Source organism: Chlamydotis macqueenii, chromosome W, assembly GCF_036417535.1.
Source record: "Chlamydotis macqueenii isolate bChlMac1 chromosome W, bChlMac1.mat, whole genome shotgun sequence".
Lineage (NCBI taxonomy): Eukaryota > Metazoa > Chordata > Aves > Otidiformes > Otididae > Chlamydotis > Chlamydotis macqueenii.
In genome coordinates, this window is record NC_141592.1 from 50,913,741 (window position 1) to 51,057,919 (window position 144,179).

Sequence of the window (144,179 nt, forward strand, 5' to 3'; positions counted from 1 at the left end):
CTTAAACATTATACACCATGCCAGTAATAAACTCTGAGCCTTTGACTCTATGCTGCTCATTGTTCCCAGTTGCTTACCTCCCTTGGTTGAAGTAATGAATTAGCTGTGCAGGCTTCAAACCTGCAGTTGTTTAGCAACAGAATGGTGCAATTCCACCTGTTTGGGCACCAGTTGTCAGTGCACAGTTGTTTAGAGCATATTCCAGTTGTTAAAGTATAGTCTCAGACCCTACTGCAGGCCAGACAGAGAATCCCCTATTCTTACTGTTTCCATGCTTTTATACCCATAGTTCCTCTAACTACCACCAGGTGTCATCCTGAAACTGAAGGACAGCCTTGGCTGCGCTGACCATGACACAGTGAAGTTCAAGATCCATGGGGCAACAAGGAAACTACATGGCAAGCTCTCTGCCCTAGACTTCAAGAAGGTAGACTTAGGCCTCTTCAGGGACCTGATGGGCCAAGTGCCATGGGAGGCGGCCCTGGAGGGAAGAGGGGCCCAGGAAAGTTGGTCCACATTCAAGGAGCACCTCCTCCAAGCTCAGCAGAGGTGCATCCTGATGAAGAACAAGTCAGGCAAAAAGGCCAGGAGGCCTGTGTGGGTGAGCAAGGAGCTCCTGGACCAACTGAAAGTAAAGAAGGAAGCCTGTAGAGGGTGGAAGCGGGGACAGGTAGCCTGGGAGGACTACAAAGAGGCTGTGCGAGTGGCCAGGGATCAGGTGAGGAAGGCTAAAGCCCTGACAGAATTGAATCTGGCCAGGGATATAAAAAACAACAAGAAAAGCTTCTATAGGTGTCCTGGTTCTGGCCAGGATAGAGTTAATATTTACCTGAGCTGGGTGGAGAACTGAAGCTGGTAGCCCCTATGGCTGGGATAGTTAACTAATTAGCTAACAGCTGGGGTTAATTTACCCAAATTAGCCAAAGGGCTATTCCATCCCATCTGACATCATGCTCAGTATATAAGTGAGGAGGGTGCTGAAGGGAGGCTCTCCTAGTTGGAAGAGACTGGATGTAGAGATCTGTTGTGAGCTATTATACTGTATTTGTGTTCCATCACTCTATTGTTTTCTTCTGTCATTACTGTTAAATTTACTTTTTGTTCAAATCTCAACCCGCGTGTTTGTTTTTTTTTTTTTTTCCTGGTTTTCTTTTGTTTGTCAAATCTCCTCCTATTCTCTCGGAGAGTCGGGGGAGTGAGAGAGAGACTGCGTAGTCTGGTCCCTGTTGGGGCTGAACTACGACAGTTATTTTGGCGCCCAACGTGGGGCTCGAAGGGTTGAGATAATAACAGATCTGACTTTTTTTTCTTTTTTTTTTTTGCTTGAAACAAATTTGTTTATACGTGCTTGTTGTATTGGTTGTCAGTTATTGGTCATGATGTTGCAGTGGTTGGTTATGTTGTTGTATTGTCTACGCTCCTATATGTACTACGTGTTCCCAGTGGTGGTGTTTATCACCTCAGGGAAAATGATGAGAATTATCCTTCTGTTATACTATGCCATATACATCTATGACATGGTGACATCAATGGCCTTAGAGATAAATTGGTATTCCTATGTGGACAGCTTCCCGAATTCTTTCACTTCCAGGGTAGTTAAGCCACTTTTTGAGAACTTTAAAGATCTGGGGGATATTCAAGCCACTATGATGTTGTTGTTATGTATTTTGAATATGTGCCAAGTCTTGTCTAGAGCTGCAAACCCACTTTTTGGGAATCTCCTCCCGAGATTTACCCTAAGGCAAGATACTAATACGTGGCATGGTGTGAGGGAGAACAAACTGACCTGCAATGTAGATACTCAAACCCCAGCAACAGGCATTGCAGCTGAATCAGAGGGTGAACCTGTGCTAGTTTCAATTGCCCCTGTATCCAAGAAGACTTGGAAGCGGAAGTCAGCTCGTTTAGTGAGGGAAGAAGAAGCCCCTTTTAGGATGGAGCAGGAGGAAGAAGAGGAAGGTTTATTTGCTACATGCCTAGGAAGAACTCGGCAGGCAGGCTCTTCCTCAGGGGAAGAACTCCTAAAGGAGACAGTGAGCACCAGATTTCTATCCCTGAGCGAGCTGCGAGACATGCGAAAAGATTTTAGCCGTCATCCTGGGGAGCACATTATCAGCTGGCTGCTGCGGTGCTGGGATAATGGGGCCAATAGCTTGGAATTAGAAGGCAGAGAAGCTAGGCAACTGGGATCCATTTCTAGAGAAGCAAGCATTGACAAAGCAGTTGGAAAAGGGACACAAGCCCTCAGCCTCTGGAGGCGACTCCTGTCAGGTGTGAAGGAGAGGTATCCTTTCAAGGAGGATATAATGTGTCATCCAGGCAAGTGGGCTACCATGGAGAAGGGTATCCAGTACCTGAGGGAATTAGCTGTGCTGGAGATTATTTATGATGACCTGGACAATGATCAGTTACCTAAGGATCCAGATGAAGTCAGGTGCACACGACAAATGTGGCGGAAGTTTGTTCGAAGTGCACCATCATCATATGCCAACTCATTGGCAGTTATGACCTGGAAAGATGGAGAGGAAGAAACAGTGGATGAACTGGCTGGCCGACTCCGGCAGTACGAGGAAAGCCTGTCTTCCTCCCTAAGGGCCTGTGTCTCGGCTGTGGAGAAACTATCCCAGGAGTTCCAGCAATTCAAAGCAGATATGTCCCATTCCCCACCGGTACGGGCCAATATTTCAGCTATTAGGAGTAAACGTTTCCCTGCTCAAGAGAGATGGTTTACGCGGCGAGGTACCCTGTGGTTTACCTTGCGTGACCAAGGAGAGGACATGAGGGAGTGGGATGGGAAGCCTACCTCTGCCCTAGAGGCGCGGGTACGTGAGTTGCGTGGAAAAACCATTGCAAATAGAAGTTCTCCCCGGAAAATTGTTGCACCAGTCCCCAATAGGGAGCGTAGAAGGAATAGCTTTAGTTCTGACCCTCTTGAAGGGACCTCTCATGCATATTTAAAAGAAATGAATAATGAATACTGTGGCCAGGATTAGAGAGGCCCTGCCTCCAGCCAGGTGGAGGAGAGGGATAACAGAGTTTATTGGACTGTGTGGATCCGATGGCCTGGCACGTCAGACCCGCAAGAATACAAAGCTCTAGTGGATACTGGTGCACAATGTACCTTGATGCCATCAAGATATAATGGGGCAGAACCCATTTGTATTTCTGGAGTGACAGGAGGATCCCAGCAGCTATCTGTATTGGAGGCTGAAGTGAGCCTGACAGGGAATGAGTGGCAAAAGCACCCCATAGTGACTGGCCCAGATGCTCCATGCATTCTTGGTATAGATTACCTCAGAAGGGGGTATTTCAAGGACCCAAAAGGGTATCGGTGGGCTTTTGGTGTAGGTGCTTTGGAGATGGAGGAAATTATACAGTTGTCCACCTTGCCTGGTCTGTCAGAGGATCCTTCTGTTGTGGGGTTGCTGAAGGTTGAAGAACAACAGGTACCAATTGCTACCACAACTGTGCACCGGTGGCAGTATCGCACCAACCGAGACTCCCTGATCCCCATCCATAAGCTGATTCATCAGCTGGAGAGCCAGGGAGTGATCAGCAAGTCCCACTCACCTTTTAACAGTCCCATATGGCCAGTGAGAAAATCAAGTGGAGAGTGGAGGTTAACAGTGGACTATCGTGGCCTGAATGAGGTAACACCACCACTCAGTGCTGCTGTGCCAGACATGTTAGAACTTCAGTATGAACTGGAATCCAAGGCAGCCAAGTGGTATGCCACCATTGATATTGCCAACGCGTTCTTTTCAATCCCATTGGCACCAGAATGCAGGCCGCAGTTTGCTTTCACTTGGAGGGGCGTCCAGTACACTTGGAATCGACTGCCCCAGGGGTGGAAACACAGCCCCACCATCTGCCATGGGCTGATCCAGACTGCACTGGAAAAGGGTGGCGCTCCAGAACACCTGCAGTACATTGATGACATCATCGTATGGGGCAACACAGCAGCAGAAGCTTTTCAAAAAGGGGAAAAAATAATTAAAATCCTCCTGAAAGCTGGGCTTGCCATAAAACGATGTAAGGTGAAAGGACCTGCAAGAGAGATACAGTTTTTGGGGATAAAATGGCAAGATGGGCGTCGTCAGATTCCAATAGATATAGTCAACAAAATAACAGCTATGGCTGCACCGACTGACAAAAAGGAAACGCAAGCTTTCCTGGGCGTTGTGGGTTTCTGGAGGATGCATATTCCAAATTATAGTATGATTGTAAGCCCTCTGTATAAAGTCACCCGAAAGAAGAATGATTTTAAATGGGGCCCTGAACAACAGCAGGCTTTTGAACAAATTAAACAAGAAATTGTTCACGCGGTGGCTCTCGGGCCAGTCCGGACAGGGCAAGAGGTAAGAAATGTGCTCTACACCGCAGCTGGGGAGAATGGCCCTACCTGGAGTCTCTGGCAGAAAGCGCCAGGGGAAACTCGTGGTCGACCCCTTGGGTTTTGGAGCCGGGGCTATAAAGGATCTGAGGCCTGCTATACTCCAACCGAAAAAGAAATCCTGTCGGCATACGAAGGAGTTCGAGCTGCTTCAGAAGTGATTGGTACTGAAGCACAGCTCATCCTGGCACCCCGACTGCCAGTGCTGGGCTGGATGTTCAAAGGAAGGGTCCCCTCTGCGCATCATGCAACGGATGCTACATGGAGCAAGTGGGTTGCACTACTTACACAGCGGGCCCGAATAGGAAACCCCAATCGCCCAGGCATATTAGAAGTAATTACAGACTGGCCAGAAGGCAAAGATTTTGGAAAGCCACCAGAGGAAGAGGTAACACGTGCTGAAGAGGCCCCACCATATAACAACCTCCCAGAAAATGAGAAGCGGTATGCCCTATTTACTGATGGGTCCTGTCGTATTGTAGGAAAACATCGGAAGTGGAAAGCTGCTGTGTGGAGTCCTACACGACGAGTTGCAGAAGCTGCTGAAGGCCAAGGTGAATCGAGTCAGTTTGCGGAGGTGAAGGCCATCCAGCTGGCTTTAAACATTGCTGAACGGGAAAAATGGCCTGTGCTCTATCTCTACACTGACTCATGGATGGTGGCAAACGCTCTGTGGGGATGGCTAAAGCAATGGAAGCAGAGCAACTGGCAGCGTCGGGGCAAACCTATCTGGGCTGCCACTCTGTGGCAAGATATTGCTGGCCGGTTAGAGCATCTGGTTGTAAAAGTACGTCACGTAGATGCCCACGTACCCAAGAGTCGGGCCACTGAAGAACATCAAAACAACCAGCAAGTGGATCAAGCTGCTAAAATTGAAGTGGCTCAGGTGGATCTGGACTGGCAGCATAAGGGTGAACTATTTTTAGCTCGGTGGGCCCATGATACCTCAGGCCATCAGGGGAGAGATGCAACATACAAATGGGCTCGTGATCGAGGGGTGGATTTAACCATGGACACTATTGCACAGGTTATCCTTGAATGTGAAATATGTGCTGCAATCAAACAAGCCAAGCGGTTAAAGCCTCTGTGGTATGGAGGACGATGGCTGAAGTATAAATATGGAGAGGCCTGGCAAATTGATTACATTACACTCCCACAAACTCGCCAAGGCAAGCGCTATGTACTTACAATGGTGGAAGCAACCACTGGATGGCTGGAAACATATCCTGTACCCCATGCCACTGCCCGAAACACCATCCTGGGCCTTGAGAAACAAGTCTTATGGCGACATGGCACTCCAGAAAGAATTGAATCAGACAATGGTACCCACTTCCGAAACAATCTCATAGATACCTGGGCCAGAGAGCATGGCATCGAGTGGGTATACCACATCCCCTATCATGCACCAGCCTCTGGAAAAATTGAAAGGTATAATGGGCTGCTGAAAACAACTCTGAAAGCAATGGGTGGTGGAACCTTCAAAAATTGGGATAAACATTTAGCAAAAGCCACTTGGCTAGTCAACACTCGGGGGTCCACCAATCGAGCTGGCCCTGCCCAATCTGAACTTCTACATACTGTAGAAGGGGATAAAGTCCCTGTGGTGCATGTAAGGAATATACTGGGGAAGACAGTCTGGGTCATTTCTCCCTTGGGCAAAGGCAAACCCATGCATGGGATTGCTTTTGCTCAAGGACCTGGGTGTACTTGGTGGGTAATGCAGGAGGATGGGAAAGTCCAATGTGTACCTCAAGGAGATCTAATTTTAGGTGAAAAGAGCCAATAATTTGAAGTGCTTGATGTCGGTTACTATACAGTACTGTATGTCGTTATCTAGCTATTATGTGTCCCTCCTTGCTTCTTCCTGCTCCACGCCCTGAGATACTTATGTTGTGTCAAAAGTATTATAGTAAAATCGTTTATACCAACAAAGAATGAACTTTAATAAAATAGGAAAAATTGCAGCAGTGATGCAACCAGAACTGGCTCTTGCTACTAGCACCTACCAACAGATCTTCAGTCTCCGGACTATGAACTTGCTAAGTCACTTGCACCAGACAGACTACCTGAGGAAACACCGTGTCATCTGTCCTATGCTGAGAGCCTGTTATGACAGATGGAGCCCAAAGTTATGGACTGGATAAACTCAACAGACCTTTTGAAAGGATGGACCATGGACTAAGAGAGTTACATCTGTGTGTCTGCATACAAGTAGATAAAAGGAAGAAAAAGTTGATGATTAATTGGAAAGTGTAGGATCTGGGCATGATGTAGATGGTATGGAATAAGGGGTGGATAATGTCCTGGTTCTGGCCAGGATAGAGTTAATATTTACCTGAGCTGGGTGGAGAACTGAAGCTGGTAGCCCCTATGGCTGGGATAGTTAACTAATTAGCTAACAGCTGGGGTTAATTTACCCAAATTAGCCAAAGGGCTATTCCATCCCATCTGACATCATGCTCAGTATATAAGTGAGGAGGGTGCTGAAGGGAGGTCCTCCTAGTTGGAAGAGACTGGATGTAGAGATCTGTTGTGAGCTATTATACTGTATTTGTGTTCCATCACTCTATTGTTTTCTTCTGTCATTACTGTTAAATTTACTTTTTGTTCAAATCTCAACCCGCGTGTTTGTTTTTTTTTTTTTTTCCTGGTTTTCTTTTGTTTGTCAAATCTCCTCCTATTCTCTCGGAGAGTCGGGGGAGTGAGAGAGAGACTGCGTAGTCTGGTCCCCGTTGGGGCTGAACTACGACAATAGGTATGTAGGGGACAAAAGAAAGTCCAAGGAAAATGTAGGCCTCCTCTGTAAGGAAACCGATGACCTGGTTACCTGGGACATGGAGAAGGTTGAGGTACTCAATGACTTTTTTTGCCTCAGTCTTCACCCATAAGGGCTCTTGTCTCGCCACTCAAGCTGTGGAAGGTACAAGCAGGGACTGGGAGGATGAAGAACCGCCCGCTGTACTCGAAGAGCAGGTTTGGGAACATCTGAGGAACTTGAAGGTGCACAAGTCCATGGGGCCCAATGAGATCCATCTGCGGGTCCTGAGGGAACTGGCAGAGGAAGTTGCCAAGCCACTGGCTATCGTATTTGAGAAATCGTGGCGGTCTGGTGAGGTCCCCGATGACTGGAAGAGAGGGAACATAACCCCCATTTTTAAGAAGGGGACCAAGGAAGACCCAGGCAACTACAGGCCAGTCAGCCTCACCTCTGTGCCTGGCAAGGTCATGGAGCAGAAATTTAGTGAATATGTATAACAGGTGTGTATTTAACCTGCACTGTTGACCAAACAGGTGCACACGCTATGTGGCGCTGCAATAAAGGAGTGCCTGCTTCTTAACTTCTCATTGCTGTTAAGGAGTTTTATTCTGGATTTCGGTAACACTGTGATTTGATCCTTTTGTACAGGGGCTAGCCTTGCTAACTCATCAGCTCTATTATTCCATTCACCTGCTGAGCCCCCATCTACCTGATGAGAAGCTACCCATCCCAAGCAAAATTCCCCTGGTTAGCAATGTTTAAGATTTCTTGCCATTTTTCCTTTTGCCACACTGGGATTCTATTAACCTCCCATTCATTTTGTTCCCAAAAAGGAAGCCATTCAGTACAACCCTTAAACACAGCGTAGGAATCAGTATAAATGTGGACAGGAGAAGTGGCTTGAGCTTCACACTGGAAAACACTCCACACTGTAATTAACTCTCCTACTTGCGCGCTGCCTACTCCCTCTGTAATAATTTGTTCATCGGAGGAGGTATGGAGTGCTACTGATCAATATTTTCATACCTTCCCTTCTCTCTTTGCAGAAGCATCGGAAAACCAGGCACTCACTGCTTGATCAGGGGAGAAAGGAGAGGCCACTTGGATGACAGAGGAAGGTTTATCTTGGCTGCCATCCAAGCTTTCCATTTCTTGAATAGCCAAGTGTTTTAAAGCTTCTTCAGTCACCGAGAAAATGTTACAGTAGTGTTCAGTCTGGGCATACCGAGGCTTTCTGGGCCACCCCGTCAGGGGGAGGGGTCCCAGTAGTAACTGCCTTTATCACTTTAAACGGGCCTCTCAGTACAATTGGTTGTTGGTGTGCAATTTTCTTTACTTCTACGAGAGCCAGCCTAACCACAAACAACCCTTTCTCCCAAGCAGTGTATCTCCTCTCGGCATCTTTAAAGCTGCGAGAATAAAATCCCACAGGCCGAGTTGGACCCTCAGGGCCCTGTTGCCATATGTGTACTGATAATCCTGATATGGCAAATCCCCATTCCACCTGAAAAGGGTCTGTAGGGTGGATAGGGCCAAGAGCCTGGTGAGCCATTGCTTCAAAAATTAACAATTGCATAGCTTCTTCCTGAGATGGGGTCCATTCCCATTTGACCCCTTTCCTCAGCAAATCATAAAGAGGTCTACCAATAATGGAGAAGTCTGGAATATGTTTTCTCCAGAACACCAATAGTCCTAAAGCATGTTGTAAATCTTTTTTTGACTCAGGCATTTTAATCTGATCTAAAGAAGTGAGGGTGTTTGGTGGGTTACACATCATTCCCCCTTTCCACCAAATTCCCAAAAAATTTACTTCTTGTGATGGCTTCTGGACCTTTTCGGGAGGAATTTGCAAACCCAAATTCTCCAAGTGAGAAATTATATTCTGGTGGGTTATTTCCACCGCCTTTATTTCTTTCCCCCCCACAAGGATGTAATCAATATATTGGTAAACATCTACAGCTTCAGGTTTTGGTATTTTTTCCAATTCTTGGGCTAAAGCATGATGAGCCAATGTAGGAGAATGCTTATACCCCTGGGGTAGCCGGGTGAAAGTATATTGTTGCCCCTCCAACGTAAAGGCAAAATGGTCTCTGTCCTCTGGTCTCAAAGGTACCATAAAAAACATGTCTTTGACATCTATGGTTGCCATAATTGGGTGAGCTTTCTCCTGAATTATTGTTATCAATTCGGCCAAATTGGGCACTGCGGCAGTCAAAGGTTCGGTGTTGGCGTTCAGTCTCCTAAAATCCACTGTGAGTCGCCACTTTCCATTAGGTTTTCGCACTGGCCACACCGGAGAGTTAAAAGGAGAATGTGTATTTGTCACAACCCCTTGCTTCCGCAGTTCCTGCAAAACAGGTCTGATACCTTCCTTTGCTCCCAGGGGAAGGGGATATTGTTTGACATTAGTTACCTTGCTAAATGGCAGAGAGGGTGCAGTTTGGAGTAACCTAATATTTAATTGCGGGGTCCCAAAAGTCCACCACAACCCTTCTGGGTCTTTCCAACCTTTCCCTTTAAGGACATCCATTCCTAATAAGTTAGTGGGAATATTCCCAATCACCATTGTAACAGTGACCGTGTTTTCCTCTCCCGGCAACGTTAGCTTTACCTGAGCAACACTCATGGTTTCTGTTGACCCTAAAGCATTCAGGACACAAAAACGTCTTCTCGAGGGAGAGACACCACACCTTTGTGCATCTTCTTTAGTCAGAGCGGAGATTTGGGCACCGGTATCAATCAAAAAGGTCACCAGTCCACGTTTTGGACCCACGATAGCCGTAATTAGCAAATCTCCTTGCTTAGTCTTGGTGAGCTGTCGGATATAAATCCATCCTCCATTCCCTCACTCACCAATGGGGAATGGAGGTTCTAGTTTTCCTGCATCTGGGAAAAAAAATATCTCTGTTTCTGTTGCCTGTGTCTTCCAAAGGTGGGGCTGTGAGGTGAGATTTCTTTTCCTTTGGGTGGGTATTGTTTCGGGTTAGACCATTTTAATACCACCTTGCTCAGCTTTTCAATGGGTAAACCATCCATTACATCCCTTGGAACTCCCTTTTTAATTCTCAAAAGCCACCATTGTTGTCGGGTCATGGGCTGTCCTCCCCCTGCTGTTTTAAAACAAGGGCCACATTGACTGACAGGACGGGACAGGACGGGACGGGACGGGGGGGGGCGGTAGGCCCTAATTCCTATCTGACAGATTCCTTTTGGTCTGTCCTCTGGGAGTAGCTCCTGTGCTACCTAACAGGGACTGAACTGGGCTGAGATCGGAGGGAGACACGTTCGTGGGGCTATTGGTTGCATTTCCACACAATGGTGCGGCCTCTCATAAAGCCCTCCAATCTTTCTAAGGGACCAAGTGCCTCAATGGTCTTTTGAAGTTGAATCCCCATAGGTTTAAGCGACTCTGGAAGTCCCCTTATTAAGGGAGTCATCCTCTGAGGGTTCACTGGCAGCATCATTGGGGATTCACATCTAGGAGTTAATTTTCTTTCCTTCATCATTTGCAAACAAGCAGCTTTTTGGATGCTTTCCACCAACTGATCAACTGTGCTGGTGATTGCCAAGGGATCCCCTCTCCCAAAGGGTTCAATCCTCCAGGCCAATAAGCAGCCCGCTGAGTTAAGGACCATGGGGCACGATTATCTCCTGTGGTCAAAAAGACTCCAGGACCCCAATATCCCTCAGCCTCCTTAACTGAATTTGATCCCACTCGGTTAAAGATACGCGCCACACATACTTCATCTCAGATTCTTTGGCAAGATGCCCATACTCCCGCTTCAGTTTGGCAAGCTCAGTGGCAGTATACAGCAACTCCTTAGTTGTAATTTGTGAGTTGCTATCCTCATCATTCACATAAAAATATTCTCTTTTAATCAAAGGTCTCAGCTGAGGGTGATCCTTGAAGCGATCCCTCGCTTCCTCTAATTCCTTCTGAGTATATTGGGCTTATCTGTCGAATACCCCTCTCCTCAAGCTTCAGATCTATCTCACTCAACAATTCTAAATTATTTGGATGTTCTTTCCTCAAGACAATTTTTAGCAAAAGATTTTGTTCTTTTTCTTTCTCCAACTGTCTCACCGCTTAAGGCGGTCCTCTACTGCTGCTACCAGACTTGCACCCAGAACAGCACAAACTATGGCTTTGCCTTTGCCAGATTTTACCTTCACCACCTCCTTCTGCAAGGAAGTCACTAGATCTACTATGCTCTACAAATTTGTCCAATTATCTCAAGCCCAATCTTGCCTGAGTGTGAACGGCTGGGCACCATGCTGTGCCAAGAGCTCATAGAGTGAGTCTCGATTTTTCACTAAGGGTACTGATCATCAACTTTTTCTGCCATTACGAAGAGACCAAACCCACTTCAGGGAGGCTAAACTTAGTTTCCACACACGCAGTTCCTCTGCGTCGCTCTTCTCTTCCCTGAGTGGTTGATGGGACCAAAATCTACTACGGGGAGGCCAAACATAGTTTCCACAAATGCAGTCTGTCTGCAGTCGCCCTTCACTTCCCTGAGTAGTCAACCTCATTCATATGAGGACAGATCCCCCTTTTGCACTAAGAGATCTTATTATTAACTCCCATCAGACAGAGTCCAAACCTCAGCTCGAGTTCAAGTGCACCAAGCTGTGTGAGGGATTTCAGTGATGGTCCCTGTAGGAAATTTCCATGTAATTTCCCGTGTGGGAAATTACAAGCTGCACACAGCTGTGAGAACGCGACCTTGGAGAGGGGAGCTAGGAGGGTTGTTATTGAGCAGTATGTTGCTGCTATCCGGGAACCGCTGTTAGCCAGCAGGGCATGTACTTGGCAGGCCTTGCTGCATGTGCTGGCCATGCATGCATCAACACCTGGTCAGTACTCCTCCACTGAATCTGCTGAGGGTATAAACAGAGGCGGCTCAGAGCAGAGGGAGAGAGAAAGGACCCAGAACACACTCTACGAACAACAGGGGAGGCCCTGAAGGTGCTGCACCTACCTCCCTTTCCTGCTATGACCCTGCTGATAATCATCCTCCTGCTCAGCAGTGTCTCTGGTGTAGTCAGGTTGGTGAGACTCTCATAAAGGGAAAACAATACGCTGGTAACTGCTTATGCTAGGAACTGTAACTGTTTATGCTAGGAACTGCTTATGCAAGGCTATAATAGAGCAATAAATACTGTTGTGCTTTTAAAATATCATATGTTGAGTGAACTTTGTGCATAGGAACTTTACGAACTGGTTACGTAAATCCACTAGGTGTGTGAGGTGTGCAGGAAATTCGGATCGGCCCCCTTGCTTTCTAGACACCTCTCATCCGAATGGATGTAGGGCTAGGTGCGGCTGGACCAAACTGTCCTTCCCCTTTTACAGACCACACACAACCTGCACCCCTCTGTCTTTCAGGATCCTGTACATGACGCAAATTTAAAAATGTCACAGTCCACTCGGGACTCATGATGGTTCTTTTACTGCGATCTCAAAGTGCAAAATCAAGGCGAACACGCCAAAGGGGTTGGTTTCAATCAAACAGCACAAACTTTATTATTTTGCCCATAAAGCGGCACACGATAGATGAAAGGGAGTGAAAAGGAAAGATAAGTAAAGATAGGAAAGAGGATTATAGCTATCACCGTGGGTCCAAGGCATCCCTATGGTCCCAGATCCAGGCAGCATCCCGCCGGTCTTCACGATCGATGTCGATCCTTAGTAGGGAGAGCTCTCAGGGGTCTCGTTGTTAGGGGTCGACCTTTTACGCTAAGTAACGAACCTTGCTCCTCCTTTGGGATGGAGATGCTCTTTGTATTACAATGACATTATAATGAGCAAAGTTCAGTTACAGCTGTTGCGATCCATCTTCCTTGACAGCAGCTATGTGGTTACCTTAGCAGCTCAGGTACTTCCCGGAGAACGGACAGTCCACTCGGTCCCCGTTCCAGGAGTGCTACGCCTCTGGCTTCCATAGAAACCGCATTCCACTCATGGGAGCAGCAACTGTGTCTCAGGCAGACTGCTCGCAGCAACTCATGTCAAGTTGTGAGCCTAACTTGTAGGCCACATCAAATCCATAGTCCAACTGATGGTGTCGTGTCCCCGATGTACCATGTCCCTGATGAGCCGTGTCCTTGATGAGAAGGTTGAGACAATGCTGATGTTCTGACCGACTCTTACAGCTGCCCAGGCGTCCATTCCCTGGTTACACAACCGACACCTCGCAAACTGACATTCCCCTGCCTAATGTGTTATGAACCACTTGTGCGTTAATCAGCTGGCCCCTGTGTTATTTTCTACCTCTAGACAAAGAACTTTACTAAGGCCAAACCTCAGCTTACGGAGCAGAACGGGCCCAGACCTAGCCAGAACAGTCGCAGTACTACACACCGCTGGAAGGCGCGCTCCTTCTTCCTTTCCCCACTGGCCCCACCACCTAACCGCCCCGGGTTCCGTCCTCCTGCCCCAACCTGACAGACCCAGGTGGCAAAAAGTGCCGTCCTGGCCTTTTCCGTTCTGTTTTTCCCTCTTCTCAGTCCCGCCAAGTCAGGCGTGAAGCCCTCAGGGTACGTGGACCACCACCTCTCCATCCAGGAGGAACCAAAGCGCCCCGAGGAAGCGTTTCCAGCTGGGGCTGCTTCTTGACTGACCCGCCTTTTTCGCTGCAGGGGAGGCTGCTGGGTCAGTGGAGTGTGGGGAGGCTCTGCAGGGCCCACAGAGTGGGGGAGGGGTGAAGGTGGCTGAGCTGGTTCTGTTGTCCCATACTGAGGGTGCTGCCGTCACACTGCGGGTGCCCGAGCAGGTCGCGGTGTGTCCCAGCGGCGCGGAGCCTTGGTGACGGGGCAGAGCCGGCCCGCTCCTTTGCCGCCATTACCTGCTCACCACGCTTCCTTGTGCACACAACCGCAGAACGAGTACATTGAGCTGCACCGTAAGCCCTACGGGTACCACCTAGACTACCATGAGAGGAGAAGAAGGAAGGCCAAGATGATGATCAGGCTGAAGGCCAAGCTCTACAACAAGCAGCGGCATGCTAATAAGATTCAGATGAAGAAGACGTGAGTACCCGCCTCATCTCTGATGCTGTCCAGTCATCCTGACATTTGAGGGACGAGACTAGATGTTAATATATTTACAGATAACTTATTACTTGAGTCATATATTATACTTTTAAATAGTGCTCATTTTGTAGGTGAAGGTGGGCTTTGCCACAATGAGGACATTTCTGACTTCCTCTCTTAATGGATATTTATCATTAGCAATTAACGATTCTGCTCCTGTTATATGACATAAAATGCTTAATCAATATAATTTTAGAATAATATGGTTTTTGAAAAATAAATATCAATATGAGGTGATTCTTGCTAACTATAGAACTGTAGTCACATAGGTTACATTTTATATGAAATCTATTTGTCCTTAGAGGGAACAGGGAGTCTTAGAACTGTTACAACATCTCGTTTGTTAGAAGTTAGCCTAGCATGTCTGGGGCAATTAAGAAAAGTGGTAGAACAAAGGTAGGTCTCAAACACCAGCTGTGGGGATACGCCCTGAGCCATCACTTTGGAGCCAGAAAATCAAGGAGCAATGCGACCTGTTCCCAAGACCATATATGGAAATTTTAAGGAGGGGTTCCACCAGCAAATTTACTCTAAGAATCCAGCTCACTTCCCAGGACAACCTGTTTTAGTGGAGCTCCCCACCGTGGGAACAGTACCATTGGTCCTAAAAACCCCACTAAATGCATATGCATGGGTAGCCTCCTGTCGTGGTTTTGTTAGTGAGGGGGGGCCTAAGGTGGTAGCTTCTGTAGGAAACTGCTAGAAGTCGCTCCCCTTTCTTCAGTGGACTCAGCTGGGCCTAGGGCAGACCTGCTGCTGGCCAAGGCCGAGCCGATTGGTAGCAGAATGTTCCGTGATAACGCCTCTGTGATAACGTATTTAAGAAGGGGAAAACAGAAAAAAAAAGAGAGGAGAGAAGATGTGAAGAAGCTGAGCGGGGGCAGAGGTGCAGAGGGGGAGGCGCAGGCCTCATGGGCCTTGCAGGTCTCACCCTCTGGCCTCTCGCCAGGCAGCCGACTGGGCCCGACTCGGTCCAGCCCGGCTGCAAGAAGTGGAAAGGAGATGAAAAGTGAATAAGATGTAAAAAAAGATCCTGAGAGACATCTACCAGCCTGTTGTGAGGAACGGCTGCAGACGCCAAGGTCAGTTCAGAAGGAGGGGGAGGAGTAATGCGGCTCCTGGCCAAGATTCCCCTGCAGCCTGTGGTGACGACCATGGTGGAGCAGGTTGTCCCCCTGCAGCCCATGGAGGTCCACGGAGGAGCAGAGATCCACTTGGAGCCCGTGAAGGACCCCACACCGGGGGAGGTGGATGCCTGAAGGCAGCTGTGGCCCGTGGAGGGCCCGCTGGAACAGCTGTTCTGAAGGGACTGCACCCGTGGAAGAGATGACCCACGCCGGAGCAGTTCCACGAAGGACTGTGGCCCGTGGGAGGGACCCCACGATGGAGCAGGGGAGGAATGTGAGGAGTTCTTCCCCCGAAAAGGAAGCAGCGGCGTAAAACAATGTATGATGAACTGACCGCAACCCCCATTCCCTCTTCCCCCGTGTGCCGCTTGGTGGGGGAAGGTAGTAGAGATAATGTTAAGCTCGGGAAGAGGGAGGGGTGGATGGAGGTTATCTTGTTCTCTGTCTCATCCTGCTGTTTGTAGTAATAAATGAATAGTTTTCCCCAAGTCGAGTCTGTTTTGCCCGTGACGGTAACTTTAAGGATTTCTCCCTGTCCTTATCTCAAACCTCGAGCCGTTTTTCTTATATCATCTCCTCCTATTCTCTTGGAGGGTGGGGGGAGTGAGAGAGAGACTGCGTAGTCTGGTCCGATCGGGGCTGAACTACGACACCTCCGATGCCCTGGGAAAGGAACATCAGATAAATACCCAATGGATAGTTCCCTCATTTTAATTTTGCCTCAGGGAGGCAAGCTCTGTTATTTTATCTTGCAGGAGAACTCCGAGGGACAAAAGAGAGTGAAATGAACTGCACATGGATGACAATTCGGAGGCCAAAATTCTAAAAATGACCAATCGTTTAATTGGATTTATGATTGGACTTATAATGTCTTTCTGCATCTTACCACTAACCTGTAATTAAAAATAACACAGAATGGCCATGGTCTCAAGCTCTCGTTTGGCATAACAGTCTTACAGGATGTTATCCCAATGACAGCCACACAAATTTAGCTACCATAGTAATGCACGACACTGAAATGTACCACCCCCTTGAGTGGGAACAGGACAAAAAGGAATGGATTTGTGTCCTGACTGGAACAATAGGAGAAAAGATCCAAATAGGGTGCAGAAAAATAGATGGATCCACATATGAAAAGGCTTCCTCGATTTCAATTTCTGGCAACTTTTTAGATTCAAATTTAACAGCCAAAGTTTGATGTCTTACTACAGAGTGGAAATGCGCCAAACAAGATCCCATCCTCTTGGGCTGCCGCCAATGGCAGGTCAGCAGCGAGACCCTAGACCCAAGTACCAACAATGCTGAGATTATCAAGCTCTGTGTTAATCAACCCGGAGATTGTTGGCATAACTTCACTTTGAGTAAGATTGTCTATGTGGTGTGTAATTGGCGACAGAAACTGGCAAACAAGTTAAGCCTAACATTCAGATTTAAAATAAATGCTGTCACTAAGCCTCCAGTGATGCTTATTGCAGTAGTCACATACCATGGCACAGATACCCTCTTTACCCTATGTCGTGGTTTTGTTAGTGAGGGGGGGCCTAAGGTGGTAGCTTCTGTAGGAAACTGCTAGAAGTCGCTCCCCTTTGTTCAGGGGACTCGGCCGGGCCTAGGGCGGACCCGCTGCTGGCCAAGGCCGAGCCGATTGGTAGCAGAATGTTCCGTGATAACGCCTCTGCGATAACGTATTTAAGAAGGGGAAAACAGAAATAAAAAGAGAGGAGAGAAGATGTGAAGAAGCTGAGTGGGGGCAGAGGCGCAGAGGGGGAGGCGCAGGCCTCATGGGCTTTGCAGGCCTCACCCTCTGGCCTCTCGCCAGGCAGCCGACTGGGCCCGACTCGGTCCAGCCCGGCTGCAAGAAGTGGAAAGGAGATGAAAAGTGAATAAGATGTAAAAAAGATCCTGAGAGACATCTACCAGCCTGTTGTGAGGAACGGCTGCAGACGCCAAGGTCAGTTCAGAAGGAGGGGGAGGAGTAATGCGGCTCCTGGCCAAGATTCCCCTGCAGCCTGTGGTGACGACCATGGTGGAGCAGGTTGTCCCCCTGCAGCCCATGGAGGTCCACGGAGGAGCAGAGATCCACTTGGAGCCCGTGAAGGACCCCGTACCGGGGGAGGTGGATGCCTGAAGGCAGCTGTGGCCCGTGGAGGGCCCGCTGGGACAGCTGTTCTAGAGGGACTGCACCCGTGGAAGAGATGACCCACGCCGGAGCAGTTCCACGAAGGACTGTGGCCCGTGGGAGGGACCCCACGATGGAGCAGGGGAGGAATGTGAGGAGTTCTTCCCCCGACCATGAAGCAGCGGCGTAAAACAACATGTGATGAACTGACCGCAACCCCCATTCCCTCTTCCCCCCTGTGCCGCTTGGTGGGGGAAGGTAGTAGAGATAATGTTAAGCTTGGGAAGAGGGAGGGGTGGATGGAGGTTATCTTGTTCCCTGTCTCATTCTCCTGCTAGTTTTAGAAATAAATGAATAGTTTTCCCCAAGTTGAGTCTGTTTTGCCCGTGATGGTAACTTTAAGGATTTCTCCCTGTCCTTATCTCAAACCTCGAGCCGTTTTTCTTATATTTTCTCTCCCTGTTCTCTCGGAAGGTGGGGGGAGTGAGAGAGAGACTGCGTAGTCTGGTCCGATCGGGGCTGAACTACGACACCCTAACAGATAAAAATGAAGTTATACCCTCTTTTACAGTGATACATGGTGACGACATCACAATATGATGCAGATTGATTACTGAATCCCTTGTTGAACCCCTAAACAGTTATGGAACCGGACCACATGACCCTACCATATCATGTAAAAATCAAACTCAAGATTGTTGGCTAAATGTAACCGCTGTACAGGATTCTCATAGGGTCACGTGTAGCAAAGATAACACGAGATACTGGAGGGAACTCAGAATAAATGTTGCAACACCCACCACCGAAACAATTATTGTGTCGAACCTGAAAATGTTTTGAATTGGACCATATGTAATCAGAAATACGGGCCAACAACAGATGCTATTCAATCTGTCATGGTCTCTCAAACAAGTTGAACTGTCAATGCAAAATAACGCTTCGGAAATTCAGACAGCTTGCTCACCTTTCCTAAAGACGTCTTATGAGGGATGGACAACCTGGCTGCAAAAGCGGACCCCTTCCAAGAAACGAACAAAGAGAGACCTAACTGGTGTTCTGGGAACAGGATTGGGAGTTCTAAATAGTATCGATTCAGAGGTATTGATGAACAAATTGGCTACTACAACTAGTGACCTGACTAGATTGCAACGTCCTTTACGATCTTCCCTATTGGCTTTGGGAACTAACCAATGGATGTTATCAAATATATTACCAAAATGGGAGAAGGTGAATGAAAAGGACCACGAATTGGTCATAGATGCACTCGGTGTGGTCCAAAACAGCCTCTTGCTGGTTCTCAGTTGTATCCAAGCACAATTGTGGATGCAATCAGTAGCCGCATCAATTAGAAGAGGTGAAAAAGGCACTTTCCCCACCAAAATTCGAAAAATAGTTTGGGACAGTGCCACTGACTTTGAAAGGAAATTCCAGTCCTGGTGGTATCTGGTTAATTTTACCTATAACCCCATCAGTAGTGTGGACACAGCTTTTGTGTTAACAATACACAATGCTTCGGTATAGACAATATACCCAATCATTGCGTTAGGATTGAACCACAACGGCACAGTACTCTATCCTCTAGAACATAGAGTATTGACGCGCGGATCAAACTCTACAACTCGGAAAGAGTTATAAAGCAGGCATGTTTATTTGGCACTGGGTGCGTGGGGGATCGCTCCTCCAAAAGCACGCACAGCAACAGCACATTTTACCAAAAATTTATACGGTGCAGGTATACATATTCATAGGATTGCACAATACAGACATACATATGCATAAGTGAGGCGGGGTTATTAAAAAACACTTGCGTTAGCATTTCAGATCTGTCTCTGGTGGTCGTTTACTTCTTCAGGGGTCTTATCTTCCTCTAGATGAACTTTAGTCATTCACCCATGCTCTCTTTTCCCTTGGTGATTTCAGCAGTTTCTTAACGACTTCTGACCAACATCGCAGCTCCTGTTATCATGTCCTTTGCTAGACATATTAGTCCTAGATAAATACCAGTTTCTTGACAAATACCAGTCCCTGATAAGCTTAAGTGAGTTTCAAGGCAAACAGGACTGTTAGGCATTGTCTAGCAGACAGTTAGTCTCCTAAATCAAACAATATTTAGCAGACAGTTAATTCCCTGTATCAGTATGGGCCCACAAAAATGGAGATAAGTGGCAAACTATTGATGTTGATGCATGTATTGTGCGAGAACAACAAGGATTCATTTGTGAAAGCAACACCATCAGAGCCCAAGACATTTGTCTTGACACCAAAAAAAATGTTTGCCATTTTGAGATTCGCCCTGACGAAAACCCTGAAACAATACTTGCATATATTGGTAAAGGCTGTGCATGCTTGAGGACTGTTTGTGATTCCATATCCACAGACAATGTAGTTGTAGATACTAGGAACCACTCAAATTTATGTATTTGTAATTTTACTAAAATCACTGGATGTGAGTTTTATTTGGCACCGGTGACCTCTTACAAGCTCTTGCAATCTAATTACACACTGATTAACGAAATGTTACCTGCACCAATTGGAAAGAATCTCACTTTGGTAAAGAAATTATTACAACACCAGGATTTGCCAGTCTGACAAATTGTTGTTTTGTTTTGTTTGTCTCCAGGATGTGTTAAGTCTCTACATTCTTTCATTAATCCTCGTATATCCGGGTATGTAATGCTAGCTTATTTTTCAAATGTGACTGCCAGTCAGAGCAATTGATGCGATAAGAAGTCATGGGTTGTTACTGTGCCCATCGTGTGCATAGTTTATGTGCATGTTTGTCGTAGTTCAGCCCCGATCGGGACCAGACTACGCAGTCTCTCTCTCACTCCCCCCACCCTCCAAGAGAATAGGGGGAGATGATATAAGAAAAAACGGCTCGAGGTTTGAGATAAGGACAGGGAGAAATCCTTAAAGTTACCGTCACGGGCAAAACAGACTCAACTTGGGGAAAACTATTCATTTATTTCTAAAACTAGCAGGATAATGAGACAGGGAACAAGATAACCTCCCCCCACCCCTCCCTCTTCCCGGGCTTAACATTATCTCTACTACCTTCCCCTCCCGAGCAGCACAGAGGGGAAGAGGGAATGGGGGTTGCAGTCAGTTCATCATGCGATGTTTTATGCCGCTGCTTCCTCCTCAGGGGAAGAACTCCCCACATTCCTCCCCTGCTCCATCGTGGGGTCCCTCCCACGGGCCACAGTCCTTCGTGGAACTGCTCCGGCGTGGGTCATCTCTTCCACGGGTGCAGTCCCTCCAGAAAAGCTACCCCAGCAGGCCCTCCATGGGCCACAGCCTCCTTCAGACATCCACCTGCCCCAGCGTGAGGTTCTCCACGGGCTGCAGGTGCATCTCTGCTCCTCTGTGGACCTCCATGGGCTGCAGGGGGATAACCTGCTCCACCATGGTCGTCACCACAGGCTGCAGGGGAATCTTGGCCAGGAGCTGCGTTACTCCTCCCCCTCCTTCTGAACTGACCTTGGCGTCTGCAGCCATTCCTCTCACAAGAAAAATTCTTCACAACAGGCTGGCAGATGCCTCTCAGGATCTTTTTACATCTCATTCTCATCTCATCTCCTCTCCACTTCTTGCAGCCGGGCTGGGCCGAGTTGGGCCCAGTCGGCTGCCTGGTGGGAGGCCAGAGGGTGAGGCCCATGTTGCAATAAGGGCACGGACTCTGTGGATGGTGTACCGGAGACCTCTATTGTCCGTCAGCCTAAGTCTTTTATATCTTTTCTCAGTTACACGTGAAATGCACGCGCTTAATCATCTAATTCAATTGGTAGCAATATACTGTTCACTCGCCTTAAACTTCATTTGGATTGGTGTCGTAGTTCAGCCCCGATCGGACCAGACTACGCAGTCTCTCTCTCACTCCCCCCACCCTCCAAGAGAATAGGAGGAGATGATATAAGAAAAACGGCTCGAGGTTTGAGATAAGGACAGGGAGAAATCCTTAAAGTTACCGTCACAGGCAAAACAGACTCGACTTGGGGAAAACTATTCATTTATTACTACAAACAGCAGGATGAGACAGAGAACAAGACAACCTCCCCCCACCCCTCCCTCTTCCCAAGCTTAACATTATCTCTACTACCTTCCCCCACCAAGCGGCACACGGGGGAAGAGGGAATGGGGGTTGCGGTCAGTTCATCATACATTGTTTTACGCCGCTGCTTCCTTTTCGGGGGAAGAACTCCTCACATTCCTCCCCTGCTCCATCGTGGGGTCCCTCCCACGGGCCACAGTCCTTCGTGGAACTGCTCCGGCGTGGGTCATCTCTTCCACGGGTGCAGTCCCTCTAGAACAGCTGTCCCAGCGGGCCCTCTACGGGCCACAGCTGCCTTCAGGCATCCACCTCCCCCGGTACGGGGTCCTTCACGGGCTCCAAGTGGATCTCTGCTCCTCCGTGGACCTCCATGGGCTGCAGGGGGACAACCTGCTCCACCATGGTCGTCACCACAGGCTGCAGGGGAATCTTGGCCAGGAGCCGCATTACTCCTCCCCCTCCTTCTGAACTGACCTTGGCGTCTGCAGCCGTTCCTCACAACAGGCTGGTAGATGTCTCTCAGGATCTTTTTTTACATCTTATTCACTTCTCATCTCCTCTCCACTTCTTGCAGCCGGGCTGGACCGAGTCGGGCCCAGTCGGCTGCCTGGCGAGAGGCCAGAGGGTGAGGCCTGCAAGGCCCATGAGGCCTGCACCTCCCCCTCTGCGCCTCTGCCTCCGCTCAGCTTCTTCACATCTTCTCTCCTCTCTCTTTTTTTTTCTGTTTTCCCCTTCTTAAATACGTTATTGCAGAGGCGTTATCACGGAACATTCTGCTACCAATCGGCTCGGCCTTGGCCAGCAGCAGGTCTGCCCTAGGCCCGGCTAAGTCCACTGAACAAAGGGGAGCGACTTCTAGCAGTTTCCTACAGAAGCTACCACCTTAGGCCCCCCCTCACTAACAAAACCATGACAATTGGTTATAGATTTTTAGTTGTCTTTACTATTTTTGCCTTTGGTATTTACTTATCTTGTTCTAATTGCTGGTTTTTGTTATTGAGCAAGTGGTGTTCTAGGACATAGCTCAAATTCTTCAATATCAGACAGCTGTGCTGCACTCTGTTCCCACATTTCCCCCTTTTTGTTTTTCGACTATCAATATCCGATGTAGTATTTTCTGTATCATTTCTGTAGGCAGGTGAATCAAACACGAAATGTTAATGATTATGCTTACTAAGATACCTAATTTCTCAATTCCGATTTTAGCCAAGGATAGCAACCACCCAGTTATGCCACACACAAGCTTAGTCAAGATAATTACTGACCACACGTTATACATATTAATGATTACTTAAGCAAAACTAAATTTCACTACCTTCTAATAATTTTCTACTATAACATTCTTCTACCATTATAGATATAACAACTCCAGTAACTTTCTTATCTACAAGGCCAGTGACTGTTTTTTTGCAGGCCTCTGTTGAAACAAGCCATAAATTCTGCTAACAATGTTTTGTATCTTAAAGCTTCCCTTCTCATTCCATGGTTTTCTTCCTGCGAGCATGATTGCGTTCCTCTCCCAAGTCAGTGTGCTTTCACTGATACGATACTGGCTCAGTGAAATACCCACAGGCCCACAAGGCTTGCGCCTCCCCCTCTCTGCCCCTGTCAGCTGCTTCACATCTTCTCTACTTTTTTTTTCTGTTTTCCCCTTCTTAAATACGTTGTCGCAGAGGCGTTATCAGGGAACATTCTGCTACCAATTGGCTCAGCCTTGGCCAGCAGTGGGTCCGCCCTAGGCCCGGCCAAGTCCACTAAACAAAGGGGAGCGACTTCTAGCAGTTTCCTACAGAAGCTACCACCTTAGGCCCCCCTCACTAAACAAAACCAGAACAATGTTCTAAATTAAAGTTAGTACTTCCTTACTTTTACCCTTCTGACATTCAATATTGAACAGTTTTTGGTGTCAAGAGAGGTCTTGGACTGATAAAATGCAATTCTCTTTTTTACATAATTGTTACACATTCGATATACATATTCACTAGATTTACGAGAAATGTTATGCATAAACATCAGTTTTCTGAGAAGTCATTATAATACGTCTCCTCCCATTTGCGCATGCTCAGTCTTTTGAGTCGAGGGTCTTCTGGTGGTCTTGGGGGTCGTCAGGACGCCCCCTCCTCGAATTCATTGGTCGAACCCCTCCTTGAGATCTCCATATATGGTCCTGAGAACAAGGTCATCTTGCCCTTGAATCTTCTGGCTTGAAAGTGATGGCTCAAGGCCCAAGCTGCATAGCTGGTGCCTCGTTCTACCACTCCCCTAACTACCCCCAACAGGCTAGGCTAATTTCTAAGATAAGGATATTTCATATAAAATTTAACCCATGTGACTATAGCTCTATAGTTAACAAGAATCACCCCATATTTATATTCCAGAACCATATTGATTAAGTATCTTCCTATTATCAATCATTGGTTATATCATTGATTATAATTCTACTGATTAAAGTCCTCGATACCCAGATCGAGATGGAAAGGGTAGGGGGTTTCCTAGCAGCAAGCTGGTATCCATAACAGATTTGCAACATTTCCCCCTTTTGAAAGTTTTGAAAATTATTTCAGTACTTTCATTATAATTCTCTGGAGGTAATGATTGATAGTTCATCTTGCTGTCTTGCTACAGCCTGGATAAGCATGTGATTAAAAGAAGTCTTATGACTGATTTGTCTCTTTAGAAAATAATATATCAAGGTAATCACTAGAAAAATCATTAGCAAAATGAATGCCGTGCCGATTAGTGATTTAATCCATGAATCCAGATTCCAGCCCAATCCCTCAAAAATTTTATCTATCCAAGTTTCTTGCATATCTTGTTGCAAATCCTGTGGATCTTTTCCAATCCTCTCCAATAGGTCCGGGTCATTCTCTACATCCTGAGTCACATTTGGAATGTGTATGCAACAGTTATCTAGCCTGTCTTTCAAATATCCACACACTCCACATTCTTTGAGTAAAAGCATATCCAAAACCATCCTGTCCTGCAAAGTCATTTTGGAAGTGGCCTGTAGTTGTATATTCAGATCTCTAAATCCTTTTCTGGTCACATTGGCTAGTTTTTCTACCTGCCCAGTTAACTGATATATCCACTCTCAATTCCGGTATATTGCCAAAGGGGTTAATAAAGATTCTAGGGACCAACTAATTCTAACTCCAGTAGAGGGTTCATTCCATTCATCATTTTCTGATCTTTTTACCCGTTCTAACTTCAAATTCTCCAGGGAGCCTTTAAAAGGAGACCTTTTCCAAAGTGGGCATAATGTTGGCATTCCTAAAGTAATTTGTTTTAATTTTTCTACAACTAAAGAATGTTCCGCTTCTTGGTTGAAATGTTTCAGTCAATTGGAGGTCATTTTTAAGTCCCCTACACAAGCAGCCATATTTCAAGGCTGCAGCTAAGGGAGGAATTTCTTGGATTGCCATGACTTTAGTATTGCAGTCGTATACTTTCTCACATTTCCACCAAGAGATCAAATTTTCCTTTTCCCGCAATGTGCTCCCTTTATCATTTACTGATGGCCAAGTTGTAAAAATTGATTGTCATAGTTCAGCCCCGATCGGACCAGACTACGCAGTCTCTCTCTCACTCCCCCCACCTTCCGAGAGAACAGGGAGAGAAAATATAAGGAAAAACGGCTCGAGGTTTGAGATAAGGACAGGGAGAAATCCTTAAAGTTACCGTCACGGGCAAAACAGACTCGACTTGGGGAAAACTATTCATTTATTACTACAAACAGCAGGAGAATGAGACAGAGAACAAGATAACCTCCCTCCACCCCTCCCTCTTCCCAAGCTTAACATTATCTCTACTACCTTCCCCTCCCAAGCGGCACAGGGGGGAAGAGGGAATGGGGGTTGCGGTCAGTTCATCACATGTTGTTTCACGCCGCTGCTTCATGGTTGGGGGAAGAACTCCTCACATTCCTCCCCTGCTCCAGCATGGGGTCCCTCCCACGGGCCACAGTCCTTTGTGGAACTGCTCCGGCATGGGTCATCTCTTCCACGGGTGCAGTCTCTCCAGAACAGCTGTCCCAGCAGGCCCTCCACGGGCCACAGCTGCCTTCAGGCATCCACCTCCCCCGGTACGGGGTCCTTCACGGGCTCCAAGTGGATCTCTGCTCCTCCGTGGACCTCCATGGGCTGCAGGGGGACAACCTGCTCCACCATGGTCATCACCACAGGCTGCAGGAGAATCTTGACCAGGAGCCGCATCACTCCTCCCCCTCCTTCTTCACTGACCTTGGCGTCTGCAGCCGTTCCTCACAACAGGCTAGTAGATGTCTCTCAGTGTTGACGCGGAAGTCACGGACACTGCTGACGACCAATATGATCAAGCAAATGCCAATTTATTGTTGATACATCCCGGTTAATATAGCCCTTCTAATTCCGTATCATGCGCAAGCTCTCTACTAATTGGTTAACTATATCATGCACACGCTCCTAGCTAAAATATGATTCGTTAAGTCTCTATGTTCACGCGCACGGCTCTCTCCACCTGCACCCTGCTTCACTTTCAGCCCCCAGTCACGTATGCCAGCTGTTTTCCTTCTTCTCAAGGTTGCTTTGTTTACTTTCTCACAGGAAGCTTCATTACTTTCTCACAGGCGGCCTCATTATTTTCTCACAGGTGGCTTCAGTACTTTCTTACAGGCAGCTTCAGTACTTTCTCACAAGCGGCTTCAGTGATGTCCTTGAGGCCTGCTGCTCACAAACATAACAATTCCATTCGGTCTGGATTGTTCACTAAGTGCCCCTGGTACTCCAGGTATCCAACAAATCCCCCTTTTTGTTTTGAACAATCCAGACCCACTTTCATCATACGTTCCATAGCTTTCACAAAGCATTTTAAAATACACCCCAAAATCATCAGTGTCAACAGCAAACCCGTCAATAATACCAACCCATAAACTATCAAATCTTTTAGCCAGCCTGTGACCCCCAAGGATTTCAACCAGTCTGTTAACCTGCTTTCCACTTGTATTGCATGCATGTTGCATCATAACTCTGCCAACTGATAGCGTATCGACTTAGAGTGATCAGAAACATTCATGCAACACATACCTTCAAAATTTTCAAATCCATGTCCATGCGCTAATAACAAAAAATCAATGGCTGCTAGATTCTGCAAAAAAACCATGACGCATGCTTTCCATGTCTTCTAATAATCCCGATAACATGCTAGAGGTTAAATTCATTTGCTTTTGTGCCCAACAAGCTAATTTATTTAAGTTAGCTAAAGTTTTTGCAGTTGCTGCCCAAGGAACAAATAAAGATAATGCTATCCGCTCAGCTGTACCCAACAGGGTTAAATTGTTGTCACAGTGGGGAGTCAATACTTCTAGCGATCTTCTTGCTCGAGTATGATACCGTAATGTTCTCATAGATGGAGCAAACACTATCAATTTTCCAAAATAACATGGTCCTCCTATAGCCCTTTTTGGTACTCCTGACCTTATTTTACTACAATATCAACTAGGTTCATGGTTGTTTGGGGGTTTTTTTTTTGTTTTTTTTTGTTGTTTTTTTTTTTTGTTGGTTTGTTTGTTTGTTTGTTTTGAGCCAGATTGTCTGTATTGAATTGTTAATCATTTTTTGCAAGCATGGTATGTTAATGATTATGCCTAGTATGATGCCTAGTATCACAATTCCGATTTTAACCAAGGACAGCAACCACCCAGTTATGCCACACACAAGCTTAGCCAATAAAGTTACTGATCACACGTTATACATATTCATGATTACGAAGCAAAGCTAAGTTTCAGTACCTTCTAGTAATTTTCTACTATAACATTCTTCTACTATTATAGATATAACAACTCCAGTAACTTTCTTATCTATAAGAGCAATGACTAGTTTTCTGCAGGCCTCTGTTGAAACAAGCCATAAATTCTGCTAACAATGTTTTGTATCTTAAAGCTTCCCTTCTCATTCCATGGCTTTCTTCCTGAGAGCATGATTGCATTCCTCCCCCAAGGTCGGTGTGCTTTCACTGATACCATACTGACTCAGCGAAATACCACATCTCTCTCTTCTTTGTTTATGAGAAGAGGCTTGTTTCAACACTTTATCTATTAAAGTCTGCACACATTTTTAAGACACAGAATTATAGATCAAAATACATATATAAAAGGAATGAATAAGCATCCTACAAGCTTATATCAAGTCACCAAAAGATTTCTGAATATATCAAAACCATCACTTTGTTGCTGTTTTTGTACTCCTTTTTGCAAGTTTTGAATACTTTTGTGAATAGATTCTGAATGATCAGACAGATTCATGCAGCAAAGCCCATCAAAATCCTGACAATCATGATTTTGTGCTAATAATAATAAAAAAAACCCTATTGCTGATCTATTCTGTTACTAACCCAACTATGCCAAAGACACCGCTGAGCAAGAGGATGGTTATCAGCCGGGTCAGAGCAGAGAAAGGAGGCAGGCGCAGCACCTTCAGGGCGTCCCCTGTTGTTAATAGCGTGTGCTCTGGGCCCGTCCTCTCCCCCTCGCTCCGAGCCACCCCTGTTTATACCCTCAGCAGATTCAGTGGAAGAGTACTGACTAGACGTTGCTGCATGCGTGGCCAGCACATGCAACAAGGCCTGTCAAAATATGTGCTCTGCAGGCTAACAGTGGTTCTGTTTTGTAAAGTAGCATAGTATATAGAAGCTACATCAGTTAACAGCGTTGATAGTGCCGATGCAGTTGTATTTATTTGCTTAGCAAGCCAACAGTCCAATTTATTTAGCATAGTTAACGCCTAGGCACTTGCCACACCAGGTGTAAAGACTGAAGCAGCAATAATTTTACTTAGTTTCCAAAACTCTGTATTATCTTGGCAATCAGATTCAATGCTATGTATGCTTTGTTTAAGTCTTTTATGCTGTCTGGATTTTGATATGTGCTCGCATGATTACGTCACGCTGTGTCGTTGCAATGTATAGATCTTAAAGCATTTACAATCATTACCCCTCTAGAAACATTAGCTCTTGAATAGTTAAAAAAAAATAGACAGAAGTCCATCTTTACTGATCCCCAAAAGTTCCATCTTTTGTAGTTTTAGCACTCAGCACTCGTGGTTGCTGCTGTTTTACACAGAGTTGCCGTCCTACCGGTATCTGGCAGGTCAACCAAACATGTTCTGAAAGGCTTACCCGCAGATGATACAGACAGGGATCCACTTGTTTACTGCTCCTGTGAAGACATAAGCGTATCCCTTCCCCAATGTTATAAGAGGGAACGGTCCTTCCACTTATACAAAGCTCGACTCAGACAGGAGTATCTGTTAACCATGTCAGGGGCGGGGGGGTGGGGGCGCCTGGCGGGGGCTGTGGCCCCGGGCATATAGGAGGAAAGAAAACTAAAACCCGAGGTTTAAGACAAGAATAGGGAGGGATCCTTAAAGCCACCGCTACAGGCAAAACAGACCATCACTAAAACAAAGCAGGACAATGAAAAAAGGAACAAGACAACCTCCCCCCACCCCTCCCTCTTCCCGGGCTTAACACCATCTCCACCTCCCTCCCCTGCCCCCTGAGCGGGACAGGGATGGGGGGCGGGAAGAGGGAATGGGGGTTACAGACAGTTAATCACGCGCCGCTTTATTGATATCAGTGGTTTAACTGCTGCACCTACAGCAGCAGCCATGACTGTAACCTTTTGTTGTTCTAACATTCACTCGGCAGCTTCCAGTAGTTGCCCTGTACTAGATCCTTTTGGCAGCACACTAAGGGCTCTCTTAGTTTTTTCATTAGCATTATTAAAGGCAAGCATATCTAAGAACTTTGCTTTCATGTCATCATCCAGATCAGGGTGAGCCATAATTGCAGTGTGCAACCAATCAATAAATTTCCCATATGGTTCTGTGGGACCTTGCCTTACTGACGTAAAGGCAGGTCCAGACTTTTCATCGTACACCCTAGCAAGCGCTCTATAAGCCAAATCTTGGCCCAGTTGTAACACTTCAGTAGCAAATTGCGCTTGCCAATCAGATCGTGTGTAGGGTCCCGCTCCCATCAGCATTTGAGTTTGCACCCCAAATAATGGATCACCCTGTTGTCGAGGCGTTGCAGGTGCCCTATCACAAGCAGTCTGCCAGTGCTGAAAGAACTGCAGCTGCTGTGACAGTAGCAAAAGCATCTGGACAATCATTCCAATATCATAAGGAGTTAACAACTGTGACAAAAAAATATGCTGCAACACAGATTGAGTATATGATGATTTTAGCCCATACTGAGTAACTGCACTTTTAGCTTCCTTCAATATTTTCCAGTCTAATGCTTCCCACACACTTCTCCCAGTATTATTGGTCACAACTGGAAATGCCATGGGCAAAGGCTTTCCTTCTATCAAAGCATCTCGAATCACCTCTTACCACCACGCTATCGGATTCAAATCCCCAGCCCCTCCCGCCGGCGTCCCTTGTAAAGGTGCAAAAAGACTGATCTCACCCGAGGCTCCGTTTGGAACGAATAGGTTGGACGCTGGCAGGTCTCAATGTGGCACAGGCGAAGGAGTTGACAAGTTTCCCAGCAACGCTTCTAGGCGAACCTCTAGGGCTTCCAGCCTTTTTAGCGTCTCTTGCAGCTGTGCGTCCTTCAAGCCGGATGAATGTTCATCCCCCTCTTCCTCACGCCGTGGTGGCGGGGAAGAAGGTGGTAACGGGGGATAAACCGGAGCTGTTGGTGCCGGCGAAAAGGCTCGTGACTCTGAGCCTGCACTGGCGCAGCGTGGCAGGGTGCCTGGCGGTGGTACATCTGATGGTGGTGAAAAGTCTTCAGCAGTTTTTCCCTCTGGTGCCCACATATCTATAGTTATAGGGGCTGTGGCTGCATTTCCTGGAGTCCTTGCTGGGGCTCGAACTCCCCCACCCTCAGCATGAGCTGGGGCGGCGGCAGGGCTCATTGGACCCGAGAACAGTATGCTAGTAGCGGAGGTGGACCCGCCGGCTGGAGTTAAGGCCGCAAAAGCAGATGCGGCAACTGAACGTTCGGCTTTCATGCTTATCAATGTTTCATTAATTAGCCTCCACACGGTGGAGAGTTTGCTCGCCTCCTTTGATCCTTTACTTATTTCATCCCACAGCTCTTTTCCTATCTTTTCCAATGTCGGGAGTTCAAAAGCATCATCAACTCTGGAGATTAATTCCCTTTTCTTTGCCCACTGCAGCAAAGCTTCTAGGACGGCCGAGTCATAACTCAGTCCTCTCATAGAGAGCATATGTTGGAGGAGCTTAACCACTGCTGACTCCTCTTTGGTCAGTGTGGACCCCATCTCCTCCCCGGCCGCTCGCCTGGCCAAGACGAGATTCCCTCCGTACCTTTTGTACCTTTTTGCGCTATAGCGACTTCCCGAGTGCCGGGGCACCACTCGCCTTCAACCGGCTTCCACCCCCTCTTCCTTTCCTATTCCGGTTCCGTCGGAATGTCCAATGCCGATCTGAGGGTCCCTGTTCGGGCGCCACCTGTTGACGCGGAAGTCACGGACACTGCTGACGACCAATATGATCAAGCAAATGCCAATTTATTGTTGATACATCCCGGTTAATATAGCCCTTCTAATTCCGTATCATGCGCAAGCTCTCTACTAATTGGCTAACTATATCATGCATGCGCTCCTAGCTAAAATATGATTCGTTAAGTCTCTTTGTTCACGCGCACGGCTCTCTCCACCTGCACCCTGCTTCACTTTCAGCCCCCAGTCACATATGCCAGCTGTTTTCCTTCTTCTCAAGGTTGCTTCGTTTACTTTCTCACAGGAAGCTTCATTACTCTCTCACAGGCGGCCTCATTATTTTCTCACAGGTGGCTTCAGTACTTTCTTACAGGCAGCTTCAGTACTTTCTCACAAGCAGCTTCAGTGATGTCCTTGAGGCCTGCTACTCACAAACATAACAATTCCATTCGGTCTGGATTGTTCACTAAGTGCCCCTGGTACTCCAGGTATCCAACATCTCAGGATCTTTTTTTACATCTTATTCACTTCTCATCTCCTTTCCACTTCTTGCAGCCGGGCTGGACCGAGTCAGGCCCAGTCGGCTGCCTGGCGAGAGGCCAGAGGGTGAGGCCTGCAAGGCCCATGAGGCCTGCGCCTCCCCCTCTGCGCCTCTGCCCCCGCTCAGCTTTTTCACATCTTCTCTCCTCTCTTTTTTTTTTCCTGTTTTCCCCGTCTTAAATACGTTATCGCAGAGGCGTTATCACGGGACATTCTGCTACCAATTGGCTCGGCCTTGGCCAGCAGTGGGTCCGCTCTAGGCCTGGCCAAGTCCCCTGAACAAAGGGGAGCGACTTCTAGCAGTTTCCTACAGAAGCTACCACCTTAGGCCCCCCCTCACTAAACAAAACCACGACATTCCACCCCTCGCCTCTGCGAATTACGTATTTAAGAATTATAATTAAAATATGCACAAATCAACAGAAAAGAAAAAAGAATTCCCCGCACCAAGAATCAAAATAATATCCTCAAAAAACCAACAGTGGATATACCATGCAATTTACACACAATTCACCACTTGTCCCTTCACCACAATCAGAACATAAATTTCCCCTAATCATTTTGCTCTTTTGTCAAGTTCAATCCCTGTTTTGCCCGTTACTGCTCCCAATTAAACTCAATCCTTATCTCAAATTCCTCGAGCCCCACGTTGGTCGCCAAAATAACTGTCGTAGTTCAGCCTCGATCAGACCAGACTACGCAGTCTCTCTCTCACTCCCCCCACCTACGAGAGAACAGGGAGAGAAAATATAAGGAAAAACGGCTCGAGGTTTGAGATAAGGACAGGGAGAAATCCTTAAAGTTACCATCACGGGCAAAACAGACTCGACTTGGGGAAAACTATTCATTTATTACTACAAACAGCAGGAGAATGAGACAGAGAACAAGATAACCTCCCCCCACCCCTCCCTCTTCCTGAGCTTAACATTATCTCTACTACCTTCCCCTCCCGAGCGGCACAGGGGGGAAGAGGGAATGGGGGTTGCAGTCAGTTCATCATACGTTGTTTCACGCCGCTGCTTCATGGTTGGGGAAGAACTCCTCACATTCCTCCCCTGCTCCATCGTGGGGTCCCACCCCTACGCCACAGTCCTTCGTGGAACTGCTCCGGCGTGGGTCATCTCTTCCACGGGTGCAGTCCCTCCAGAACAGCTGTCCCAGCGGGCCCTCCACGGGCCACAGCTGCCTTCAGGCATCCACCTCCCCCGGTACGGGGTCCTTCACGGGCTCCAAGTGGATCTCTGCTCCTCCGTGGACCTCCATGGGCTGCAGGGGAACAACCTGCTCCACCATGGTCGTCACCACAGGCTGCAGGGGAATCTTGGCCAGGAGCCGCATTACTCCTCCCCCTCCTTCTGAACTGACCTTGGCGTCTGCAGCCGTTCCTCACAACAGGCTGGTAGATGTCTCTCAGGATCTTTTTTTACATCTTATTCACTTTTCATCTCCTTTCCACTTCTTGCAGCCGGGCTGGACCGAGTCGGGCCCAGTCGGCTGCCTGGCGAGAGGCCAGAGGGTGAGGCCTGCAAGGCCCATGAGGCCTGCGCCTCCCCCTCTGCGCCTCTGCCTCCGCTCAGCTTCTTCACATCTTCTCTTCTCTCTTTTTTTTTTCTGTTTTCCCCTTCTTAAATACGTTATTGCAGAGGTGCTATCACGGGACATTCTGCTACCAATTGGCTCGGCCTTGGCCAGCAGCATGTCCGCCCTAGGCCCGGCCGAGTCCACTGAACAAAGGGGAGCGACTTCTAGCAGTTTCCTACAGAAGCTACCACCTTAGGCCCCCCCTCACTAAACAAAACCATGACATTGATCCATCCCAAGTAAAACACCACGACGCTTTGGCCATATATTGGAATCGAGATAGTATGGTCATAGTCCATACTGAATCCCATCTAACTGTTTCTTTTGCATCACATTTCCATTCCCTGATCATTTGAGTTACGTTTCCTGCCATCAAGCTACTGGTAATAGTAACAGGATTCAATAATCTTTCACAATCTGCGCCATGTTCTGAATTAGTCAGATTCATTGTTAAAATTCCCCATGGAATGGATTCACCAATTGCCCTTGGTATGGGTAAGCATGCAGTAATCTGTGTCACATTCTGTAAATTGGCAAATTCTTTGATCAATCCTACCATCAAATTTTCCTCTTGGGATTTCTTTGGGAGGTATATCACCTGTTCATCACCTGTCTCTTTTGTCAACTCAGTTTGTAGTTCAGTTACAATCTTTGACCAAACTCCCACTAATATCACTCCCCAGATCAGAATCCATTTACCCAGAATCTCAAGACAATACTTAGACATGTTTCAGAGTCAATTTCAGTGTTTCAGGATTTCTGTTCACAATTTTCGAAGATGATGGAGCTTTCTTCACCCGAGTATAGTGGATCCATGCATCTGACCCAGCAATTTTGATAGCAGTGAAAGTCATAGAATCACAGAATGGTTAGGGTTGGAAGGGTCCTTCAAAGGTCATCTAGTCCAACCCCCCTGCAAGGAGCAGGGACATCCCCAACTAGATCAGGTTGCTCAGAGCCTCATCCAACCTGGCCTTGAACGCTTCCAGGGATGGGGCCTCTACCACCTTTCTGGGCAACCTGTTCCAGTGTTCTATAACTCGCATTGTAAAAATTTTTTTCCTAATTTCTAATCTAAATCTAGCCCCCTCTATTTTAAAACCATTACCCCTCGTCCTATTGCAACAGGCCCTACTAAACAGCCTTTCCCCATCTTTCTTGTAGGCCCCCTTGAGGTACTGGAAGACCGCTATCAGGTCTCCCCGGAGCCTCCTCTTCTCCAGGCTGAACAGCCCCAACTCTCTCAGCCTGTCCTCATAAGAGAGGTGCTCCAGCCCTTTTATCATCTTCGTGGCCCTCCTCTGGACCCTCTCCAACTGGTCCATGTCCTTCTTGTGTTGGGGGCTCCAGAACTGGACACAGTACTCCAGGTGGGGTCTCACCAGGGCAGAGTAGAGGGGCAGAATCACCTCCCTCGACCTGCTGGCCACACTCCTCTTGATGCAGCCCAGGATGCAGTTGGCCTTCTGGGCCGCAAGGGCGCATTGCCTGCTCATGTTAAGCTTCTCATCCACCAGCACTCCCAAGTCCTTCTCCTCAGGGCTGCTCTCAAGCCATTCCCCGCCCAGCCTGTATTTGTGCCTGGGATTGCCATGACCCAGGTGCAGGACCTTGCACTTGGCCTGGTTGAACTTCATGAGGTTGGCACGGGCCCACCTCTCCAGCCTGTCAAGGTCCCTCTGGATGGCATCCCTCCCTTCCAGCGTGTCGACGGCACCACACATAAGCCACACCTGAAAAGGTCCTTTCCAGCATTCCTGAAGTGGATCAGAAGTCCATGTCTTTACATAGACGTAGTCACCTGGTTGGAAATCATGTACTGGATTCTCCAAAGATAGAGATCTGTTCCAGATAATTGCACTTTGGAGTGCAGCTAAGGTTTTTCCTAAAAAAAAAGCAAATAGTTATATATATCTTGTTTCCCTTTCACATGCATATTCAAATTTGGTTCTGGAGATTTGTAAGGTTTCCCATATAATAGTTCATAGGGACTAATTGATGTCCCACTTTTTGGTTGAACTCGGATTCGTAAAAGGGCCAGTGGAAGTGCTTGAGGCCGCTTCAAATTAGTTTCTTGGCATATTTTGCTAATTTGCCTTTTCAATGTTTGATTCATCCGTTCCACCTTCCCACTAGACTGTGGTCTCCAAGGTGTATGCAAATCCCAGGTAATTCCCAAAATTTTACTAACACCTTGGACCACCTCTGCAACAAAATGGGGACCTCTGTCAGAAGAGATTCCAAATCTCAGAATAATCTCTTGCAGCAACCATTTAATAACCTCTTTTGCCTGATTGGTGCGACAAGGAAAGGCTTCTGGCCATCCTGTAAAAGTATCAACCCCTACCAGAATGTACTGATACTCATTTTGTCGAGGCACTCTTTTGCACTTCCTGATTGATGTGCTTTACAGTGCATGATTGCTACTGCAGTTGGTTTTGGACTGCTTGCAGCAGATGCAAAATTTCCTCTTTATATTTAATGTCAGATCCTTGTGAGGATAATAATCCTCTCTCTTTCCACAAAATCCCATGAACATGTACCACACCAAATGCATATTTTGAATCAGTCCAAATATTCACTCTCTTTCCTTCACTTAATTCCAAGGCTTTTGTTAAAGCTACTAGTTCCACTTTCTGAGCTCAAGTGGTGCTGGGCAAAGCATTCGCTTCTGTAACAGATTTCTCAGTTGTTACCGCATATCCTGCGTAGCGAGTCCCATTTTCAACAAAACTGCTACCATCTGTGTACAGCTCCCAGTCCGGATTGTCCAAAGGTATGTCCTTCATATCCTCTCGACTGGAATACACATATTCGATGGTGGCTAAGCACTCATGTTCCAGTTGCCCTTCTTCCTGTACAGAACTCAAAAAGTCTGCAGGATTAATCAAGTTAGTGGTTTTTAAGATTACATCATCTTGTTCCATCAAAACCACCTGATACTTCATCATTCTGCTCGGGGATAGCCAATGGCCCCCTTTTTGTTTCAACACTGATATCACCATGTGTGGCACATATACCACCATCATTCTTCCCAGAGTCAGTTTCCGAGCCTCTTGTATTAGCATCACAGTAGCTGCAACCGCTCTTAGACAGGCAGGCCATCCTTTACTTACAAAGTCCAGTTGTTTGGAAAAATATCCAACCGGTCACTTCCAACTTCCCACCTTTTGTGTCAGCACTCCCAGTGCAATATGTTGTCTCTTGTATACAAATAGCTGAAAGTCCTTGGTCAAATCCAGAAGTCCCAAGGCTGGTGCTGTCATCAACGCTCATTTCAAATTTAGGAAGGCTCTTTGTTGATCTGGACCCCATTCAAATGGTGGACCTTTAAGAGCTTCATATAATGGCTTAACCAACAGACCATAGTACATTATCCACAGCCGACACCACCCAGCCATTCCCAAAAAGGTTCTCAGTTCATGAATATTTCTTGGCTCTGGGATACTAAAAATAGCTTCTTTGCAATCTGTCCCCAGCTGTCTTTGCCCTTTTGAAACTTCTAAACCCAGGTATATCACAGTCTGTTTTGCTATCTGGGCCTTTTGTTCAGGAAACTTTGTATTCGCTTAGTCCCAAAAAGTTTAAAAGATCAATTGTTACCTTTATACACGCTGATCTTTCTTCCGTCGCTATCAGTATGTCGTCTACATACTGTAGGAGTAAATATCCAGGTTTAAGGCCTTCTTGCTTCCACATTTCCAGTTCTTTTGCTAATTGGTTTCTAAAAATTGTTGGACTGTTCTTAAATCCTTATGGTAATCTCGTCCATGTCAATTGTGTTTTTCGTCCTGTGTGAGGATTTTCCCACTTGAAAGCAAACAATTTTCGGCTTCCTTCTTCCAGAGGTATACAAAAGAAAGCATCTTTTAAATCAAGCACTGTAAACCACTGATGATTCTCTCTTAAAGCTGTTAAGAGTGTATATGGATTGGCCACTACAGGATATATGTCTTTCACTATCTGATTTATTGCCCTCAAGTCCTGCACTAATTGTACTCCCCGATGGCTTTTTCACTGGTAAAATTGGAGTATTATATTCAGATTCACATTCCTCCAGAATTCCATATTCCAGAAATTTATCAATTAATTTCTTGATTCCCACCCTGGCCTCAGGTTTAATTGGATATTGTTTTAATCTCACTGGCTTCACATTTTCTTTCAAGTCTACCTTTACAGGATGGGCTGCTTTAGATTTTCCAGGTATCTCTGTGTTCCAAACTATAGGTATCACAGCATCACCAATTTCTTGTGGAATTTCCTGAATTTTAACCTTTTCCTGTATCATCAATACTTGGCCTGGTTGAACTTCATGAGGTTGGCATGGGCCCACCTCTCCAGCCTGTCAAGGTCCCTCTGGATGGCATCCCTCCCTTCCAGCGAGTCGACGGCACCACACAACTTGGTGTCATCGGCAAACTTGCTGAGGGTGCACTCTATCCCACTGCCCATGTCGCCGACAAAGATGTTGAACAGGGCCGGGCCCAACACGGACCCCTGAGGGATGCCACTCGTGACCGGTCTCCACATGGACATTGAGCCGTTGACCACCACTCTCTGAGTGCGGCCATCCAGCCAACTCCTTATCCACCGAGTGGTCCGTCCATCAAACCCATGCCTCTCTAGTTTAGAGAGAAGGATGTTGTGTGGGACAGTGTCAAAAGCTTTGCACAAGTCCAGGTAGATGATGTCTGTTGCTCGTCCTTGTCCATCGATGCCGTCACCCCATCATAGAAGGCCACCAAATTGGTCAAGCAACTTTGCACTTGCCACACCAGGTGCAAAGATTGAAGCAGCAATAATTTCACCTGGTTTCCAAAACTCTATATTATCTTGGCAATCAGATTCAAGGCTATGTGTATTTCGTTTAGGTTTTTATGCTGTCCAGATTTTGATGTGTTAGTGCTTGTATGATTATACCATGTTGTATCATTGCAATGTATATGTCTAAAAGCATTTACAATCATTACCCCTCTAGTAACATTAGCTCCTGAATAGTTAAAAAAAAAAATAGACAGAAGTCCATATTTACCGATCCCAAAAGTTCCATCTCTTGTAGTTCAGCACTCAGCGCTCACGGCTGCTGTTGTTTTACACAGAGTTGCCGTCCCACCGGTATCTGGCAGGTCAACCAAGCATGTTCTAAAAAGGGTTATTTGATGATGATACAGACAAACAAATGGTGTCCTGTCCTGTGGCATTAGCCATAGTTACCCACACATTTCTTCTTTCTGTGAATGATGTCCATGGGGCTGCCACACAGCTTGTTAACAATCCAATGAACGCAAGGCAGCTTGGAGCGCTGGTCGTACCCATCGTGCAGGGATCCACTTTTTTTACTGCTCCTGTAGAGACACAAGCATATCCTTTTCCCCACATTATAAGAGGAAATGGTCCTTCCCAATTACCTGTTTCCAGATTCTTAACCATCACTGGAGCTTGCCCTCGGATGGCCTCATGCACAGTAGATGATCCAAAATGTTTCTGTATTGGGGAAGAATTGTCACTCCATTGATTTAGAAAATTGAGCACATACATTGCTTTTGCTAGCTTTTTGTTTGCAGATGTTCCTTCCTTTTTTTTTTTTGAAACTGTTCATACAACAAAAGATTATTAATTTCCTTTAACATTGTCCATTCAGTGCATTGTATTACATTGACCACATAGGCAGATTCAGAGACAATACTGAGGGATTAATCTTTCCACTTATACAAAGCTCGTACCACCACTGCAAGTTCTACAATTTGGGTTGAACCTTCTACCAATTGTACGTCATGATGCCACTTATCATTTTTCTTCCACACAATTACAGATTTGTGCGTTTTTCCTGATCCATCTGTAAATATTGTCAAGGCATTTTTTATGGGAGTGCAACTTAAATGAGTTGCTGGATACAACATTAATTCTCTTAAAAATGGCAGCATTGGTTGCTTAGGCAAATGAATGGAAATATATAGCAAAACTGTTTGTAATGCCTTCTGGAGTTAGTCTCCTAGGAGAGGTTAAATCTGAGTCTCCCTTACGTATTTGGAATAGTGGAGAAAGCAATTCTGTAGAGGCCTAATACCAGGCATACCCAGTTGATAGCTCCCAGCAATTTCTGCAAATCGTTTAAAGTAAACACTGTTTGACAAATTTTTAACTTTTGCGGCCTAATTATTTTTTCCATAATTTGTCAGCCGAGATACTGCTAGGGACATACCTTTTGAATTTTTTCTTGAGCAATAACCAATTTAAATCGGGATAATGCACTGGTGATATCATTAAGAACTCTGTCCACCAGAGACTCATCGGGTGCTGCAATTAAGAAATCATTCATATAATGATAAACGAGGCTATTCCTATGCAAGCGCCTTACTGGTGCTATGGCCTGTGTGACGTACCATTGGTAGATGGTTGGACTATTTTTCATACCCTGCAGAAGTACCGTCCAGTGATATTGCTGATTAGGTTCTCCCATATTGATTGAAGACACAGAAAATGCGAATCGTGGAGCATCCTCAGGATGTAAAAGCATAGTGAAAAAAAACAAAACCAATCTTTTAAATGAATAATGATAATATTCCAGTCTCGAGATATCATTGAAGGAGATGGTAACCCCTGTTGCAAAGGTCCCATATCCTCAATTACTGAATTTACTGCCCTTAAATCCTGTAAGAGTCGTCATTTACCCGATTTGTCTGTATTACAAACACAGGTGTATTCTAGGAACTGTCTGTTGGCTTTGTATGTCCAAGTTGTAATCGCTCGTCAACTAACTCATTCAAATGGTGCAGCTTTTTTCTTGCTAAAGGCCACTGGTCAACTCAGACGGGAGTATCTGTAACCATGGCAGGTTTTTTTGTTGTTGGTGGTTTTTTTTTTCTTTTCTTTTTTTTTTTTTTGGGTAAGCTGCCCCCGCCCTGCCGGATGTGTGTGTGTGGGGGGGGTGTGGCGCCTGGCGGCGGCCGCAAAAAACAGGAAAATATCCTTAAAGCCACTGCCACAGGCAAAACAGACTCGACCTGGGGAAAACCACTCATCTATTACTAAAACCAAAGCAGGACAATGAGAAAGGGAACAAGACAACCTCTCCCCACCCCTCCCTCTGCCCGGTCTCAACACCATCTTCCTACCTCCTTCCCTCGCCACCTGAGCAGGACAGGGTGGGGGAGGAAGGGAATAGGGGCCACAGTCAGCCAATCACATGTTACCTTATGCTGCAGTTTACTAAGAGGAAATCTACAATAATAACAAAATATAAGAACATTAATATATATAAAATGAACAATGTACTATTTCTCTCCAAATGACCAATATTCTGTCTGTTTTTTTGGCCCAACTTCCTGCACCTGCTCGTTAACGAGACTTGGAAAGCCAGACAGTGTCCTTGGTCTCATTAACAACAACCCTGATCATCAGAGTGTTTTTATCAACATTCTTCACATACAAAATCCAAAGCTACTGAGAGGAAAATTAACTCCATCCCTGCTGAAACCAAGACAGTATTCACCCCTTATTTCATACCATCTACTTCATGCTTATACGCACCCACACACAGACTGCTTATACCTGCCTAGGAAATTTTTTACTTTCCTCCGGCCTATAATCTGTTAATTTCTCTGTTTGCGCTGCCTATCCGTTTCCTATTAAAGATCTTATAACTTAACACTGTGCCTTGTACGCAATAGTATCAATCTGGATGTATCACTTGTTCTAACGGGGTCGACCTGTGACACTGCACACACCAGAACACTCAGCTGTAGCACAAATATAAATCAGCTGGAATAAGCTTACGTCCACACCAACAACACTGAACAGTAGAATATGCTACGTGGGCGGACACCCAAGTCAACAAGCTCTTCAGGTCAGTGTTATTAATAGCACAGTTCTGTTCCTCTAACATTTTTGTTAGACTCGTTAAAACTGATTTATGTTCCTTTGAAGAAGTGCTTCTCGTCGTTCTGGTCTCGGGGACCGCGGCTCTATCACCCGCCGCTTTTATCCTTGGTCTCGTGGACTGCGGCTCTTTACCCGCCGCTCTCTCCCGGTCTCGTGGACCACGGCTCTTAAACCGCCACTTTATCCTTGGTCTCAGGGACCGCGTCTCTTACCTCCGCTGCTTTATCCTTGGTCTTGGGGACCGCGTCTCTTACCTCCGCCGCTTGCAACTCTTGTCTCCGTTGCTTTTTCGTTCAGCCCGGGCTGCCACCAGTTGCTGTCTTTCCGTGAATCAAGGTCCCTGTTCGGGCGCCATATGTTGCAATAAGTGCACGGACTCCATGGATGGTGTACCGGAGACCTTTATTGTCCATCAGCCTAAGTCTTTTATATCTTTTCTCAGTTACACGCGGAATGCACACGCTTAATCATCTAATTCAATTGGTAGCAATATACTGTTCACGCGCCTTAAACTTCATTTGGATTGGTTATAGATTTTTAGTTGTCTTTACTATTTTTGCCTTTGGTATTTACTTATCTTGTTCTAATTGCTGGTTTTTGTTATTGAGCAAGTGGTGTTCAAGGACATAGCTCAAATTCTTCAATATCAGACAGCTGTGCTGCACTGTCTGTTCCCACAAGAATAATGTGTAGAAAGGGGTTGTGACAGCACCTGTTATTCTGTCTGCTCCTCCACATTTGAGACTGATAGTGAGTTAGAAAATTCCTTTGATCCAGGCCTGAAAAAGAAGCTGGATTTTTTCCCACTCTGCCCTGATAATTTGCAAAAAGGTCGCTCTTCAGCTAATTTAGTAGCTCTGGTGATGACCACAGAATTGGTCAATTGGTGGAAAGATGTTTGGAGGCAAGCCGCTATGGAAGGGGACATAGAATTGTTCAAGGCTCTGGCCATGCCTGTGATACTGCGGCCCAATGGCCCCCCTCAGTGGGAAGGGTTTCAATTTGGGCTAGTAAAAGAAATCTGACCTAGTGTAAAGGAGGAGGGACTTAATTTGCTATATATGAGGGGGTTAATTCAATCAATCATTAATACAACTCTAATGCTACCCAATGATTGTCGTACATTGGTGCAAATTGTCCTTACCCCCACCCAAAGAATGTTATGGCAGCAATCGCGGAGAGACCACTGTGAAGGAGTGTCGCTTGAGAATTTGAACTGGCAGCTGGGTGACCCTTTGTATGCTGTTGGGGGTTGATGTATTAATGGGAGAGGGTGTGTTTATGCTACATGATGCACAGTTGCGAATCATCCGTGAAGCTTTAGTACAGAGTCAGAATGCTGCTTTACGGGCCCTTTTAACCCTCCCTGATGAGAGTGGTACCTGTGACAAAGTCCTTTGCAACCATAAAACAAGAGGCTACAGAGCCCTATATGAAGTTCATAGATTGTTTGAATGAGGCTTTAGAATGCCAGGTAGATCATGCAGAAGCTCGATCTATATTGTTAAAACACCTGGCAGTTGCTAATGCAAACCAAAATTGTAAAAGGCTATTGTCCTCTTTAATGGCAACAAATCCTGGTGCCTCAATAGTTCAAATGATAGAGGCGTGTAATGTGGTAGGGATGCATGGATGGCAAATGCCTCAAGCATTTGCTGCTTGTCAACTGGGTGCATCCCGACCTCAAATATGTTATAGCTGCGGGCAGCCAGGGCATTTGCAAAGGGACTGCCCTAGAATATATCCTCCATATAAGAAAGGGAGACATTATGTGAACAATGGCAGAAAAGGAACATGTTATGGTTGTGGACAGCCAGAGCATCTGCAAAGGGACTGCCCTAGAAGTCCCAAAATATACCCTCCATGTAACAAGGGGAGATGTTATGTGGAATACCATAACTCAAAATTTGCCCGTAATCAGGGAAACCACAAGCTGAGCACCGCAGGGAGGCGTGCGCAGACAACACATGCTCCCCGGAACACTCCTCAGGAACCACACGTGTGGATGGGCATAAGCGAGTTAAAACCCTCAACTCAGGCCCCCCAGGAAGCGCAGGGCTGGACCTGTCCACCTCCCAGCCTGTATATTTAGGAAACTCTAAACCTGTAGCTGTACTGACTGGCGTATATGGCCCAATAGGAAATGGATGTCATGCCCTCTTGTTAGGAAGATCGTCAACTACAATGCAAGGACTCTTCATATTACCAGGCGTTATTGATTCTGACTATACAGGGGAAATAAAAATTATGTTATGGACACCACAGCCACCATGTTTCATACCATCCGGAGTTAAATTGGTGCAGTTAATACGTTTTAAGGACAGCCTAAACACTGAAATGCCTGCTTCTAGGGGAGAGCGTGGGAACCGGGGGTTTGGATCAACAGGTAGCCCCGAGATATACTGGACTCAACAGATAGTGAGTAGCCGCCCTATGCTGTGATGCACTGTTACAAAAGGAAGTGATCAAATTGTAATTGATGGATTGACACTGGAGCTGACATAGCAATAATGGCTAAATGGGACTGGCCATCCATTTGGGGGGCTGGGATGGCAGTAACTACGGTAACAGTAGGAGGAGGAGTTACTGCACCATGACAGAGTGAGGCACTGATACATGTTAATGGCCCAGATAATCGTGTGGGCACTGTGTGGCCTTTGATACTACCCATTCCTGTTACTTCATGGGGTAGGGATCTTCTTGCTCAATGGGGAATGTCGTTGCAAAGTTTATTGTAATGGCCACTGGTGAAAAGCAGCTTACCCAAAAGCTGACATGGCTTACAGATACCCCTGTCTGGGTTGACCAGTGGTCATTGGCAAAAGAAAAGCTGCATCGTTTGAATGAATTGGTTGATGAGCAATTGAGACTTGGACACATAAGGCCAACACACAGTCCCTGGAATACACCTGTGTTTGTAATACAGAAAAAATTGGGCAAATGGTGACTCTTACAGGATTTAAGGGCAGTGAATAGGGTCATCGGGGATATGGGACCTTTGCAACAAGGGTTACCATCTCCTTCAATGATACCTCGTCACTGGAGTATCACCGTAATTGATTTGAAAGATTGTTTTTTCACTATACCTTTACATCCTGAGGATGCTCCACAATTCGCATTTTCTGTGCCTTCAATCAATATGGGGGAACCTAATCAGCAGTATCATTGGACGGTACTTCCACAAGGTATGAAAAATAATCCAACCATCTGCCAATGGTACGTCGCACAGGCTATAGCACCAGTAAGGTGCTTACATAAGAATAGCCTCGTTTATCATTATATGGATGACATCCTAATTGTGGCACCCGATGATTCTCTGGTAGACAGAATTCTTAATGATATCACCAGTGTATTATCCCAGTTTAAATTGGTTATTGCTCCAGAGAAAATTCAAAAGGTACGTCCTTGGCAATATCTCGGCTGGTGAATTATGGAAAGAACAATTGCACCGCAAAGGTTAAAAATCCCTCAAACAGTGTTTACCTTAAAGGATTTACAGAATTTGCTGGGAACTATCAACTGGATACGCCCGGTATTAGGCATTTCTACAGAGATGCTCTTGCCTCTATTTCAAATGCTTAAGGGGGATATGGATTTAACCTCTCCTAGGAGATTAACTCCAGAAGCACAAACAGCATTACAAACAGTTTTGCAGCAAATCCAGGTTACCCAAGCTGATCGATGTGACCCCAATTTGCCCTTTAATGTATATGTGTTTGCAGGAAGGATGAAGCCTAAAGCATTATAAGGCCAGCAAGTGGAACAACAGCTTCTGCGAATAGAATGGATCTTTTTATCCCATACAGGCAAAAAGACGCTGACTATTCGGGCAGAGCAATTAGCACAGTTGGTGGTTAAAAGTAGGACTTAGCTTTGCTAATTAACAGGGCAAGATGTACAAGAGCTGTACTTGCCATTCACAATGGAACAGTTGAATTGGCTATGGCAGTTTAGCAACCATTTTAACTATGCCATGGCGGGATTCACAGGGCAGATATGTATTCATTGGCCTAAGCAACCTATGCTGCAATTTTTAGGAGATCTAAGGTTGTATCCAGCGACTCATCAAAGTTACACTCCCATAGAAAACACCCTGACAGTATTTACAGATGGATCAGGAAAAATGCACAAATCTGTAATTGTTTGGAAGCAGGATGGTGAGTGGCATCATGATGTACAATTGGTAGAAGGTTCAACTCAAATCGTAGAACTTGAAGCAGTAGTACAAGCTTTGTATAAGTGGAAAGATGAATCGCTCAATATTGTTTCCGATTCTGCCTATGTGGTCAATGTAATACAACGTGTGGAATGGGCAATGTTAAGGGAAATAGGTGACCCTTTGATGTAGAACCCGTTTCAACAGCTATTATCAGCATTACAAGTGCAGGATCATCCTTACTTTATTGTACATCTGAGAGCTCACACTTCGCTTCCAGGACCTGTTACAGAAGGTAACATGAGAGCAGATGCTCTCACTAATGTGGCCCTCGTTCCAAATACACTTATGCAGGCCAAGCTGTCCCATGAGTTTTATCATCAAAACTGTACAGCCCTTCAGTGACAATTAAAGTTGACAAGGGAACAAGCTCGGGCAATTGTGTGTTCCTGTAGCAGTTGCCAAAACACAATTATGCCACCTTTATATGGGGTTAATCCGCACGGTTTGTACTCTCAAGAATTATGGCAATCTGATATAACTCATGTCCCATCATTTGGCCGACACAAATATGTACATGTAACTATTGACACCCATTCCAGCTTATTGTTTGCCTCTGCTCATACAGGAGAATGTGCTCGAGATGTTTGCCAACATTGGACGTCAGCGTTTGCTTTCATGGGGGTTCCCATGCATGTAAAAACAGATAATGGGCCAGCTTCTCGCGCAGTCCAAACCTTCCTTGCTCTTTGGGGCATTGAGCATGTTACTGGTATTCTGCATAACCCCACTGGACAGGCCATCATTGAACGTGCCCATGGCACACTTAAAAATATGCTGTTAAAACAAGAAGGGAGAATGGAAGGGAAATCTGCAAACAAAAAGTTAGCAAAAGCAATGTATGTGCTCAATTTTCTAAATCGATGGAGTGACAATTCTTCCCCAATACAGAAACATTTTGGATCATCTACTGTACATGAGGCCATCTGAGGGCAAGCTCCGGTGATGGTTAAGAACCTGGGAAAAGGTAACTGGGAAGGACCATTCCCTCTTATAATGTGGGGAAAAGGATATGCTTGTGTCTCTACAGGGGCAGTAAACAAGTGGATCCCTGCACGATGGGTACAACCAGTGCTCCAAGCTGCCTTGCATTCATCAGAGTGTTAACAAGCTGTATGGCAGCTCCATGGACATCAGTTATGGAAGGAAGATCTATTTTTTTTAAACTAATCAGGAGCTAATGTTACCAGAGGAGTAATGATTGTAACATATATACATTGCAATGATAGTGTGGTGTAATCATGCGAGCATGAACATCAAAATCCAGCAATACTCCAATGGACCTCTACTTTACAAAACAGGACCGCTGTTAGCTGGTGAGCACATACTTGACAGGCCTTGTTGCATGCGCTGGCCAAAGTTATGGTTGTTAGGATTTTGCTGCATGACTGGAATTGTTATATTTGTAGTATGGATTATATTACTCTTGGAAAGAACTGTTACTGGTCATGGCATGTATTCTCCCTTGTATTTTATGATATCTCTGTACTGTGAAAACAAGAATGGGGAATTGTTGGGGGCGATGAATATCAGAAGCCCTGGGATTGAAAAATAAGGGACTTTCTAAGAGAAGCAAAATTGAGGACACCTGGTCGTGGGGAAGAAGATAAGGGACACCTGGTGGTAGTTATAGGATCTATGGGTATAAAAGCATGGAAACAGTAAGAATAGGGGGCTTTCTGCCTAGCTTTTAGTAGAGTCTGAGGCTTTGATTGAGACTTTGCTCTACCTGTACTATACTTTAACAACTGGAATATGCTCTAAACAACTATGCACTGACAGGTGGGGAATGTTATAATGATTCTTATGATATCTGATGATTATGTATTAGTGTTTTGAGAGTTATTAATGATTATGCATGAAATCACTAAATATATTTTGTCCAGATTTCCAGTCCTGCATGCATGCTAGGTGGAAGCATCCCCTGTGCATCTGGTGCCACAATAAGTAATGCTTGGTTCTTAATGTTACATTGGTCTTAAGGAGTTTGATTCCTGATTTTGGTGATGCTCCTAAAAGCATTCCTTAAGATAAGTGTTAATTAGCAGTAGTGATGGCTGCTGTAATTGTGACAAAAAAATATGAATTGATTTACTTAAAGTTTTTACAGTGGCAGGTATATTAGTGTAGTAAGAGGCAGCAGGCATTTTTTTAAACGGTATTAATGGAATTGTTAATGGCATTGTTTAATATTAAGAGTATGGGAAGTATTAGTAAGATTTGTACATATCTTGGAAGGTGGCCCCAGGGTGCTTTAGAGGTGATTTACAAGTTGGTAATTGTTGCTTCAATGCTGGTTTTTTTTGAAGTCTGTATGCATGTGTTGCGGTGTATGGGACTTGAATGATATACAGTATTGCATTTGGGGTTTTAAACTTTTTTTGGTGACGGGATTGACTTTATCTGTAGAACAGTGTTATTGTCTTTTTGGTACCAAAACAAACTCTTTTGTAAAATATGGGAAAACACATATCTTCTATGTCTACCTCAATGGTAGGGGAAATATTAATGAAGTCTCCACTGGGATGTGTTCTTAAACATTGGGAGGATATAAGGGGAGACCCAATGACTAGAAAAAAAAAGAAAAATTGATACAATATTTTACAGTTGATGTTATCTTGTAGAAGGGAAGGAAAGTGAGATGTGGTCCCGTATGTTGATTTGTTCTTTACTTTGGAAAAATCATCCTGAGTGGCAGAAAGATTGTGGATATGTCTCCAAGGATCCGATGGCTTTGGCATTAGAAAAAAAAAAGAAAAAGGTTGAAAAGATCTTGTTCTGCTTGTAGCATAGGGAAGTGGTGTTTAAAATGTGGAACTGAAGAGGAAGACATAGAATTCATGTGTTAAATTTATTTATGTGTTAAATTTTTGTGTTGTTGCAGGTTTAACAAATGAAACAGAAAAAGGGGCCAGAACACCAAACCCCTGGTGGGAAGGAATGGAAGTCTTGGATATTATATTATCTTGCTTGTTAGAGGTTAGTCTAGCATGTTTGGGGTAATTAAGAAAGGTGGTAGAACAATGGTAGGTCCCAAACACCACCTGTAAAAATAGGCCCTGAGCCATCACTTTGGAGCCAGAAAGTTTCAAGGACAGCGTGACCTTGTGCTTAAGACCATATATGGAGATTTCAAGGAGCAGTTTGACCAGCAAATTCGAGGAGGGGGTGTTCTGACGACCACCAAGACCACCAAAAGACCCTCGGCTCAAAAGACTGAGCATGCGCAAGTGGGTGGGGAAATATTATAATGATTTCTTGGAAAGTTACTGTTTGTGTATAATATTTCTTGGAAATCTAGTGAATATGTATAACAGGTGTGTATTTAACCTGTGCTGTTGGATTGAACAGGTGCACATGCTAGGTGGAGTGATCCCCCTTGTGCCCAGTGCTGCAATAAAGGAATGCCTGCTTCTTAACTTCTCATTGTTGTTAAGGAGTTTTATTCTGGATTTCAGTAACAGAAGTAGTACAGTAACATACACTGTTTGAGCAGAATATGACCCTTGTCTTCCAGGATAAATTACAATATCAAACACAGATAACCAAAAGTATTTTCCTGAGAATTTTCTCTGTTGTTTAGAACTTGAAGTCCAAGCTATTAACAACATTCATTTATTGCTAATGAGCTTAATATCTATCCACTCTGTTTTTCTTGTTTTCCAAGAGTAGAGACAGTTTTTTTTTCTGTTACTTGTAAAGGTATAGGGTTTGTGAACTAGCTTGTTGGTCTTCTCCCTTCCCCTCAAAATTAATGAAACATGACCCCTTTTACACACATACACACCCATTTCTCAGTTTTGTAATCATTGCCATCAAATCTCAGAAGAGTAGTAGTATGGCTTACTTTTTTATTTTTTTTTTTCAGAGAGTAAGACTGCTATCTCTCAAAGGGCTTGGCTGTGAGAGGCTGTTTGTTTTAAGCCATTCAGAAATTCCTTAGTAAGATTAATGTCTAGTGTCCCTATCTTGACAGGAATTGACAAGCTTTTTATGCACTGTGTAGTCTGTCTATTATATTAAGTGAAATTACTTGTTTACTTTGAAAATTATTTAGGATTATTCCTTAAGTATAAATATGTACTTGTTCACAGATATATCTTTTAAAACAAAATTGAGCAGGTGTTTTGGTTTGGTTTAGTGAGGGGAGGCTACAGTGATGGCTTCTGTAGGAAACTGCTAGAAGTTGTTGCCCTTTGTTCAGTGGACTCGGCCGGGCCTAGGGTGGACCTGCTGCTGGCCAAGGCCAAGCCAATTGGTAGCAAAATGTTCCTTGATAATGCCTTTGTGATAACATATTTAAGAAGGGGAAAACAGGAGAAAAGAAAAAAAGAGAAGATGTGAAGGAGCGGAGTGGGGGCAGAGAGGGGGAGGCACGGGCCTTGTGGGCCTTGCAGCTCTTACCCTCTGGCCTCCCACCAGGCAGCTGTCTGGACCTGAGGAGTTCTTCCCCTGACCATGAAGCAGTGGCATAAAACAATGTATGTGATGAACTGACCATAACCCCCATTCCCTCTTCCCCACTGTGCTGCTTGGGGTGGGGGGAGGTGGTAGAGATAATGTTAAGCCTGGGAAGAGGGAGGGGTGGGGGGAGGTTATCTTGTTCTCTGTCTCATTATCCTGCATTGTTTTTAATAATAAACAAATAGTTTTCCCCAGGTTGAGTCTGTTTTGCTTGTAATGGTAACTAAGGATTTTCTCCCTGTCCTTATCTCAAACCTCGAGCTGTTTTTCTTATATTATCTCCCCCTATTCTCTCAGAGGGTGGGGGGAGTGAGAGAGAGACTGCGTAGTCTGGTCCCAATCAGAGCTAAACTATGACAGCAGGCACAAGCTAAGTTAAAAGAATATCATATCTAAGAATGTACTTTTTTTCTCTTAATACTGAGTTTTTTAAAAATACTATTTTTCTTTCCTTGCAGCATTAAAATGCATGAAAAGAGAAATACAAAGGAAAATGAAGAAAAAAAAAACCACCTAAAGGAGCTGTACCAGCATACCTCCTGAACAGAGGGGGCAAGTCCTGGGCTAAGGTTTTCTGTAACATGATCAAACAGAAAATAAAAGAAAGCTGTAATAAAATTCAGTTACTTACTATTACTTGTGACAATGACCTCTTTGTTGCTGATGCTCAGGTGACTTACAGCCTACAAGTGATACAGGGAATTAACTGTCAGCTAAGTATTGCTTGATATAGGGGACTAACTGTCTGCTAGAGAATGCCTAACAATCCTGTTTGCCTTGAAACTCACTTAAGCTTATCAGGGACTGGTATTTGTCAAGGACTAATATGTCTAGCAAAGGATGGAATGTTAGTTCCAGCACAAATTTGGTCAGAAGTTGGGAAACTGCTGAAATTACCAAGGGAAAAGAGAGCATGGGTGAATGACTAAAGTTCATCTAGAGGAAGATAAGACCCCTGAAGAAGTAAACTACCACCAGAGACAGATCTGAAATGCTTACGCAAGTGTTTTTTAATAACCCCACCTCACTTATGCATATGTCTGTATTGTGCAATCCTATGAATATGTATACCTGCACCGTATAAATTTTTGGTAAAATGTGTTGTTGGTGTGCGTGCTTTTGGAGGAGCGATCCCCCACGCACCCGGTGCTGAATAAACATGCCTGCTTTATAACTCTTTCCAAGTTGTAGAGTTTGATCCATGTGTCACAAGGAAAGTCTAAATTGTACAGAACTTGAAACCTTGAATAATTGAACAATCTAGGACTAAGTAATGTCCTGGTTTAACTGCAGTCAGCAATTGAGTACCACACAGCTGCTCAGTAACCCTCCCCAGGGGATGGGGGAGGGAATGGGTAAGATAAGTTAACTTGGGTGTTGAGATAAAGATAGTTTGTGAGGATAATAAAGGAAAATATGATAATATGTATATTAAAATACTTCTAATAATAGGAAAACAATAGGAATAATAATGAAAATTTAAAAGAAGCTAATTATGCTTTTTTTTTTACCACCCACTGACTGATACAGCTCATCTTGAGCAGCAGTTGCAGAAAGAAAAACAAAAAAAAACACCACCAAAAAAAAACCCCAAAACAAACCTGTAAACAATCCTGGAACAACTCTAAACAGTGGGAGAAAAAAGAGCCAGCTCACTAGCCCACCCTCACTTAAGTATTGAGTGTGACATTTATGGCACAGAATACTCTCTTTGGCCAGTTTGGGTCAACTGTTCTGGCTATATCCCTCCCAGTTCCATGTACCTGCATATTAATGAAACCTGGGAAGCCCCACAGTGACCTTGGTCTTTTTAGCAAGAACTAGCAACATCAGTGTTTTTATCAACATTCTTTGCATATGAAATCCAAAACACACCAGCTACTGAGAGGAAAATTAACTCCATCTCTGCCAAAACCTGGACAAGTAAGCATATGCAATATCTTGATCTTTCATAACTTTAAATGCTAGTTAAAATAAGTAGCTATGAGTTGTATAATAAGTATGATCTACCACTACTCTGTAGGGAGGTTTTATTTTATGCTTTAGTTGTCCCCCTTCACGTAGTAGTGCTGCATGTAAGACTATTGACTTTTTCCTATTTCCCCTTCTTAGGGGAAATGGGAGGCTCCTGCGCCAAAGATCCGTACACAAGGAGAAACAGAGGTTTTAAGTGATTTGTGCAGGAAAGAGAAAGAAGGCCTGGAAGAGAATGGTTACAAAAGTTTGTTTTATTGGAGATAGCTTTACTAGGAAACCTCCTAAATATGAACAATTAGTTTGACCAATGATAATGTTCTCGAGACTTAAAGAGCATTTAAGTAATAATTCTTTTGACTTACTGCTTTGGGTTCTTGTGGTAAGGAAACTTTCTTCTACGATAATGCACTTGATTACTACTGGTGTAGAACATTCTTATTAGTTTCCTTTCAGAAATCTAAACTTATAATCGGCTGAGGGTGGGGATATGCCCCTGCAGTTAAAATCTGCATTGAAATATCTCAACTCTTACTCCCGTAACTCGGATGATGCTAGTAAGTTAAAGCTACAAGCTGTCAAATTAGCATGGGAAGATCTTTAGCAGAGGCACTTTAAATAACTCTTATAATTGTAGGCTTCTGTCTTTTTCAGGCTGCTGTGACTTTGTCAGCTGCAGAAGCCAACTCTGTTCTAGGATTCCAGAACTTCCTCCTTGTGGCTTGTTAAATAAGCTTGAAGCACAGAGGTGACTGTATGCAAGGGAAATGCTGTGCCTCTAGCCTGGCCTATTCTTACATGGCTGAAGGAACAATGTGTGGGCTCTAGCTGCCTGGCGGTGCACAGGAAGAAAAATTAAATTCACTAAGATAGTGTAGGTTTTTCTATAAATACCTGTTTCTGTTTCCTTACAGGAATCAACAGAATCACTATACAGGCTGCCTGTTGGATCAGACCTCATTACTATTTTGACAGTCATCTTACACAGAAACCTTGGATAGATTTTTATTGACACAGAAAAAGTTATGGTACTTGGTGGTAAAGTCCCATTTACAAAGCACAGGTCACTAGATAGAAAGTGTTATAAGAGGTGGATATTAAATATTTTACAGCATGTGAGAGGTTTTTCAGTTTTACAAGAATAAAGGAAAAACTTCTAGTCTTAAAAACCAGTAGCACTGTTAAATGCTTTACCGTAAACTCCTAATTTCTTCATGGAACAGAAGCCATCTGAGGTAGCAAGTATTCTTCTTGTACTACTATTAAAAACTGGTATCCTGAAAATATACATAGAAAGCTTTATCTTGTCATGAATCAGGTTTTTAAACAAATCTGGCATTCTGTAGTAGGCAGATAGCATTCTGTATTCTAGGTTGTTTCATTCTTCCCAGTCTCTTAAAACATATAAAGCTGAGGACACAATGCTATAAGTGTTAAGCTAGATTAGTTGTGAGGACTTAAAGCAAATATTAACTCATTCTAACACTCCTTATGCAACAGGGCTTACATTTCAAAGAAGGCACATGTGACACATCCTGAACTTAAAGCTACTTTTTTGCCTACCTATCCTTGGTGTAAAAAAGAATCCTCCTCCTTTGTATACAATACTGGGTGTAATTACCAAAGGTACCATCATCGAGGTGAACATGAGTGAGCTTGGCCTTGTGACAGAAGGGGGCAAAGTTATCTGGGATAAGTAGTTAAACTAGCTCTACTGCAGAACTACTTTTAAAAGTTTTAAGTCTTCATTGTCTGATGTATTGTTAAGACCATATCCTATAAATTGTCATAATTGGTTCATTGTTAAATGTTAAGTTTGAGCTGTAGAAGAAGCAATTCCTAGGCAGCTCTATAAATGCAAGTTTTAGTTTTAATCTTAGGCTTTCAGTTCACAATTTCAAAATCAAATTAGGTGAAGTTCAGAAAAAAAGACTTAACTTGCTTGCCTATGTCTTCCATTAAGCAGCACTACAAGTCTATAAAGACCTAACTGTGTAAGCTATGAAAAATTGTATTATGTTTTCAGTGGAAGTTCTGTATAGAAATATCTTCATAGGATGAGATGGACTTCTTAAAACAGTAAGGTTGACTTGAACTATAGCAGAACCTATGACTAGATATGAGGAAGAAATTTTTTACGATGAAGGTGGTAGAACACTGGAACAAAGAGGCGGTTGATGCCCCATCCCTGGAAACATTCAAGGCCAGGTTGGATGGGGCTCTGAGCAACCTAATCTAGTTGAAGATGTCCCTGCTCCTTGCAGGGGAGTTGGGCTAGATGACCTTTGAAGGTCCCTTCCAAACCAAAGCATTCTATGATTCTACGATATATATTTTTAATGTACCTATAACTCTAAATGATACATTTATAAAAATAGCCTGAATAATATATTTTGAGAATCTAAGTTTGCAGCTCAGCAGCAAGTACATCTAGATTTCAAAATGCATTTCAGTTTTGGAACAGAATTTTTCCCAGACTTCTAAGGTGACTTGTGGATTGAACTTGCAAACATAAAAATTATAATTTATTATATAAACTATATAAGCTACTTCAAGCTTTTATATACATTTCATTCTCTTTTCTCTTTAGGGAAATATGCACAAGTAACAGTCCAGAAAATGATGGTTATATTAATGCAGTTCTACTTGTCTAAGTTGTGTTTGATACTAAGCATTGGACGTGGGCTCCTGCAAAATCAGTGCAGTTTCAACAAGTTTGCAAGATCTCTGAAACCTTCAACTATTCAAGAACATTGACCCCACAAGCTGGTGAGGAACTTAAATGTGCCAAAAATGACTGCTCAGATGTTTTTATATTAGAATCACAGATTCATAGAATAGTTTGGGTTGGAAGGTCCATCTGTCAAATCTATCTCTCTGTAGTTGAGAGACAAGGATGTAATGCAGGACAGTGTCAAATGCTTTGAGCAAGTCCAGGTAGATGACATTAGTTGGGCGTCCCTTCTTGATTTGCCCTTAGCGAAGCCATGTTGGCTGTCACCAATCACCTCCTTGCTTTCCATGTGCCTTGGCATGGTTTCCAGGAGAATCTGCTCCATGACCTTGCCAGACACAGAGGTGAGGCTGACTGGCCTGTAGTTGCCCAGGTCTTCCTTGTTCCCCTTTTTAAAAATGGAGGTTATGTTCCCCCTCTTCCAGTTGGCAGGAACCTCACCAGACTGCCACAATTTCTCAATTACAATGGCCAGTGGCTTGGCAACTTCATCCGCAAGTTCCCTGAGGACCCGCGGATGCATCTCATCAGGTCCCATAGACTTGTGCACCTTCAGGTTCCTCAGATGTTCCCGAACCTCCTCTTCCACTACAGTGGGCGGTTCTTCATTCTCCCAGTCCCTGCCTTTGTGGCTTTGCCTTCTGTGACTTGAGCGGTGTGGCTAGAGCATTTGCCAGTTGTCGTAGTTCAGCCCCAATCGGGACCAGACTACGCAGTCTCTCTCTCACTCCCCCCACCCTCCGAGAGAATAGGGGGAGATGATATAAGAAAAACAGCTCGAGGTTTGAGATAAGAACAGGGAGAAATCCTTAAAGTTGCCGTTATGGGCAAAACAGACTCAACTTGGGGAAAACTATTCATTTATTTCTAAAACTAGCAGGAGAATGAGACAGGGAACAAGATAACCTCCCCCCACCCCTCCCTCTTCCCGGGCTTAACATTATCTCTACTACCTCCACCCCCACCGAGTGGCACAGAGGGGGAAGAGGGAATGAGGGTTATGGTCAGTTCATCACGCGTTGTTTTATGCAGCTGTTTCATGGTCAGGGGAAGAACTTCTCGCATTCCTCCCTTGCTCCAGCGTGGGGTCCCTCCCATGGGCCACAGTTCTTTGTGAAACTGCTCCCAGGTGGGTCATTTCTTCCACGGGGTGCAGTCTCTCCAAAATAGCTGCCCCAGCAGGCCCTCCACAGGCCACAGCCTCCTTCAGGCCTCCACCTGCCCTGATGTGGGGTCCTCCACAGGCTGCAGATGGATCTCTGCTCCTCCGTGGACCTCCATGGGCTGCAGGGGGACAACCTGCTCCACCATGGTCATCACCACAGGCTGCAAGGGAATCTTGGCCAGGAGCAGCATTACTCTTCCCCCTCCTTCTGAACTGACCTTGGCATCTGCAGCTATTCCTCTCACAAGAAAAATTCTTCACAACAGGCTGGCAGATGCCTCTCAGGATCTTTTCATATCTCATTCTCATCTCATCTCCTTTCCACTTCTTGCAGCTAGGCTGGGCTGAGTCGGGCCCAGTCGGCTGCCCAGCGGGAGGCCAGAGGGTGAGGGCTGCAAGGCCCACAAGGCTCGTGTCTCCCCCTCTCTGCTCCCACTCAGCTCCTTCACATCTCTCTTTTTTTTTTTTTTTTTTTTTTTGTTTTGTTTTGTTTTGTTTTGTTTTGTTTTGTTTTCCGCTTCTTAAATACCCCCCTCACTAAACAAAACCAGAACACCAGTGAAGACTGAGGCAAAAAAGTCAATGAGTACCTCAGCCTTCTCCATGTCCCAGGTAATTAGGTCTCCTGTTTCTTTCTGGAAAGGGCCCACATTTTCCCTGGTCTTCCTTTTGTCCCTGACATACCTGTAGAAGCTTTTCTTGTTGTCCTTGATGTCCCTGGACAGATTTAATTCTGTCAGGGCTTTAGCCTTCCTTACCTGATCTCTGTCTGCTTGGACAAACTCTCTGTATTCCTCATACCCGTATTTATTACATTTGATCAACTGAACACTGTCCAAATAAAGTGATTCAATTTTCATGTTTTGCTAACGTGGTATGGATTTGATCTAAACCTTCTTGGTGTTTTTACTGTAGATATATTGTATAAATACATAGTCAGCTCACATTCCTGGTGTTGTGGTTTTGTTTAGTGAGGCAGGGCCTAAGGTGGTAGCTTCTGTAGGAAACTGCTAGAAGTCGCTCCCTTTTGTTCAGGGGACTCGGCCGGGCCTAGGGCGGACCTGCTGCTGGCCAAGGCCGAGCCAATTGGTAGCAGAATGTTCCCTGATAACGCCTCTGCGATAACGTATCTAAGTAGGGGAAAACAAAAAAAAAGAGAGAAGAGAACATGTGAAGAAGCTGAGTGGGGGCAGAGGCACAGAGGGGGAGGCACAGGCCTCATGGGCCTTGCAGGCCTCACCCTCTGGCCTCTCGCCAGGCAGCCGACTGGGCCTGACTCGGTCCGGCCCGGCTGCAAGAAGTGGAAAGGAGATGAGAAGTGAATAAGATGTAAAAAAAGATCCTGAGAGGCATCTGCCAGCCTGTTGTGAAGAACGGCTGCAGACGCCAAGGTCAGTTCAGAAGGAGGGGGAGGAGTAATGCGGCTCCTGGCCAAGATTCCCCTGCAGCCTGTGGTGACGACCATGGTGGAGCAGGTTGTCCCCCTGCAGCCCATGGAGGTCCACAGAGGAGCAGAGATCCACTTGGAGCCCGTGAAGGACCCTGTACCGGGGGAGGTGGATGCCTGAAGGCGGCTGTGGTCTGTGGAGGGCCCGCTGGGACAGCCTTTCTGGAGAGACTGCACCCTGTGGAAGAGATGACCCACGCTGGAGCAGTTTCACGAAGGACTGTGGTGTATGAGTGGGACCCCACAACGGAGCAGGGGAGGAATGTGAGGAGTTTTTCCCCTGACCATGAAGCAGCGGCGTGAAACAACGTATGATGAACTGACCATAACCCCCATTCCCTCTTCCCCACTGTGCCACTCGGTGGGGGGGAAGGTAGTAGAGATAATGTTAAGCCCAGGAGGGGTGGGGGGAGGTTATCTTGTTCTCTGTCTCATTCTCCTGCTATTTGTAGTAATAAATGAATAGTTTTCCCCAAGTTGAGTCTGTTTTGCCCGTAACGGTAACTTTTAGGATTTTCTCCCTGTCCTTATCTCAAAACCGCGAGCCATTTTTCCTTACATTATCTCTCCCTATTCTGTCGGAGGGTGGGGGGAGTGAGAGACAGACTGCGTAGTCTGGTCTTGATTGGGGCTGAACTATGACACCTAGTAATGAGAAATACAGCCACTGTCTCCCATGATGTCCTACTGTAATAGCTAAAGGTACGGAGGAACATATTAACTTGCATTCTGCTTCTGGGAAAGCAGTGGAGTTGGAAGAATGCAGCTATAATCTTACTACAGATCTGCATCAGAAATTAAACACTCAGTTTGGTACTTGCCCCTACAGAAGCGCAGGCTTGAGATTATATTAGCAGCATGGGGGTGCAGTGCCGAAGATAACTAGAAGGGCAGCTATTTCTTTTTTTCTTGTTACCTCCTTCCTTTCTCCCCTTTGCCTCCATGACTGCCTTAATGGAAAGAATAAGGGCTGGGGAGTGTAGCATTGAGGTTCCAGGCAAGAGATGAAGTTTCAGAAGTTTAAGTTTATGAGGTTGTAGGGGTTTTACAATGTGAAATTTGAGAATGGCATGACAACTCTGATAGCTACTACTTGTAGCTATCTTGCTTACTTTAAGAAATATTCCAGAAAAACTAGTCACAAGCATCAGCTAATCAATAAATTTAGCTTACATCTTCAAAATGCAAGAAACAAAAGCTGCTTCTAAACTGGAAGCTTTCAGCAATGCTTTAGAATAACTGCATCAATAATCTTCAAATTGAGAACTTAGTGGAAAACAAACTTAGCACAATCTACCACTACAAATACACACACTCACCATTTTATATTCCTACTCAAGCCAAGGAACTTATAACACAAATTCCAGTTTAAAACTAGAGGTGGTCACACATGCAGTAAGTCACAGGTTATAGAGGCACGTGATTATAGAATTGCGGAGTAGTTAAGATTGGAAGGGACCTCTTGAGATTGTCTAGTCCAAGCCCCCTACTTAAAGCAGAGTCAACTAGAGTATGTGTCTGAGGGCCATGTCCAGTCAGGTTTTGAATGTCTCCAAGGATGATGACTCCACCACCTCTCTGGGCAACCTGATCCAGTGTTTGACCACTCTTACAATTTGAAGTGTTTTATGTGACTGGAAAAGGGGAAACAACCCCCATTTTTAAAAAGGGAAACAAGGAGGACCCAGGGAACTACAGACCGGTCAGTCTCACCTCTGTGCCTGGCAAGGTCATGGAGCAGATTCTCCTGGAAACCATGCTAAGGCACATGGAAAGCAAGGAGGTGATTGGTGACAACCAACTTGGCTTCACGAAGGGCAAATTGTGCCTGACCAATTTGGTGGTCTTCTGTGATGGAGTTACAGCGTTGGTGGATAAGGGATGACCAACTGATGTGCAAAGCATTTGACACCGTCCCGCACAACATCCTTGTCTCTAAACTGGAAAGACGTGCATGTGACAGATGGACCACTCGGTGGATAAGGAATTGGCTGGATGGCCACACTCAGAGAGTGGTGGTCAATGGTTCAATGTCTGGGTGGAGACTGGTGACGAGTGGCGTTACCCCACCTGGAGTACTGCTTCCAGTTCTGGAGCCCCCAACATAAGAAGGACATGGACCAGTTGGAAAGGATCCAGAGGAGGGCTATCAAGGTGATCAGAGGGCTGGAGCTCTGTAGCCGCTTCGTAGGATTCCTATGCACAAAGCTCACCCAGCATATGATATTTAAAAGCACAACAGTATTTATTGCTCTATTATAGCCTTGCATACGCAGTTACTAGCATAAGTAGTTACAGTTCCTAGCATAAGCAGTTACCAGCGTTTTGTTTTCCCTTTATGAGAGTCTTACTAACCCAACTAAGCTGGAGACACCGCCGAGCAGGAGGATGATTATCAGCAGCAGCACCTTCAGGGCGTCCCCTGTTGTTCGTAGAGTGTGCTCTGGGTCCTTTCTCTCTCCCTCTGCTCTGAGCCGCCTCTGTTTATACCCTCAGCAGATTCAGTGGAAGAGTACTGACCAGGTGTTGATGCACGCGTGGCCAGCACATGCAACGAGGCCTGTCAAGTACGTGCCCTGCTGGCTAACAGTGGTTCCCGGATAGCAGCAACATACTGCTCAATAACAACCCTCCTAGCTCCCCTCTCCAAGGTCGCGTTCTCGCAGCTGTGTGCAACTTGTAATTTCCCACAGTGACCCTACACGGACCATCATTGATACCCCTCACACAAGCACTTCTCCTATGTGGGAATGCTGAGAGAGTTGGGGCTGTTCAGCCTGGAGAAGAGAAGGCTCTGGAGAGACCTTATAGTGGTCTTCCAGTACCTAAAGGGGGCTTATGAGAAGGACGGGGACAAACTCTTTAGCAGGGCCTCTCGTGATAGGACGAGGGGCAATTGTTTTAATTAGAAGGAGATAGATTCAAATTAGACATTAGGAAACAATTTTTTTACATTGAGAGTGGTAGAACACTGGAACAGGTTGCCCAGAGAGGTGATTGATGCCCCATCCCTGGAAACGTTCAAGCCCAGGTTGGATGAGGCTCTCAGCAACCTGGTCTAGTTGGAGATGTCCCTGCTTCGTGCAGGGTGGTTGGAGTAAATGACCTTAAAAGTCCCTTCCAACCCTAACTATTCTATGATTCTAGTTTCTCACCACATGATGGCCAATACAGCCAATCCAGCGATCATGGAAACAAAACTGAAAAACGATCCTGTAACAATCCCAAGCAGCAAGAGAAAGAGCAAGAGAGTTGCCCCTTGGCCAACCCCCACTTATATAGTGAGCATGACATCTATGGAATATTCTTTGGCCAGTTTTGGTCAACTGTACTTGTTATGCTCCTCCTAGCTTACTGCACCTGCACATTAGCAAAACCTAGGTAGCTGAAAAAGACCTTGATCTCTTAGCAACCACTATTAACACCAATGTATTATCAAAATTCTTCACATAACAAATCCCATAAATCTAAAACACAAGCTACTGCGAAGAAAATTAGCTCCATCCCAGCCGTAACCAGGACACCCTCCCACTAGGTATTTGTACACAAAGGTAAGATCCTCCAAGCCTTCTCTTCTCCAGTTTGAACAACTGCAACTCTCTCAGCCTCGATGACAGATGCCCCACTCCCTTTATCATCTTAATGACTGTAACAGTATTTCCATATCTGGAACTCTGTGCAGGAAGTCAAGCTAGCTGTTTTTGTACCAGCTTTGTAACTTCTCTTACACTATCTGATTGAAGCAGTACTTCAACAATACCCAAGTTTTCTCTTACAGGATATTTTGTTAGTTCAAAACATTGCCCTAGTCTAGACTTACTATGATTTTTACTTATTCATGTAGTGATAAGTGAGTTGAAACTAATGACGTGCGGAAAACGGACTCCACAATCTGTAAGATTGTAAAGTAGGTATGTTTATTCAGCGCTGGGCAGCACGGGGGGGTAGTCCCACCAAAACCGTGCGCACCTGACACGGCAACTCACTTCAAATTTATATAACCAAGTGTTACATATACATAAAGTTTCACAATACACCTATACATATGCATGATCTATCCCCACTTCGTATTAAAATTAGTCTCAAGGGGTCATTTTCATAAACTCCTCCCATCTGCGCTTGCGCAGTGCCTCCTGGTGGTGGTTGTTGGGGGTCGTGGGGATGAAGGTCGGTGACTCCTCTTCGTCACCGCTAGTAACCTTTTGTTCTTGTGCAAACTCAGTTATCCCTTGGCTTTTATTCAAGCTGCAGGGTCGGTTTCAGCTGGTTCTTGAAGCGACCCCCCTAGTCCTTACCAGGAACTGTCTTTCGTGAAGAATTGCAAGACTTACTGCTTCAGATAGTTTGCACAATGGTTAGCAAATCGTTAAGCAAGTGGTTACCAAAACATTAAGCACTATTTATCAACTTGATTCCTTAGTATGCACAGAATAATTAATCAATGCCATATCTACTAAAATTTCTTTAACTCCTTCTCTCAGTCCCCCCTTCTCTAGAAAATTAGTAAATTCTTTTATTGTATTTAATTCTAGTATAGTGTTTCCCTACATAGCATTTTCTCAAAATATTTGTTAGACTCAAGCCTTTGTTGTAATTGGTTCTTTTTCCATTCACTGTAGGAATCTCCTGTATTCTGAAAACACCACAAGCCGCATCGAATTGCTATACAAAGGATTATGGACACAAACCTTAATCCATATTCTACCTTCTCAGTTTAAGCTTAAGGGGGTCCCTGAACTTCAGAAGTCCAGAGTTTTCATGGTGCCTTTTTTACCCTAGTGTAGTGTATCCAGGCATTCTGCTCTTTGATCTTCATAGCTGTAAAGGACGTGAGGAGTGCCTGGTATGGTCCTTCCCACTGTGGTTCCAAGGTTTTTTTCTGCAAGAGACTTTACATATACATAATCTCCAGGTTGTATATCATGCACAGGTTCATCTAGACCTCTTCCCTGGGTCCCAATTACATGCTGTCCAATTCTATTGAGCTGTTTGCTCAATGCCACCATGTAGGAAGTCATAATTTCGTCCCCAGCTTGCATAGACATCCCCCTCTGTATTCCATAGGGTCGTCCATACAAAATTTCAAAGGGGCTCAGTCCTTCCTTCGCCCTTGGTCTCATTCGTATATGCAAAAGGGCTAAAGGGAGAGACTGAGGCCATGTCAAGTTTGCTTCTTGTCCCAATTTCACAATTTGCTGTTTGCATTTTTTCCACTTGGCCACTCGACTGAGGGCAGTATGGGGTATGAAGTTGCCAATCTATACCCAAATGGTGGCAAATTTGTTGTACTACTTTTGAGACAAAATGTGGTCCTCTGTCAGAGGATAGGGTTGCTGGAACCCCAAAACGTGGTATTATCTCTTGTACCAATATTTTAGTTACCTCCCGAGCCTCAGCTGTTCTGGTTGGGAATGCTTCTGGCCAACCTGAAAAGGTATCAGTTAATACCAGTAAATATTGATACCCCCCTTTTCTTGGAAGTTCTGTAAAATCAATCTGCCACTGTTGTCCAGGCCCATTGCCTTTTCCAATCTGGCCCACTTCTGGCTTGGGGATATTTTTAGGATTAGTCTGGAGGCAAGGATCACACTGTTGAGTCACCTGTCTCACCGTGTGTCGTAGTTCAGCCCTGATCAGGACCAGACTACGCAGTCTCTCTCTCACTCCCCCCACCTTCCGAGAGAACAGGGAGAGAAAATATAAGAAAAACGGCTCGAGGTATGAGATAAGGACAGGGAGAAATCCTTAAAGTTACCGTCACGGGCAAAACAGACTCGACTTGGACCGAGTCGGGCCCAGTCAGCTGCCTGGCGAGAGGCCAGAGGGTGAGGCCTGCAAGGCCCATGAGGCCTGCGCCTCCCCCTCTGCGCCTCTGCCCCCGCTCAGCTTCTTCACATCTTCTCTCCTCTCTCTTTTTTTTTCTGTTTTCCCCTTCTTAAACATGTTATCGCAGAGGCGTTATCACGGAACATTCTGCTACCAATCGGCTCGGCCTTGGCCAGCAGCAGGTCCGCCCCAGGCCCGGCCGAGTCCACCGAACAAAGGGGAGCGACCTCCAGCAGCCTCCCACAGAAGCCACCACCCCAGGCCCCCCATCACTAACAAAACCACGACATTCCACCCCTCGCCTCTGCGAATTACGTATTTAAGAATTCTAATTAAAATACACACACATCAACAGAAAAGAAAAAAGAATTCCCCGCACCAAGAATCAAAATAATATCCTCAAAACACCAACAGTGGATATACCATGCAATTTACACACAATTCACCACTTGTCCCTTCACCACAATCAGAACATAAATTTCCCCTAATCATTTTGCTCTTTTGTCAAGTTCAATCCCTGTTTTGCCCATTACCGCTCCCAATTAAACTCAATCCTTATCTCAAATTCCTCGAGCCCCACGTTGGGCGCCAAAATAACTGTCGTAGTTCAGCCCTGATCAGGACCAGACTACACAGTCTCTCTCTCACTCCCCCCACCTTCCGAGAGAACAGGGAGAGAAAATATAAGGAAAAACGGCTCGAGGTTTGAGATAAGGACAGGGAGAAATCCTTAAAGTTACCGTTACGGGCAAAACAGACTCGACTTGGGGAAAACTATTCATTTATTACTACAAACAGCAGGAGAATGAGACAGAGAACAAGATAACCTCCATCCACCCCTCCCTCTTCCCGAGCTTAACATTATCTCTACTACCTTCCCCTCCCGAGCGGCACAGGGGGGAAGAGGGAATGGGGGTTGCAGTCAGTTCATCATACGTTGTTTCACGCCGCTGCTTCATGGTTGGGGGAAGAACTCCTCGCATTCCTCCCCTGCTCCGTTGTGGGGTCCCACCCCTACGCCACAGTCCTTCGTGGAACTGCTCCGGCGTGGGTCATCTCTTCCACGGGTGCAGTCCCTCTAGAACAGCTGTCCCAGCGGGCCCTCCACGGGCCACAGCTGCCTTCAGGCATCCACCTCCCCCGGTACGGGGTCCTTCACGGGCTCCAAGTGGATCTCTGCTCCTCCGTGGACCTCCATGGGCTGCAGGGGGACAACCTGCTCCACCATGGTCGTCACCACAGGCTGCAGGGGAATCTTGGCCAGGAGCCGCATTACTCCTCCCCCTCCTTCTTCACTGACCTTGGCGTCTGCAGCTGTTCCTCACAACAGGCTGGTAGATGCCTCTCAGGATCTTTTTTTACATCTTATTCACTTCTCATCTCCTCTCCACTTCTTGCAGCTGGGCTGGACCGAGTTGGGCCCAGTCGGCTGCCTGGCGAGAGGCCAGAGGGTGAAGCCTGCAAGGCCCATGAGACCTGCGCCTCCCCCTCTGCGCCTCTGCCCCCACTCAGCTTCTTCACATCTTCTCTCCTCTCTCTTTTTTTTTCTGTTTTCCCCTACTTAGATACGTTATCGCAGAGGCGTTATCAGGGAACATTCTGCTACCAATCGGCTCGGCCTTGGCCAGCAGCAGGTCCGCCCCAGGCCCGGCCGAGTCCACCGAACAAAGGGTAGCGACCTCCAGCAGCCTCCCACAGAAGCCACCACCCCAGGCCCCCCCTCACTAACAAAACCACGACACCGTGGTATATAAATTTCTGGCTACAATTTCTCTTATTAAATGTTTATACAGAGCCTCTGTTCCCCAATGCCTTTTCCTATGTTCCTCCCGTATCAAGTGCCACAGTAATCAAGAGGGAATTATTAGTTTTCCCTGTGGGGTATAAGCCCACCCCTCTTCATTATATGACCCTTCTAAGTCTGTAATAAGTTTCTGATCTTCCTTGGTATATTCTGGCTTACCTTCTAGGGAGATTTGTCTATCAGGAATTAGAGCCCCTTCTACTTTCACCTTTGTTTTGGCCACTTGTTTTGCATCTCTGTCCGCCAGTTCATTCCCCTTTTCCAAGTCTGAGCTCACTTTCTGGTGTGCCTTAATATGCACCTTAATTGCTCCATGTGCGTGTACAACTCTGAAGGCATATTTTGAGTCCGTATAAATGTTCACAACTTTGCCCTGGGCCAATTCCAGGGCTTGGGTTGGGGCAATTATTTCTGCCTTCTGTGTGGAGGTGTTCATGGGCAAAGGCTATTACCTCTTGACTGGTGGTAATAGCGTATCCTGCATGTCGATTGCCATTTAAGACATAACTACTCCCATCTGTGAACCAGTTTTCCCCGTTTTCCATGGGGCTGTCCCTCAGGTCTGGGCGGCTTACGTATGTTGCTTCAATGGTTTCCAAACAGTCACGATGCACCGGTTCTCCGGTGTTCCCGCTGAGAAAAGAAGCTGGGTTGACAATGTTAGTGACCACGATTTCCACATCATCCTGTTCTACTAATACAGCTTGATATCTCATAGAATCATAGAATCATAGAATGGTTAGGGTTGGAAGGTACCTTCAAAGGTCATCTAGTCCAACCCCCCTGCAAGGAGCAGGGACATGCCCGACTAGATCAGGTTGCTCAGAGCCTCATCCAGCCTGGCCTTGAACGTTTCCAGAGATGGGGCTTCCACGACCTCTCTGGGCAACCTGTTCCAGTGTTCTACAACCCTCAGTGTAAAAAATTTTTTCCTAATTTCCAATCTAAATCTACCCCCCTCTATTTTAAAACCATTACCCCTCATCCTATTGCAACAGGCCCTACTAAACAGCCTTTCCCCATCTTTCTTGTAGGCCCCCTCGAGGTACTGGAAGGCCGCTATCAGGTCTCCCCGGAGCCTCCTCTTCTCCAGGCTGAACAGCCCAAACTCTCTCAGCCTGTCCTCATAAGAGAGGTGCTCCAGCCCTTTTATCATCTTCGTGGCCCTCCTCTGGACCTTCTCCAACTGGTCCATGTCCTTCTTGTGTTGGGGGCTCCAGAACTGGACACAGTACTCCAGGTGGGGTCTCACCAGGGCAGAGTAGAGGGGCAGAATCACCTCCCTCGACCTGCTGGCCATGCTCCTCTTGATGCAGCCCAGGATGCGGTTGGCCTTCTGGGCCGCAAGGGCGCATTACCTGCTCATGTTAAGCTTCTCATCCACCAGCACTCCCAAGTCCTTCTCCTCAGGGCTGCTCTCAATCCATTCTCCGCCCAGCTTGTATTTGTGCCTGGGATTGCCATGACTGGAATTGCCATCTCTGGAATTTTTGTGGAGCCAGTGCCCACCCTTTGCTTCCAGTACTGCTGATACTGCATGAGACACCAAAACAGTCGTTTTCTGGCCCAGAGTAAACTTTCGGGCTTCCTGTATGTTCAGTATCATGGCTGCAACCGCCTGTAGGCATCCAGGCTAACCCTTTGCAGTCGCGTCTAACTGCTTAGAGAGGTAGGCAACTGCCCGTCAATATTAGATCTTGTGCTAATATTCCCAGGGCAATGTCCTGCTTCTCATGAGAGAAAAGAAGAAACAGCTTGCATCTGGGAGTCCTAAGGCCGGGGCCGACATCAAAGCCTTTTTCAGTAGCTCAAAGGCTCGTTCAGTCTCCTTGTTCCACTCAAGGTGCTTCTGCTCAGTGGCTGTCAGAGCATACAGTGTTTTAACAAGTAGTCCATAATTAAAGATCCACAATCGGCACCACCCCGTCATTCCCAGAAAAGTCCATAACTCCTTTACTGTCTGAGGCCTCTGAGTTTGGCATATCGCCTCTTTGCGGGCCTGTCCCAAAGTTCTCTGCCCTGCACTAATTTCATAGCCCAAATAATTCACTTTACGTTGCATTACCTGGGCCGCCTTCTTGGACACTCGGTATCCCTGGAGTCCCAAGAAATTCAACAGACTCACTGTCCATACCATACAGTCTTCCTCTGTTTTGGTGGCGATCAGGATATCATCCACATACTGCAACAATTTTCCTTTCTCAGACGGGGTTTCCCAGGATTCTAGGTCTTTCGCAAGCTGATTGCCGAAAATGGTAGGGCTATTCTTAAATCCTTGCGGCAACACTGTCCAAGTGAGTTGGGTCTTCTGACCACTTTTAGGGTTTTCCCATTTGAACGCAAACAATATTTGACTGACCTCATGGAGAGGGAGGCAAAAGAAAGCATCCTTCAAATCTAAAACAGTAAACTAAATTAGTTCAGGTGCTAACACAGTCAGCAGGGTATATGGGTTCGCCACTACTGGGTAGAGGTCTTCAGTTATCTTATTCACCGCCCGTAAGTCTTGGACTACCTGATATGACCCATCGGGTTTCCGAACAGGTAATATAGGGGTATTGAATTCAGACTCACACTCCTTTAATAATCCTAACTGCAGAAATTTTTCTATCACTGGCCGGATTCCTTCTCTATCTTCCTTCTTTAGGGGATATTGTTTAATTCTTACCGGTCGTCGGCCTTCCTTAACCTTAACTTTGACAGGTGGAGCAATACCCCCGGGTACACTTGGTTTAGGATTTCCTCATTAATTTTTCCTTCTGAGGGGAGACTGGTTAAGGTTAGACTCAATATCTGAACATATTGCTGATCTTTTACCTCCAGAGTAATTTCTCCTTTTTCAAATATAATCTTTGTTCCAACAAATCTCTTCCTAAAAGTGCTTTCGGGGAGTTGGGCATATATAAAAATTTGTGGATTCAACATAGTTTTCCCAATTTGTATTCTAGAGGCTTACAAAAATATGTCTTTTCACTTTGGCCAGTCGCTCCTTTTACCATGACATAATAATTTCCCAGGGGCATCAAGGCTTGATTCAAAACCGAGTATGGTGCCCCTGTAGATTGACCCAAAAATAGGGAGACTAATTGCTGTACTCCTACCACTGACCCAGGATCCAGCGGTGTGCTGCGGCGCATCACATCCCTCAGTCGATCCAGGAATTCGGATGGGGACTCGGAAGGGCTCTGTCTGATTGCATACAAAGCTGACCAATTTATAGTTTTGGGGATTGCCCTCTCCATTCCCTTTGAAATCCACTCCTGATACTCCTGCAATCTTTCCATATGTACAGATCTATTAACATCCCACTTTGGATCTTGGAGAGGGAAATATTCCTTAACGTCCCCTCCTGTAATCTTATAATGGTCTTCGGCCAGATTCCCTGTCGTTTTTAAAATCAGCTGTTTCTCTGTCTCAGTCATATACTCCAGTAATAGTTGTATATCCTTCCAATCAGGATTATGCTGTCTTACAATAAATTGGAAATGCTTAGTTACACTTACCGGGTCACTCCTATAATCTTTTGCAACCTTTTTCCATTCCCCTAGGTCAGCAGTAGAAAAGGGTACTTTAATTAACATCGTCCCACCATCCGGCCCCACCGCCTCCCGGAGAGGTGCTTGCAAAACTGTTGGAGCGGATTTCTTCCTGGTACGGGAAGATACGGGACTGTCCGGGAGGGTTGAAGCTCTGTCCGAGTCCGCATCCTGTTCCTGTGGTCAAGGGGGAGGCTTAAACAAATCAGTTAAATCTTGTTCTGGTGCCTGGTGAATCTTATTTGCCTTAGTACATCTTTGTCCAATACTACATGCCGAACAACACCGCCTCAGTTTACCTCTAAGTTCCTTGTTGTTTTCTCGCTCGAGTGCGAGTACCATAGGGTCCTGTGGGGGCACCATTCCACAGTCCCTTTGCCACTCTGGATGGTTTCGGAGGGTGAAAAACATATCTGCATACGAAACCTCATCCCATTTTCCTTCTCTCCTTAGAAACAGCATTAGTTGTAACAGAGTATTATAATCTATTGACCCATTGAGTGGCCACTTAGCGTCACCTTCTAGCTTATACAACGGCCCCCACTGATTGCAATATTTGATAAGGGTCTTTTTATTTTCTGTACCTCCAGTCCCAAGAATATCTTTCCAGTGGGCAAGTACACACCCCAGAGGACTTTTCTTCAATATATCTCCTTGTGTATTACCCATCTTGTAAGCTCTCCACGCAAATCGCTTCCTGCAGACCCCTATAGTTTTCTCCCAATTTTCCCCCCACACGTCCCAAAGTTCCGGACAAAACGGGATATTCCCCAGATATCCCCTACTCCAAGGAATTTGGGGGAATCCAGTAATGTACACGTATTCCCACGGTTCAAGTCCAAACTACCTCAGGAATGTTTCTCTCTGTCCTGACATACAAGGACGTTTAGTAAATTTGGATGAGAGGATGGCCCCCTTGCGTTCTAGCCAACCTCAGACAAGCCTAGGTGGCTAAGGGCAGCTGGACCAGCCTCTCAAACCACACACACAGTTGCAGTCTCACTTGAATTCTCGGGACTCACTCACGCTCTCACAACACAGGCACTCCCACAGCAGAACGTTCTTCACACATACACGTGAATTTGTCCGGACGCTTAATTAACACTCCTATTGACATCCCTTTTAGCAGCTGCAAAATATAGCCTTCAAAATCGCAAGAGGCCTGCTTATCCTTCTCCTGCTTCTCGTATACCGATCATCAGCAGGTCCGTCCTGGCTCCCGACAATGGGATGCAGCGGTTACCTCGGACTCACTCGATCTACTCCCAAGATCACTAGCAGCCGCTCTATCGGTCAGCGAGTCCCCCTTTGGCGCCCCAAACCAACCTGGGTACCCACCCAACGGGGACTATGCTGCACGCCAGACATCTCTGCGCGATTTACCAGCCGCCCCGGCCACGCGTACGACTTACAGGCTCCCTCCGTAAAACATACCGTTTGGTCCGCAGCTTCAGGAGGTTGTTGTCTGCTCCTGCGGTGAGCGGCTGGCAGCGGAGGCTCCTCCGAGGAAAGTGCTTGGGGTGCGCCTAGGAGAGTCCGCTCTGCAGTCGATCCCGCAGCCAAGCAGAGAGCCTCCTGGCTGGCTCGCCAAACTGATGTGTGGAAAACGGACTCCACAATCTGTAAGATTGTAAAGTAGGTATGTTTATTCAGTGCTGGGCAGCACGGGGGGGTAGTCCCACCACGCACCTGACACGGCAACTCACTTTAAATTTATACAACCAAGTGTTACATATACATAAAGTTTCACAATGCATCTATACTATACATATGCATGAGCTATCCCCGCTTCATATTAAAATTAGTCCCAAGGGGTCATTTCCATAAACTCCCATCTGCGCTTGCGCGGTGCCTCCTGGTGGTGGTTGTTGGGGGTCGTGGGGATGAAGGTCGGTGACTCCTCTTCGTCACCGCTAGTAACCTTTTGTTCTTGCACAAACTCAGTTATCCCTTGGCTTTCATTCAAGCTGCAGGGTCGGTTTCAGCTGGTTCTTGAAGCGACCCCCCCTAGTCCTTACCAGGAACTGTCTTTCGTGAAGAATTGCAAGACTTTCTGCTTCAGATAGTTTGCACAATGGTTAGCAAATCGTTAAGCAAGAGGTTAGCAAAACATTAAGCACTATTTATCAACTTGACTCCTTAGTATGCACAGCAATAATTAATACATGCCATATCTACTAAAATTTCTTTAACTCCTTCTCTCACTAAGACACGGTAAGTAGCCAAGCCAGTAAGTCATTTGCCTGGAGAGAGGGCATTTTGTCAAAATATATAAGCCTCCGTTTAAGTTCTTGTTGCTTTACCCTTTACTGCGTGTTAACAAATAACATGAACAGAATACTTTAATTTTCTATTACACAGTCGTCTTCATCCCCTCTCCTTGGAAAGTACGGCTGTCTTAAGAACATTACTCACCACTGCTAGTTTACCCTCCCCACTCCCTGAGGGAACCGGTGAGATATAATATAACAAAAGGCTTGAGGGTCGAGATAAGGACAGGGAGAGATCATTCAGTAGTTATCTTCACAGGCAAAACAGACTCAACTTGGGGAAAACTAATTCAATTTATTAACAATCAAACCGAAGTAGGATAACAAGAAACAAAACAGATCGTAAGAACACCTCCCTCCACCCCTCCCTTCCTCTCCTCCCCACCGTGAGCAGCGCAGGGGGACAGGAAATTGGGCTTGTGGTCAGTTAATCACATGTTGTTTTCTGCCGCTCCTTCCTCCTCAGAGGAAGAACTCCTCACATTCCTCCCCTGCTTCAGCGTGAGGTCCCTCCCACGGGCTACAGTCCTTCATGAACTGCTCCGTGAACTGCTCTGTCATGGGTTGTTTTTTTCCACGGCGTGGGGTCCCTCCGAAATGACTGCCCCAGCGGGCCCTCCATGGGCCACAGCCTCCATCAGGCATCCACCTGCTCCGGTGTGGGGTCCTCCACGGGCTGCAAGTGGATCTCTGCTCCTCCATGGATCTCCATGGGCTGCAGGGGGACAGACTGCTTCACCATGGTCTTCACCACAGGCTGCAGGGGAATCTTGCTGAGAGCAACTTTACTCTTCCCTCTCCTTCTTCACTAACCTTGGCATCTGCAGGGTTTTCTCCCACATCTTCTGGTTTGGCTTGGCTCCAGAGAGCCGCCCGGCCGGAAGGTGTGGCCCACGCCTTCCCCTCTCTTCCCGCACTTCCCCTTCTTAAATAAGTTATCACAGAGGCGCGATTGGCTTGGTCCCAGCCAGCAGTTTGTCCACCCTGGAGGTGGCTGGCTCTACTGGACAAAGGGGAAACTTCTAGGAGCTTCTTGCAGAAGCCACTCCTGTAGCGCCCCCAACTATGCAAACCCAACACAGACATGTATACATTTTTATGTAAAGGGCTATAAAACATGAGAACAGCAAATAAGAATTATGCATGAAATGAAAACAGAATGTGGAAAAGAAAAGCAAATCCTGTTAAAAGTTAACAAGCAGTACAAGAGAGACATTTGAACAAATGTTGGATTCAAATACAGAACCATTTACCATTTAAATCCAAGGCCGAAGTCACAAATTAATGTTCTTTAAACTCTATTCCTAGACTAAATAAAGCTCAAAAATAATATTGCTTGCTTTCACTGTACACATGTAGTTCCACAGCATGTTATAATAGCATTTGGTACAAACTTGTATAAAGTTGATGTTTTAATCATTAGTTCCTGGTGAGATAAGATCTTAAAAATTCTTTAAGAGTTCGATGGTAATAAGAGAGACAGTTAACAGACACAAATAAACAAACAAAAAATCATCCAAGAGAAAAAAAATCACCCAAGCCTAAAAAATGCTGGTTTTGCCAAGGTAAAACACTTCAGTTAATACAGCTGTCAGATATGTTCCCTTTAATTAATGTAACAAAAGGTATAGACTATTAAACTACTGTTCCAATGGGACAATCAGTACAGCAATAATTATTTAAAGTCAGTATTTTGATTTTGCTACTCCATATTTACTGCAAGATGACTGATACCAGAAAAGCTATTACAGAAATAAACTGTGCCCTTTAGTTCAAACTACTGCTGCGATCACAATTAGAACTATGTCCAGTTTTCAAGACCATGCTGTTTATTACAACTGCTAATCGCACCCTGACTGCCCACATTCTGTACATAACAATCTATCCATCAGGTACTATCTCAGATACCTCAGATTTACAGAGATATCTACTCAAATTTGTATTTTTAAGTGTACTCTTAAGTTCAGTATTTAAAACTGACTCATTGAAATTAGATCAGAAATCTGATTGTTCTCAGCAGAAACCAAGATTGACCTAATCTAAAAATCCTGTTGTAATATTTATGCATTCAACATACAAATGTCTTAAAAGTATGATACTAATTGAAATCAGTTCCAACGTAGCCATGAAAAGTAAAAGCCAGATGAGTGAAATTGCCTTCTCACAAATATAGTTTTCCAGCCTCACAGGGAATACAAGCAATAAACATATATATCAAAAATCCACCTAGAAGTAATTGAAATAACTGGGACTCACTTTTCATAAACAAAAAAAATCCTTAACTTACTGAAAGTGGATTCAATTGTTTCATTTTAAGTATTCAGCAGATTTATGCTTAGTAAAGCTTACTCTAACAAATAGAAGATGGGTCACAATATACTGCATACAACCACCCTTTTTTAAGCCATCAGCCCTCACAAATCCCAAATTCTTAGCAACGCAATAAATGTGTTTTCTAGCCACTTTTTAAAAAACACAATAAATCTTAGCACTAAAAGAGAAGCCATACAGAAGATAACAGAAGTTTTGTCTCATATGCTTCATAGAAAATGTTTGATTAGTTTTAGAAATGCTTATGGTTCACTTGAATATGTTTACAATCATAAAAGATACTGAACATTTATCAGTCACAGGGTTCATAAGGAGTACCTGTATGTACATTGATAGGAAGTTACAGATACATGCAATGGTGCAAGAAACCCAGATTTAACTAGTTAATCCCACGCACCCTAAATCTAAAGTTTAGGTAATACATGTTTCTTAAAAACTGCCTTTTTTCATAAGCTTTTTTAACAGATTAAAAAGGAGCATGGTACTTTATCAGTTGAAATAAATAGTAAGAATATATCTTATACAGTTAAAATATCTTACAAATACAGTTAAACTGTATAAGCATAAAAACAGGCCTTACTGAACAGCCTCTGCCCATCTTTCTTCTAGGCCCCCTTGAGGTACTGGAAGACCGCTATAAGGTCTCCCCAGAGCCTCCTTTTCTCCAGGCTGAACAGCCCCAACTCTTTCAGCCTGTCCTCATAGGAAAGGTACTCGTGGCCCTCCTCTGCTCTTGTGATTTCCTCTTAGAACCATTGTTCTTTCTTATTCCTGAGTTTTTAACCCATTATGAGAGGAGCTGCATTTATTGAAAGAAACACGTAGCAAACTAAGGAGTAATTTATTTAACTTAATTTGTCATACATACAATATATAGTTTGCCAGGAGAACGTCTGAAGGGAAACATGCATGAAGAGCCTGTTTATTTCTGTTTGCATACAGCAAAGTTTGTTTGCTGCTTTTAAGAAAAGCTATGAACTGGGAAGCTACCATCCCAGGAATTACACTCAAGTTGGAAAAAGAAAGTGGGAATCACATGTATTTGCAGCAATCACTTGCTAACTCCTAAAGGCATAGAAGTTTGGCAAACAAGTATTTGCTGAAACATCCACTAATATTCACACTAATGAATGTCTCAACCACCTGAAAGGCCAGATCTCACAGGAGTGAGCTAGCAGATACAACATTTTAATAGTTACCCCACAGCACCAGCTGAGTATTTGGAAAACACAAAGCACCACTTCCATTCAGACCAAAACTAGATCAAAACTTGTCATATCCTTTCCCTGTAATGTAACAAGTAATCAAGTATCCACTCAACACATGCAAGTAGTTAGAAAGGCAGTTCAAATAATTCCATACATGTACTGGAGTCTACACTCCATACATTCTGGGAAAACCTATACTTAGCAAGACACTTGCTTTGGAAGCTACAGTACTGTGATAGACATCTCTTAATCTTCACATAAAGAACTTAATTATCAGTGTGCTATGGTAGATACTGCATTGATGGTGTTTCTGCTGACTCAACTGTTTCAAGTGATTAGCAAATAGTAGTTGGGAATCAGAAGTGGAGTCAATTCTCTCCAGTCTGATTCTCATGAAAGACAGATGCTGCTTATGTTGTTTTGATGTACTAAGTTATACCTTCTTATATATTTTGAGACCTAGAATTACATTCTTACATTCTTTTAATCTCATCTGAGAAAGTCTATGGGGAGGGAACAAGAACTAAGGAAATATTTTTCTTGTTCTGCTTCTCCCCACAGTAGAGAACACAAGGTCATTAAACAAATGCTAGAGTGATGTTTGGCCTTGTGAAAGTCTATGGTAATTTAAGGGATCTTAGTAGCGCCAGGATTTCACACTTTGTTTTTCTTCCAAGACTGCCACTTAAAATATATAAACTATTCCCTTTGCTGGCACAATTGTATTTATTCAGCATGTATCCTTTATAAAAGGAGGAGAATGGCTGTTTACTTTCATACTCTGATGAACCTCAATGTCTAGTGGTTAAAAACTCAAGAAAACTTGAAGAAAGGTGATGAATACCAAAAGGAAGTCCAACCCAGTATTTTAAATATGTGTCCCCCGTGTCCCATATGGTTTAGTTATACCCTAGTGTTTTACACAAAATAACTTCCTTACAAATAGATGAATTAACAATCAATATTTCATTTTTAAGTCGGCTTTCCTTTTTTCTTGGGTGGACCTTTGAAACCTTTGGTCTTTCTTCGCAAGTTTCTCCGATCTACAACGGGTACCTCAATTTCTGCTTCCTCAGAGCTGCTGTCAGCAGCTCGCTCTGCCACTGTTTGCGTATACTGATCCATCTGCTCAGCAGACTCTTCTGAGTGTTCTTCCAACTGGTTCTTCTGTACTTCTTGCTGCTGAAAACACACACCCTCAAGTTCAACCACTATCAAAGAGCTCCGACTCAAAGCAACAGGGGCCTCCTGTGAGTTGTGCCCTGCTTCCTCATTTTGATCTTCCACTGAGGAAGCTGTTTTGGGAAATACGTTTTCAGAAACAGATTCTTCTGCTGCTTCGATTACCATAGAGTTGAGCAGGCCATTATCAGAGAGTTCTTCCTTCCGTGCTGAAGCAGCTGCATTTTCAGTGGATGATGACTTATTTTCAGATTTTTCGTGTTGTTCTTCAGTGCCCTCATTCTCTATTGATGTGCTTTCTTCAGTCAGCACTTCTGAATCATTTGCATTTAAAACCTGCAGGGGGAAGGGAAGGGTGCCAAAACAATCAAAGGGACAATTAATTGAAGATACAAGAGGCTGAACAACTACTGCCCCTAGCTAGCAACCTCAGAGGCTATTTTGGCATTCAGCATGATTACATGCACAGTCAACAAATCAGTCCTCTCCTCCTTTTTGCACAAGACTATTTTGTGAACTGCATTTGATATCCAGAGTTGCTCTCCTATTTTCAAATTCAAATTATTCAACAGATTGTTCAGGTACAGTAAAAATATTCTGAAATTAATCCTGGGGAAAAAAATAAAGATGTTTTATTTTAGACAGATACAATTATCATTTTGCTAGCATATAACAATCTGCTTTTGCACTATAAACAAAACCCAGTAAAATCTGTGTTCTAGAAGGGTATTTTACCATTAATTAATTGTTTGTACACTTCACCAGGGCAGAATTACTAGACAAAGTAAGGACATGGTTTTTCATTCATATCCAACTAATATTTTTAGTGAGAAATAGCTGTTTCATTACTGCCAACTGGAGCAACGTATCTTTCATTTCAGTATCACATACCTATATGCCTCACTTTTTCATATTAAAACAGAAACATTACTATATTCTGTTTATGGATTTACATCATCTGGCCTAATAATTGCTTCTCCCGATAATTTCATATGATGGTAGTGGTTACTTTCTATCTGTTACTTAACAAAAGAAAAAACAGCAAGGTATGTACACTCTGAAGGAAAGATTACTTAATATTTTGTTTCAATTCTCTCACCTTTGATACAGTGTCTTCTGAAGGTTTTGCTGGAGACTCAAGGATTAATGGAACAAACAGTGTTAAGGATTCTTCTCCTTGACTCTCAGATTGCAATTTTGATTCACCACCTAGAACTTCATTTGGTGTTTCCTCTTCAGCCATAAGTGAGGTCTTGCCAATTTCTTCTGTTACCTCACCATTCAGAGGTTCAGATAGAGTTTCCTAAAAATCACATTTCTAAGTCAAGATTATGCCCAACTACTGTTCCCAAACACTAGTGGGTGTATCTGTGATCTAAATTTGCAGCTTAATCTAAGAAGCAGCTAGCTCAGGTACCTAAAATTTACTAAGAAGGTATAGCTTAGCATAGAGTAGCTATCCAACTACTTAACGAGCATATTAACTTGGTGTCATCACCTGCACTAAGTTTCTGACCATGGCTTACACTGTTAGAAGCCAAGCTGAGTAGTTTTTATGCATCTCACAAGCATGCATGCTGCAGTCTTTCCTTGAAACCATACGTTAACGAACCCAACCTAGTGTAAGATCCACTTTCTCACCAATCAGTAAGAACATAAAACACTGGAGGTATCGCTAGGCACAGAGGATACTCCCAGATTTTAATTCAAGCTGGTAACAAGTATTTGTAGATAAAAGTTGGATTTAAAAATCAAAGCAGGCAAGCTTTAAGGGGAGAAATAAAGAGAGTCAACAATAATCACTGAAACATACCAGCTATTGGCTTCTTCAATTTATTTATTTATTTATTTATTTTTAAATTAGAGATACTGGATCAGATCCTGACCCTACTTCAGTTCTCCACAATATTTGAGTAGAGTACAATCAATTAAGAAAGTTAGGTTGATAGACAAGCTAGAAATTCACCTTACTGAAGGTCCTATGAACTCTATAATTCAAAATAAGTAATGTAATATTCCCTGATACTAATTCTATACTAGTTTTAGCTTCTCAGATATACTTCTCAACAAAGCATCGGTACAAAAATCAAAGAGTTGATAGTCACATGGATCAAGGCAGCAAGGACCATACTTAACAAACTGTAGTTGTATTCCAAACTTCTTATCTGCTATTGCTGTCACATCCAGCTCACCTTCTTCTCACTGCATTTCTCAGGGGGTGATGCATGTAACTCCATTTCTGATACAGATCGGTCCTCATTTTCAGCAATCATTTCCTCATCATTCTCAACAGCATTCTCCCCAGATTCTTCTACTAAGTCTTCAGAGCTTTCAAATATGTGGGCAGGAAGTTCCAGTCTGCAGCAGGTATTAAGATATTTCCTTTAAATCTTTTAGATTAATACATAATTTTGGAGATCTTAGCTGCAGGGAAATTCTTTCATGACCAATTTTAAACTGCTATATCACATACTTCCTATAGGAAATACGAATCCAGAAAGCTAAATACATCTAAAACCAGTTAATTACTAATTAGGAAAAATACATTAAATAAACAAAATTGCTGTGACAATTATAAAATGATGACATCTATCCCACTTCCGTTTTATGTGAATAAGAGTCAGAAATGTGTTTAAGTCTGTTATTTTTAATTTAGAAAGAAGTAATCAATTACATATTTGGAAGCCACAAAGGGGTGAGAAAGGAAGCAACTTCTCCCAGCCTCACTGAAGAAACAGTTTAAAATTATGGAGCTATATAAGCAAATATGCTTGTATAATCATTGAATATATATAAATATTACAAAGACCATGACTGGAAAATAATTCAAGGTGATAAACACATCAAGGCTGAAGAAGACTCAATCAGCTAGAGATTAAATTAGCAAAAAGCTAAAGATGAAGCTCTGATGGTAGTAACACCATCTCAAACATTCAGTTCTCATTTTTGAGATTATAAAACTTAGAAAATAAAAAAGTACACACAATAAATTTGCAGGAGGCTGCTTCACAATCTCATAATAAAGCCATTATTGAAGGGTTTTATCCCAGGTGCCAGTCTTGAGGTGAAGGCACTCCAGAGGAGAAAGTCCCTAACAGAAGACCCTGCTGCATTTGCTAATGTGTATGGAAGGGAAGAAGAATCAAGCTGATATCCTGCCCTGTTGCCATCAGGATTCACTGTAGCTCTGCTCATGAGCACCATGTTACATATCTTGTTCAGAAGAGGAGTGGCACTTGTTGACTCCACCTTGCAAGGCCCAAAATACTGATGTTCAAGAACAGGCTAGTCCTCTCACATACCAACTAGCCAATTAGTAGTAACAGCAAAGAATTTCTCAAGCTGTGGCAGAGTCAAACCGTGCCATTTGGCCTGTTCTGAACCAGCTTAGGGCAGCACACTGACAGTGCAGGACAGCAGTGCTGTATCTCTGTAGTTCCAGAGAGCAACTTCAAATACAAAAATTAGGCTGTAGCTAGCTTAAGAACTCAGCCTCACAGGAAAAAAAAAAACAAACCAAAAGAAAACCAAAACCTAATTTTATCTGTTTAAAGAAAGCTAATGGAACAAGTTTGAGGGATTTCCTACAAAATAATCATACCATCTTCAGTTCCCAAAAAGAGGGTTTGTGGTTTTTTGTTTGGTTTTTTTTGGGGGGTGTGAGGGTTATTTTGGGTTTGTTTGTTCGTTTAAGAGCATGAGACACAGAGAGAGAGAAGCAGTGTGTGTCTATGAGTGTACATATACCCACACACAGGAAGGTGGAGGAAGGATATATTTATTTATTTATTTTAAATAGGCACAGCTCTGCTTTCTGGATGGAAGTCAGTGCAAATTAGTACTTCAGGCCCTGTCTTGTATGAACTGTTATAGAACACAAGTGGTACAATTCTTCACATCCCCACTTGACAGTTATTACACAGGATAACATTCTTTAATCCGGAGATGACTTTTAAGTATGTAAGTTTGGATATGATGGTTTTAAATCAGAATTTGTCTAAACAAAGGGTTTTAGTTTGATGACAGGTGGCTCCCTGTAACTCTTTTGTTATTAAGTGACAAGCAGTAACCAGCTCCCAAACTAAACAGTCAGGCTTTACTTTACTGCATTATGCCACCATAACAAGAGGTCAGGAAGGGACCCCTCTCTGAAGATCACACATAGTATTTGTGGATACATGTCCAGTTATATTATTGCAAGAAACTATGCTGTATGAATACAGATGGTTTTACCTTAATGCAGACTCAGTTATAACAGAACACATCCCCTTAAACATACACCCTCAATCCTCATTGATTTCTTATTGTTATTTCCAATATCTACTGAGCTTTCAGAGACATCAGACATTTTTGTGAAATCACTCTTCAGGTAATGTCTCAATTTCCTTCCTCACACCAGGCTTTATTTTCAGTAATTTAAAAATCAAGCACTCAGAGTAGGAAAAAAGGACAATAAATACCAGTTAGCACACTGGGAGACACTACTGCAGTTTGTGACTGCCTAAGCAACAAAATAAGAAATAATCAATGAAATATGGGCTCCTTTACCTGCTTTCTAACACAAGAACATTTTCCTCATCTTCTTGGGAAGTTTCAGGTTCAGATTCCTGGCTATTTTTTCCTATCCTGGGACGTTTTAAATGACTGCTTCGTGTTCGAATGGAAATGGGAGTTATGTCAGGGTCTTAGGGAAAAAAACCAAAATAAATGCAAGCAAACAAATGCAGTCTGTAAGGTCTGCACATATTTCCCCCCCCACTCCCTCAGTTTCATTAAAGCAACTGAGTGCAAGTAAAACATTTTACTGTGGTGCTTATTTTCTTAATATACATCCATAGTCTCTTTACCAAGACTCATAACAATGTTATTCGAAGACCTCAAAATGTTTATGAGTTGAGCCTCAGCACCTTAGAGGAAGGCATTTTTTTTTATATACTTTGCAGATGAATATGCTAAGCTTGAAAGCAGTAGAAGAGCCTGCTAGTCTACTAATCCACAGTAATCACAATACTGATAATCAAGGCTACTTTTACCTTCAGATGTGCTTGCATGGACAGCTATTGATTCTTTGCCTTTTTGAGAGTCAGCCTGTTAAACAAAAGCAAGGCTAATGTTATTCCAAAAACTTCTGAATTGATTGAAATACCTTCATCTCCCTACCTGTGGCTGTATCTTTCTAAAGCACTATTTCATAGTAATGACCCTATGGAAGAGCAGCTATAACCATTCTTAATTTAAGATACTTATATGTATGTATCTTATCGCTCAAAAATTAAATATTTTTAATGATCTTTACTACAAGCATAAATATTTTTTCTGCATTTTACTTCTGGCCTCAACATAGAAGATAAGACTTAAAAGTAACCTGACGTTATAAATAACACTACCAAGATTTTTCCTAACCATTCAGTTCATAACAGGTGTCCACAGAATTAAGTGCTATAAGTCTGTTTTTTTCTTTTTTTTTTTTTTCTTTTTGTATAAACCCAAGAGACTGTACTACAGTAGTTGACAAAATTTATCAGGACAGTTTTATTTTTATACTTGTATTCTATTTTGTAGTCTTATTTTTATTGTGGCACACAATAAAATATGGCAGCCCATGGGTTACCTTAAAAGACAAAAAAAAAAAAAAAAGAGATCAGACAAGAAAAAAACCCCAGAACTCAGTGATTCAGCAGTAATGCATGTTACATGAACAGTCAGCACAAGAGGCTGCTTATGTTAGAGCTCACTCTCCCTAGAGCTATTTTGCCCCTTGTTCGTCCTCACCTGTCATAGTTCAGCCCCGCTTGGGATCAAGCTATGCAGTCTCTCTCTCACTCCCCCCACCCTCCGAGGGAATAGGGAGAGATGATATAAGAAAAAAGGCTCGAGGTTTGAGATAAGGACAGGGAGAGATCATTCAAGTTACCGTTACGGGCAAAACAGACTCCACTTGGGGAAAACTATTCATTTATTAATAAAACCAAAAGCAGGAGAATGAGAAAGAGAACAAAGTTACTTCCCCCCACCCCTCCCTCTTCCCAGGCTTAACTTAATTTTCAATTATCTCTACCTCCTTCCCCTCCCCAAGAGGCACAGGGGGGAAGAGGGAATGGGGGTTATGGTCAGTCCATCACACATTGTTTCACGCCGCTGCTTTGTCATCGGGGGAAGAACTCCTCGCATTCCTCCCCTGCTCCTTCGTGGGGTCCCTCCCACGAGCCACAGTCCTTTGTGAAACTGCTCTGGCTGCGGGTTGTTTTTCCATGGAGTGCAGTCCCTCAGGAACCAGCTGCCCTAGCATGGGCCCTCCACAGGCCACAGCCTCCTTCAGGCATCCACCTGCCCTGATGTGGGATCCTCCACAGGCTGCAGGTGGATCTCTGCTTCTCCATGGACCTCCATGGGCTGCAGGGGGACAACCTGCTCCACCATGGTCATCACCACAGGCTGCAGGGGAATCTTGGCCAGGAGAAACATTACTCCTCCCCCTCCTTCTTCACTGACCTTGGTGTCTGCAGCCATTCCTCTCACAAAAAATTCTTCACAATTGGCTCAGGCAGATGCCTCTCAGATTCTCTTCTCATCTCCTCTCCACTTCTTGCAGCCAGGCTGGGCCGAGTCAAGCCCAGACGGCTGCCTGGCAGGAGGCCAGAGGGTGAGGGCTGCAAGGCCCACAAGGCTTGCACCTTCCCCTCTCTGCCCCCTGCTTCTACTCCTTCACTTCTTTTTTATTTTTCCCCTTCTTAAATATGTTATCACAGATGTGTTATCACTGAACATTCCGTCACCAATTGACTTGGCCCTGGCCAGCAGCGGGTCCGCCCTAGGCCTGGCCAAGTCCACCGGACTAAGGGGAAACTTCTAGCAGCTTCTTGCAGAAGCTGCCATTGTAGCCCTCCCCCATGTCATGGTTTTGTTTAGTAGGGGGGGGCCTAAGGTGGCAGCTTCTGTAGGAAACTGCTAGAAGTCGCTCCCCTTTGTTCAGGGGACTTGGCCAGGCCTAGGGCGGACCCACTGCTGGCCAAGGCCGAGCCGATTGGTAGCAGAATGTCTCGTGATAACGCCTCTGCGATAACGTATTTAAGAATGGGAAAACAGAAAAAAAAGAGAGAGAAGAGAAGATGTGAAGAAGCTGAGCAGGGGCAGAGGCGCAGAGGGGGAGGCGCAGGCCTCATGGGCCTTGCAGGCCTCACCCTCTGGCCTCTCGCCAGGCAGCCGACTGGGCCCGACTCAGTCCAGCCCGGCTGCAAGAAGTGGAGAGGAGATGAGAAGTGAATGAGATGTAAAAAGGATCCTGAGAGACATCTGCCAGCCTGTTGTGAGGAACAGCTGCAGACGCCAAGGTCAGTTCAGAAGGAGGGGGAGGAGTAATGCGGATCCTGGCCAAGATTCCCCTGCAGCCTGTGGTGACGACCACGGTGGAGCAGGTTGTCCCCCTGCAGCCCATGGAGGTCCACGGAGGAGCAGAGATCCACTTGGAGCCCGTGAAGGACCCCGTACCGGGGGAGGTGGATGCCTGAAGGCAGCTGTGGCCCGTGGAGGGCCCGCTGGGACAGCTGTTCTGGAGAGACTGAACTCCGTGGAAGAGATCACCCACGCCGGAGCAGTTCCACAAAGGACTGTGGCCCGTGGGAGGGACCCCACGCTGGAGCAGGGGAGGAATGTGAGGAGTTCTTCCCCCGACCATGAAGAAGCGGCGTGAAACAACGTATGATGAACTGACCGCAACCCCCATTCCCTCTTCCCCCCTGTGCCGCTCAGGAGGGGAAGGTAGTAGAGATAATGTTAAGCTTGGGAAGAGGGAGGGGTGGGGGGAGGTTATCTTGTTTTCGGTCTCATTCTCCTGCTGTTTGTAGTAATAAATGAATAGTTTTCCCCAAGTTGAGTCTGTTTTGCCCGTGACGGTAACTTTAAGGATTTCTCCCTGTCCTTATCTCAAACCTCGAGCCGTTTTTCCTTATATTTTCTCTCCCTGTTCTCTCGGAAGGTGGGGGGAGTGAGAGAGAGACTGCGTAGTCTGGTCCGATCGGGGCTGAACTACGACACCCCACTAAACAAAACCAACACACTACTACCCCATTCTTTTCGTTTTTTTCTGCAAGCTAGCTGAGGACTCAGTGGTCAAGCACTTGATACTCTGAAGTGGGTGCAAGCTATACACATTAAAATAAAAGTATGCACATTGCTCTTTATTAGCTGCTGTAAGTAATCTAGAACTGGCAATAACCAGCATCCAGTTCTTCTGTCACCTTTTCAGCCTCACTTCCAGTACTACCCAAGAAGGCCAGAAACAAGTGGCCATATCTACATTCTGGTGCCTGAAATAGTTTCAAGTAAGTTTTAAATATATAAGAATTTGTAGGCTAATGATAAATCATTCTAGCATCAAAACATACAAAAATAGGGAGAACTAAGTAAAAGGTGAAAATGTAATTTGGGGAATGTTTTTTTTCTGGTTTGGGGGAAGGCTAGGTGTTTTATTTTGTTTAGTGGTCCAACAATTTTCAAAGCATTGCAGAACTTGTTACAGACAGTGCAGGTACCAAAAAGAGGCAGGTGCCAGCAATTCTACCAAGCTATGAGGAGTTGGAGCACTTTGGTATCTATCATCTTCCTCTTCTGGATGCGACAAGGCTTAAGTTCTTAACTCACAGCCACAAAAATCGTTAGAACTACTAATATCCCTCTGCTATTTTCTTCAAGTATATCCATGTAGCTCTATAACCAAAACATGTATTTTTGAGATCATTTTGCTAATATTATCGTTATTGGAATCTGAATCTAGAACTCAGTGATGATGCTCAAGACACTGTTACAAATTAAAGATAACTAAGAGTTGTTGCTTCTGATCATTTAGAGACTAAAATATTACTATTTTGCTGTCAGTTTTGCTTTGGGAAATGCTAATTTTCTCAACTGGGAAAAGGGACATTTGATTTACATTTCAAATCTAAAATCTAAATATGAAGAGCTGAGAGTACCAATTCAACCATTATTTCCTATTTTTAATGAAAGCATTGACTTCTATGAGAACATGGTCATGTCAGTACTACAGACACAGTCCTGAAGCACATTAATCCATCCTCACTGTATTTGGAGCTACAAGTTTTTCTCAGGCACATTCTGTGTGACCTCAGAACACAAATGAGACAGAGGAACAACAGAATATTCTAAGACACAAATATATTTATGACCACATATCCATATGTAGCTGAAATCTGGTTGAGATTTCAAATATGTACAAAGAAAGCTGTAGTCCTCCTATACTGTCAATGTATAACTGTGAATGCAAACTAAACACTTTCCATTGTATTGAACTGTGATGTGAATGTGCACTTCTGTAAACACTTTTCCTCATTCTCTCCACTCTTATGATGACTCAACAGGCTTTCTAGACAATTTAATCAGAGCCAGCTGAAACAGTCTCCTCCAAGCTGCTAGCAAACAGCTCAAATGACAGGTGTGACAGACCCCTCTACTTTCATGGGACACACACACACGCCCTCCCCCCAAAAAAGTGTATTTTTAACCCCAGCTTAATCATTGGTGTTACATCAGTGGGATGCATAACGTCCACCTAAAAAGTAACAAAAGCATTTGTTTTTTATATATAGTGCAGACTTGAGCCAATCCAATTATGATGAGATGAACAAAAAGCATTTCTTATATTTTATGATTTTTTAGTAACAAAGCAATCAAATCAAGAAGTATCACTTTCTGGTGATACCTCTGATAGAACCATGGGTTCTGTCAGACCGGCTACCACTTAGTCGAAGAGAAGAGATATGAAAAGTACAAGGTCTCCGCATAACTGAGGACTGTTCTTTTGAGAACTTGAAATAGAAATATCAAGCAAGCATAACATACAGTTGATCAAACATACTAATCTGCTGAAAAACTACATTTTTTAATTTCATAGAATCATAGAATGGTTAGGGTTGGAAGGGACCTTCAAAGGTCATCTAGTCCAACCCCCCTGAAAGGAACAGGGACATCCCTGACTAGGTCAGGTTGCTCAGAGCCTCATCCAACCTGGCCTTGAACGTTTCCAGGGATGGGGCTTCCACGACCTCTCTGGGCAACCTGTTCCAGTGTTCTACAACCCTCAGTGTAAAAAATGTTTTCCTAATATCCAATCTAAATCTACCCCCCTCTATTTTAAAACCATTACTCCTTGTCCTATCACAACAGGCCCTACTGAACAGCCTCTCCCCATCTTTCTTGTAGGCCCCCTCGAGGTGCTGGAAGACCGCTATCAGGTCTCCCTGGAGCCTCCTCTTCTCCAGGCTGAACAGCCCCAACTCTCTCAGCCTGTCCTCATAGGAGAGGTACTCCAGCCCTCTTATCATCTTTGTGGCCCTCCTCTGGACCCTTTCCAACTGGTCCATGTCCTTCTTATGTTGGGGGCTCCAGAACTGGACACAGTACTCCAGGTGGGGTCTCACCAGGGCAGAGTAGAGGGGGAGAATCCCCTCCCTCGACCTGCTGGCCACGCTCCTCTTGATGCAGCCCAGGATGCGGTTGGCCTTCTGGGCCGCAAGGGTGCATTGCTGGCTCATGTTGAGCTTCTTGTCCACCAGCACTCCCAAGTCCTTCTCCTCAGGGCTGCTCTCAAGCCATTCCCCACCCAGCCTGTATTTGTGCCTGGGATTGCTCCAAACCACATGCAGGACCTTGCACTTGGCCTGGTTGAACTTCATGAGGTTGGCACGGGCCCACCTCTCCAGCCTGTCAAGGTCCCTCTGGATGGCATCCCTCCCTTCCAGCGTGTCAACGGCACCACACAGCTTGGTGTCATCGGCAAACTTGCTGAGGGTGCACTCTATCCCACTGTCCATGTCACCAACAAAGATGTTGAACAGGGCCGGGCCCAACACGGACCCCTGAGGGACGCCACTCGTGACCGGTCTCCACTTGGACATTGAGCCGTTAACCACCACTCTCTGAGTGCGGCCATCCAGCCAATTCCTTATCCACCGAGTGGTCCGTCCATCAAACCCATGTCTCTCTAGTTTAGAGAGAAGGATGTCGTGTGGGACAGTGTCAAATGCTTTGCACAAGTCCAGGTAGATGATATCCGTTGCTCGTCCCTTGTCCACCGATGCTGTCACCCCGTCATAGAAGGCCACCAAATTGGTCAGGCACGATCTGCCCTTGGTGAAGCCATGTTGGCTGTTACCAATCACCTCCTTGCTCTCCATCTGCCTTAGCATGGTTTCCAGGAGAATCTGCTCCATGACCTTGCCAGGCACAGAGGTGAGGCTGACCAGCCTGTAGTTACCCGGGTCTTCCTTATTTCCCTTTTTAAAAATTGGGGTTATGTTCCCTCTCTTCCAGTCATCAGGGACCTCACCAGAAATACATTTCAGAAATGTATTATTTCGTAGAAATTGAAAATATTTACTGAATATAAAGAACAGGTAATCAAAGTCAGATGAATAGGACAAGATACATTATATGATTATAGAAAACTCTTAAAAGCTCTCAAGCCTTTTTAACATATGGAAAACAGTCTGTGTACCTACACTTACCTGTGTTTCTAGCTCAGTCTTTTGTCCACTTGCTTCAGATTCTCCTGCAATCTGCTGAAAATAATTGTCGGCTTGGAAACTTGTATTTTCTTTCTGAGAGATCTCTGCTGTTAAGATTTACAAGAGGAAACAGGGAAAAGGAAAATTATAGTACCTTTATATAACAATTAACCATTCCAAATATGATCTCACTGATCTCAGGACAAATAAAAATCTTTCTGCTAGTTTCCATGGGCAATGTTCACAGAAGTCACCATTGAACAAACACTCTGCAGTACAACTTTTACAAAGTGTCAGAAAACAAAACAAAGCATCCATACCTGTAATTTTGAGCTTTTCCCTTTGCAATATAGTGGTAATAGGTGTTCTCTGGAACCAATGTCCTGCTCCCTCCACTTCCCACAAAAGGTCATGATCCCCAGGGTACTTCTCAAAATAGTGCTTACAAGCTGAACAAGCATAAGAAAAAACACACTACTATATATACTATATACTCACCTGTATCTCAGTTTTTAAAGTTTATCTGAAATCAAATTCATTTTCAGTCTTCTATCATACACATAAACCATCAAAGAAAGAACTGTTCAATAAAACAGTCCAGTCTGAAATAAACATAATATTGCTTTACCCTACCTAGTCATTCTTCTCAATAAATCCTTTCTTCAGGTTTAAGCAGTTTCCATTATTATCTTAATCTGCAAACAAAGATAGATGGGATTTTTTTTCTTCTTCTCTGAGCACCCACTTTGGAGTTTTACAACTTCACTGGTCACTGTCCCTGCCAATCACAAGATCCAACCAGGATGGAAGGGCTCTTAGGAGAATGTAGTCAAGTGATTTTTGTCACCTCATGTTATTATAGGCACTTGTGAAAAGCACTCTTTGGGAACACGAACACATTGCTATTGCATGGTTTATTATCCACTCACTGTTCACTTTTGGAATGTTTTCTTCTCTGCTGTCCCTCCACCTCTTTCCTCTCAATACACATACTAAAAATCCATGTGGAGAGGAATGTTTTGACATTATTCTGTAGTAGCTATCAGGAAAATTACCATTTTTCACCTGATTCACTACTGATGCATAATCTTAGTGGACAAGATCCCTGCCATATCATTCCTTGGCCAGGGAAATAGATTAGTCATTAAATTCTGCTCAAGACAGTTTGCTGATTGAAGCCTAACAAACCAGGTCTAGACAGATACAACAGCAGACAGGGGTTATTGCAAAAGCAGAAAATTGTCAGTGCCTAAGTAAGAAGGCCAGACGAAAGTGTTAATACAAGGAAGCCTGATAGATGGCCTGAGAGCAGGCCTTGAGAAACTGAACAAAGGAAATGCTTCTTGCCTGAACAGTCTCAAGCAACATTGTTTCCAAAATGTGTGTCATTTCCTAGCTGACATAACCCTCTTGGGTTGTTAATGGAAGAGCCATAACTGTTTTCCTTGTATATTAGAACTGTGCTTTCTTATACCCAAGTTAAAACATAGCCTAGTATGTTCACTTCACCAGAAGTTCTGAGAAAGCATGAATTAAATGACCTTGTGAAGCTTAGGAGTGAGCAAGAAAAAAGTGCTACAAAGAAGATATATGTTAAGAGAACATACACAGAAACACCTCAGCCTGCTCTGGCGGCTTGTGGGGGGGAAAATATAGCAGTAAATTGCACAGTAGCAGAAAGTCAACAGAGATCCAATAATCTAACCTCACAGAGCACTAAAATCTAATCAGGAAATACTCCATCATCTTCAACAAATCGGGATTTTGAACCTTCACTGAAGAGCAAGACATTTAATACAAAAACTGAGGATGCAGCCACAAACATGGACCTTGAACAACAGCACTTATTTGGACATGTAAAGAAAGCACAAAGATGATCAGAACAATAAATCAATCAGCTTGCCTATGTACATGAAGGATGACAGTGGGTATCGTAGGCCAAGAGCGTCTTCAGTAAAGGAATCCACAAAGTCTTCCAACATGATTAACTCAAAGTCTTTCCCACGATGTTTCTTTCTTACAAACATTGTGTCTAGCACTGGCAGCTGATAACTCTGAGTAAGAGAAGAGCTACAAATACTTCCTGAAATAACAGGGGAAGGGAGAGGGGGGAGCAATCCATCAGTACTTCAGCATTGACATGTTGTTGCATGGATTTTAGAATATTCAAATAAAGACCTTTATAATTTATCAAAATTATATCAAACTATATAATGTCATATAAAGTTGTATTAAAGTTATCAAAATAATTTACAATATTCATTAAAAATAAACAATTGCTATCAGACATTTATTGGCTCTTTGGGCAGGCTTCATAATGTTGCCAAGATATATCTGTCATAGTTTAGCCTCGCTCGAGACCAAGCTACGCAGTCTCTCACTCGCTCTCACTGCCCTCCAAGGGAATGGGGGACAGATAATATAACAAAAAGCTCGAGGTTTGAGATATTGACAGGGAGAGATTCTTAAAGTTACCATTATGGGGAAAACAGACTTGACTTGGGGAAACTGATTTCAATTGATTAATAATAAAACCAAAGTAAGATAATGAAAGAGGAAAAAAAACAACTTCCTCCCACCCCTTCCCTCTTCCCAGTCTTAACTTTAATTTCAATTATCTCCCCCTCCTTCCTCCCTCTGAGCGGCACAGTGTGAGCAGGGAATGGGGATCTCGGTTAGTTCATCGCACATTGTTTTCTGCCACTCCTTCCTCCTTGGGGGAAGAACTCCTCACATTCCTCCCCTGCTCCAGCGTGGGGTCTCTCCCACAGGCTACAGTCCTTCATGAACTGCTCCAGCGTGGGGTCCTTTTCCACAGAGTGCAGTATCCCGGAACAGGCTCCCCCAGCACGGGCCCTCCACAGGCCACAGCCTCCTTTGGGCATCCATCTGCTCCAGCATGGGGTCCTCCACGGGCTGCAGGTGTATCTCTGCTCCTCCATGGACCTCCATGGGCTGCAGGGGTACAACCTGCCTCACCGTGGCCTGCACCATGAGATGCAGGGGAATCTTGCCTGGAGCAACTTTACTCCTTCCCCTCCTTCTTCACTAACCTTGGCGTCTGCAGCTGTTCCTCTCACAAGAAATTCTTCACAATCAGGCTCAGGCAGGCGCCTCCCATGTTCTCTTCATATCTCCTCTCTACACCTCTCGGCCGGGCCAGGCCATCCGGGCTTGAGTTGGGCCCAGACAGTCGCCTGGTGGGAAGCCAGAGGGTGAGGGCCACAAGGCCCACAAGGCTAACGCCTCCCCCTCTCTGCCCATGCTTCTGCTTGTTCTACTTTTTTTATTTTCCCCTTCTTATATACGTTAACACAGAGGCATTATCACTGTCACCAATTAGCTCGGCCCTGGCCAGCAGTGGGTCCACCCTAGACCCAGCCAGGTCCACCAGACAACAGGGAAACTTCTAGCAGCTTCCCACAGAAGCTGCCACTGTAGCCTCTCTGCTACACCAAACCAGCACAATATCATAGACTAATATGTTAGAAAGAATCTGCTAAAGCAGTCCGATAGTACCAGAAAAGGATAGCAGAGATAGAGAGGAAAGGCTCACTTTGAAATCCCACTATACAATTCCATAGGAAAACCATACTAAAAATGAAGCTGAAAAAAAGGAGGAGGGAAAAGGAGACAATAATATTCTTGAATTTCACTTTTATCTAGATTATATAACTCCTCAGGACCAATATAAAGACTAAATTCAGCTCTTGTTTAAGGACTGAAACAGTAATTCTTTTTTTTTTAATGAAACTAAAAAAAAATCCTAGGATCCTTTACATTGAGATTCTCCCATAACTCATAAATAATACATTATCCATAATTAAATGAAAATGAAACAGACTGTCACAACACATACGTACTTCAGCATCAGAGGATTCAAAGGGTAGCTATGGACTCAGTGATGACAAAGTGATACCATATAATGGCATTAAGATAGCATGTCAACTATCCAATCCATTTTCAGGCCCTCATTTTGCCAATCAGTGTGAATAATGTAAAGTAAAATAAAATTAAATGAAAGTAAAATAAAATACCCTTTCCTCTAATGAGGTCAAAGAGAAGCATACAGTCATCTATACAACATAGTTTATCTTTGCAATCTTGTACTTTTGAGATCAATGAACATACTTATCTTCATTTTTCAAGCAAGGAAAATATGAGCAGAGAGGTCACATTACTTGGGTACCCCTTGGGATACTAGTCAAGCTCCACCAGTCTTTCCTAACCATCTGTATCCAGCGCTGTCTTTCTCCACATGGGCTACTCATTTGGAGAACACATCACACAATCAAATATGGGTGAAATATTAATAATGTCTTCAGTGTTTGCTAACTCAGGACAAGCAAAAGAGAGAGCATCATGAAAACTATAACAAATGAGCATGAGTATAGCAAAACATATGTATTGTATGTGCCACATAAACAAGCATCCCTGTTCTAGACTAAAAATAGAACCACTACTCTAATTGCCACCTTTATAAGGCCACAACAATGCAAATAATATTTGACCTCAGTGCCAGGTAAGGTTACAGAGCACATCATCTTGAGTGCCATCATGTGGCACATACAGGACAACCAGGGGATCAGGCCCAGTCAGCATGGGTTTATGAAAGGCAGGTCCTGCTTGACCAACCTGGTCTCCTTCTATGACAAGGTGACCTGCTTAGTGGATGAGGGAAAGGCTGTGAATGTTGTTTACCTGGACTTTAGTAAAGCCTTTGACATCATTTCCCACAGAATTCTCCTTGAGAAACTGGCTGCTCATGGCTTGGACGGGCATACTCTTCACTGGGTAAAATAACTGGCTGGATGGCCGGGCACAAAGAGTTGTGGTGAATGGAGTTAAATCCAGTTGGCAGCTGGTCACAAGTGGTGTTCCCTAGGGCTCAGTTTTGGGGCTAGTCTGGTTTAATATTGTCCTGGTTTCGGCAGGGATGGAGTTAATTTTCCTCTCAGTAGCCAGTGTGTTTTGGATTTCATATGTGAAGAATGTTGATAAAAACACTCTGATGATACGAGTTGTTGTTAATGAGACCAAGGACACTGTCTGCTTTTCCAGGTCTCGTTAAAGTCTCGTTAGTGTGCAGATGCAGGAAGCTGGGAGAAAGACAGACAGAATAATTGATCCAAACTGGCCAAAGAGAGTATTCCATGCCATAAAGGTCATGCTCAGTATATAAGTGGGGGTTGCCCATGGGGAGGGCATCCTTTCCATCCTTTGCATCCACCTTCTCATCTCTCTCGCTTACTGGCATTGTTCCCTCTACCTTGCTGGCTCGCTTTCGCTCCTTTGTTTGCTGCTCGGCTTCGTTTCCATGATTGCTGCTCGGGACGGGCTGTATCGGTCATTCGGACATCGGATGGTGAGAAATTGTACATTGATTATCTTGTATATATTAATGTCCCTATATTCTGTTATTATTGTAGTTTTCCTTTGCTATTTTAGGAAACTGTTTTTATCTCAACCCACAGGTTTTCCTTTCCTCCCAGTTTCTCTCCCCCATCCCACTGGGAAGGGGGAAGGTGAGTGAGAAACTGTGTGGTGATGAGGGCTAAACCACCACAGTCTTTTTGGCGCCCAACGTGGAGCTCAAAGGGGCCTCACTAGATCAGTCGGGAGATTGGCAGACTTTAATCTGAGGATCCAAGGTTTGAGCCCCTGGTCAGTTCCGAAGGGTTGAGATAAGGACAGGTTTGGACACAGTGTGTTGAAAACAAATTTGTTACAAGCATTCATTATGTCGGTTTGGTCATCGCTGGTCACAATGTTGTTTTATTTGTTCTCAGAGTTGTTTTTAGAGCTGTATTGGGCAGCACCATACTTGCTGCTGCTTGTTGGTGTTTATGCACAGCTTATCTTTTCTGGAACTAAAGGTATTGCTCTGCTGTGCTATGTAGCACTGGCTAGTTTGGTGAGATCACTGGTAACGGGACCAGTTTCGTATTTGTATTCAATGGTGGCGGACAGTGCGCAGAGTGAGGAGGCAGTGGGAGCTCCACCCAGATATTTCTGAAGCCATCTTGTGGGTGTTGCTTGGAACTATACCTGTTGTTTTGTTCCGGGAAGCCAGGCCGTGGGGAGAACATCAGTTTACAGCTTCCCCCACTTAGCAAAGCTAATTTCTACAGCTTTTGAGAATTTTGAATACCCTTGGGACACCCCAACCACAGTGTTCATGTTGACAGGTGTCTTGCAGCTATCTCAGATCTTGATCTCAATATTGCTTAAGTTTAAACAACTATTTAAGAATACTGTGACTGCCACAACCCCAGCAGCAGGCACTGTAGATACTCCAAACCTGGCTATAGACACTGTGGCTGCTCCAAACCCCACTACAGACACCGTGGCTATTCAAACTCCTGCTACAGATGCTGCAGTTACCTCATCCCTACAGCAGGCACTGCAGCTACCCCAGCCCCTGCTACAAGCACTGCAATTGCTTCAACCTCCACAACAGGCACTGTGGCTACTCAAACCCTGGCAAGCAGTACCGCAGATAAACCAAAAAGCGAACCTACATCAGTATCAGTTGCCCCTGTACAGAAGAAATACACCAAAAAATCAGTTCGCATAGTGAAAGACAATGAGGAACCAGGGACATCACAAGGACAGGGAGAGGCAGAAGCAGAGGTAATCACCCGATCCCTATCCCTGAGTGAGCTGTGAGATATGAGAAAAGATTTCAGCCATAATCAAGGTGAGCAACTTGTCACCTGGTTGCTCCGATGCTGGGACAGTGGGGCCAGTAGCCTGGAATTAGAAGGTAGGGAAGCCAGGCAGCTGGGATCCCTGTCTAGGGAAGCAGCTATTGACAGGGTGACTGGGAGAGAGTCAGAAGCTCGCAGCCTCTGGAGATTACTCCTGTCAGGTGTGAGGGACAGGTATTTCTTTAAGGAAGATATTGTATGCCACCCAAGCAAGTGGACCACCATGGAGAGAGGTATCCAGTTTCTGAGGGAATTAGCTGTTCGGGAGATCATAGAATCATAGAATCATAGAATGGTTAGGGTTGGAAGGGACCTTCAAAGGTCATCTAGTCCAACCCCCCTGCAAGGAGCAGGGACATCCCTGACTAGGTCAGGTTGCTCAGAGCCTCATCCAGCCTGGCATGATTTATCGTAACCTGGATGACCCACGGACATCCGTAGATCCAGATGAAATTGAATGTAGCCGACCCATGTGGCGGAAATTTGTACAGAGTGCACCATCATCGTATGCCAATTCATTGGCAGCAATGAGTTGGAAGGATGATGAGATGCCACCAGTACGTGCAGTGGCTAACCAACTCTGACAACATGAAGGCAATCTCTCTTCCCTGATACGGGCCTGTGTCTCAGCTGTGGAAAGACTAACTGAAAAAATCTGGAAGTCTGTTTGAAAAACTGTTTGAGGGGTTTCAGAAAATAGAAGACTCCCCACCTGCACGGACCAGTATCTCAGCTATTAGGAGACGACCTCCTCCTGCTCAAGGGAGACGGTACACACAACGAGGTACCCTGTGGTTTACCTTGTGTGACCAAGAAGAGGACATGAGGAAGTGGGATGGGAAACCTACCTCAGCCCTAGAGGCATGGGTATGTGAGTTGCGAGGTAAAACAAAGGGAGGTTCTTCCAGGAAAATTGCTGCTCTAGTCTCCAGTGGGCAGTTCCCCAGACAGCGTAGAAGGGCTGATCTCACCTCTGATCCTATGGAAGGGACTTCTAATTCATATTCACAGAAAGTGAATAGAAAATATTATGAACAGGACTAGAGGGGCCCTGCCTCCAGCCAGGAGGAGGAGAGAGACAACAGAGTTTATTGGACTGTATGGATTAAATGGCCTGGCACATCAGACCCACGAGAGTATAAGGCTCTAGTAGACACTGGTGCACAGTGTACCCTAATACCATCAAGCTATAAAGGGGCAGAACCCATTTGTACTTCTGGAGTGACAGGAGGATCCCAAGAGCTGACTGTATTGGAGGCTGAAGTAAGTTTGACAGGGAACAAGTGGCAAAAGCACCCCATAGTGACTGGCCCAGATGCTCCGTGTATTCTTAGTATAGATTACCTCAGGAGTGGGTATTTCAAAAACCCAAAAGGGTACCGGTGGGCTTTTGGTATAGCCACTGTGGAGACGGAGGAAAATAAACAGCTGTCCACCTTGCCCAAGCTCTCAAAGGACCCTTTCATTGTGGGATTGCTGAAGGCTGAGGAACAACAGGTACCAATCGCTACCACCATGGGGCACTGGCAGCAATATCGCACCAACTGAGAATCCCTGATCCCCATCATCAAGCTGATTCGTCAACTGGAGAGCCAAGGAGTGATCTGAAAGACTTGTTCACCCTTTAACAGTCCCATATGGCCAGTGAGAAAATCAAGTGGAGAGTGGAGACTAGCAGTGGACTATCATGGCCTAAATGAGGTTACACCACCACTGAGTGCTGCCATGACAGACATGCTAGAACTACAATATGAACTGGAGTCAAAAGCAGCCAAGTGGTATGCCACCATCGATATTGCCAATGCGTTCTTCTCCATGCCTTTGGCAGCAGAAGGCAGGCCACAGTTTGCTTTCACTTGGAGTGGCATCCAGTACACCTGGAATCAACTGCCCCAGGGGTGGAAACACAGCCCCACCATTTGCCATGGGCTGATCTAGACTGTACTAGAAAAGGGTGGAGCTCCAGAACACCTTCAGTACATTGATGACATCATTGTATGGGGCAACACAGCAGCAGAAGTTTTTGAGAAAGGGGAGAAAATAATCCAAATCCTTCTGAAAGCCTGTTTTGCCATAAAACAAAGCAAAGTCAAAGGGCCTGCACAAGAGATCCAGTTTTTAGGAGTAAAATGGCAAGATGGACGTCGTCACATTCCAATGGATGTGGTCAACAAAATAACAGCCATGTCTCCACCAACTAACAAAAAGGAAACACAAGCCGCCTTAGGTGTTGTGGGTTTCTGGAGAATGCATATTCCAAATTACAGTCTGATTGTAAGCCCTCTCTATGAAGTGACTCGAAAGAAGAATGATTTTAAATGGGGCCCTGAACAACGACAAGCCTTTGAATAAATAAAATGGGAGATTGTTCATGCGGTAGCCCTTGGGACAGCCCAGACAGGACACGATGTTAAGAATGTGCTCTACACCGCAGCCAGAGAGAATGGCCCTACCTGGAGTCTTTAGCAGGGAACATCAGGGGAGACTCAAGGTCGACCCCTAGGCTTTTGGACATGGGGATATAGAGGATCTGAGGCCTGCTATACTCCAACTGAAAAAGAGATTCTGGTAGCATATGAAGGAGTTTGAGCTGCTTCAGAAGTGATTGGTACTGAAGCACAGCTCCTCCTGACACCTTGACTGCTGATGCTGGGCTGGATATTCAAAGGAAGGGTCTCCTCTACACATCATGCAACTGATGCTACGTGGAGTAAATGGGTTGCACTGCTCACACAGCGAGCTCGAATAGGAAACCCTAATCATCCAGGAATCTTAGAAGTAATCACAGCTTGGCCAGAAGGCAAAGACTTTGGAATGCCACCAGAGGAAGAGGTGACACGTGCTGAAGAAGCCCCACGGTATAATAATCTGCCAGAAAATGAGAGGCAATATGCCCTGTTCACTGATGGATCCTGTCGTATTTTAGGAAAACATCAAAAGTGGAAAGCTGCTGTGTGGAGTCCTACATGTCAAGCTGCAGAAGCCTCTGATGGACAAGGAGAATCAAGTCAGTTTGCAGAGATGAAAGCCATCCACCTGGCCTTAGACATCGCTGAACAGGAAAAATGGCCAAAGCTCTATCTCTACGCTGACTCATGCATGGTGGCAAATGCCCTGTGGGGGTGGTTAAAGCAATGGAAACAGAGCACCTGGCAGCGCAGAGGCAAGCCCATCTGGGCTGCCACATTGTGGCAAGATATTGCTGCCTGGTTAGAGAAGATGCTTGTAAAAGTACGTCACATAGATGCCCACATAACCAAGAGTCGAGCCACTGAAGAACATCAAAATAATCAGTGAGTGGATCAGGCTGCTAAAATTTAACTGGCTCAGGTGGATCTGGACTAGCAACACAGAGGTGAACATTAATCCAGGCTGGATGAGGCTCTGAGCAACCTGATCTAGTGGGCGATGTCCCTGCTCCTTGCAGGGGGGTTGGACTAGATGACCTTTGAAGGTCATAGAATCATAGAATCATAGAATGGTTAGGGTTGGAAGGGACCTTCAAAGGTCATCTAGTCCAACCCCCCTGCAAGGAGCAGGGACATCCCTGACTAGATCAGGTTGCTCAGAGCCTCATCCAACCTGGCCTTGAACGTTTCCAGGGATGGGGCCTCCACCACCTTTCTGGGCAACCTGTTCCAGTGTTCTATAACTCGCATCGTAAAAATTTTTTCCTAATTTCCAATCTAAATCTACCCCCCTCTATTTTAAAACCATTACCCCTTGTCCTATTGCAACAGGCCCTACTAAACAGCCTTTCTCCATCTTTCCTGTAGGCCCCCTTGAGGTACTGGAAGACCGCTATCAGGTCTCCCCGGAGCCTCCTCTTCTCCAGGCTGAACAGCCCCAACTCTCTCAGCCTGTCTTCATAAGAGAGGTGCTCCAGCCCTTTTATCATCTTCGTGGTCCCTTCCAACTCTAACCATTCTATGATTCTATGATTTTTAGTTCAGTGGGCCCATGACACCTCAGGCCATCAAGGAAGAGATGAAACATACATATGGGCTCATGATCAGGGGGTGGAATTGACCATGGACACTATTGCACAGCTTATCCATGAATGTGAAACATGCACTGCAATTAAGCAAGCCAAGCGCATAAAGCCTCTGTGGTATGGAGGACAATGGCTGAAGTATAAATATGGAGAGGCCTGGCAGATTGATTACATCACACTTCCACAAACCCACCAAGGCTGCACCATGTGCTTACAATGGTAGAAGCAACCACTGGGTGGCTAGAGGCATATCCTATACTCCATGCCACTGCCTGAAACACCATCTTGGGCCTTGAGAAGCAAGTTCTGTGGCGACATGGCACAGAATTGAGTCAGACAACAGGACTAATTTCCGAAACAACCTCATAGACACCTGGGCCAAAGAGCATGGCATTGAGTGGGTATATCACATCCCCTGTCATGCACCAGCCTCTGGAAAGACTGAATGGTACAATGGCCTGCTGAAAACTACACTGAAAGCAATGAGTGATGGGACCTTTAAAAACTGGGATACACGTTTGGCAAAAGCCACCTGGTTAGTCAACACTCGAGGATCCATCAATTGAACTGGCCCTGCCCAATCTGAAATTTTACGTACTGTAGAAGGGGATAAAGTTCCTGTGGTGCATGTAAGGAATATGTTGGGGAAAACAGTCTGGGTTATTCCTCCTCTGGGCAAAGGCAAACCCATCCGTGGGATTGCTTTTGCTGAAGGACCTGGATGTACTTGGTGGGTGATGCGGGAGGATGGGTAAGTCCGATGTGTACCTCAAGGAGATTTGATTCTAGGTGAAAACAGTCAATAATTTGAGCTGTATATAATAATTTCTGTAGTTCTTTTATGTCATATCAATGGTTTTGCCACAAGAATCACTCTCATTAGTGAAGAATGAGCTTCGGTAAAACTGAGCAATGTACAGTGGTGATGGAACCCAAACTGGTTCCCAACGACTTCCTCGAGATCTACATCTTCAACTTGCACTTGGACATGATTCACCAGTCATGCCAGAGGTACTAGCTACGAGTTCCAGATGCAGTATGTAACAACTTCACACTACATACCATCTGTCCTGCCCTGAAAGACTGTTATGATAGATGGAGACCAAAGTCATGGACTAAATGAACTCAACAGACTTTGGAGGGATGGCCCATAGACTGAGGGAATGATATCTGTACATATATATATAAGCATGACGTAAATGGTATGGAATAAGGGGTGTATAATGTCCTGGTTTTGGCAGGGATGGAGTTAATTCTACTCTCAGTAGCCAGTGTGTTTTGGATTTCATATGTGAAGAATGTTGATAAAAACACTGATGAAACGAGTTGTTGTGAATGAGACCAAGGACACTGTCTGCCTTTCCAAGTCTCGTTAAAGTCTCATTAGTGTGCAGATGCAGGAAGCTGGGAGAAAGACAGACAGAATAATTGACCCAAACTGGCCAAAGAAAGAGAGTATTTCATACCATAAAGGTCATGCTCAGTATATAAGTGGGGGTTGCCCATGGGGAGGGCATCCTTTTGTCGTGGTTTTGTTAATGAGGGGGGGCCTAAGGTGGCAGCTTCTGTAGGAAACTGCTAGAAGTCGCTCCCCTTTGTTCAGTGGACTTGGCCGGTCCTAGGGCGGACCTGCTGCTGGCCAAGGCCGAGCCAATTGGTAGCAGAATGTTCCTTGAAAACGCCTCTGCGATAACGTATTTAAGAAGGGGAAAACAGGAAAAAAAAAGAGGAGAGAAGATGTGAAGAAGCTGAGCAGGGGCAGAGGCGTAGAGGGGGAGGTGCAGGCCTCATGGGCCTTGCAGGCCTCACCCTCTGGCCTCTCGCCAGGCAGCCGACTGGGCCCGACTCGGCCCAGCCCAACTGCAAGAAGTGGAGAGGAGATGAGAAGTGAATAGGATGTAAAAAGAATCCTGAGAGACATCTACCAGCCTGTTGTGAGGAACAGCTGCAGACGCCAAGGTCAGTTCAGAAGGAGGGGGAGGAGTAATGCGGCTCCTGGCCAAGATTCCCCTGCAGCCTGTGGTGATGACCATGGTGGAGCAGGTTGTCCCCCTGCAGCCCATGGAGGTCCACGGAGGAGCAGAGATCCACTTGGAGCCCGTGAAGGACCCCACACCGGGGGAGGTGGATGCCTGAAGGCGGCTGTGGCCCGTGGAGGGCCTGCTGGGACAGCTGTTCTGAAGGGACTGCACCGCGTGGAAGAGATGACCCACGCCGGAGCAGTTCCACGAAGGACTGTGGCATAGGGGTGGGACCCCACAACGGAGCAGGGGAGGAATGTGAGGAGTTCTTCCCCCGACCATGAAGCAGCAGCATGAAACAACGTATGATGAACTGACCGCAACCCCCATTCCCTCTTCCCCCCTGTGCCACTCAGGAGGGGAAGGTGGTAGAGATAATGTTAAGCCTGGGAAGAGGGAGGGGTGGGGGGAGGTTGTCTTGTTCTCTGTCTCATTATCCTGCTGTTTGTAGTAATAAACGAATAGTTTTCCCCAAGTCGAGTCTGTTTTGCCCGTAACGGTAACTTTAAGGATTTCTCCCTGTCCTTATCTCAAACCTCGAGCCGTTTTTCTTATATTTTCTCTCCCTGTTCTCTCGGAGGGTGGGGGGAGTGAGAGAGAGACTGCGTAGCCTGGTCCCGATCAGGGCTGAACTACGACAGTTATTTTGGCGCCCAACGTGGGGCTCGAGGAATTTGAGATAAGGACTGAATTTAATTGGGAGCAGTAACGGGCAAAACAGGGATTGAACTCGATAAAAGAGCGAAATGATTATGGGGAATTTATGTTATGATTGTGGTGAAGGGATAAGTGGTGAATTGTTTGTTAATTGTCTATCCACTGTTGGTGTTGTGAGGATATTATTTTGATTCTTGGTGCGGGGAACTCTTTTTCTTTTTTGTTGATGTGTGTGTATTTTAATTACATTTCTTAAATACGTGATTCACAGAGGCGAGGGGTGGAATGTTCTGGTTTTGTTAATGAGGGGGGGCCTAAGGTGGTAGCTTCTGTAGGAAACTGCTAGAAGTCGCTCCCCTTTGTTCAGTGGACTCAGCCGGGCCTAGGGCGGACCTGCTGCTGGCCAAGGCCGAGCCAATTGGTAGCAGAATGTTCCCTGATAACGCCTCTGTGATAACGTATTTAAGAAGGGGAAAACAGGAAAAAAAAAGAGGAGAGAAGATGTGAAGAAGCTGAGCAGGGGCAGAGGCGCAGAGGGGGAGGTGCAGGCCTCATGGGCCTTGCAGGCCTCACCCTCTGGCCTCTCGCCAGGCAGCCGACTGGGCCCGACTCGGCCCAGCCCAACTGCAAGAAGTGGAGAGGAGATGAGAAGTGAATAGGATGTAAAAAAGATCCTGAGAGACATCTGCCAGCCTGTTGTGAGGAACGGCTGCAGACGCCAAGGTCAGTTCAGAAGGAGGGGGAGGAGTAATGCGGCTCCTGGCCAAGATTCCCCTGCAGCCTGTGGTGACAACCATGGTGGAGCAGGTTGTCCCCCTGCAGCCCATGGAGGTCCACGGAGGAGCAGAGATCCACTTGGAGCCCGTGAAGGACCCCACACCGGGGGAGGTGGATGCCTGAAGGCGGCTGTGGCCTGTGGAGGGCCCGCTGGGACAGCTGTTCTGAAGGGACTGCACCGTGTGGAAGAGATGACCCACGCCGGAGCAGTTCCACGAAGGACTGTGGCGTAGGGGTGGGACCCCACAACGGAGCAGGGGAGGAATGTGAGGAGTTCTTCCCCCGACAATGAAGCAGCGGCGTAAAACAACGTATGATGAACTGACCGCAACCCCCATTCCCTCTTCCCCACTGTGCCGCTCAGGAGGGGAAGGTGGTAGAGATAATGTTAAGCCTGGGAAGATGGAGGGGTGGAGGGAGGTTATCTTGTTCTCTGTCTCATTATCCTGCTATTTGTAGTAATAAATGAATAGTTTTCCCCAAGTCGAGTCTGTTTTGCCCGTGACGGTAACTTTAAGGATTTCTCTCTGTCCTTATCTCAAACCTCGAGCCGTTTTTCTTATATTTTCTCTCCCTGTTCTCTCGGAGGGTGGGGGGAGTGAGAGAGAGACTGTGTAGTCTGGTCCCGATCAGGGCTGAACTACGACACCTTTCCATCCACCTTGTCATCTCTCTCGCTTGCTGGCATCATTCCCTCTACCTTACTGGCTCGCTTTCGCTCCTTTGCTTGCTGCTCGGTGTCAATTCCGTGATTGCTGCTCGGGACGGGCTGTATCGGTCATTCAGACATTGGGTGGTGAGAAATTGTACATTGCTCATTTTGTATATATTAATATCCTTATATTTTGTTGTTACTGTAATTTTCCTTTGCTCTTTTAGTAATCTGTCTTCATCTCAACCCATGAGTTTTCCTTTCTTCCCAGTTTCTCTCCCCTATCCTACTGGGTAAGGGGAGGGTGAGTGAGAAACTGTGTGGTGATGAGGGCTAAACCACCACAAATATCTTTATCAATGATCTGGACGAGGGGATTGAGTGCACTCTCAGTAAGTTAGAATCACAGAATCACTAGAGTTGGAAGGGACCTTTAAAGGTCATCTAGTCCAACCTTCATGCAGAGACATCTCCAACTAGATCAGGTTGCTCAGAGCTTCATCCAACCTGGCCTTGAATGTTTCCAGGGATGGGGCATCTACCACCTCTCTGGGGAACCTGTTCCAGTGTTCCACCACCCTCATTGTAAAAAAATTTTTCCTAATATCTAATCTGAATCTACCTCCTTCTATTTTAAAACCATTACCCGTCATCCTATCACAACAGGCCGTGCTAAAGAGTTTCTCCCTGTCTTTCCTGTAGGCCCCCTTTAGGTACTGGAAGGCCACTATAAAGCCTCCCCGGAGTCTCCCTCTCCTCAGGGCTGCTCTCGATCCGTTCTCCACCCAGCCTGTATTTGTGCCTGGGATTGCCCTGACCCACGTGCGGGACCTTGCACTTGGCCTGGTTGAACTTCATGAGGTTTACATGGGCCCATCCATTTGCACACACCACCCAGTTGTGCAGGAATGTTGATCCACTTGAGGGTAGAAAGGCTCTACAGAAGGATCTGGACAGACTGGATCGATGGGCCAAGGCCAATTGTATGAGGTTCAACAAGGCCAAGTGCCAGGTCCTGCACTTGGGTCACAACAACCCCATGCAACGCTACAGGCTTGGGGAAGAGCAGCTGGAAAACTGCATGGCGGAAAAAGACCTGGGAGTGGTGGTCGACAGCTGGCTAAATATGAACCAGCAGTGAGCCCAGGTGGCCAAGAAGGCCAACAGCATCCTGGCTTGTATCAGGAACAGTGTGGCCAGCAGGAGTAGGGAAGTGATTGTGCCCCTGTACTCGGCACTGGTAAGACTGCACCTCGAATACTGTGTGCAGTTTTGTGCCACTCACTACAAGAAAGACATTGAGGTTCTGGAGTGTGTCCAGAGAAGGGCAACAAAGCTGATGAAGGGTCTAGAGAACAATTCTTATGAGGAGCAGCTGAGGGAACTGGGGTTGTTTAGCCTGGAGAAAAGGAGGCTGAGAAGAGACCTTATTGCTCTCCACAACTACCTGAAAGGAGGCTGTAATGAGGTGGGTGTTGGTCTCTTCTCCCAAGTATCAAGTGATAGGACAAGAGGAAAAGGCCTCAAAGTTGAGCCAGGGGAGGTTTAGATTGGATATTAGGAAAAATTTATTCACCAAAAGGGTTATCAAGCATTGGAACAGGCTGCCCAGGGAAACAGTTGAGTCACCATCCCTGGAGGTATTCATAAGACATGTAGACATGACACTTAAGGACATGGTTCAGTGGTGGACTTGGCAGTATTAGGTTTCTGCTTGAACTCGATCTTAAAGGTCTTTTCCAACCTAAATGATTCTATGATTGTGACCACTATACTACAGCATTTTTTACATTAAAAACAATACTGAGAATTATACACATTAAGCAATGCATAATTTCTTAAAAACCAAAAAAAAAAAACCCCACACCACAAAAAGATAACGAAGACAATCAGAATAAATTAGCTGGTTGCTTTCCTATCTTGATTGCTAGACCAGATTAGGTCAGTGATCCAGACAACTTACTACTGTATTTTTAACAGTTTGCAAAGGCATATATGTATGTCAGATGGGGGAAGTCTCCAGTGAGCCTCTAGTACTATCATTAATCTTCAATTCATTAACCCCCTCTAGAGATAAAACAAAAATGACAGATTGTTTCTTCTTGATCCAAAAGTTCTACACTTAGTTCTACCAAGTGCTATCAAACATACTAAACAGCATACTCAAATACCAAATGCTATTCAGCAAAAATTGAAAAACACAAGTCCAAAATCACTAAAGGGAAAGTATAAAGTTTTAGAAAAAAAAAACCAGAAAATCTGTACCATTAATGACATAAACCTGCTAGCTAAACTGTAATCTCTGAGGGAATGCATGTGTGGAAGTGTTGTCCCAATCGGGACCAGACTATGCAGTTTCTCTCTCACTCCCCCCACCCTCCAAGAGAATATGGAGAGATAATATAAGAAAAACAGTTCAAGGCTTGAGATAAGGACAGGGAGAAATCCTTAAAGTTACCGTTACGGGCAAAACAGACTCGACTTGGGGAAAACTATTCACTTATTACTACAAACAGCAGGATAATGAGACAGAGAACAAGATAACCTCCCCCCACCCCTCCCTCTTCCCAGGCTTAACATTATCTCTACTACCTTCCCCTCCTGAGCGGCACAGGGGGGAAGAGGGAATGGGGATTGCAGTCAGTTCATCACGAGTTGTTTTACGCCACTGCTTCATGGTCGGGGGAAGAACTCCTCACATTCCTCCCCTGCTCCATCGTGGGGTCCCTCCCACGGGCCACAGTCCTTCGTGAAACTGCTCCGGCGTGGGTCATCTCTTCCACGGGGTGCAGTCTCTCCAGAACGGCTGCCCCAGAGGGCCCTCCACGGGCCACAGCCTCCTTCAGGCATCCACCTCCCCCGATGTGGGGTCCTTCATGGGCTCCAGGTGGATCTCTGCTCCTCTGTGGACTTCCATGGGCTGCAGGGGGACAACCTGCTCCACCATGGTCATCACCACAGGCTGCAGGGGAATCTTGGCCAGGAGCCGCATTACTCCTCCCCCTCCTTCTGAACTGACCTTGGCATCTGCAGCTGTTCCTTTCACAAGAAAAGTTCATCACAATATGCTGGCAGATGCCTCTCAGAATCTTTTCACATCATCCATCTCATCTCCTCTCCGCTTCTTGCAGCCGGGCTGGGCCAAGTCAGGCCCAGATGGCCGCCAGGCGAGAGGCCAGAGGGTGAGGCCCGCAAGGCCCATGAGGCCTGCACCTACCCCTCTGCGCCTCTGCCCCCGCTCAGTTTCTTCACATCTTCTCTTCTCTCTTTTTTTTTCTTCTGCTTTCCCCTTCTTAAATACATTATCACAGAGGCGTTATCAGGGAACATTCTGCTACCAATTGGCTCGGCCTTGGCCAGCAGCGGTTCCGCCCTAGGCCCAGCCAAGTCCACTGAACAATGGGGAGCGACTTCTAGCATTTTCCTACAGAAGCTACCACCTTAGGCCCCCCCTCACTAAACAAAACCACAACAGGAAGGAAAGGGAATCTCTTTTTGTTACAACCAAGTATAGCTGAATCTTGTGCCTGTGAGCAAAGTTTCTATGTTGTAATGCTGTAAAATATTTTAGTGATAATGACATCTGATTCTACAATATTTTTAGATAAACAGGAGCTCTGCATTTTAGAGCTAGGTAAAAAAAAAGAAGCAACAAAAAAAAAAACCCCAAAAAAAAACCCCCAAGCATAGCCCAATCTAACAATAAACAATTGTTGTACAGAATAAATAAATAAATAAGAATTTTTAAAAGTTCTCAGGTATACCTAATTTCTACAATTTTAAAACTATTTTGCAGTATATGATTAAATCTAAAAACTTTATTAGATTACTAAAGGACATAAGCATTTAAGCCAGAAACTTTAACTGCAATCTGACTTCTTATGAATTCAAGGGAACACCAAGTCACTAGGCCTGCAAGGCTTGTAAAGTCTACTAAACAATATTCTTCAAATAAGCTCCGTATCCCCCCTTCTATCCCCCTCGAATCCCATAATACACAAGTGTTTTACCTGTAGGTTTAACAGAATAGAACCCAATAGCCTCTCCTTTTTTCCACATGATCTTAGCATAGTCGTTGCTACCGTGACAGAGAAATGGAACCTCATTTCTTTCTATTTCTTGTTTCCGATAGATAATTCGATTCAGAACATAGAGAACCACCCTCTCTCCAACAGACTTCACCTAAGGAAACACAGAAAAACATTTTAGAAGAGTGGTCAGTTTAGTTGATACTCGCACATCAGGGACCTTATTTTTCAAAGTCGCCAGCTAACACAGCTGCAGACGGAGTCAAGAGAAGTTGTAAGTGCTAAAGCAGGATGAAGCTCTGGGGTTTGTTTGAGGCCTAGGAGATGCTCTGAAGCCACAGCAATAGGTTAAGTATAAAGCACTACCACAGACAGAGGATATTTCACAACTTCAGTGTCACTCCCAATCCAATGTGTAAAAGCTGAGAGAAGTGCTGGAAGTAGGGTAGAGGGGGTAATGTTTTGATTTTAACTCAAAACTATTTTTGGATTTAAGAAACATTCACCACGTACAACAGCAGTATGCCAGCTTCAGATTTTTCAGGCTAGCCAGTAACTGGAGTCCTACAAAGAAGAAATGATGAGCCTCACTGGGTAGCAGGACTTGGCACACTCAATCACCGCTGATAGAGTGGCAACACAACAGGACATGATGCAGTGGAAGAACTAGTTACAACAGTTTCTGTGGCATGAAACAAGGAAATCAATATCATTTTCTCTGTTCCGCAAGGTTCCTTTTACAAACGAAATTTAAGTTCACCACGATCCTACGCACTGTGAAGGAAGAATGGAGAAACCATGCAGGGCTACGATCTAGTTGGCATCACGGAGATGTAGTGGGATTACTCCTATGACTGGAGTATTGGGATGGAGGGATACAGGCTCTTTAGGAAGGACAGACAGGGGAGATGAGGAGGGGGTGTCGCCCTCTATGTCAGCAACCAACTGGAGTGCATGGAGCTCCACCTGGGGATGGAGGAAGGAGCTGACAGAGAGCTTATGGGTCAGGATTAGAGGAAAGGCAGGGACAGGGGACATGAGGGTGGGGGTGTGCTACAGGCCACCTGGCCAGGAGGACAGAGCAGACGAAGCCCTCTACAAGCAAACAGGAGCAGCCTCACGGTCACAAGCCTTGGTCCTCATGGGGGACTTGAGCCACCCTGACATCTGTTGGAGGGACAACACAGCAGGGCACAGGCAGTCCAGGAGGTTCCTGGAATGTGTGGATGACAACTTTCTCCTGGAAGTGATAGAGGAGCCAACGAGGAGGGGTGCCATGCTCAACCTCGTTCTCGCCAACAGGCAGGGGCTGGTGGGGGATGTGAAACTCAAGGGCAGCCTTGGCTGCAGTGACCATGTAATGGTGGAGTTCAAGATCCTTAGGGCAGGGAGGAGGCTGTGCAGCAAGCTCTCTACCCTGGACTTCAGGAGGGCAGACTTTGGCCTCTTCAGGGACCTGATGGGTAAAGTGCCATGGGATACAGCCCTACAGGGAAGAGGGGCCCAGGAAAGTTGATTGATATTCAAGGAGCACCTCCTCCAAGCTCAGGAGTGATGCATCCCAGCAAAGAAGAAGTCAGCAAAAAACACCAGGAGGCCTGCATGGATGAACAAGGAGCTCCTGGACCAACTTAAAAACAAAAAGGAAGCCTACAGACAGTGGAAGCAAGGGCAGGTAGCATGGGAGGATTACGGAGAGGTTGTCCGAGCGGCAAGGGATCAGGTAAGGCAGGCTAAAGTCCTGACAGAACTGAATCTGGCCAGGGACGTCCAGGGCAACAGGAAAAGCTTCTTCAGGTATGTCAGGGATAAAAGGAAGACCAGGGAAAATGTAGGCCCCCTCCGGAAGGAAACGGGTGACCTGGTTACCTGGGACATGGAGAAGGCTGAGGTACTCAATGACTTTCTTACCTCAGTCTTCATGGATAAGGGCTCTAGCCACGTCACCCAAGCCACAGAAGGCAAAGGCAGGGACTGGGAGGATGAAGAACCGCCCACTATACGGGAAGAGCAGGTTTGGAAACATCTAAGGAACCTGAAAGTGCACAAGTCCATGGGACCCGATGAGATGCATTTGCGGGTTCTGAGGGAACTGGCGGATGAAGTTGACAAGCCGCTGGCCATTGTATTTGAGAAGTCGTGGCAGTCTGGTGAGGTCCCCAATGACTGGAAGAGGGGAAACATAACCGCCATTTTTAAAAAGGAGGACCCAGGGAACTACAGGCTGGTCAGCCTCACCTCTGTGCCTGGCAAGGTCATGGAGCAGATTCTCCTGGAAACCATGCTAAGGCACATGGAGAGCAAGGAGGTGGTTGGTAACAGCCAACATGGCTTCACTAAGGGCAGATCATGCCTGACCAATTTGGTGGCCTTCTATGCCTCACCAATTTGGTGGCCTTCTATGACAGGGTGACAGCATTGGTGGACAAGGGACGAGCAACGGATATCATCTACCTGGATTTGTGCAAGGCATTTGACACTGTCCCGCATGACATCCTTCTCTCTAAACTAGAGAGACATGGGTTTGATGGACGGACCACTCGGTGGATAAGGAATTGGCTGGATGGCCGCACTCAGAGAGTGGTGGTCAACAGCTCAATGTCCAGATGGAGACCGGTCACGAGTGGCGTCCCTCAAGGGTCGATATTGGGCCCAGCCTTGTTTAACATCTTTGTCAGTGACATGATAGTGGGATAGAATGCACCCTCAGCAAGTTCGCCGATGACACCAAGCTGTGTGGTGCCGTCGACACAGTGGAGGGAAAGGGATGCCATCCAGAGGGACCTTGACAGGCTGGAGAGGTGGGCCCGTGCCAACCTCATGAAGTTCAACCAGGCCAAGTGCAAGGTCCTGCATGTGGGCCAGGGCAATCCCAGGCACAAATACAGGCTGGGCGGAGAATGGATTGACAGCAGCCCTGAGAAGGACTTGGGAGTGCTGGTGGACAAGAAGCTCAACATGAGCAGGCAATGCATGCCTGTAGCCCAGAAAGCCAACTGCATCCTGGGCTGCATCAAGAGGAGCGTGGCCAGCAGGTCGAGGGAGGTGATTCTCCCCCTCTACTCTCTTCTGGTGAGACCCCACCTGGAGTACTGCGTCCAGCTCTGGAGCCCTCAACATAAGAAGGACATGGACCAGTTGGAGAGGGTCCAGAGGAGGGCCATGAAGATGATAAGAGGGCTGGAGCACCTCTCCTATGAGGACAGGCTGAGAGAGTTGGGGCTGTTCAGCCTGGAGAAGAGGAGGCTCCGGGGAGACCTTATAGCGGCCTTCCAGTACCTAAAGGGGGCTTATAGGAAAGACAGGGAGAAACTCTTCAGTAGGGCCTGTTGTGATAGGATGACGGGTAATGGTTTTAAAATAGAGGGAGGTAGATTCAGATTAGATATTAGGAAATATTTTTTTACAATGAGGGTGGTGGAACACTGGAACAGGTTGCCTAGACAGGTGGTGGATGTCCCATCCCTGGAAACATTCAAGGCCAGGTTGGACGGGGCTCTGAGCAACCTGATCTAGTTGAAGATGTCCCTGCTCCTTGCCGAGCAAATTGGACTAGATGACCTTTAAGTGTCCCTTCCAACCCAAACTATTCCATGATTCTGTGAAATACCATGTTCTAAAGAGTAAGAAAAAGCTATTTTTACCATCATTAACATCTAAACAGCTTGCATATGAAGGTACTGTACAAGAGTCCCTCTTTCTCTAGACATTATCTTCATAACCCTTCCCCCTAGTAACTATTTCCTCTATTCCCATTGACCTTGACATGAGATAGCTAACTCATTTTTGAATGAAATGAAAACATGTAACATCTCATACACAAGCTATTTGCCATTACTCGCCATTATTTTGAAGGCTAAGAATAATTGCTCGGTGAATGTTGGAGCAGTTTACCTTTTGAAGCCCGTCTCTAGAAGGGACAGATGTTCTCACAATGTCATCAATTGACCACCACTGGTCAGCAAGATACAGGGCTACAGCTTGAAAGAAACAAGGGGAAATAAAAAGTTAGTGATTCCTACCATTCCAAAAAGAAACATATTCATTAAAGCCGCTAAACAATTAGGAATAACACTGTAGTCACCAAGTTAAGCATCTTCTAGTTGGCACTATACTAATGTAGCTCTTACTACCTTACCACAACATATGTGGTGCTATATATCTCCCGCACTCCCCATATGCAATGCTGTATTGGGTTTGTGTGGCAAGGTTTTGGTAGCAGGGGGGTTTACAGGGGTGGCTTCTGTGAGAAGCTGCTAGAAGTTTCCTCCATGTCTGATAGAGCCGATGCCAGCTGGCTCCAAGATGGATTCGCCGCTGGCCAAAGCTGAGCCAATTAGCAACAGTGGTAGTGCCTCTGTGATAATATATTTAAGAAGAAGGAAAAATTGCTGCTCAACAGCAGTCAGAGGAGAGGAGTGAGAATATGTGAGAGAAACAACTCTGCAGACACCAAGGTCAGTGAAGTAGGAGGTGGGGGAGGTGCTCCAGGCACCAGAGCAGAGATTCCCTTGTAGCCCATGGTGAAGCAGATTGTTCCTCTACAGCCCATGAAGGTTGATGGTGGAGTAGAGATCCACCTGCAGCCCATGAAGGATCCCATGCCAGAGCAGGTGGATGCACCCAAAGGAGGCTGTGATCCCATGGAGAGCCCACACTGGAGCAGGCTCCTGGCAGGACGTGACCCCATGGGGGACCCATGCTGGAGCAGTCTGTTCCTGAGAGACTGTACCCTATGGGAAGGACCCATGCTGGAGAAGTTTGTGGAGGACTGTCTCCTGTGGGTGGGACCCCACGCTGGAGCAGGGGAAGAGTGTGAGGAGGATGGAGCAGCAGAGATGATGTGTGATGAATTGACTGCAACCCCCATTCCCTATCCCACCTCTACCTCTCAGGGGGAGGAGGCAGAGAAATTGAGAGTGAAGTTAAGCCCATGAAGAAATGAAGAATGGGAGTAAAGTGTTTTAAAATTTGGTTTTTTCTCATTAGTCTACTCTGATTTGATTGGTAATAAATTAAATTAATTTTCCTTAATTGAGTCTGGTTTTTGCCCGTGACAGTAATTGCTGAGTGATCTCCCTGTCCTTATCTTGACCCACAAGCCTTTTGTCATATTTTTCTCCCCCTGTCCAGCTGAGGAGGGGGAATAATAGAGCAACTTGGTGGGCATCTGGCAGCCAGCCAAGGTCAACTCACCACAAACACTCCCTAGTCCATAACTTGTTTGAGAACTGAGAACAATAAAACCAAATGCAGATTTTGTGCAGCATAACATACAGGAACTGTGTCACTGTGCTCTAATACCTCCTTCCACTAAAAACTGAGCCTGCTAAGAAGAGTCTCATTCATACATGTATTTTAGTTTTGGGTTGTTAATGGATATTGATATTGAAACTGTGCAAGTTTTAGGAAGCCAGATTAATGTAAAAAGGCTGATGGTCATGTAATTAGCAATCAGGAAGAGTTTGATCCACGGGCATTTGTGGCAAACTTAGCAATCATATACATGGCATTATATGGAAAGAGAAGGAAACATGAAGGACTGGAAAGGAAGGGAGAAAAAAAAAACCAAACAAACCCAAAAACCAGTGAGATGTCACCTTGGCCAGAGCTATGTTAGAACCTGAAAGTAAAGACAAATTTACACTTGATGCTGATCAATCACTCCTAATAAACAACATCTAAATTAATGGGCAAATAAATAGATTCTACAAATGTTCAATAAATTCCTTTTGGAGAGGTGAGGTGTACATAAAACAATCAAGAGACACATGTACTTGGATTCAGATGACCACCATGTTATTTTGCTACGTATCTTCTGAATTCAGTGGGTCTAGTTCTACTCTGATTAGCAAGCAAAGTTTTATCACTTGTGTATATGAATCCACAACAAGAATAGTATGAGAACAAGAAGGCAGTGAACAACAAATGTAAAAGTGGCAAAGTTATGAGCTATACTAGTATGGAATGAGTAAGGGTCTGGTTACATGTATTTGTTACAGAAAATAAGAAACAGCAACACACATAGAGATTGGAATCTTAAAATGAAACCTGTGATTGAGTCCTCTGGTGCAAACAAAGCAAGAACTTTGTGTGTCTGCTCTCCACCATAAAGAGGAACAAAGCCCACAGTTGACAAACTAATAGGAATCTGAAACAAGAATGTAAATACTTAAGTAGTCTCTCGCTAATATAACATTAGTAAAATATACAGAGAATGTTTAGCAGGGTAAGCAAGATGAATGTTGAAAGCTGAGTGCTTAACAGTTAACTGTAAAAGACTAGTATCAGATCTTGGCCCTTACTTCAGACATTTTGGTCCTAAAGACAGACTACATTATAGAGAGCTGACTCTCAAGCTGTAGCAGATTTAGCTACAGCAATTTATACTGTTACAGCTCTCTGCTGTCAGTAGTTCGCATTTATGTGCACAACTGAAGTAAGGTGTGCAAAGAGCCAGCAGTATGATGACTTCAACTGCCCCAGCTACACAAGCTGTCAAAGCTGACAGAAGAACGAGGCAGGCAGTCAGGCACAGAAACAAACTGGCACAGCAAAATTGCTGTTTGTTAACATGAGCTCTAGCATGTCAAACTGGGAAGGTTGGATTCAAAAGGGTTTTCTTCCCTTAAATTGCACACAATTTAGAAATTCTAAATTTGTCCGCTTGACTTTCCCTTAGGAACAACGTGAGAAGGGTCAAATCCATCTTTCAGGAGTTGAGGACCTTTGTGAAAATGCACTTTGATATATACATTCACACATTTTCAATATTTAACTAATGTATAAAAACTAGACAGGCATCAATGGTGTGGTAAATAGACTTGTTTACCCAATTTAAGAAGATTATGATATGCTATGCTACAAACAATGATGTTAATATAGACAAATATTTAGGCATATATCACCTGCAGAAATGCAGGAAAATACTCAACACTGCTTCTGCCAAGGAATCTGCAGCACTGACCTTTTGTTCTCATAGAACACTTATTTTTTATTAAATTTACACACCATTGCTTTTATTGGTACTAGTTCTATTAGAAATGCTAATCTAGACAGAACCAACATTGACTAATTTATCACTCAAGGGATAAGTGTTTAAAACATGAAGTGTCACAGCCAGTCTCTACTAGAACTCCCAACTACAGCAGGGAATATTTCAGATAAAAAGAAAAGAATCACTTTTAAAATTAGTGAAACTTGCTGATCAAGCATTGAACCCAACCAAGAAGATCACTGAAGGACTGAGATACAAAAAGAGTCAGTCAGCTTCAGTAAATCATGAACCCCTTAGTTACGATGACAGATTTTTGTGACTACGTGAGTTAGTGTTTTTAGGAAAGAGTTTGACTCATCAGTTGAGATTTTAAGGTGTTTTTTTTTAAATTACTTAATGCATACAGATCCATTGCCTAGAAGCAGCAAATAGTCACTGACGCCCAAATTTAAACCCAATTACAGAATGAAAAAAAAAGTAGAGCTTAACACACAAACAGGAATTTGGAAAATATAAAAGCTTTGCAAAAATAATGATGTAATTCAATAGTTATGGACTGGATATTTAAAATATTTTAAATCTACAAATATATCAAGAAAACCGGGACTAAGGTATTTACTGGTTCTTACTTTGCCGTGGTCTGGCAGGGACAAGAATTCAGGACAATTTGGATCCCCACACCGAAGATAAGACAAGTAGTCCTCTGCAGAACTCTTCAAGTCCTCATGATTGTAACTGTTCAACATATCCACAGGGAATGCCATCATCTTGAGAAATAAGCAACATTATTACTGCAGGTAGCTTGAGAGATATGATGCATAGTTTATCACATATGCCTACTAAACATGTAACTACGACTGTTGAACACCCTCTTCTGCTGCTCTCTAGAACTCTCTATGTCCAAGACAGAAAGGAGAAATGATCCAGGCATTAGGATGGTGCCTATTAACATTCAGTTTGTAAAATGATACATACAATCTGTGTTTATAAGCAGAAAAGGAAGGGTTTAGCCCATAGATCACTCTAGACCCAAACATGTCAGATTTCCAACTCACAACCTCCCTGTTTGCAGCACATTTACAATAGACCACATGCTGCCTTGAGGTAGCAGGCTCAGTTATATCCCTCCCAGCTGATGTTTTTGAAGCCACAGATTAAACAAATAAAAAGTAAACAGCCCAAAATATAACAACAGGAAGGAGGAGTTCATTTATTTTGGAGACTTTGCATTGAAATCCATCTCTGAAGAAACAGAAGCACTGTTCAGAACTTTTCTCTACAACTGGCCAGTTAGCGTGTCTACCAGCTGGTTGTTTCCAAAAGCACTTCAACTGTGAAAAGGAGATGCTACAAGCTTATTAAAAACAAGAGCCCACAACAGACTAAAGAGACACTTGAAATAAGGTCACAAGCCAAAAACTAAAGCACTGAAGACCAACCATAGTGGCAATAGCTCCTTGAAAGCTCTCTGATGCAAGTTCTCCTTGTCAAAGCAGTGTCAAGTTAAGATGAACAAGAGCTCCCGGAATCCACTGAGTGTTCTTCAGCTATGGCTCTTCCAGGTCTATAGAACTATACACAGATACAGACCCCTCAGCCCCTTTCAAGCTACAGCCCAAACTCTCATAAGCATGAGCTACCACAAGTTCATAAGTTCAATATGTTCTGGAGGAAGACTGAGATCTCTTTAGGTTGGAGAAGTCCCATTCCAATCTACAGCAGAGCATAAGAGTATTCTAACAGTTCAAAATGCAAGCATCTTCATTTTAAAAGGCAAAGTAACAAAGTAAAGTAACAAAGTAAGCAAAGACAAATAAAATGGCTTCCAATGGTAATAAATTAATAGAATTCCATCATAAAAATACAACTGGTTTGTCACTGCCTTTAAAAAATTAAAAATACAGATGGCTCCACATCTAGACACTCTCTTGAGTAATGCATGGGAGAGAAAATAGCATTTCAGTTTTCCTTGACAAGAGCATTACACATTTTTCTCCACAGAGGCAGCAGGAACAGCAAAGGTGTCTGCCATGCAGTCAATCGTGCCCTTTTTTTGTTGCTCTAAGCCTCCATGTGTTGCACAACTGTAAAATTGTCAGGTCAAATCCTTTTCACACACTGCAGGATTGTGCTCTGCTCATGAGGTACCACTCCAGTTAGTTAGCTAACAGGCTGACTGAGCACACGTAATGTAGCCTTAAGCAATCAAGCTCATTGTGACTATTTGTACAAAAAAACATATTAGAAGTGTGCATGTGTTTGGAGGGGTTTTATTTTTTAAGTGAGGCAAATTATGCTTTTCATGTTTTAACTGAAAGAAAATAAATCTTACACTCTTTATAACCATATCATTTCACATAATAGGATTAAAGATTGTATGTAATAAACTCTCATGAGCAACAATTGCTTTAATGTGGAATTGTATCACTTTCCCCCTTCTCAACATTATGCAAGCTACTATTCAAGAAATGGCACATCCTTCTTTAGGAACAGCTGCAGCACCAGAGGATAACAGAGATCAATTCAAAGAACACCAAAAAAACCCACATTTAACAGGATAAGTGAACACATTCCTGTGCAACTGAGGCAGTTCTTTATTCACAAAATCTTAAGTACTGTAATCATTAAGATAGAAAAAAATATTTTTTAAAAGGTAGAATAAATGGACAATGTTGGAAATTTATTTAATTATAAATTATAACTGCAACCCTGTCGTAGTTCAGCCCCGATCAGGACCAGACTACGCAGTCTCTCTCTCTCACTCCCCCCACCCTCTGAGAGAACAGGGGGAGATAATATAAGAAAAAAACGGTTCAAGGTTTGAGATAAGGACGGGGAGAAATCCTTAAAGTTACCGTTATGGGCAAAACAGACTCGACTTGGGGAAAAATACTCATTTATTTCTAAAACTAGCAGGAGAATGAGACAGGGAACAAAATAGCCTCCCCCCACACCTCCCTCTTCCCAGGCTTAACATTATCTATACTACCTTCCCCTCCTGAGCGGCACAGGGGGGGGGGAAAGGGAATGGGGGTCGCGGTCAGTTCATCATACGTTGTTTTACACTGCTGCTTCATTGTCGGGGGAAGAACTCCTCACATTCCTCCCCTGCTCCGTTGTGGGGTCCCACCCCTACGCCACAGTCCTTCGTGGAACTGCTCCGGCATGGGTCATCTCTTCCACGGGGTGCAGTCCCTTCAGAACAGCTGTCCCAGCGGGCCCTCCACGGGCCACAGCTGCCTTCAGGCATCCACCTCCCCCGGTACGGGGTCCTTCACAGGCTGCAGGTGGATCTCTGCTCCTCCGTGGACCTCCATGGGCTGCAGGGGGACAACCTGCTCCACCATGGTCGTCAGCACAGGCTGCAGGAGAATCTTGGCCAGGAGCCACATTACTCCTCCCCCTCCTTCTGAACTGACCTTGGCATCTGCAGCCGTTCCTCACAACAGGCTGGTAGATGTCTCTCAGGATCCTTTTTACATCTCATTCACTTCTCATCTCCTCTCTACTTCTTGCAGCCGGGCCGGGCCGAGTTGGGCCCAGTCGGCTGCCCGGCGGGAGGCCAGAGGGTGAGGCCTGCAAGGCCCACGAGGCTCACGCCTCCCCCTCTCTGCTCCCACTCAGCTGCTTCACATCTCCCTTTTTTTTTTTTCCTGTTTTCCCCTTCTTAGGAAAACCCCTATTTCATCTTAAAAGTGCACGAAGGAGAGATGCACAGTCCATGTAGCTTCCAGGCCATGCAAGGATTTCAGCAGGCTCTTCGCAATGAGATCTGATCGCCCCTCTGCAGACCCTCAATACTGAGTGCCATGAAATAACAGAAAGATAAGAAGCCAAAAGCTATATTGTTTCTTACAGCATATCACAGGGCTTAAACACAGCTTAGGGTGCCTGTATCTTAGAGGAACTGAAGCCTAAGTGGTTAGGCTGCCAGCCAAGGATTTAGAGGCATCAGGACGAATTTCCAGCTCTAGCACAGACTGTTGAGGGAATTACACCACCCGCAGGAATTACGCCACCCTCAACAGGGCTTGGCCCTAGGGGTTCCCGCTTGAGGAGGATGACTTGCCAATCTGCTAAGCAAGTAAGTGGTTTATTTATCCAACATGCAGAGCAGCTTGAACTGTGTGCCTCCGAAGAGGGATCCTGAACAAAGAAATCTCTGAGGAATTAGAATCATAGAATAGTTTGGGTTGGAAGGGACCTTCAAAGGTCATCTAGTCCAACCCCCCTGCAAGGAGCAGGGACATTCCCAACTAGATCAGGTTGCTCAGAGCCTCATCCAACCTGGCCTTGAATGGTTCCAGGGATGGGGCATCCACCACCTCTCTAGGCAACCTGTTCCTGTGTTCTACCATCCTCACTGCAAAAATTTTTTTCCTAATATCTAATCTAAATCTACCTCCCTCTATTTTAAAACCATTACCCGTCATCCTATCACAACAGGCCATGCTAAAGAGTTTCTCCCCGTCTTTCCTATAAGCCCCCTTGAGGTACTGGAAGGCCGCTATCAGGTCTCCCCAGAGCCTCCTCTTCTCCAGGCTGAACAGCCCCAACTCTCTCAGCCTGTCCTCATAGGAAAGGTGCTCCAGCCCTCTTATCATCTTTGTGGCCCTCCTCTGGACTCCCTCCAACAGGTCCATGTCCTTCTTTTGTTGGGGGCTCCAGAACTGGAAGCAGTACTCCAGGTGGGGTCTCACCAGAGCAGAGTAGAGGGGGAGAATCACCTCCCTCGACCTGCTGGCCACACTCCTCTTGATGTAGCCCAGGATGCGGTTGGCTTTCTGGGCCGCAAGGGCGCATTGCCTGCTCATGTTGATCTTCTCGTCCACCATCACTCCCAAGTCCCTCTCCTCAGGGCTGCTGTCAATCCATTCCCCGCCCAGCCTGTATTTGTGCTTGGGATTGCTCCAAACCACATGCAGGACCTTGCACTTGTTGAACTTCATGAGGTTGGCACGGGCCCACCTCTCCAGCCTGTCCAGGTCCCTCTGGATGGCATCCCTCCCCTCCAGCGTGTCGACGGCACCATGCAGCTTGGTGTCATCTGCAAACTTGCTGAAGATGCACTCTATCCCACTATCATGTTGCTGACAAAGATGTTAAAAATTATACCCTTATAATCTAAGTTCCCCACCCCTCACACAACAGTTTGGACCAATAGTAATATTAGGGTCTGGTGTCTTCCTGTTCTTCATTGAGTCCCTTCATTGTCTCTAGACAGGCCATTTCTTTTCTTATCTCTAAGGTTGCTGCATCAGCTGATAATTGTAGCAACCTTCCTTGGTTCCTTATCTTCCAGCTCGAACCAGCTCTGGGGCCTTCTTTTACTTAACTAGGTAAAAGTTCAGCATATATAGGTGAAAGTTCACAGCTTGTGGCCTAAGGCTTCAGCAAATTTAGCTACTAATGTTAAGCAAGTTATACTAAGCAAGTTCTGTATAAGTAGTATATAAAATCGCACAACACACGTTACTTGATCTGCTTGAACTCCTCATCTATAAAATGGGAATAATCGTTACCTCAGAGAGACCAGTATGAGAAATACTTTACCAAGATCATGAGATACTCAAACACAAATTGTATCAAAACTTTACAAGTACTGGAAGTAGACAATTACTTACACAGCATGACTTAATTGCACAGCTCATTTTCCTTTTAAAATCACAAACAATCTACCAAGGACCTTTCAACATAACTGGCACAGATAAACATGCATAGTACAACAAATATGTGCAAAATTAAATCAACAGCTACATAGCAGGTGATCAATCTTTAAATTTGTGTTTAAAAATAAATAAAAATAAATTTAAGTAGTTTTCATTAAAATTATTAAAATTTGAAGTTATGAGAACAGACACCAGGGTGCTTAGGCTATGACCTGGAGAACATTTCTGCTAAATCAGAACAACTAATTCAGCCCCAGCCCTCAAGACATACACAATGGGTCCAGTCCTGTGATAAAGTACTGGCCTACTCTGACAAAAAGTAAACTGTAGTAGTGCCTGACCTAAGGTTTAATCTATTTAAACAAGTGCTGAAGTACTGGATCACAGAACTCCTCAAGGACTGCTATGCATTTCTTATGAATCATCATGCACCTTGAACTAAGTTTTATCTTAAAATTACAATCCTACCATGATCTCCCAGACTACCTACACTTGGGGTAGCATTGTAAGAAGAGACTTCAATTACAAACTAAGTATATATCTCAATATATATCCTAGCTGCTGATGTTACAGGGAAAACCAAGCCACAGGACTATTTAAGTCCCAAGCTATGCTCTAGAAACAGATCTGACGACATGCCGAACCAGCAATCATCCTCTCAATCAGAGCAGCAGGAACATAATTTCTGTTTTGTTCTGTTAGTTTCCCACCTTGCAACATCCAACTGCTGGTTTGGTGAAAGGTGTGAAACCACACAGAAGTTGGAAGACAAATAATTTTTTAGCTTTCTAGCTTCAACTAAGCTTCAACATGACATCTGTCACTTCTGAAATTGTGAAGTTCTACTAATTCTGTTAACAGCTAACTTACATAAATATGTCTTTACTTAAACTACCAGCTGTCATATATACAAAACATTTTCATTGCTTTTGTTTCTTCTTTATTCATCATCAAATACTTTAAATGGGAGGGTGGAGTGTGTGTTTTCAGATGTACTGTGCATTTGAACTTTTTTCTTGTTTCTATCCAAATACAGTCTGAAGCAAATAAGTAAGAGATGTTTATCCTTTTCTAATACAAAAATACATAAATTTTAAACTTATGCTAAGATAATTAATCATTTAAATACTTATAGAGAGTACCTATCCGGTTTATTATGAGTCTTGTAGTTTGAAATATATAGAGAAAACCTGTCCCATAACTAACAATTTAAATCACTATTGTAAGAAATCTTTATGTTTTATAAATATCTCCATCTCTTTTAAAACTATTTATTTTAATTTGTAATGTAATGTATGTAGACTGAGGGAAGAGAAAGACATTTTAGAAAAGGTAAGTTGTTTTTAAACAATGAGAGTATATATTAGGATTTCTTGAAAACTGTACAGTCTTGAAGAAGCAACAATAATACAGCATTTGATCTGCAACATTAAATAAAAAACTTCAACCCTCCCCACGCAAAAAACTACATATTTAAGAGTAGGTTTTCTTGATGTTTAATTCAAAAAGCTTGGGTTTCTATATTCCTAAGTAGGCTTCAAACCATTATCTGCATCATACCTCTAAGACACATAAATACTATTTCCTGCAGCATGGCTATAGGGGAATCTCTGCTCCGGTGCCTGAAGCACCTCCTCCCCCTTCTTCTTCACTGACCTTGGTGTCTGCAGAGTTCTCTCAAATATTCTCACTCCTATCTCCCAGCTGCTGTCGCGCAACAGTCATTTCCCCTTCTGAAATATGTTATCACAGAGGCACTACCGCCATCGCTGATGGGCTTGGCTTTGGCCAGCGACAAGTCTGTCTTGGAGCTGGCTGGCAATGGCTCTGTTGGACATAGGGGAAGCTTCTAGCAGCTTCTCACAGAAGCCACCCCTGTAGCCCCCATGCCACGCAAAAAAAAACCTTTGCCATGGAAACCCAATACACAGGGAAATCAGATAAACAACAGATCCCTGTCAGTCAACCCTAAAACTTTCTTGCAGACCAGCAAGCACACAGAACTGAGAAGTTTCAGAGTCTGACTATATGGCCCTACGGCCCATTTACCATAGCTTGAGGATCAGAATCTGGAAGTCAGCACTACAGTAAGTATAACATATTTGAAACAATAAGAATTTAAACCTTACTGTAGATTAAGAATTGTATTTTTTTTTCCAGAAAGGGAAGAGATAGGTATCTCCAATCGTTATTACAAATATCTTCAGAAGATAACAGATGGTTAAAAATACGGCGCTGAATAAGAGTGAATTTTGAATCTTACCTGTTATTTGCACTCAATGTTCTACAGTAGCAAATTCTTTCAGCTGCATGCAACTGAAAGCTTGACAGTGTAAAACAAAATTATGAACTTGACGGGCAATGCAGTTTCTGGACTTATCAAAACTGGATGGGATCAAAGAACACCAGGAGAGCTAGGGACACAGATAACTAGAAAGACAAGGTAAAGAAAGTTCTTTCTTAAGAGAAAGAGAAGGTACAAGTCAGATGACAAGAATACCATAGATATTAGGAACAATGTTCAAAGCAAGTAATCAGGAATTTCAGATACCATTCTTGGGCCGCAGACATGACGAGGAACTCATTACTGAGCGTCAGTCTGAGCCCAGTCATCTTGTGAAGAGATATTTCAAGCTACCATCCCAGGTGACAGATATCATTCTCACAAATACAATGGTAGGCACAAGCATTTTCATATGTCCATGTAAAACAGCACTAATGCTTCCTCACCTTTACAAAGGCCACACAGACTATCCAGCTCACAGCTGGATTCAGTAGTGAATGATTGTCTTCCTCATCCCATATTCATGGACCTGTAAGAAGCAAGTCCAGAGGAGGGCCACAAAGATGAGGAGAGGCTGGAGCACCTTTCCTATGAGGACAGGCTGAGATAGTTGGGCTTGTTCAGCCTGGAGAAGAGGTGGCTCCGGGGAGACCTTATAGCAGCCTTTCAATACTTATAGGGGGCTTATAGGAAAGATGGGGACAGACTTTTTAGCAGGATCTGTTGTGATAGGATGAGGGATAATGATCTTAAAATAGAAGGAGGAAGATTCAGACTGGACACAGGGAAATTTTTTTTTTTACAATGAGGGTGGTGGAACACTGGAACAGGCTGCCCAGAGAGGTGGTTGATGCCCCATCCCTGGAAATATTCAAGGCCAGGTTGGATGGGGCTCTGAGCAACCTGATCTAGTTGGAGATGTCCCTGCTCCTTGCAGGGGGGTTGGACTAGATGACCTTTGAAGGTCCCTTCCAACCCAAACTATTTGTCCTGGTTTCAGCAGGGATGGAGTTAATTTTCTTCTCAGTAGCCAGTGTGTTTTGGATTTCATATGTGAAGAATGTTGATAAAAACATTCTGATGATATGAGTTGTTGTTAATGAGACCAAGGACACTGTCTGGCTTTCCAAGTCTCGTTAAGGTCTCGTTAACGTGTAGATGCGGGAAGCTGGGCGAAAGACAGACAGAATAATTGATCCAAACTGGCCAAAGAGAGTATTCCATGCCATAAACGTCATGCTCAGTATATAAGTGGGGGTTGCCCATGGGAGGGGGTATTTCCTTTTCTGGCATTCTTGTCGGGTATCCGTTCGGGCACCCTTGGCATCCTTTTCTTCTCTCTTGCTTGCTGGCATCGTTCCCTCTACCTTGCTAGCTTGCTCTCCCCCCTTTTTGCTTGCTGCTCGGTGTTGTTCCTGTGATCACTGCTCGGGACGGGCTGCGTCGGTCATTCGGACATCGGGTGGTGAGAAATTGTACATTGTTCATTTTGTATATTTTGTAGATATTAATATCCTTATATCCTGTTAGCTTTGTAGTTTTTCAGTATTTTTAGTAAACTGTTTTTATCTCAACCCACGAGTTTTCCTTTCTTCCCAATTTCTCCCCCCTGTCCCACTGGGTAGGGGGAGGGTGAGTAAGAAACTGTGTGGTGATCCGGGCTAAACCACCACACTATTCTATGATTCTATGATTCAGAAAGATGGAAAAAAAGGCACATATGAACTAGAAATAAACTCCATCCTCTGAAAAATAAGCATTCAAGAAATGCAAATTGAAACCTAACATCAATATGACTAAGAAGCTAGCTGTCCTGGTTTTGGCAAGGATGGAGTTAATTTTCTTCTCAGTAGCCAGTGTGTTTTGGATTTTGGATGTGAAAAATGTTGATAAACACACTGATGATATGAGTTGTTGCTAATGAGACCAAGGACACTGTCTGGCTTTCCAGGTCTCACTAATGTACAGGTACAGGAAGCTGGAAGGGATATAGCCAGAACAATTGACTCAAACTGGCCGAAGAGAGTATTCCATGCCATAAACATCATGCTCAGTATATAAGTGGGGATTGCCCATGGTGGGGGCATCTCTGGCATCCCTTGCTCTCTCTCTCTCTCCCTCTCCCTCCTTTGCTTGCTGCTCGGTTTTTCCTTTCCATAATCGCTGCTCAGGACAGGCTGTATTGGACATTGGGACATCGAATGGTGAGAAATTGTGCATTGTTCATTTTGTATAGTTTAGTATCCTTATATTATGTTATTATTGTAGTTTTCCTTTGCTATTCTACTAAACTGTCTTCATCTCAACCCACGAGTTTTCCTTTCTTCCCAATTCTCTCCCCCATCCCACTGGGGAGAGGGAGGGTGAGTGAGAAACTGTGTGGTGACTAGGACTAAACCACAACACTATCAGAGTCAGGCATCTTGTAGGCTGTTGCAGCTAGAAGAAAAAACGTAAGTAACAAGGTCTGGTATTTCTTGTTTATGTAAAAGTCCTGTTCCTAGAACAATGGAAGAATAAAACATCAAAATAATATTTAATTACTCAGAGCCCTCAAAAAATCTTTTCAGCCATCAACTGACTTGAATCCCTTTTCTCTAAGCTTTCCAATGAGACCACAAAAACAGGCAGGATCTCGGAGCACACACAGTCTTCCCCAAAATGAATAACTTCTCCCTGCTGTCCATACCTGTTGCCATCGAAACCAGTATTTAGCCAACTTCTCAGCAGACAGAGCACATTCCTGAGCAGCTCTGTGTTTGCCTTTGCTTTCAGCAGTCTCATACTTGCAGATGGTTCATTTTTGTTCCCCACAATTGTCTGGGTATAATCACTTCTGGTTTAGTTCAACCTATCACAGCTTCATTATAAAAAACATTCATTAACATGCATTCACTATCTATCAGTGAACACGTTACAAGACTGAAGTTCTACATCTGAGAATGTTAGCAAGAATGTCTCTAATAGCGGAAATGAATTTACATATAACCTCCTCCCTGGTGTCATCCTGTCCTTATCTCTATCATCAATCATCCTGATATCCATCCAAGAACTTACATGCTTCTGTGAATATACTGCATTTCCCCTGCTTTGCGCTGTAATACATGCTTGCGTGCTTCAAACTTCTAAACTATACCTCTTAGTACCCAGGCTATCCTGTCCTGGATGTATTTGAATTTTTGAAAAAAATGCCTTAAAAGCTTCAATAACTTATTTTCTCTAGAAATACAGATGTTACTTGCTTGTTAGGGGTAGGTTTAGAAAAAAGATAAGCAAGTTAATAATACCTCTGAACATATCACCATACCATACTGTATAAATTACTGGAACAGTATCAGCACTGCTAACTCATTATATTAATCCTAAATTAGTGTTCAGCTTTAAGCCTCAGTTGCAGGAATCAGGTTGTTACCTCCTGCTTCTTCAGAAAACTCATTTCCACAGCTTCAGAGTAAAGGCTGACAGCATAAACTCTCAATGCTACAGTATCAAAAGAAATAAAATACTCCAACATTTTAAAATCCTTTAAGTTGCCTGTGCTGCACTGTAATAGCATTTACGTTGTCATTGTTAATATCCCCAACTATTTTATTATTATCAACTCACAAATCAAATTCTCAAAAATGATGAATTTTCCTGGTTAATTCTACAACAGCTGTGAGAAATGCTATTCAAGCTAGAAAACATTTATATTTGCAGGATTTGCTACCTGCAAAAGAGCTAGATAAAATATTAGTCTTCTAGCAATACATTTGCTAACCTAAACACATTTCACATTTTTACATCTGGTGTATGAGAAGCATAAAATCAGTTATGGTTAATGCAGCATTCCATACCATTTGAAGTTCATCAATATTCAGTGCTTGGGAAAGGCCAGTGCAGCAGCAGGCTCACAACCACCACTATGCTAGAACTTATGAACAAGGTGTATCCTTCTAGCACTGCCTCAGGGACTACTGATTTGACAACGACCAGACCTTTAATGATTATTCTTCCTCTTGAGCAATTCTACAGAATTAAAGAAACCTATTTAACCACTCTTACTTTACATGTTTTGATGAAGCCTAGAAGAAAGGGTAACGGTGAATTCAATTCACCCTGGCCCATAAACAAGCTCTAACCATAAGCAGAAGAGAGGGACACTGCCACTGTGAATATGCAGGTCCCCTGTTCTACAGTAATAATAAAATCATAGGATAGTATTTTACTACAAAAGTAAAGTACAGGACCAAGAGAGGAACTACTCATACTTGAAAATAAATCAAAAACCTAAAATGCTATTTTTAATAGCTACACAACAAACAGTTCAGTACACAACTCTGACAAATCCATCTTGCTAGATTCGCAACTCAATGAATCATTTAAGTATATATAGATATATCACTTAGAACATTGGTAGATTTTTCCAGTTAACATTGAAAACAAAGAAACAGATATGTTAGTCCTGACTATTCTCACTAATTTTAGTGAGATTTTAGAGAAGATTTGAAAGCTCATCACTCTTTCAAGGAAGGATCTTTTTACATATTTTAGGGAGATATTTAAAAGCTTCTTTGAAATCTCAAGCTCACTGGAGAACACCAACTAAATTTATAATAACTAAATAAATACATGCTGTCACATCCCATTGTTCAAAACAAACAAAGTCAGCAATAACAAACAAAACTGCAAGAATGCCAGAGAAGAGCTATCAAGACACTGCATGTGCCATTTCAGTCATATTTAAAACAATGCAGTAGGGGAAACACATTAAAGCAGGCTTTTCTACTCAGGATTTAATCCATACCGAAACAGCTGGAAGCAGAAGTTTGGGAGGAGGGTTGAATTTTGCTTGACTCTTTATTTTTTAAACCCATTTGTATTGTATGAAAAAGGGGTTTTGTTTGCTTGTTTGTTTTAAAACTACATTCAGTTCCCATAGGAAGAGTTTTAAGGAGGGGAGAGACCACAATCACTCTGATCTGCAGCAATCTTTTATAGGTCCTGCAGTGAAGCAGCACTGATTTTATTATACTGATTACTCTGCCACAACACTCATTCCCCTTAAAAACTGGTGAGTTATATACCAGACTATAACCAATGGTGTGGTCCAACACACAAAACAAGTATCTGAACTTAAGCAGGAAGGAGAAGTTCCCTCCTCTCTCTTGCATACACACACACACACACACACCAGCAAGTATCAGCTGGACAATGTCTCCACGCGAAAGGGTAGTTTTCCAAATTTCTCATTATTAATACTGAAAACATCACAGCCCAAAACAGCTTAAAGATCACTATTTAATTGTTTCCTCTAAATAGGACATTAATATGTATCCAAAAATCAGTGAGTTAGTATATTTTATTTTCCATTAATGCTAGTAAAACCTTTTGCTCTAGCTCCCAAAGTAATCCACTTTCTCAGGCTGGATTTAACACTCCATAAGCAAGATAGCAATGCTACATCAATGGATATCTTAGGCAAAATGCTTCCCTTTGTTTTAAGGGGGAAGAATCAACTCTACCTCAAAATAAAATTTTAAAAAATCCATAGATCATATAAGAAAACAGGAAAGTATGTATGTGAGACTGTATGTGTCCACATGTATTTTCACACTTAGGCACACATAGAGCCATCTTTTGTGGGAGGGATCTATTATAGCATTGCAACTTTAATTTTCATATATATATGCATAAAGATATATGTATATATAATGGAATGTATATATGTGTGTGGCTATAATACATAAATTGCAATGCCACAATATATGCCTCCACAGAAAATGACAGTCCCTACCCAACACGGAGTGGCCTGGGCCAAAACGTGGCCATTTTCCTGAAAACTCACACACAACTTGACACCACACAAGCCCCGGCCCGCACTCCACGGCGCCTGGGCTCCGCGCCGGGCGGAGGCCAAGTGAAGCGAGGGACGGCGGGCACAGCCGAAGGGAGGCCGGGTCGCTCCCTGCCGCGGGAGGGCCTAGCTGGCCTCATCGCCCGCCCGAGCCCTGACAGAGCCGCATCTGCCCCCCTCCGCGGCTTCGGCGGCCCCTACGACGACGGGCTCGGCGCGGCCACACCAGTCTGCCCGGCACTGCGATGGCGGCGGAGGGCGGCAGAGGCCGGGCGCAGCCCCCGCAGGAAATGGCGGCGGGGTCTGCTGCGGCGGCGGGCGCGGACGAGGGGCCGCGGGGCAGCGGCCGCTCTAGTCCGCCCACCTGCCTCCCGGTGGGCAGCACGCCCTGCGCCCACCGGAGCGGCAGGCGGGACCTGCCTCCATTATTCTAGCCGCAGCAGGCGACCGCCGAGTCTTTCCAGTCGCCTAGCCAGGTCCGGCTGGGCTGCGCGGAGAAACAGGACGCCCCAGTAGGTTACCCCTCACATCTCCGCTGCGCCTCACCTCAGCCGGCCAGGCAGCTTCCCCCGGCGGCGGCAGAAAAGGAGGTCGGGCTCCCTGGCAGCATTCACAGCGCTCTCTGGCTTTCCCTGGTCTTGCTGCCCGGCGCCTGATATCATCTTCCCTAGCGGCCTCCCCTCCCGCCCCTCGCCGCTGACGCACTCCCTCTGCTACACCTCGAGCCGCCGCCGCTCGCCCCGCGCCTCCCGACATGGCGACTGCCGGAGCCCCCGTGCCATCGCCCTCCCACCATGGCGGCTCCTGTGGTACCGCAGCCGTCGGCGGCAGTGGTGGTGCTACTTGCATCATTGCCTGCCATGGAGGCAGCCCTAGTGATCTGTTCCACGGTCAGCCTCGGTGGCAGTGGTGGTATTGAAACAAAGAAGTTCACTCAACAGCCAGAATCCAATATGACTGTTAAGCAGGTATTCTTTATTAGCAGCTCTGGGCAGCACTGGAGATCACTCCACCACAAGTGCTCCAACAAACAGGCAAAATCACAGAGAATATATATTGCTAAATCATACATATTCAACAGATTTCCGATAACTAATTTACATAAACATATCCTGCAAATGTTCATCTTCGCATGCACAGAGGTTCTTTCTGGTGGTCTTTGCGAGTCCTCTAGTGGTCGAGGGATGAAGTAAATACTCTTCCTTACTGTGTTCGCTTGAGTTTCTTTTCCATATAGGGTCTTGTTTTGGCTCATCGCTCTGCTTGCAAATTCCTTAAGCCCCCCTTATCTTGTTTTTGGCTAGTGTCTGCTCAAAGTACTTTGTTATGTTAGATTTTACGACTCTGCTGTTCTTTCTCTCAAGGTTAGTTTACATTTTCACACCAGGATTACATTAACTTGGAGCCAACTCTATCAGTATCCACACCATCGTGGGACATAGTGTCGGTGGTGGTACCTGCCCCCATGGCCCAGGCATGCAAAGGGAGCCTGGGGCTGTGTCATGGTTTAGCTACAGTGAGCAATCAAGTATCACACAGCTGCTCAATCACCCTCTCCCTCCACAGGGGACAGGGGAGAGAATCGGGAAGAAAGCTCGTGGGTTGAGATGAAGACAGTTTACTAGAATAGCAGAGGAAAAGATAATAATATATATATAATGATAATAACACTAATAGGGAAAATAATAATAATAATTAAAGCCAAAACAAATGAAACCAATGAATGATGCACAATTTCTCACCACCCGATGACCCGATGACCTACACAGCCTGGCCCAAGCAGCAATCACGGAACGAAAAAAAAAAAACCCCTGTAAATGATCCTGGAATTAATCTGAACAAGGAGAGAGAAAAAGAGCCAACTCACCAGCTCACCCCCCCACTTAAGTACTGAGCATGACGTTTATGGCATGGAATACTCCCTTTGGCCACTTTGGGTCAACTATTCTGGCTATATCCCTCCCAGCTTCCTGTACCTGCACATTAGCGAAACTTGGGAAGCCAGACAGTGTCCTTGGTTTCCTTAGCAACAACTAACAACATCAGTGTGTTTATCAACATTCTTCACATCCAAAATACAAACCACACTGGCTACTGAGATGAAAATTAACTCCATCCCTGCTGAAACCAGGACAGGTTGCCTCAGAGCTCAGTAGTATCCACAGGGAGGAAGGAGAAAAGTCACGTGTGGTCTCATAGCACTGGGCAAAGTTACCATGAGACTAGGGGTGAAATATCCCCTCAGCAAGAAAGGCACCCCTGTGGTCATGGCAAGTAAGGGCTACCTCCCCATCTCTGACAGAAACCCACACCATGAGCCAGCCTGAGGCCTCACCACTGCTCCTGTTCACCAAACTCGGGGGCCAACTGAACTGAATTACTGTCAGGAGTATGTTTTCCAAAGGAAAACAGCTAAGGGCCACCCTGTTCCCCAGCACTACCAATAGGCTGTGGCACCAAAGTGTCCACCCCTAAGAAGACCTGCATAGAATCATAGAATCATAGAATAGTTAGGGCAGGAAGGGACCTTTAAAGGTTATGTAGTCCAACTCACCCAAGGACCAGGAACATCTTCAACTAGATCAGGTTGCTCAGAGCCCTGTCCAACCTGGCCTTGAGTGTTTCCAGGGATGGGGCATCTACCACCTCTCTGGGCAACCTGTTCCAGTGTTCCACCACCCTCATGGTAAATTTTTTTTTCCTTATGTCCAGTCTGAATCTACCTCCTTCTATTTCAAAACCATTATCCCTCGTCCTATCACAACAGGACCTGCTAAAGAGTGTTTTGGACAGGTGTACCCTGCGATGGGTTAAAAACTGGCTGATTGGCCGAGCCCAGAGAGTTGTGGTGAACGGAGTTAAATCCAGTTGGTGGCCAGTCACAAGCAGTTTTCCCCAGGGCTCAGTGCTGGGGCCAGTTCTGTTTAATATTTTTATCAATGATCTGGAAGAGGGGATTGAGTGCTCCCTCAGTAAGTTTGCAGATGACACCAAATTGGGCAGGAGTATTGATCTGCTCAAGGGTAGAAAGGATCTGCAGAGGGATCTGGACAGACTGGATTAACGGGCCAAGGCCAATTGTATGAGGTTAACCAGAGCCAAGTGTCAGGTTCTGCCCTTCGGTCGCAACAACCCCATGCAATGCTACAGGTTTGGGGAAGAGTGGCTGGAAAGCTGCCCGGCAGAAAGGGACCTAGGGGTGCTGGTAGACAGCCAGCTGAACATGAGCCAGCAGTGTGCCCAGGTGGCCAAGAAGGCCAACAGCATCCTGGCTTGCATCAAGAACAGTGTGGCCAGTAGGAGCAGGGAAGTTATTGTGCCCCTGTACTCGGCACTGGTGAGGCCGCACCTCGAATACTGTGTGCAGTTTTGGGCCCCTCAGTACAAGAAGGACATTGAGTTGCTGGAGTGTGTCCAGAGAAGGGCAATGAAGTTGGTGAGGGGTCTGGAGCACAAGTCATATGGGGAGCGGCTGAGGGAACTGGGATTGTTTAGTCTAGAGAAGAGGAGGCTGAGGGGAGACCTCATTGCTCTCTACAACTACCTGAAAGGAGGTTGTAGGGAGGCGGGTGTTGGTCTCTTCTCCCAAGTAATTAGTGATAGGATGAGAGGAAATGGCCTCAAGTTGTGGCAGGAGAGGTTTAGGTTGGATATTAGGAAACATTTATTTACTGAAAGAGTGGTCAGGCACTGGAACAGGCTGCCCAAGGAAGTGGTGGAGTCACGGTCCCTGGAGGTGTTCAAAGAATGTGTAGACGTGACACTTGAGGACATAGTTTAGTATGCGTGGTGGTGTTAGGTTTATGGTTGGACTTGATGACCATGGAGGTCTTTTCCAACTTTAAAGATTCTATGATTCGATGATTCTCCTCATCTTTCTTATAAGCCCCCTTTAGGTACTAGAAGGCTGCTACAAGGTCTCCCTAGAGCCTCCTCTTCTCCAGGCTGAACAGCCCCAACTCTCTCAGCCTGTCCTCATAGGAAAGGTGCTCCAGCCCTCTTATCATCTTCGTGACCCTCCTCTGGACCTTCTCCAACTGGTCCATGTCCTTCTTGTGTTGGGGGCTCCAGAACTGGATGCAGTATTCCAGGTGGGGTCTCACCAGAGCAGAGTAGAGGGGCAGAATCACCTCCCTCAACCTGCTAGCTGCACTTCTTTTGATACAGTCCTGGATGTGGTTGGCTTTCTGGGCTACAAGCACGCATTGCCTGCTCATGTTGAGCTTCTCCTCCATCAGCGCTCCCAAGTCCATCTCCTCAGGGCTGCTCTCAATCCATTCTCCACTCAGCCTGTATTTGTGCCTGGGATTGCCCCAAACCACGTGCAGGACCTTGCACTTGGCCTGGTTGAACTTCATGAGGTTTGCACGGGTGTCGTAGTTCAGCCCCGATAGGGACCAGACTATGCAGTCTCTCTCTCACTCCCCCCACCCTCCAAAAGAATAGGGGGAGATGATATAAAAAAAAAAAAAACAGCTCAAGTTTTAAGATAAGGACAGGGAGAAATCCTTAAAGTTACCGTTACGGGCAAAACAGACTCAACTTGGGGAAAACTACTCATTTATTACTACAAACAGCAGGATAATGAGACAGAGAACAAGAAAACCTCCATCCACCCCTCCCTCTTCCCAAGCTTAACATTATCTCTACTACCTTCCCCCCCGAGCAGCACAGGGGGGAAGAGGGAATGGGGACTGCAGTCAGTTCATCACACGTTTTACGCCGCTGCTTAATGGTCGGGGGAAGAACTCCTCACATTCCTCCCCTGCTCCGTTGTGGGGTCCCACCCATATGCCACAGTCCTTCCTGAAACTGCTCTGGCGTGGGTCATCTCTTCCACGGGGTGCAGTCTCTCCAGAACGGCTGCCCCAGAGGGCCCTCCACGGGCCACAGCCTCCTTCAGGAATCCACCTCCCGCAATGTGGGGTCCTTCACGGGCTCCAAGTGGATCTCTGCTCCTCCGTGGACCTCCATGCCTTGGCCAGCAGCAGGTCCGCCCTAGGCCCGGTCGAGTCCACTGAACAAAGGGGAGCAACTTCTAGCAGTTTCCTACAGAAGCCACCACCTTAGGCCCCCCCTCAGTAAACAAATCCACAACAATGGGCCCACCTCTCCAGCCTGTCAAGGTCCCTCTGGATGGCATCCCTCCCCTCCAGCGTGTCGACGGCACCACACAGCTTGGTGTTGTTGTCGAACATGCTGAGGGTGCGCTCTGTCCCACTGTCCATGTCACCATCAAATATGTTAAACAAGGCCAGGCCCAATATTGACCCCTGAGGGACGCCACTCGTGACCGGTCTCCACTTGGACATTGAGCCATTATCCACCACTCTCTGAGTGCGGCCATCCAGCCAATTCCTTATCCACAGAGTGGTCCATCCATCAAACCCATGTCTCTCCAATTTAGAGAGAAGGATGTCATGCGGGACAGTGTCAAATGCCTTGCACAAGTCCAGGTAGATGATGTCAGTTGCTTGTCCCTTGTCCACCAATGCTGTAACCCCGTCATAGAAGGCCACCAAATTGGTCAGGCATGATCTGCCCTTGGTGAAGCCATGTTGGCTGTCACCAACCACCTCCTTGCTCTCCATGTGCCTTAGCATGGTTTCCAGGAGAATCTGCTCCATGACCTTGCCAGGCACAGAGGTGAGGCTGACCAGCCTGTAGTTGCCCAGGTCTTCCTTGTTTCCCTTTTTAAAAATGGGGGTTATGTTTCCCCTCTTCCAGTCATTGGGGACCTCACCAGACTGCCACAACTTCCCAAATACAATGGCCAGTGGCTTGGCAACTTCCTCTGCCAGTTCCCTCAGGACCCGCAAATGCATCTCATCAGGTCCCATGGACTTGTGCACCTTCATGTTCCTTAGATGTCCCCGAACCTGCTCTTCTGCTTCAGTGGGCAGTTCTTGATTCTCCCAGTCCCTGCTTTTGCCTTCTATGACTTGGACAATGTGGCTAGAGCTCTCGCCAGTAAAGACTGAGGCAAGAGAGTCACTGAATACCTCAGCCTTCTCCATGTCTGTCGTGGTTTTGTTAGTGAGGGGGGGCCTAAGGTGGTAGCTTCTGTAGGAAACTGCTAGAAGTCGCTCCCCTTTGTTCAGTGGACTCGGCCGGGCCTCGGGCGGACCTGCTGCTGGCCAAGCCCGAGTCGATTGGTAGCAGAATGTTCCGTGATAACGCCTCTGCGATAACGTATTTAAGAAGGGTAAAACAGAAAAAAAAAAGAGAGAAGAGAACATGTGAAGAAGCTGAGTGGGGGCAGAGGCCCAGAGGGGGAGGCGCAGGCCTCATGGGCCTTGCAGGCCTCACCCTCTGGCCTCTCGCCAGGCAGCCGACTGGGCACGACTCGGTCTGGCCCAGCTGCAAGAAGTGGAGAGGAGATGAGAAGTGAATAAGATTTAAAAAGAATCCTGAGAGACATCTGCCAGCCTGTTGTGAGGAACAGCTGCAGAAGCCAAGGTCAGTTCAGAAGGAGGGGGAGGAGTAATGCGGCTCCTGGCCGAGATTCCCCTGCAGCCTGTGGTGACGACCATGGTGGAGCGGGTTGCCCCCCTGCAGCCCATGGAGGTCCACGGAGGAGCAGAGATCCACTTGGAGCCTGTGAAGGACCCCACACCGGGGGAGGTGGATGCCTGAAGGCAGCTGTGGCCCATGGAGGGCCCTCTGGGGCAGCCGTTCTGGAGAGACTGTACTCCGTGGAAGAGATGACCCACGCCGGAGCAGTTCCACGAAGGACTGTGGCGTAGGGGTGGGACCCCACAACGGAGCAGGGGAGGAATGTGAGGAGTTCTTCCCCCAACCATGAAGCAGCGGCGTGAAACAACGTGTGATGAATTGACCGCAACCCCCATTCCCTCTTCCCCACTGTGCCGCTCAGGAGGGGAAGGTAGTAGAGATAATATTAAGCTTGGGAAGAGGGAGGGGTGGAGGGAGGTTATCTTGTTCTCTGTCTCATTCTCCTGCTGTTTGTAGTAATAAATGAGTAGTTTTCCCCAAGTCGAGTCTGTTTTGCCTGTGACGGTAACTTTAAGGATTTTCTTCCTGTCCTTATCTCAAACCTCGAGCCGTTTTTCTTATATTATCTCCCCTGTTCTCTTGGAGGGTGGGGGGAGTGAGAGAGAGACTGCATAGTCTGGTCCCGATCGGGGCTGAACTACGACAATGTCCCAGGTAACCAGGTCACCCGTTTCCTTCCGGAGGGGGCCTACATTTTCCCTGGTCTTCCTTTTATCCCTGACATACCTGAAGAAGCTTTTCCTGTTGCCCTGGACGTCCCTGGCCAGATTCAGTTCTGTCAGGACTTTAGCTTGCCTTACCTGATCCCTTGCCGCTCGGACAACCTCTCCGTAATCCTCCCATGCTACCTGCCCTTGCTTCCACTGTCTGTAGGCTTCCTTTTTGTTTTTAAGTTGGTCCAGGAGCTCCTTGTTCATCCATGCAGGCCTCCTGGCGTTTTTTGCTGACTTCTTCTTTGCTGGGATGCATCACTCCTGAGCTTGGAGGAGGTGCTCCTTGAATATCAATCAACTTTCCTGGGCCCCTCTTCCCTGTAGGGCTGTATCCCATGGCACTTTACCCATCAGATCCCTGAAGAGGCCAAAGTCTGCCCTCCTGAAGTCCAGGGTAGAGAGCTTGCTGCACAGCCTCCTCCCTGCCCTAAGGATCTTGAACTCCACCATTACATGGTCACTGCAGCCAAGGCTGCCCTTGAGTTTCACATCCCCCACCAGCCCCTCCTTGTTAGTGAGAACAAGGTCCAGCCGTGCTGGGGAACTGAAGAGCAGCAAAATTAAACAAAGATTCTTTTTAGAGGACAGCACACACACTTGACTTAGGCTATGCAACGTACCCTTTCTTTGTAGTATATGAGCCTTTGCGCCGAGCTAGGGAAGTACTAGATGCACAGCTGTGTTAACATTGTTTGAACAGAGGAGACTGAGCACAAAATGAGATCACTGCCCCAAGTGAGGGACAGCAGTCGTTCCATTGACTTCGCAGTACTGTCTTACAAGGATAGCTTTGCTGCTCCAGGGCCCAGAGGAGCAGGGATTCAGAGTATTAATAATGATTACCTGCCACATGCATGTCCAAAGTAATGTAACTTGGCTGAAAATTACAAGATGACAAGAGGGGTTTTGGGAGGCAGCATTTATAGAACTTTTTAAATACAGTGATTATCTTAAAAATCCATTTATGACCAAGCTTTGACAAAGGTCTGTTGGCTACAGAAAAAGAGATTAATATGGAAATAAACTTTACATCATATTAAAACACACTTATTCCATCAACAACCCTTGTGACCACAAAGATCAACTCATACAATTCTATGTAGCAGAACAAAAATTTATGTTACCTTAATTTTTTTAATCCTAATTAGAACAATACTGATTATGTTTTACACTTACATTTCAAAGAAAGACAGAATATTTTATTTACGCAGTTGTCACATTCCAATTTTGGACGAGAGGAAGGCCCCCTTGCGTTCTAGCCGACCTCAGACAAGTCTGGGAGGCTAGGGGCGGCTAGACCAACCTCTCACACACCGGAGCGTGGTTTTGTTCGTATTCTCGGGAACAGAATTAAGACTCAAAACGGAGTCAAGTGCCAGGTAACTTTATTAACCCGACAAGAAGTTTGTAAATGGAAGAAAAAGGAGAGAAAGGAAGGAAAGAGGGAAAAGAGTTTCGGTTGTAATAGCTACCACCACAGAGCTGCGGCATCCCGACAGTTCAATTCGCTCGATGGGGGGACGATCCGTCCGGTGTTGGTCGTCTCGATGTTGGTTCCGTGGATGTGTATTCCGGCGAATGTGTATTCCATTGAATGAATGAAGTGAAGAGAAGAAGTGTAGAAGAAGAAGTGTATTCCGTCGAAAAATGTTCCCCTTTTTATGTTGGTTGTTTTCATTGTATTTCAAGAGCTGGTTTTCCTAGCCGCACCCCTCACCTGGCGGTGATATGCATGCCCATTACTGGGTGATCCCTTACCGGCCGATATGTATGCCCATTACTGGGTGATATGTATCTCTGGGCGCATGCGGGGCGGGGGGGGGTGGGGGGGGGTGGGGGGGGGTGGGGGGGGGGGTGGGGAGGGTAGGCTAGATTTCTCCAAACCAGCTCTGCATTCAGGTTTGCAAGACAACAGGAGTTGCCTTGCAAGATAACGGGAAGCCATTGTTTGGGTGGTGGTTTGCTGTTTCAACAACGTTTAGACAAATTTTTGACACAGTCTTTTACACCACCTCGTGGCTCAACATTGTTGCCTCAGGGATGGAGTTCCATGGTGGCATAAATGATAGAGGAAAGGAGAAAGAAAATTAAAAAAAAGGAGAAGAGAAGAATAATAAAAGAAAAAAAAAAGATATACACAATTCTAAACATTATTGTTTATCAGTTAGTGTACAAAGAGATATAAATGCTAAATACTTCGATTTAATTAACAATATCTTATCTAAGTAAATGACAAAACCAGAACATTAACATATCAACATTTATCTTACACAACTAAAAATTTGTCCCAGGCCAAGTTTGAGGCTTATGGCTCTGGGGGATCAGAAGAAGCAAGTAATTGTTTACAAGGACAATCATAAGGTAAACAAAGATAAACCAACAAAACTATAGCAATGCACAACATCATAAATGCCCCAAGATAAAGCACCATGAAAATATTAAGCATTTTGTTCATTTTTTCAACCATTTTTTTCTTTGGCAAAACAGTTCAGTTTTTGCTTTTTGGTGAGGCTGGCGACCAAGTCCTCGTGGAGATTGTGGCTGTGGAATCCTGGTCCACCGGAACTGGGGTCTGGATGTATAGCAGGAAAATGGATTTCCCTGCCTCCAACTCAGAGCACAGTCAATGAACAATGACACTGTAAATTTGCTGTCAATTTTATATCATCCCGTGGACCCATGGTGGTTTTAAAAAAAAAAACAAACAACAAAAAAACCAAAAGAAAACAAACAAAAAAAACAAACAACCAAACAAAATCTCATATCTTTCCATCCTCTAGCGATGTTGAGACATTAATTAATCTTTTCAGTCTCTATCACCACCCCGTGGCTCAGCATCGCTCACCAAGGTTGAAGGGGGAAAAGGGAAAAAAAAAAAGAAGAGGGAAGGGGGGGGTGAAGTGACTTAGTTATGCTTATAATATATGTATGGCCACAAAATGGGTTTATATTGTTGTATGATACATTGAGGGGTTTCTTCATTTTTAATATCGACCACCCCAAGGTAACATACCTTAATCCAGGTCACACATAGCAATTTGTGGATATGATGTTCACAGATCCAATGATGTCAAATAACCTATTCAAAATCATACATATAACACAAATAAAGACTATATTAATCATAATAACATTTTTCCCACCCCGTGAGTCCCAATATTTTCCTAAAAGAGAAAAAAAAAAGTTTTAGGTAGGTTTCCAGGTTTGCCTTCAAATATGGGGGGGGGAACCAATACAGTTTTTGGGGAGAGGTCTATCTGTCAGATAGACCACTTCTGAATTTTATATGTCATCAATTGGAAAATCGTCTGGAACAATTCTCTGCCACTTGTGGCATGGCTGATATAGGCTCCATGGGGGCAGGGCAGTATTTTTCCAAAAATGGGGTGACTGCGCCTGCACCAGGTTGGAGCTGTGGGCTTGAAGGCAAGCTGGACTACTACCCAGGATTCCCGCTTCAATACCAATATCCTCTTGTCGTAGTTCAGCCCCGATCGGACCAGACTATGCAGTCTCTCTCTCACTCCCCCCACACTCCGAGAGAACAGGGAGAGAAAATATAAGGAAAAACGGCTCGAGGTTTGAGATAAGGACAGGGAGAAATCCTTAAAGTTACCGTCACGGGCAAAACAGACTCGACTTGGGGAAAACTATTCATTTATTACTAAAAACAGCAGGAGAATGAGACAGAGAACAAGATAACCTCCCCCCACCCCTCCCTCTTCCTGAGCTTAACATTATCTCTACTACCTTCCCCTCCTGAGTGGCACAGGGGGGAAGAGGGAATGGGGGTTGCGGTCAGTTCATCACATGTTGTTTCACGCCGCTGCTTCATGGTTGGGGGAAGAACTCCTCACATTCCTCCCCTGCTCCGTTGTGGGGTCCCACCCCTACGCCACAGTCCTTTGTGGAACTGCTCCGGCATGGGTCATCTCTTCCACGGGTGCAGTCCCTTCAGAACAGCTGTCCCAGCGGGCCCTCCACGGGCCACAGCTGCCTTCAGGCATCCACCTCCCCCGGTGTGGGGTCCTTCACGGGCTCCAAGAGGATCTCTGCTCCTCCGTGGGCCTCCATGGGCTGCAGGGGGACAACCTGCTCCACCATGGTCATCACCACAGGCTGCAGGGGAATCTTGGCCAGGAGTCGCATTACTCCTCCCCCTCCTTCTGAACTGACCTTGGCGTCTGCAGCCGTTCCTCACAACAGGCTGGTAGATGTCTCTCAGGATCTTTTTTACATCTTATTCACTTCTCATCTCCTCTCCACTTCTTGCAGCCGGGCTGGACCGAGTCGGGCCCAGTTGGCTGCCTGGCGAGAGGCCAGAGGGTGAGACCTGCAAGGCCCATGAGGCCTGCGCCTCCCCCTCTGGGCCTCTGCTTCTACTCAGCTTCTTCACATCTTCTCTCCTCTCTCTTTTTTTTTTCTGTTTTCCCATTCTTAAATACGTTATCGCAGAGGCGTTATCATGAGACATTCTGCTACCAATCAGCTCGGCCTTGGCCAGCAGTGGGTCCGCCCTAGGCCTGGCCAAGTCCCCTGAACAAAGGGGAGTGACTTCTAGCAGTTTCCTACAGAAGCTACCACCTTAGGCCCCCCCCTACTGAACAAAACCACGACACCTCTGGAAGAAGGAACTGCGTATACGAGCCCCGAAATCTGTTTCTAGATCTTTCCAAGGGAGGGACTGCGCGTGCGCAATCCCAGACTTGGAATTTATAAAAGGGGCAACCGCGAGGTGCCATGCACACGCACACCACCTGAGCGGCAGGAGTCACCAGCACCCATTTTCAAGATGTCGGCGGATGCGCCAGCGGTAGCGTTTTCTCCTTTCCTTTATTCCTTTACTTTTCCTGTTACTTGGCTATGGTGGTGTAATGTTCTCTTATCATTAGGATGTCACTAATGAGATGTCGCCGCTCGGTGAAGGGGAGAGACCTAGTCAAGCGCCCGATCACCACGTGGGGCGATCAGTGAGGTTGGTATCATTAATCTCAAGAGGTCTCCTTTAACTTTTGTGATTGTTAAAGTTTTCCTTTTGTTGTTGTTTCACATCCAGCTTCATGATACCTGCTGTGGGGGCAGAGAGAGAGGGAGCTGGCGCTGCCCGCAGCGAAGGTGCCGAGGAGGTGGATTGGGGGTGTCTGTGGGTGTTAATGTGTTTGCTGTTAGGGGCTGCAATTATCTGTTTTATTTTTCTGTTAGGTTCTCTGATTTACTGTTACTACTATGATTGTTGTGCATAAGCTGTTTTCACAGTTCTTGTGTGTTTTGTGTGTTGTTAGTTGTTGTTAATCTAGTTAATATATGTTTTACAATAAAGTTCAGTTTGCAGTTCATTCAGGAGTCTCTTGTCCACATCTATGGTGGATCTGTAAGCAAAGGCAGGAAAAAAGGGGGGGGGTGAAAACTGCCACGTGGTCTCGCTGACAAAAGCCAATAGTCTCTATAGCAAGCAGAAAAGTTAAAAGTGGCAAAGTTATATGATTCTAACAGTTACGTGTTTGGTTTGCCGTACAAATCTGATATGTTTAACCCCATCGGGTGAAGTCACAGTGACCGCTTGCATGCGAGTCACCACGCTTTGGATTAATTGAATTAGGCATGGTATAATACAAGGCAAAAACATTAAGGCTGCTAACCCACATAGCAAATAAAATAAAAGTCATTTTATCCATAGTGTTCCTGGTAGCCAGGACCACAAATCACCATCCCAGCCATTCCATGTCTGAGTGGGGACATGGGCTAGTTTTCTAATGTCTGTGGTTAGTTCTAGAACCACCTCACCTACATCCCTTATTTTTAAACAACAATTAGAAATGTTTAACTTCCCACATACTCCTCCCTCCTCAGCCAACAAATAATCCAAAACCATGCGGTGTTGCAAGATCTCAGTGCGCATCTCTCGAGACTGTTGATTCAAGAGATCTATAGCATCGGCAGTTTTGTTGGTAATGATTTCCAAAACTGCCTGCAAGCGAATTATGCGATTTAGGTTATAAATTGGTTCCCGAGCCCCTGTTACCAATTCAGTAGGATTCCAAGTGGCCGGCCCATAATGCTGTATAATCCTCTCGGGAGGCCACTCTTTTTTCCCCCATTTTTGCGTTCCACCTATGTCAATCTCGATAGCTCGCTTATTGCGTGCAACACCTTCGTCACCCACATTATCATACAGTTTCACTCTTAGTTGGGGACTCTCTGCTTCTGGAAGCAGGAAAAATAGAGGCCGGATAATTCCAATATAACAAACCCCTGGCCAGTTTGCTGGTAGTATTTTGTAGGCAGTGTGTCCACAGATCCAGTAATGTCCTTTTCTGGCTCTGACCCCTCCAGCAAACGGTCCAGCTGCAGTCTGTGGGTGTTGCAAGTAGGTTGTATTATAGCCTCCTGAGGAGAGACATCTTCGCTAATAGGTTTTATCACTTCCTCTGCAGGAATGTCGGGTTCTGGTCTGGTGCTTTCTTCCTCCTACAAAACAGAACTCACTTCTTGGGTGAGAGAAAGAGGAAGAGAATAGAAAAAGAAAAAAAAAAGAAAAAGCGACCGAGAGACTGAAAAGGGGTGGGTGGGGGTGGCGTAAGGTGGGTTGGGGGGAGTTTCTGCTTGTTTTGACAAAGTAAAAATTCCACATTGCTCCGCCTCAGTCTGCATCAGTGCGGTGACGTGCTCCCGTGTCAACCAAAGGTTACTGTTCCTTTCTGTGGCCCTACAGCCACTGTAATCAACAAATCCCCTCTCACATTGAAGGTGAGTTGTTTTATAAACATCCACCCTCCATTTCCCCCCCCACCTTCGGGGAACAGAGGAACTAGTTTCCCGTCACCCTTTTTGCTGCATCAGTTTCTTCCCCAAGGTCTATCCATGGTGGGGCACTAGGGGTTGTTCCAAAATTGACCTTTTGCCCCGACGATGTTTGTACAAGTTTCTCTAATTTCTGTGTTGGAAGCCCATCCATTAAACCTCGGGGAATACCTGTCAGGAGCCCCAGTTGCCACCATAGAATCATAGAATCATAGAATGGTTAGGGTTGGAAGGGACCTTCAAAGGTCATCTAGTCCAACCCCCCTGCAAGGAGCAGGGACATCCCTGACTAGGTCAGGTTGCTCAGAGCCTCATCCAGCCTGGCCTTGAACGCTTCCAGAGATGGGGCCTCCACCACCTCTCTGGGCAACCTGTTCCAGTGTTCTATAACTCGCATCGTAAAAAATTTTTTCCTAATGTCTAATCTAAATCTACCCCCCTCTATTTTAAAACCATTGCCTCTCGTCCTATTGCAACAGGCCCTACTAAACGGCCTCTCCCCATCTTTCTTGTAGGCCCCCTTGAGGTACTGGAAGACTGCTAGAAGGTCTCCCCGGAGCCTCCTCTTCTGCAGGCTGAACAGCCCCAACTCTCTCAGCCTGGCCTCATAAGAGAGGTGCTCCAGCCCTTTTATCATCTTCGTGGCCCTCCTCTGGACCTTCTCCAACTGGTCCATGTCCTTCTTGTGTTGGGGGCTCCAGAACTGGACACAGTACTCCAGGTGGGGTCTCACCAGGGCAGAGTAGAGGGGGAGAATCACCTCCCTCGACCTGCTGGCCACGCTTCTCTTGATGCAGCCCAGGATGCGGTTGGCCTTCTGGGCCACAAGGGTGCATTGCCTGCTCATGTTAAGCTTCTCATCCACCAGCACTCCCAAGTCCTTCTCCTCAGGGCTGCTCTCAAGCCATTCCCTGTCCAGCCTGTATTTGTGCCTGGGATTGCCATGACCCAGGTGCAGGACCTTGCACTTGGCCTGGTTGAACTTCATGAGGTTGGCACGGGCCCACCTCTCCAGCCTGTCAAGGTCCCTCTGGATGGCATCCCTCCCTTCCAGCGTGTCGACAGCACCACACAACTTGGTGTCGTCGGCGAACTTGCTGAGGGTGCACTCTATCCCACTGTCCATGTCACCAACAAAGATGTTGAACAGGGCCGGGCCCAGCACGGACCCCTGAGGGACGCCACTCGTGACCGGTCTCCACCTGGACATCGAGCCGTTGACCACCACTCTCTGAGTGCGGCCATCCAGCCAACTCCTTATCCACCGAGTGGTCCATCCATCAAAGCCATGTCTCTCTAGTTTAGAGAGAAGGATGTCGTGCGGGACAGTGTCAAAAGCTTTGCACAAGTCCAGGTAGATGATGTCAGTTGCTCGTCCCTTGTCCACCGATGCCGTCACCCCGTCATAGAAGGCCACCAAATTGGTCAGGCACAATCTGCCCTTGGTGAAGCCATGTTGGCTGTCACCAACCACCTCCTTGCTCTCCATGTGCCTTAGCATGGTTTCCTGGAGAATCTGCTCCATGACCTTGCCAGGCACAGAGGTGAGGCTGACCGGCCTGTAGTTACCCGGGTCTTCCTTGTTCCCCTTTTTAAAAATTGGGGTTATGTTCCCCCTCTTCCAGTCATCGGGGACCTCACCAGACCGCCACGACTTCTCAAATATGATGGCCAGTGGCTTGGCAACTTCATCCGCCAGTTCCCTCAGGACCCGCGGATGGATCTAATAAGGACCCATGGACTTGTGCACCTTCAGGTTCCTCAGATGATCCCGAACTTGCTCTTCGAGTACAATGGGCAGTTCTTCATTCTCGCAGTCCCTGCTTGCACCTTCTACAGCTTGGGTGGTGGGACAGGAACTCTTGTCGGTGAAGACTGAGGCAAAAAAGTCATTGAGAACCTCAGCCTTCTCCATGTCCTGGGTAACCAGGACACCAGTTCCCTTCTGGAGGGGGCCTACATTTACCCTGGACTTTCTTTTGTCCCCTACGTACCTATAAAAGCTCTTCCTGTTACATTTTATATCCCTGGCCAGATTCAGTTCTGCCAGGGCTTTGGCCTTCCTTACCTCATCCCTGGCCACTCGCGCAGCCTCTTTGTAGTCCTCCCAGGCTACCTGTCCCCACTTCCACCCTCTATAGGCTTCCTTTTAAGGAAGCCATTCCTGACGGCTGAGGGGTCTCCCTCTCCCAGGATCAGTAAGTCGGACCAACTTAGAATCGTGACTTCTCTTGACCAGTGCTGGCCAGCCTTCACCTTTTTCTGTGGCTCTTACAGCTCTGGTTTCAGTTTTTTGCCCAAATTCACCAACGGGACCGTATTTCCTCCCAAAATTTATGAGTTCTTGGGCTACTTCTCCCCATGTCCACACTTTCCTCCCTGTCCTTCTATGATCAGGGGTCACTGTTCCCTCCAGAGCACATGTAAGTCTATCTGCTACAGGGGTACTTTGTATCTTCCCCTGTAGCTGGATCCCAATGGGTTTCAGGGAATCAGGAAGTTCTCGAATTAGAGGAGTCATCCGTTCGGGATCCACAGGCGTCATCATTGGAGAGCCCTGGTTAGGTTTGAGCTCTCTATCATACATCATTTGCAAACAAGCAGCCTTCTGCACACTCTCTACCAGTTGATCCACTGTGCCCGTGATGGCTAGGGGGTCTCCCCTCTCCAAAGGGTTCAGCCCCCCAGCCCAATATGCTGCCCTCTGTGTCAAAGACCATGGGGCCCGACAATTGCCGGTAGTTAAAAATACACCCGGACCCCAATATCCTTCCGCTTCCTTTTCTGACAACAAGATTCCATCCCCACCCCAACAACGACACTCTTCAGACATATTCTGTTTCCGATTCCTTTGGAGTCCTTGCAAAATCCTTCCTTAATTTTGCCAACCCAGTTGCTGTAAATGGAACCTCTTTAGTAAAAACTTGGGGATGGTTATCGGTTTCTCCCTCATACACATATTCAGTTTTAACTAGGGGATACATGTGAAGAGGGTTCTCTACAATTTCTTTTGCTTTTTGCAAGTCCCCCTGAGGGTATATTTGCCTGATCCCCTTATCTTCTAACTTCAACTCCACCTCTACACATTTTCTCTCCACAATTCATCCTTCAATGTTTCTTTTAGTAAAACATTCCAGTGTTTCTCCTCCTCCAAGAACTGCTTGGTCTCTTTTAATTGTTCTCCTAAGGATTCAACTGCCAGTTTCAAAGAGTCTATCACAGCATTATCTTGACACAATCTCTGCCTCCTATCTTCTATAGCTGCTGCCAGGCTTGCCCCTAAAACAGCACAAATAATAGATTTTCTCTTCCTGGGCCTAAGTTTGCAGTCCTTCTGCAATACTGTTACCGAAATCTGGAATAAAACTCCTTAACAGCAATGAGAAGTTAAGAAGCAGGCACTTCTTTATTGCAGCGCTGGGCGCACGGGGGATCGCTCCACCTAGCGTGCGCACCTGTTCGATCAGCAGCACAGGTTAAATACACGTTAATTATACATATTCACTAAATTTCTGAGAAATATTATACATAAACATCTACTTCCCAAGAAATCATAACAATATTCCCCACCCACTTGCGCATGCTCAGTCTTTTGAGTCGAGGGTCTTTTGGTGGTCTTGGTGGTCGTCAGAACGCCCCTTCCTCGAATTCGCTGGTCGAACTCCTCCTCAAAATCTCCATATATGGTCTTGAGAACAGGTCGCGTTGCTCCTTGATTTTCCTGGCTCCAAAATGATGGCTCAGGACCTATTTTTACAGGTGGTGTTTGGGACCTACCATTGTTCTACCGCTCCTCTTAACTACCCCAGACATGCTGGACTAACTTCTAACAAACGAGGTATTATAATATCTCTA

At 45.4% G+C, this 144,179-nt stretch overlaps 2 protein-coding genes across 3 annotated transcripts; one reads left to right on the plus strand and one right to left on the minus strand.

Annotated features, from left to right (window-relative positions):
• The first annotated feature begins 12,455 nt into the window (after positions 1 to 12,455).
• On the plus strand, positions 12,456 to 54,321 carry LOC147596791 (ribosome biogenesis protein NSA2 homolog). Its single transcript, XM_086769645.1, is given in 11 exon segments — positions 12,456 to 12,461; positions 13,074 to 13,170; positions 13,794 to 13,927; positions 14,035 to 14,183; positions 50,132 to 50,183; positions 50,186 to 50,344; positions 51,786 to 51,841; positions 51,843 to 51,965; positions 53,148 to 53,199; positions 53,201 to 53,343; positions 54,238 to 54,321. Coding segments are annotated over 11 exon segments (1,035 nt in total). The 3' UTR covers positions 54,302 to 54,321.
• Positions 54,322 to 73,625: 19,304 nt separating this feature from the next.
• On the minus strand, positions 73,626 to 113,272 carry LOC147596792 (soluble lamin-associated protein of 75 kDa-like). Of its 2 annotated transcripts, none has more exons than XM_086769535.1 (12): positions 113,135 to 113,272; positions 111,560 to 111,659; positions 109,403 to 109,488; positions 105,491 to 105,662; positions 88,573 to 88,752; positions 86,990 to 87,118; positions 86,664 to 86,776; positions 80,184 to 80,238; positions 79,699 to 79,834; positions 77,343 to 77,508; positions 76,250 to 76,453; positions 73,626 to 75,486 (listed from the first exon to the last, which is right to left on the minus strand). In XM_086769535.1, exons 1-12 carry the CDS (start codon positions 113,270 to 113,272, stop codon positions 74,941 to 74,943), a joined length of 2,025 nt encoding a protein of 674 aa, XP_086625661.1. In that variant the 3' UTR covers positions 73,626 to 74,940. The 2 variants fall into 2 exon arrangements, with proteins under 2 accessions (XP_086625661.1, XP_086625662.1); XM_086769536.1 differs by having other exon boundaries at positions 86,664 to 86,773; positions 113,135 to 113,269.
• Positions 113,273 to 144,179: the final 30,907 nt, after the last annotated feature.

Excerpts from the sequence above, each read along its gene's own strand:
- LOC147596792 (XM_086769535.1), bottom strand. The coding sequence starts at position 113,272 with ATGATGGCATTCCCTGTGGATATGTTGAACAGTTACAATCATGAGGAC. Across the intron at positions 111,660-113,134 it reads CCCTGCCAGACCACGGCAAA|ATTCCTATTAGTTTGTCAAC; the intron begins GTAAGAACCAGT and ends TTCTTGTTTCAG. Across the intron at positions 76,454-77,342 it reads AGAAATGCAGTGAGAAGAAG|GAAACTCTATCTGAACCTCT; the intron begins GTGAGCTGGATG and ends TGTGATTTTTAG.